The sequence below is a fragment of the Osmerus eperlanus genome, chromosome 15 (assembly GCF_963692335.1).
Source record: "Osmerus eperlanus chromosome 15, fOsmEpe2.1, whole genome shotgun sequence".
NCBI lineage: Eukaryota > Metazoa > Chordata > Actinopteri > Osmeriformes > Osmeridae > Osmerus > Osmerus eperlanus.
Genome location: NC_085032.1, coordinates 12,801,360 through 12,931,899, shown reverse-complemented (window position 1 = coordinate 12,931,899; position 130,540 = coordinate 12,801,360). Strand labels below are relative to the sequence as shown.

The 130,540-nt window shown below is 50.1% G+C and overlaps 8 protein-coding genes across 20 annotated transcripts; 5 read left to right on the top strand and 3 right to left on the bottom strand.

Moving 5' to 3' along the window:
* Positions 1 to 11,668: 11,668 nt before the first annotated feature.
* On the bottom strand, positions 11,669 to 13,208 carry lrrc30a (leucine rich repeat containing 30a). The gene is made up of 3 exons (XM_062480320.1): positions 12,571 to 13,208; positions 12,227 to 12,361; positions 11,669 to 12,109 (listed from the first exon to the last, which is right to left on the bottom strand). Exons 1-3 carry the CDS (start codon positions 12,988 to 12,990, stop codon positions 11,777 to 11,779), a joined length of 888 nt encoding a protein of 295 aa, XP_062336304.1. The 5' UTR covers positions 12,991 to 13,208; the 3' UTR covers positions 11,669 to 11,776.
* Positions 13,209 to 15,183: 1,975 nt separating this feature from the next.
* lama1 (laminin, alpha 1) lies at positions 15,184 to 42,695 on the top strand. Its single transcript, XM_062479719.1, has 62 exons — positions 15,184 to 15,463; positions 19,282 to 19,455; positions 19,701 to 19,813; positions 22,056 to 22,298; positions 23,681 to 23,860; positions 23,999 to 24,088; positions 24,509 to 24,626; positions 24,752 to 24,930; positions 25,328 to 25,433; positions 25,567 to 25,724; positions 25,909 to 26,049; positions 26,139 to 26,306; positions 26,703 to 26,804; positions 26,959 to 27,173; positions 27,438 to 27,549; positions 27,685 to 27,795; positions 28,438 to 28,565; positions 28,740 to 28,826; positions 28,924 to 29,135; positions 29,436 to 29,542; positions 29,634 to 29,814; positions 29,923 to 30,059; positions 30,186 to 30,419; positions 30,541 to 30,684; positions 31,034 to 31,213; positions 31,301 to 31,486; positions 31,660 to 31,787; positions 31,993 to 32,113; positions 32,207 to 32,347; positions 32,519 to 32,637; positions 32,760 to 32,849; positions 32,966 to 33,159; positions 33,240 to 33,382; positions 33,513 to 33,611; positions 33,776 to 33,887; positions 33,980 to 34,136; positions 34,224 to 34,434; positions 34,607 to 34,723; positions 34,954 to 35,117; positions 35,206 to 35,344; positions 35,507 to 35,609; positions 35,810 to 36,109; positions 36,253 to 36,407; positions 36,493 to 36,636; positions 36,733 to 36,866; positions 36,965 to 37,112; positions 37,219 to 37,343; positions 37,484 to 37,634; positions 37,862 to 38,006; positions 38,092 to 38,233; positions 38,330 to 38,444; positions 38,708 to 38,875; positions 39,155 to 39,306; positions 39,412 to 39,597; positions 39,730 to 39,919; positions 40,022 to 40,131; positions 40,380 to 40,569; positions 40,678 to 40,830; positions 41,227 to 41,380; positions 41,503 to 41,636; positions 41,812 to 42,028; positions 42,164 to 42,695. Exons 1-62 carry the CDS (start codon positions 15,403 to 15,405, stop codon positions 42,322 to 42,324), a joined length of 9,279 nt encoding a protein of 3,092 aa, XP_062335703.1. The 5' UTR covers positions 15,184 to 15,402; the 3' UTR covers positions 42,325 to 42,695.
* Positions 42,696 to 42,756: 61 nt separating this feature from the next.
* On the bottom strand, positions 42,757 to 57,115 carry arhgap28 (Rho GTPase activating protein 28). 3 transcript variants are annotated; one of them, XM_062479910.1, is made up of 15 exons: positions 56,837 to 57,115; positions 50,589 to 50,770; positions 50,206 to 50,435; positions 48,744 to 48,954; positions 48,438 to 48,616; positions 48,163 to 48,328; positions 47,925 to 48,016; positions 46,650 to 46,727; positions 46,360 to 46,519; positions 46,094 to 46,176; positions 45,801 to 45,998; positions 45,524 to 45,667; positions 45,156 to 45,283; positions 44,399 to 44,451; positions 42,757 to 44,165 (listed from the first exon to the last, which is right to left on the bottom strand). In XM_062479910.1, exons 1-15 carry the CDS (start codon positions 56,983 to 56,985, stop codon positions 44,059 to 44,061), a joined length of 2,160 nt encoding a protein of 719 aa, XP_062335894.1. In that variant the 5' UTR covers positions 56,986 to 57,115; the 3' UTR covers positions 42,757 to 44,058. The 3 variants fall into 3 exon arrangements, with proteins under 3 accessions (XP_062335894.1, XP_062335896.1, XP_062335895.1); XM_062479912.1 differs by lacking the exon at positions 56,837 to 57,115 and adding an exon at positions 54,847 to 55,066; XM_062479911.1 differs by lacking the exon at positions 56,837 to 57,115 and adding an exon at positions 52,477 to 52,680.
* A 3,821-nt stretch (positions 57,116 to 60,936) lies between these two features.
* Positions 60,937 to 77,450, top strand: LOC134034767 (lethal(3)malignant brain tumor-like protein 4). Of its 6 annotated transcripts, none has more exons than XM_062479364.1 (20): positions 60,937 to 61,021; positions 62,201 to 62,368; positions 63,233 to 63,321; positions 63,410 to 63,464; positions 63,571 to 63,671; positions 64,867 to 64,971; positions 65,087 to 65,222; positions 65,333 to 65,424; positions 65,591 to 65,742; positions 66,414 to 66,490; positions 66,607 to 66,692; positions 66,774 to 66,884; positions 67,817 to 67,931; positions 68,286 to 68,397; positions 69,825 to 69,998; positions 70,958 to 71,098; positions 72,560 to 72,651; positions 74,294 to 74,469; positions 76,118 to 76,180; positions 76,437 to 77,450. In XM_062479364.1, exons 3-20 carry the CDS (start codon positions 63,241 to 63,243, stop codon positions 76,590 to 76,592), a joined length of 2,025 nt encoding a protein of 674 aa, XP_062335348.1. In that variant the 5' UTR covers positions 60,937 to 61,021; positions 62,201 to 62,368; positions 63,233 to 63,240; the 3' UTR covers positions 76,593 to 77,450. The 6 variants fall into 6 exon arrangements, with proteins under 6 accessions (XP_062335348.1, XP_062335352.1, XP_062335351.1 ...); XM_062479368.1 differs by lacking the exon at positions 60,937 to 61,021 and adding an exon at positions 61,393 to 61,536 and having other exon boundaries at positions 62,201 to 62,372; positions 63,419 to 63,464; XM_062479367.1 differs by lacking the exon at positions 60,937 to 61,021 and adding an exon at positions 61,394 to 61,536 and having other exon boundaries at positions 63,419 to 63,464.
* Positions 77,451 to 78,796: 1,346 nt separating this feature from the next.
* On the top strand, positions 78,797 to 83,312 carry tmem200ca (transmembrane protein 200C, genome duplicate a). The gene is made up of 3 exons (XM_062479369.1): positions 78,797 to 79,090; positions 80,714 to 81,185; positions 81,326 to 83,312. Exons 2-3 carry the CDS (start codon positions 80,787 to 80,789, stop codon positions 82,490 to 82,492), a joined length of 1,566 nt encoding a protein of 521 aa, XP_062335353.1. The 5' UTR covers positions 78,797 to 79,090; positions 80,714 to 80,786; the 3' UTR covers positions 82,493 to 83,312.
* Positions 83,313 to 84,388: 1,076 nt separating this feature from the next.
* On the top strand, positions 84,389 to 90,858 carry LOC134035277 (tomoregulin-1-like). Of its 6 annotated transcripts, none has more exons than XM_062480262.1 (11): positions 84,390 to 84,598; positions 84,943 to 85,124; positions 86,225 to 86,334; positions 86,541 to 86,670; positions 86,810 to 86,836; positions 87,130 to 87,223; positions 87,477 to 87,631; positions 89,402 to 89,449; positions 89,604 to 89,724; positions 89,845 to 90,006; positions 90,124 to 90,858. In XM_062480262.1, exons 2-11 carry the CDS (start codon positions 84,968 to 84,970, stop codon positions 90,206 to 90,208), a joined length of 1,089 nt encoding a protein of 362 aa, XP_062336246.1. In that variant the 5' UTR covers positions 84,390 to 84,598; positions 84,943 to 84,967; the 3' UTR covers positions 90,209 to 90,858. The 6 variants fall into 6 exon arrangements, with proteins under 6 accessions (XP_062336249.1, XP_062336248.1, XP_062336246.1 ...); XM_062480261.1 differs by having other exon boundaries at positions 84,913 to 85,124; XM_062480265.1 differs by having other exon boundaries at positions 84,389 to 85,124; positions 86,813 to 86,836; positions 87,133 to 87,223.
* Positions 90,859 to 92,584: 1,726 nt separating this feature from the next.
* cavin4b (caveolae associated protein 4b) lies at positions 92,585 to 98,833 on the top strand. The gene is made up of 2 exons (XM_062479641.1): positions 92,585 to 93,231; positions 97,140 to 98,833. The coding sequence occupies exons 1-2, from the start codon at positions 92,881 to 92,883 to the stop codon at positions 97,710 to 97,712; spliced, it is 924 nt and encodes a 307-aa protein (XP_062335625.1). The 5' UTR covers positions 92,585 to 92,880; the 3' UTR covers positions 97,713 to 98,833.
* A 191-nt stretch (positions 98,834 to 99,024) lies between these two features.
* LOC134035363 (dynein axonemal heavy chain 5-like) lies at positions 99,025 to 128,529 on the bottom strand. The gene is given in 82 exon segments (XM_062480359.1): positions 99,025 to 99,244; positions 99,436 to 99,657; positions 99,932 to 100,140; positions 100,231 to 100,363; positions 100,564 to 100,752; positions 100,904 to 101,095; positions 101,295 to 101,450; positions 101,588 to 101,709; positions 101,957 to 102,227; positions 102,565 to 102,729; positions 103,372 to 103,521; positions 103,606 to 103,727; positions 104,212 to 104,590; positions 104,693 to 104,863; positions 105,243 to 105,425; positions 105,599 to 105,754; positions 107,089 to 107,283; positions 107,478 to 107,654; positions 107,884 to 108,102; positions 108,268 to 108,435; positions 108,557 to 108,772; positions 108,940 to 109,074; positions 109,204 to 109,349; positions 109,518 to 110,031; positions 110,162 to 110,315; positions 110,424 to 110,578; positions 110,718 to 110,960; positions 111,179 to 111,385; positions 111,603 to 111,932; positions 112,071 to 112,277; positions 112,361 to 112,528; positions 112,686 to 112,886; positions 112,944 to 112,979; positions 113,138 to 113,227; positions 113,378 to 113,554; positions 113,833 to 113,967; positions 114,054 to 114,271; positions 114,421 to 114,610; positions 114,889 to 115,023; positions 115,124 to 115,318; positions 115,424 to 115,611; positions 115,867 to 115,974; positions 116,101 to 116,171; positions 116,286 to 116,458; positions 116,612 to 116,758; positions 116,947 to 117,162; positions 117,286 to 117,414; positions 117,612 to 117,878; positions 118,151 to 118,304; positions 118,443 to 118,642; positions 118,764 to 118,892; positions 119,042 to 119,153; positions 119,292 to 119,454; positions 119,581 to 119,717; positions 120,096 to 120,214; positions 120,319 to 120,723; positions 120,881 to 120,961; positions 121,126 to 121,329; positions 121,474 to 121,566; positions 121,708 to 121,895; positions 122,058 to 122,181; positions 122,349 to 122,436; positions 122,573 to 122,780; positions 122,952 to 123,103; positions 123,294 to 123,433; positions 123,599 to 123,754; positions 123,852 to 123,941; positions 124,020 to 124,196; positions 124,406 to 124,501; positions 124,598 to 124,799; positions 125,321 to 125,440; positions 125,596 to 125,777; positions 126,043 to 126,141; positions 126,262 to 126,355; positions 126,452 to 126,617; positions 126,806 to 126,992; positions 127,232 to 127,255; positions 127,257 to 127,334; positions 127,543 to 127,614; positions 127,944 to 128,030; positions 128,155 to 128,229; positions 128,389 to 128,529. Coding segments are annotated over 82 exon segments (13,692 nt in total). The 3' UTR covers position 99,025.
* Between the last annotated feature and the right edge of the window lie 2,011 nt (positions 128,530 to 130,540).

The window sequence follows — 130,540 nt, the reverse complement described above, 5'->3', positions numbered from 1 at the left end:
GGAGCCTAAAGAGGCCTATAAAGGCTGCGGGACTGTGTGTGTGTGTGGTGTGCGTATGTGTATGTGTGTGTGTCTAGTCTCAGCCCTATTAGGTGTGACGGACCCTTTTTACAGCTCGGAACCCTAACCCCTCTCTGGTCCAGGGAAACTCAACAAAGCATCAACAACAACAAAACCACACTCAGCTCTGAGCTGAAACCATAGGTAAGCAGCACACAGTTTAACATAGATTGACTCCTACATGCACACACACACACACACACATCACCCAACATCACCCCTACATTTCTCCATGCAGCGTGAGACAGACCTCGTGAATAGACATTCTGTCCTCAATTATGTCCTCTGTTCAGATACGTAAGTAGTTCAGCCCCAACTCTGCTGCTCTGCTTTCTCTTTCTAGCTCTCTCTCTCTCATACACACACACACACACACACACTTAACCTCACTTAGCACAGGCCAGACCTCTGGAGACCACTGTGTGTGTGTGTGTATGTGTGTGTGCGTGTGTGTACTCTGACACACATACAGGCCTCATCCATCAGGTTGAGATATGGGTTCAGGAGAGCTGTGTAGCCACAGGACCGATCATACTTCCATAAATACATACAACTGCTCAGGGAGTACACACACACACACACACTGACCCACAAACTGGCCGCCGCAAAGACGTACAACCACGTCATGAGAACATTCACAGTCCTAAACACAGTCTCTCTAACATCAACAGGTCTGGCCCACACACATGTAAACACACTTGTACAAGCAGGACAGTTACACTGCAGCACATCTATACAATCGCACCAGTCTCAGCATCTGATCAAATCTTTCTGACGGAACCTTGTTTTTACCTGTTTCCAGTGTCCTCCCCTCCCCTCCCCTCTCCTCTCCTCCCCTCCTCTCCTCTCCCCTCCCCTCCCCTCTCCTCTCCTCTCCTCCCCTCCCCTCCCCTCTCCTCCCCTCTCCTCTCCTCTCCTCCCTTCCCTTCCCCTCCCCTCCCCTCCCCTCCACTCTCCTCTTCCTCCCTTCCTTCCCCTCCACTCTCCTCTTCCTCCCTTCCCTTCCCCTCCACTCTCCTCTTCCTCACCTCCTCTCCTCCCTGCTCTCCACTCTCCTCTTCCTCGCCTCCTCTCCTCCCTGCTCTCCACTCTCCTCTTCCTCGCCTCCCTGCTCTCCACTCCACTCCATTCTCGTCTCCTCTCCTCCCCCTCCTCTCATCTCCACACATTTAAGATATTATCCACTTATGAATATTTACCGTTTCAATAAGTACCTTTCTCTCAGGGGGGAGACTGAGTCCCCCTCAGGCAGCACTGCCCTCCCCCCTCCCTCTTCTCCCTTTGCCTCCCTCCATTACTGCCTGTGGAGCTGAATACATCTCCTTTCATCTGTCTCACTGTCTCCCCCTTCTCTCTCTCACTCACACACACATCAGGCACTGAGGACATGCAGGGTAATTATGATAATGATAAAGATGAAATATAGTAACATTCAATAAAATATTTAAGTTGGCTCTCCTTTAAACACATATTTGCGTATTTTTGAAATGTTTAGAGGCGTTGCTCTGATCGTCTTAAGACAGAAGACAACTGTGAATGAGAGAGAGAGAGAGAGAGAGAGAGAGAGAGAGAGAGAGAGAGAGAGAGAGAGAGAGAGAGAGAGAGAGAGAGAGAGAGAGAGAGACTAGAGATACTGAAAGCAGACTGTGCCATCTAAACTGCAGGGTATAATTTCCACCATTGTGTGTGTGTGTGTGTCTTTCTAACTGTCCATGCTGCATGTTTTTCTGCAGCGCAGGCTAATCTCCCTGCTGTCTCCAGGAGTGCGGCCGCTGTGCAGATTATGGCTGAGGACCTCCTTTGTTAAAGTGAGACCACTCAGATTATCATTAGACGGATGCTAATCCCTGGAGATGTCTGATTAGTGTGTGGGGTCTTAAGCTCTTATCATATTTCCCCATGCTTATTGTTTTGTCCCATGCAGTTCCATTTTAATACAAGGTCTGTGTGTGTGTGTGTGTGTGTGTGTGCACGCGCATGTGTGTGTGTTCTATAAGAATCTAAATGATGAGTTTTATTTCTTTTCCTTCTCTAAACCAGGGTTATTAAAGACAAGCTGAAACTGTCCCTCAATGTCTAGGTCTGCCATTATACTGCTGCTGTCGCGCTGGAGAGATAATGACAGATAGAAAGAGAGCAAGAGAGGGATCAAAGAGAGAGAGAGAGACAGAAAGGCAACTGGTCTTTGATTTAAATGAGCTATGTTTTAAAGCTGCTTTTGCCAAGTTAGTCAGAGGACTCACACACTCAATAAAGAGGTTATGAGGCTCCCAGTAGGGGGCTACACACACACAACCTCGTTATTTCAATGGATACAAACTTCCCTAAAGATCTAACAGATTTTACACCACAGATGAAGGGAGCTGGAGGATTATCTTGTGTGGTTTCACAGCCTCTTCACACACACACACACACACACGCACACACACGCACATGCCCATTGTGAACACCAACGATGAGACCATTAATTCCATTAACGGGTCCTTCATCAACCTCTCTCAGCCTTCACACACACACACACACACAGATTCTCTTTAGCCAAAGCTGACCTGGCTTACCAGCCACCAACTATAAAGTCATGTGATCTGGTCATCTCTTTCTCTCTCTTCTCTCTCTCTAACACACACACACACACACAATCTCTCGCAAAGGTGACAGGCCTCCCAGCCCAGCTCTGACATTGAGATCAAGTGGGAGGGGCTCACAGTACAATATGACATGAGCAGTAATGTCAGATGATATTATTCTCACGTAGGAACAAGCAGGGAGACAGTGTGCCACCTGAAGTTCCAGACATGGACCAGAGAGCTGCTTCTGGTGGACCTGGTTTCCCTGACAGTAACCCAGATTATAAGCAATACAGCTGAGATGTTACAGGATATGATGTTCCCTTACCAAGCTAAAACAAGAAGGAAGCCAACACCCAAGATGTCCGCAGCAGTTTGTTTCCTCTCTTATGAGGATTTAAATGAATACACATCCAGTAGCTGCAGAGTCATCTGTCAGTGTGTGTGTCTGTCATCTTGGTGTGTGTGGGGTTGGGTTCAATTGACCTGCTGCTTAGAGACAGCACTCTGACTCTCTCACACACACAGAAATAATTAGAATGTCTTTTTAATTTTTTAATTTGTCGCGACGCAACACACTGTCCTGCTGGTAAATATATACACCTCTCTGTTTAGCAGAGACTTGAAAGAGGAAGAAGGAGGAATGGAGACAGAGTGGAAGGTTAGAGAGAGCGAGGAAAAGAGAAGGAGAGGGAGACAAAGAGAGACAGAGAGACAGAGAGAGACAGAGAGAGAGAGAGAGGTGGAGAAAGGAGGAGAGTGAGCAGTTGTTGAGTCTCTCCTCCTCCAGGTCTAAAACCTGCTCAACTCCTCAATTATTCTCCACAATGCAAACTGCAGTGAAACAGTGAGGGGGAAGAGGAGGGGGCATTACTTCCTTGGGAGCAGGAAAAGCAACAATGACTTCAGCGGTAATTAGGGCAGAAGGAAAAAAAACAAGAACAGTACAACTACAAGGCAGAACATGGCCCAAACTGTTTAAAGAGTAAGCCTAGCATAGCATGGCCCAGCCTGGCCTAAGCTGGTGTAACATAGCGTGATGGTAGCTAGCTCCTGCTGTGGGCCACAGATGCAGGATGACAGTTATGGAGAGACCAGCCTGTGGTCATAAACACGGTCTGCTCACCTGGTCCCCCTCCCGTCTCTCTCTCTAACACACGCACGCACACACACACACACACACACACACACACACACACCTCCTCTGTAACCTAGTTGTTGAAGGAAATGGCATGTCTCTTCTGAAGACACTGCAGAGTGGAAGGTGGAGCAACCTGGTCCTCTGTGACTTCATTAGTCTATTTCTCTTTGTGTGTGTGTGTGTGTGTGTGTGTGTGTGTGTAACCCTGCCTGTGTGTGTGTGTGTGTGTGTGTGTAACCCTGCCTGTGTGTGTGTGTACGTGTGTATGCGTGTGTTGTGTGCGTTTGTTGTATGTGTGTCTATGTGTCCAGTATGTGTGGTGTGTCTGTGTGTGTGTGTGTGTGTGTGTGCGTGTGACACAGTCACCTACAAACCTGTGTGTGCTAGTAAGCAGCATTAATGCACATATTGTATGGTCGTGATCTGAACACGCACTCTTTAATCTCTATCTCTCATTAAATCTGATGGACAAAAAGGCTGACTGAACCACCTGGACAAACCTGGTCAACACACAAACACACACACACACACACACAAACACAGGACAGGCTGAATCAGGAGTTCTCCTGTCTCCCTGAGTGTCTCTGGTCTCTAGAAGAACTGCTTTAATTAGAGACATCCTGTTGGCTCAGCACCTCACACACACACACAGATGTACACACACACACACACGCACAGAAAAACACACACAAACTCACACTCTTGTCTTGCCCAGTTCAGCATCACACAAGAGAAGCAGTTTGGAAACCAAATGACAAAGAGAAGAAGTTTGTAAATGTTAGAGTGAAACCTATTGCTGCTCTTCTGCCTGCTGAACCCACACCCAGACCCTGGGGGGAGCAGACAGAGAGAGAGAGAGAGACAGAGAGAGAGAGAGACAGAGAAACAGAGAGAGAGACAGTGAGAGTGAGAGTGAGAGAGACACAGAGAGAGAGACAGTGAGAGTGAGAGTGAGAGAGAAACAGAGAGATGGTGGAATAAAGAGACAATGTTTATTGAGAAAAGCCACAACAAACACCAAGATCCACCCTGGAATGTAACACCAGAACTCCAACTGTCCTCAAAGATGAGAAGAGGAGAGGAGGGGAGGCGAGGCAATGAGAGGAGAGGCAAGGCGAGGAGGGGAGAGGAGAGGAAATGAGAAGTGTGACAGAAACACAATAGTAGACATTTGGAATAACGTTGGCTAATTATCACGGTTGTGTTTCTTCCATCTTGGGAGACGGATGGTGCTGGAGATTTTAATTTCATTCTCCAGTGAGTCAGAGAACGGCTGAGGGGAGTGGGGACTGGGGGGGGGACAGGCAGAAAAGGGACGTATGGACAGACCCAGGGGCTGGAGAACAAGCCATACAGACAGAGGCCTCTGAAGGCCACGGCTAACATAGAGAACAATGCCCGCCTGCGGCTCCATGTGTGTATGTGTGTGTTGTTGTGTGTGTGTGTGTGTGCCCTGTATTAATAGGTCTGAATGGACGGAAAGGCCTGCGCAGACCTACAGTTTGGGGACGCACCAACAGGACATCCTGTCGCTGGTTTCATGACCACAAGACATAATAAAACAGAGACCAGAGAAGGCCAGAGAGTGACCAGAGAAAAGATAGATGTCCTGTGTGTTTTAAAAGGTTCTAACTGAACAGGGGGAGTCAGGTGGCTGAGCGGTTAGGGAAGCAGGCTAGTAATCAGAAGGTTGCCAGTTCGATTCCCGGCCGTGCAAATGACCTTGTGTCCTTGGGCAAGGCACTTCACCCCACTTGCCTCGGGGAGAATGTCCCTGTACTTACTGTAAGTCGCTCTGGATAAGTGTCTGCTAAATGACTAAAATGTAAGAGAGAGCAGAGAGAGACCAGGCATGCCAAGAGTCCTCTAACTGTGAAAGCAGACTCCTGACCCCTCAACCCTACCTCTCCCTAACTCTGACCCGTGACCCTCTCTCCTACAGGAAACCTGTTTTACTTCCTGAACAAACAACCACTGGTGAGGCGCCTTCATTCTCAACATGTCCTGCGTGATTCACTGCGTCATTTCAGTCATTTCGTCCACGCGCGTCACCAGTTAATGTCAGTTAAGATTATTTAGGCCTCGATGTTATTTTATCTTCTGTGGACAGACCCCGCTCAGAGTTACACCGTGTAGCCTGTTACAACAATGTCCAACAACTGGAGACGGAGTTTTCACGGCTAACTAATTTGAGTGATGCAAACTGGGAATTGCGCCTCGGCCGGCAAGCATTAATCTCTCCGTGCATGACTGGCGCTATCAACCAGACCGGCATCTGGGATACGCGTGGGGGGATGAGATTGTAACTAGAGAACCTTTCAGGAGAATAACCGCTGCAGCCACTTTTTAATTAGTTTGTTAGTAATCATTTTTACATTAAATAAAAAGCCTCACTTCATTTGCATGTGTAACTCCTCTGTTGCTTTGTTCTCCCCTGATTGGCAAGTCAACAGAATCCATATTTACATTTCATTATAAATAACTCTTTGTTAAGCAGCAAATATTTGCCTGTTTGTGATTTATTTTAATTTGTGCGGTGGAGTTTTTAAAGGTAGCGTGCTGCCATCCCGCGGACCGTATCCCGGTGCTCCGGTAAGCAGTTGAAAGGAGAAGCTACGATGTGTCCGTGTGCATGTGAAGGCCTATACTATATGTGTAACATGCTGCCCCCAACAGACTGCGGGGGTATCTGCAAACCGAGACACGGGGATCGGAGTATGCCAACCGTTCCACCGTACAACTCTCTGAGAACATCACTGCTACTGTACTCTACACATAAGACTACAGATTTTTTTTTATTTCAACATTATTAATCTTTCAAACTCAAATAAAAAAATAACTGACATTTTTTGTCGTTGTTTTGAAACGTTAAAATGAGGATATGGTGTGTAGATTATGTAAAGTAATATCTGTTGTTAAATTGATTCATTATGCAGAGCCGTAGTAGGCCTAATGGTTCATGGTTCTCTTTCTGAGCTGAACTGAGTGCTCTGCTCACAAGCGAAAAGGGTTCATTCATGATTTTAGCATAACCACATTCTTTAAAAAAACTATTTATAATGTGTACATATTATAAAATCCAAAAGAAACCTACAAAACCCTCCCAGCAATATGGTACATTAACACACAAATACTGCAATAAAAAAAAGCTTTAGTTATGATAAATATCATAACCACTTAAATAAATAATAATAGGCTACTCACACTTCGCATAATGTGAAGAGGAAAAACCATTGTTTTATTTTTTCAAGCCATACACATATTAGACTTATTATACAATAAAGCCTTTAATAATAATTTAAAAAAAACTTGGCTACACCCTTTTGACAGACTGAGCTGGTAGAGAAGCCCGCCCGCCTAAATCAGAATGATCAGGCCGCGCGTGTCACATAGCTTGGCCGTTTCTTGTCTCTCCTGTTACCTTTATCGCATTCATGTATGTATCATTCTCATGTTGTAAATACAAGTCTGACACCGGCTCTATGTCAGTTATATCTCGGTTTTGACATCATACAAGTCAGTATGGGGCAATAGATATACCGTATGGGCTTTTGACGCCTGAGCTTATGAAGTGTTCTAATATAACTGCATGTTTGTGGTGAGACATTACTAGACCTCTACGCGTAAAACGGGATTAGAATCTATTAAAAGTAACGGCTTCCTTTGATAAGCTTACCCCCTCTCACTGCAGACCTATCTTACTAACTTTATCCACTCTCAAGTCTACACTGGCTGGGCCGAGGGGAAACATGAACCGCAGGCCAGCTTCAGCTATGGACTGCAGTACAGCCTCGAAGCTGGGGAGGAGGGATTGATAAATGCTGCTGGCCTCAGAAACATAGGAAAACTTAATGACAACCTAACTGAGCCCTTAGCCTACTTCCTTCGCCAAGGAGCAGTCAGCACAAAGCCCAAGTCTGTTCCGCTGGCCCGCTGCTGATGTTACAGATGAGGGGAAATAAAAAATAAGTACTAGACCTGAATGCCTAAGATCCAAAATGGAAGAAAACCCTCGACATTCTGTACTGTTCTGTGTTTCTCTGTATTTGGTCAAGGCGCGTTCCACAGCGCTGACTACATAAAAGTTTCTCCGTGCTGCGCGAGGCTGGGTGGGCAAGTCGCTGCCTTTGAAGTAGCAGATAGCTGAAATTAAACCAACAATGTTCTCAACAGGCTGCTTTCTCTCTGAACCAAAGACATATGTAGCCTAGATACTATTAAATAGTTTGTTCAATGGGTAACTTATGAAGCTAGTATAGTGCTACGCAATTTTGCCCTCCAAGTCAACTTTGGAATGCGTTCCTCGACAAAAAGCGTGACTGACCGTTACACCTATTTACAGTCCTGTTCAGACAACACAAACTCGACACACTAACACGTACATACACACAAGTACAGATGGTGGTCTTACCTTTGAATACTTCTCCTTGAATTGAAACCAGCAAACTGCTCGCGGCAATGAAACAAGTTAAAACTCTATCCATAGCGGGAGTCTAGCGGACGCTACCCCCAGCTCCGGGGTGAAATCAATTCTTTTCCGCCGTGACAGTGAAAAAATAACCCCGTTTTTACCGTTACAGTTGACTGTAGTGGGAACGTTTCCCGGTCTCTTTCTCCCTCCCTCTCTACCCCTACTTGGTTACTTGTGTGTCTCCGGAGCCGCTCGGCTCCCAAAGTGACTGACTGACTGCCAAGAGGTAGCTGACGTCACCGAGCAAGGAGAGGGGCTAGAGACCGTGCGTTCTCCAATAGAGAAGGCATTGTGAGCTTGATGTCGGTATTCGGTCCGAGTGACTTCAGGTGGCGGAGCTCGTACCGTAATCAAAACACAGGTGTTTGGTGTTTAGCATATACCCAGACATCTCGTCTACGGCTTTTGAGGGATTAAGAACGTGACTTGCATAGAATAGGATAATAAAATAGTAGCCTATTATTTTATATATATATTCCATTCAAAGCTCAATGTTTCAGAAAACATTAAATAAAAAGTTATTGCTTGAATTTTGTGACAAATATGTTAGCGTATAACAATACATTGTTTACCCTAATGATAAGAAAATATTTAGCCTATTCAATGACAGTAGCCTATAATAGGATTGAATTGAACATAATGCAAATAGATCAAAATAGCGGATTAAAGGTAAAAAAATATGGCCATTTAATAGAATGGAATACAATGTAATACATTCGAAAAATATATATCAAGACAGATCAGAACAGAACATACTTTTTGTTAGATTGACACCAACTTTCCTCCGTGTCTTGTGCTATATTGAGTCCACTCATAGGCTACATGAGATACAGTTTAATTATTTTATTATATAACTACTGCTGGAGAAAACGCGTCTGTCACATATACACACACTCTAAATGCCGCCTTCTCCCTTCACGCACCCGGTCCACTGTCTGTCACCGTGCAGGCGCGCGGTCAAGGTGCAGTGGAGACAGCAGTTCAGCAGGTGAGCGGATGGAGAGGAAAGACAGAAAAACCGGAATAAACTGTACAGAATGATAACGGAGAAAGACACGGTCTCGGTGTGCTGAATTGTGTTGTTAGGATATCATAAACCCCGGCGCTGCGTTGTTCCATATCTTGGTTCACTTGAAATTCAGTTACCAAAGGGCTACATAATAATTTCTGAATTCCTGATAGTATAAATTATGAGTCTTTTACTGCTTATCATCACACGCCTTTGCTGCTGAAAGTGTATGAATACATGAAGAAAAAAAGAAATCATGTGAATCAGGATAAGTCCACTTTATTCATGTCAGATGAGCGTGTTGTGTGGAAATGTTAAGCCTGTCCACTGGAACTCATACCAGGGAAAAGCAGATAATGAAAGGGGCTGCATCTGAGTGTTTATGTTTGTCAGTGTTGGTTCTGTTGATGTTCAGCCTACGTGTGTTGCTTCTACAGGCGTCCAGTCAAAGGTAGCTAACTGTGCCCCCCTTGTCATGTGACCAACAGCTGTAACTGTACTAGGAAATAAACAGATATAAATAGACCTTCTATCCCGCCAGTTAGACAACCATTCCATAATGGCCGTGCCAACAGACTGGGCAGGGGCACATAGTTGCCAAGGCGAAAGGTCGTGGCGCTGCACTGTGGGTATAGAGGGCACAGAGACACACATTCAGGAGAGTGGGCACTCGGAAAGCTTGTCACACATACTATAATTTTTTTTATATAAATACACCAATGAATTCATTAATACTGAGTCGAGGAATTAATAAATGGAGGGGTGGAAGGATAGAGGTATAAACGGATAATTATCACCAGACATGTCGAAGGGGTTTCTCTGCTCTTCTTTCGAAAATTTCCCCTCCCTCCCTCCCTCCCTCCATCCAACCCCTCTCTCCTCGCCATCACTTTCTCAGTTTTTGTCTCAGCATGAAGTGTAGTGAGGACAGAGGAAGGGCCAGAGATGGAGTCTAACCTGCCGTCCATCCAGGTCCATCCCCCCTCACCACCACCACCATCTGAAAACAAGCCTGCATGTATGGCTCCAGTGTCTGCTACTGAGGTGAAGGGCTGCAGGGCTTTGGCAAGAGACTGTGTGTGGGTGTGTTTGTGTATTTGTGTGTGTGTATGTACGTGGGAGGGTGTGTTTGCACATATATATTAGTGTGTGTACGTGTGTGTTTGTGTGCATCTTGTGTGTGTTAGTGTGTATGTGTCTGTGTGTGTGTGTGTGGTTTCCTGAGGAGAAAGGTCTCCGTGACCGGGTTTGGCTGAGCAGTCTTCCCTGGAGAACAACGTGCTTCATTCAGCAGCTCTGCTGCTGGTCCTGACTTCCCCCTGGTGGACACACATAGTACTGCATCTGCACAAGGACAGACTTCAATTTAGGTTCAGTATGTTCAATGCAACCTCAGCAGATGTCATTTTGATAGGTAGAACTTTATCCTTGGGGCAGGACGAGGAGAAGGAGCAGCAGAAGGAAAGGTGGATGAGGATGAAGACAAATGTGTGGGATGGATAGATGGAGAAGAGAGTGGTTGAAAGAGTATGGACGAGTGTGGGAGAATGGGTTAAGGTTAGGGTTACATGAAAGACAGATAACTGAGGGTGTGATAGGTGGACTAATGTGTGTAATAAACAACATCTCAAGATTCTCATAGTTATCATCTTCCATTGTATTATTTGACTGTTTCATCCAGAAGTCCATACAGTTACAGCTATATGTTCCTCTCTTCCCCAGCTGCAGCACTCCAGTCTGGCCAATAGAGGGCAGCATAGCTCTGTGTAGCAGCCTCTTACTGCAGGTCAGGTGAGGTCAGGAGTTAAAGGAAAGAGAAGCAAGAGGAGGAGGGGAAGCAGGCTGACCAGGAAGAAGTGGTTAGTTGTCAGGCTGGGTGTCAGGCTGGTTGTCAGGATGGTTGTCAGGCCGGTGTGTTCCTGTTGCTACACCAGGAAGCAGTGATGAACTCTGTCTGACCTTTCAGCTGATATCATGCAGCATCTATGCTGATCCCCTGTAAACGAGCTGCCTGCATGTGTGGGTATGTTAGACTTTTATTTTCTGTTTGTGTAGTGAGTTAGTGTGTGTTTGTGACTGTGCGTATATGTTTGTCTGTTTGACTGTGTGTGTCTGTGGGTGTGTAAATTAACCACATTTTCCCTGGGGAGGGAGCTAAACTGGGGACAGAAAGGGGGGTAGGGGCAGGGGTAAAGGGCATTAATAACGTTGCTGTTAGGAATCGGCCTTTAGGAAATTCAGGAGGTGCACGTCGAGCTCTCCGGGGCTGTCCGTGGGCTCTCGGAGAGGGCGTTCCACCTAGACGAAGGCGTTCCCATGTGTCCGTTTTTTGGAAAAAAGAGTAAATTTAGTACCCTAAATCAACCTTAAGAGTTGAATAATTTCTCTATTTTAATGGCAAAATAATATAAGAACCAACATTGTTGAGTAAACTACATAGTAGATATACAGTGCATTTATTTGTGTCAAGAGTCAGGACAATCAGGAGTCCAGTCCAGTTGAATGATTCTGTGTAGAGGTCCAGAACCTCAGGTAGCACGTAGGTAGTTGTACAGAGCAGATAGACCACCCTCCAGAACCTCCTTGATGGGCTTTAGCAGGGGGTTGTGGAGGATGTGGAGGCCCTTGTCCAGGGGGTGACAGGCCAGCCTCTCCAGTCTGAACAGCTGGTGCATCTCCTGAGGAACGTCTTTCAGTTGGTTGAAGTCCAGGTTCAGCAGCTCTAGCTGGACCAGGCAGCACAGGGCCTTGGGCAGCGCGTGCAGGCTGTTGCCCTCCACAATCAGGATCTTCAGCTGGGCCAGGCCCTGGATGGTCTCAGCCATGTTCTCCAGACGGTTACAGGCCAGGTGGAGGAACACCTGGGGGAAGTAGGAGGGGAAACTGTTTAGACTGGCTGGTTAACTACCCTGGTTAGCTGTCTGGCTGTCTGGCTGTCTGGCTGTCTGACTGTCTGGCTAGTTGAACAGTGTTAGTACCAGAGCCTTCATGTTGTAGACACAGCCTGGGATGTGCTGGATGAGGTTATGGCTCAGATTCAGCTTCCTCAGGCTGGTCAGGCTGGACAGAGATGAAGGCAGGCCGGTCAGCTGGTTATTAGCCAGGCTGAGCACCTAGAGAGAGAGGCGGGAGGGGAGGGGGAGAAAGAGAGAGGAGACAGGACAAAGAGAAGGGCAGACCAATCAACAACAACAGCTGTCAAAACACTAGTGTGTATATGCGTGTGGATGTCTGTTTTTGTGTATACATACGTGTGTGTACATGTATATGCATGTGTGTCTATATATATATATATGTGTGTGTGTGTCGTCTCCAGATCCACCTCCAGCTTGGTGCAGTTCCCCAGCTCCTCCGGTACTTCCGTCAGCCTGTTCCGATAGACAAACAGAACCCGCAGTTGTTGCAGTGAGCCTATCTCCGGGGGCAACGCCGTCAGCTGGTTCCCCCACAGGTTGAGCACCACCAGGCCTGAGAGCAGGGCCATGGAGGGGGGCAGGAGGCGCAGGCTGTTGAGGGAAAGGTTCAGCTTCTGCAGCTCCACCAGTTCCCAGAGTTCCTCGGGGGGCTCTCTGAGGCCGCGGCGAGCCAAGCTAAGTGCCGCGTAGCCGAACTGGCGCACCGTGTAGCGGCGGATCCTCTCGGCCGAGGTCAGGCTGTCCTCCCGCCCGGCGCTCCTCCTCGCCTGCTGCCTCCTCTTCTCCTCCTCCGATGAAGAAAGCTCCTTTGACTTCTTGGCCCCCATCGCCTCCACTAACCCCTAGCACCTCCTTACTAGTACTCCACTCCTAGGATCTCCTCTCCCAACCATAACCCCTGCCTCTTTCCCACCCTCTAACTCTAACTACTTCCTCCTCGGTATATAGACAGAGTGTTTAGCATCCGTCTAATGAGACTCTCCAGACCTCTTTCTCTCCCTCGTTGCAGCAGTTGAAATGAGTGTTAGCTGTCTGGGACTGAGGAGGTGGGCTGATGAGGGTGGAGAGGTTGGGGGAAGTTGATCTCTTAAGCCCCTCCACCCAGCTGCCCCTGTCACTCCCCCCCCCCCCCTGCCCAGAGACGGGTGCTAACTAACCATGCTGCGGCCCAGAGAGCTCAAGGATGACATTCTAGCTATTTGATGTTCTGGGCCTTGCTCACACACACACACACACATATACATAGAGTGATGGTGCATGTGTGTGTGTGTGTGTGCGTGTAAAGGGGGTGTGCATGCCTGTGTGATTTTGAGAACGTATGTGTGTATCTTGTATCTTGTTACACATCAAGACAGTAATAACTATGTCTATGTATAACTCCAGCCTTGTCCCCCCCCCCCCACACACATCTCCTTCTAGCCTCTCAGTACCTGCTGCCCAGTCTTCAGTTAGCCAAGGTGACCCGGGTTAGAAACCTGCAGTCGAGGTGGTTCCCAGGTGCTGAAGTAGCCCTGCCTATGGCTGGAATAGCCTTACAAAGACCCTCAGACCACTAGCTTGTCCTTTTGGTCCGATGTCAGACCCCAGAGTTGGAAAGTCTACGCTTCAGTCTTTTAAAGACTAAGGAGAGGAGGGGGAGGAGGTAGGGAGAGGAGAGACAACTACAGAGGAAGAGACAGAGAGAAGGTAGGGAGAGAGACTATCAGCTGTCGGGGGAACATTCCAGCAGATCATCTCTACACCTCTCTCTCTCTCTCTCTCTCTCTCTCTCTCTCTCTCTCTCTCCACCATCTTCTAATGGTCTGATTCAGGAGAGGATGGTGTGAGGAAGGGGCGGGGCCAGGAGTTATCGGAGGGATTTCATGTCCTTGGGGATACAAACACCTCACACACACACACACAAACACACACACAAACACACACACAAACACATACACAAACACACACACAAACATGTAAACACCCCAACAAGCCAAAACATGTCAACAAAAACATACACACTTAAAAAATACTCACATATACAACCGACACAGATAAAAACAGACCAAGACAGCACTCTAAATCTAAATGATTGCCCTAGTTAGTAGCTTGTTCAGGTTTGGCATGTGTAGGTGTATGTGCGTGAGGCAAGTAACAAGTGTAGGAGTTCCTATGAGCTCTGGTATGTCTGTAGGTATGTGTGCAGCAGAATGGTCTGTGTGTGCATAGACAGGGATCGAGTGGCTTGTGGAGATCAGGTCCGCAGGGCAGCAGTAAACCTCTCACACACACGCATCTCCTGTCATCAGCTCATCCATCAGCACCTCCATCCCCCCGTTACCCCACCCTAACACTGGATTTGTGTGTAGGTATTTCCTTCTCTGTCTTCTTTCTCATATTCTGAACCTTCCACCAGGTGGCGCTACAGATACATCCCATTTGAACCTGAGGCTCAGATTGTAATATTGTGCTGTCACCGCTAGGTGGAGTCCTAGATCTGCACGTAGTCTTGAGACACATGGCCCAAGAGTGGCCCCCTCTCCATCTTCCTCTCGTCCTTCTTGGGTCCTGTTGTTAACCTGTAACTTGGGGAAACTCCTCTTCTCATTCTCCTCTTCGTCCTCTTCATCCTAGTCTTCCTCAGATGACCCAGCTCCTCTGATGTATTTTCTTTCTTTCTGTCTGTCAGTCCTTTATTTCTGCCTTGTTTAGAGCATTGTTTAGTTACTTGTTCTAAGATATTACTGCCCTACGGTTACCAACTCATTTCGCCGTTCAGACTCCACCGCTTCACTTAAGGTCAGCTGAAAATTAAAACGGGTGGAAGTGCCAACAATCCTAATTCTTTAAATACTAATCATTTATATGTAGCCTATTGTTCACCCAAACAAAACTATACAATGTTACCTCTTGGAATGTGTTCAATACCATTAACCGAGCTGGGACTATGTGACGGTTTTTGCATCACTGCAAAGTCTGGTCACGCACCCCCGCGTCTCCAGGGATGGTGCGGTCCGTTGGAGACTTTAGCGGGACAGCATAAAAAAAGGGGTAGAGACAAAAGTTAGAGTTGAATGAATGAGAGAAGGGAGAGGGGAGAGGGAAGAGAGAAAGTGCTGGACGCAGACTGGCTGTTGACTTGTATAAAGTAGAAAGACTTCTGCAGGACTTTAGCTAAAGTTGATTGATTTATATTTGTAGTAGCCTAGATAGCCTACCACAGGATCGGAGCAGAAGCCGTGATCTCCACGCTGAGAGAGATGCGGGTACTCTGCGTGATCGCGATGCTGTGGACAGCTACTGTGGAGTGCCAGCAGAGAGGTGAGCTGGAAATAATACAGTTCCTCCCGACTCTGCACTTTCTATCTGTCCCCTCTCCACGAGGACGCAACTATACCAACGGCTGTTTGCTAGATAGTAAATGCACCTGTGTTGAAGACAATGATAGGCTACATGAAATCTGGCGCATTATTTAATTTAATTATTATACAGATTATTTGGTTTGAGTTGAATATTGTGGTTGAGTGATTAATCAAGTTCTGTAAAAAGCTCGCCTGGGCTCTTACCGCTCATGACTTATCCCATTTATTCAGTTTAATGTATGAAAAGCATCGATAGGCAACGTTTATACTTGTGTTTGTTGAACAAATAGCCTACTTCATTTCTGTTGCAAAAAGAAACAGTTAAAAGTGTTTATTTTTTTAAGGGGGAATAAAGTCAGAAACTGCTTATTACACCCCTAATATCATAGTGAGTGGACTCAGGTTATTTTAAATCGGCGTTTTTGTAAATCCTTCATTACTTTTGTCACTTTAGCAGCGTTCATTCCTAACGGTCTTTACTTAAGAGGTTCCCACGAGAGGAATTCCAACCCATTGTAATGCTGATGAATGACAAAGTCGCCGCCTCCCCCCGGATTCTAGGTCCCGCACAGTCATGCTAACGGACTAGGGCCCTCCGGCAGCGGGCTTACACAGGCCTATAGCCATGACAATCGAGTGGTCATCAAGGAAAAGTTTTAATGCAGATTGTGTCGGTGCAGACGGAGTGCATTTCTCCCTGACTTCCACATAAATTGAGAAGTCAATTGTACTGTGTGGTACAGTCACTGTACCACATAAATTGAGAAGTCTGACTTCTCAATTTAATCTTCTGAATCCGTCTGCACCACACTCCGTCTGCATAGACTTCTCAATTTATGTGGTACAGTGACTGTACCACATAAATTGAGAAGTTAAATTGATAAGTCAGGGAAACTTTAGATTGAATTTGGCCTAGCACAACCTAGCCCAGCATGGCCTATCCAAGCCCAGTTTACCCTGAGCAGACCTGGCCTGGCTGTGTGTGTGCAGGTCCAGTTCTTCCAGCACTTTCTGGGTGGTCCCCCAGGATTCACACCAGACAGACCCTTCACAGCTGCCCACTCTGCCCATCTCCAGGACCAGGATGGTCTGCCCCCATCTGTTTGCCGGGCCATTAGAGCTGTCAATAGTAACACCTGAGGGACTCTAGGGCCTCAGCGGGTTATAACACCCAGGCTAGATTATTCATACAATCCCGAACGATGTGTCACCGTCAACTCTGTCTAGTGTGTGAGTGTGTGTTTGAGGGTGGCCTGGAGTTCTGTGATAATGACAGAGGAGAGATGAGTTTGGCTGGAGGCCATGTCAGTCTGAGAGAGGAGGAGGAAGAGGAGGAGAGCAGTAAAAATCGGATTAGTTTAAACTTGCCACGACTACAAACTACAACTTGTGAGCCGCTGAGCTGATGGGATCTGAAGCGTCCTGGCTGGGCTTCCAGACTTCCTGGGCATCCTATGAGTCTCCTGACCTGCAGCTCCCTTTAGACTGGTGGTATCTTTCCCCACAGGCATCAGATACCAGGGTTCCTGCTAATGAGAAACAGCCCAGAGTTTGGAGTCGTACCTCACACTGCTCTGGTCAATGTTATCTCTGGATGCCGCAGCAGAGATCAGTGGGATTGTGTCAGTTGTTATCTCGACCATCTGGCTTTCAGTCAGTCATGAGATGGGGGGTTTGGGGCGGGGTTCTAGAACAGAGGAGGTGTGGGCGGTTCTAGAACAGAGAAGGTGTGTGGGGTTCTAGAACAGAGAAGGTGTGGGGGGATCTAGAACAGAGAAGATGTGGAAGCTTCTAGCACAGAGAAGCCTAGCCCAGCACTGGTTCTAGAACAAAGCTTCATATCTCCACCTGTATTGTTACTCTTGCTCCAATCACCCCATGTCTCAGAGAAGATCCCCACTGAACTGATAGAATCTGATCATTTATAATCTCTGTGCATGTCCTATAGGCCTGCCACTGTCTTGCGTCCACATGCACACACACAATATAACTTTGAAGTTTAAGGCTACTTCTACTTGTCCCCATAAAGAAAGAGTCATTAAGCAGCTAGTATGTTTTAGCTCAGCAAACACACTGATGTGTTCTGCTCCCCTCCCTGGTCTCAACTCCTTTTCCCAGCTCTCTGTTTAGCACTGAATAGATATGACTGAATTAGTCTCTGTGTGTTCTGGCCTTGAGTGACCAAACCCCCCCAGACTGTGTTCTCCAGCCTCATTCCTGACCTGGCTACTAGGTGTTAATCATTAAGACTCCAGAAACACATAGTATCAAGCAGCAAGGAAAGACAAGCACTTTAACCTGTCTGTGTAACTTTCAGATAATACTGGGTACGCTTTGAGAAATATTTTTTCAACCTTTCAAAACTTTTTGTTCACACACAACACAACACCAAAAGTTTCCAGTTTTTCTGAAACATTTTCTTTGATTTTCTTTTTCAACCTTTCAAAACCTTTTCACACACAGTGACAGGAGAGGAGAGAGGAGAAAAGAGAAGCCTAAACAGAATAGAGCAGAGCAGAGTACAGCAGAGTACAGGAGAGTACAGTACAGTCCTCATCAAGTACTCAATGATGAAAAAAAAATGTTTAATCCTTTTTGGCCAAACATATTTGTTCAACCTTTCAAGCTTTTCAAAACCTTTTCACACAAAGGTTTCTAGTTTATACAAAACTTTTATCAAAAATATTTTTATTTTTGCCTTCTGCCTTGCTTCCATATTCTGCTAGATCTGACATCATGAATGATTCCATATGTGACAGCATGATACTGTTTATTTAAAACAGTAATTGTGCTTTGAATCATTTCAAATGTCAAAATTGCTTGTTCTAGTTTCACTGACGAGAGCTTTTTGATATATTAAATCCTCAGAGTTTTTTTTGCCATGATAACTACCTTCTGTATAAATATAATTAATCTACGTCATCTTTGGCACAGAGAACAACCCTTATTCTGGGGGCCACCAAATGAAGACAGACCCCTAGGACCCAGTACAACTGTGGTGTCAAACAAGTCTAGGACTGGAAACAATCCAGTGCAGGAATTGAACCAGGTTAATTTAGCCTTTAATGTTCCTTGTCATTAGTCCAAAGACTCCTTACCTAAGCATGTGTGGCTGTGGGGCTTTTGTGGCCCCTCAGGAATGCTTGTGAGGGAACAGTGGAGGGATTAAAGATAAACAGAGGTATTCTATTATATTACAGCTTTAAAATCAGGACTGGGATTAACATTCAGTGACCCTGAGGCTCTGCTCTCCTGGGAATGACTAGATCCCTGAGGTATAGTAGGAGAAATTTACCTTGGAGATGTTTGAGTTAGGATATATCTATCTTGGAGTTTTTTGGTGGGAGGGGTTTTGGGCCAGTGTTTTTTTTCCTTGGATGAAGACTGTTATTATGGATGGAGTTATAACCTCTTGCAGTTTTAATAAGACCCAGTCAGACTGGGGTCTGGGAGGAGAAGCAGGAATACAAAGCAGTACTTAAGAAAGGCTGGGGCTGTGTGTGTGGTTGTGTGTGTTTGCGTATGTGTGGATGTTTGTGTAGCAGTCTTTGTCTATTGTCCCACACCTGGTCATTTCAGTGCAATGGTGCATGTAAATAACGGAGCATGTGGGGGCCAGTGTGTGTGTGTGTTTCGAGTGAAGGTTGTGCCTGAGATTTGCAAGAAATGAGGTTAGGTTGTGTGCGTGAGAGAGAGACAGATAGAGATCTCTGGACTGTGACAGTTACCATATCATATTACCTTCGGTGTCCTCTCCCCCCCCCCCCCCTCCCCCAGGCCTCTTCCCGGCTATCCTGACCAACCTGGCCAGTAACGCTGACATCAGCACCAACGCCACGTGTGGAGACCCAGAGCCGGAGATGTACTGCAAGCTGGTGGAGCACGTCCCGGGACGACCCATACGCAACCCACAATGCCGCATCTGCGACGCCAACAGCAGCAACCCCAAAGGTAGGACACACACACACACAGGACCCAGTACCATCCTAGTCATTTGAACCCTTCCTTCAAGAGAGCTGGAGATAATTCAGCCCAGCAGTAGCAGTGCCGTTGTGTGTGTGTGCGTTCTCAGACTGATGAGTCAGCCGTATAACACCGACGTGCCTCTCTATGGCTGCAGGCTTGGAGGGCTAACATACTCCAGATGTAAAGCATCACTCACACGTCGCTAACCATGTCTGCCCTCTCCATCACAGAGCAACATCCAATCACCAACGCCATCGACGGAACCAACAGATGGTGGCAGAGCCCCAGCATAAAGAACGGACGACAGTTCCACTGGGTTACGATCACTCTGGACCTGAGACAGGTAGGAGTCTCTTTCTGTCACACACACACACACACACACACGTGTCCAGCGCCTCAGGTAATGTCTGGTACAGATAGAGTCTGGGAGGACTGGTCCAAACAGGCCTGAGACAGCTAAACCACACACACGCATAAGCACACATACACACTCGGTGTCTCGCCTGTTGCCTGACCACTGAACCAGTTGAATCTAGGTTGCAATAGTGTGGCATGGTCTGTCGCTTTGCTGCAGGCAGCAGATGAGTCAGGCCTTTTGTCCTGTGGAGGAAGGAGAGGGGGGAGGACAACACAAAGAATAGAATGGGGACTAGGAGGGCAGGAGAAGGAGAGGTTGAAGAGGGAGGAGGATGAGGTGGGTGGGGGGACATTGGATGGGAGACAACAGGAACGAGAGAAAGGGGAACAGAGCAAAGACAGAGAGAGAGACAGATAGAGGTAGCGTGTGTGTGTGTGTATAAGAGAGGGGGTGGAGGTGCTGGAGATCTCGGTGAAGGACAGTGTCAGCCAACACAGCTGAGTAGACTAGGGCTGTTTGGACAGCAGAGGCTACGTGTAAGTGTGTGTGTGTGTTTGTGGTGTGTGTCTGTGTGTGTGTAAGTGTGTGTGTGTTTGTGTGTGTGTGTGAGAGAGAGGGAGAGAGAGCGTTGCTTCCTGGGGGGCCCAGGATGGAGAGCCAAATGGTGTCTGTCCTGTTTGGTTAGTAAGGTCCTGGTAATGGGATGAAGAGACTGTGGCAGTGGGGGGTGGGACTATGTCTGAGATATTGGTTAATATGGTCTCTCTGGGAGTCTCTGGTCTCTCTCTTTCTTTTTCTGGTTTCTCTTCTATCTCTTCTTTCTCTGGTATCTCTATGCTGTATGCTTTTTAATCTGTGCAATCTTCAATAGTAAGTATGCATACTTTAATATACAGACATATCAGATGAAAAATGTATGTATCAAATATCTTGTCTTTCTCCAAATGTTTCAACATTTGATATAAGTTTATACAATAGGTTTACTAGGCTATATCAAGCACACCTTACAATTTCCTCAGAAATTGTACCCTCTAGAGTTCTCTGATATATTTTTGTCTGGTCTCTCTCTCTTCTCCTTTCCATCCTTCAGTGCTTGATATACATACACAAGGACCTACATCAGAGTAGTTGTTTCCTGTCCCCTAGCAACTGAATCACCTCTAATTACACCATAACTGGATGAAAGTTAACCAGTGGCTGGGGGCTAGGAGCTGGAAAACCACTCTGCTGTCTCTGATATCTCTGTTAGCTTTAATCTGACTTCTCTGTCTACCCTCAACCTCACTCATCAACTGTCCTGGGGAGACGTGGAGGAAAAAGAGAACAAGGGAGAAATATTTGGCTCTGTGAGGATAAAAGTGTCCTCTCGCTGTAGCTAAGCTGCAAGTAAACAAGCATCCAAATAGTTCTCACTCTTTCTTTCTTCATTTCTCCCTCTCTTTCTCTCTCACATACACACACACAGTTTTAAGATTGCAGGAAACATCCTTGTAATTATTTTCATATGAAACGAGATCAATCATAATGTACATTCCTGAGGTCACCTCTGTCTGTGAGTCTTGGGAAGTGTGAGGGGGTGTGAGAGGGGTGATCCCTGGTGATCTACTGTGTGAATGTTAAGCAGCAGTGCTCCAGGGGGAGGGGGCATAGCCAGGACTCGATTGGTTATTTGGTCGGGATTGGGTGAGGGAGGGAGAGTACTGGTGGCTGAGGGGTTAGAGGGAGATGGGGGGGGGGGTGGGGGGGGGCAGCGCTGGATGAAAGGGGGTTTGTTTGGTGTGTTTGTAGAAACAGGATTTACAAAGTAGCTGGCTCAGCTAGGCTAGGCCTCAAACCCCTGGAGAGAAGAGGGAGAGGGAGAGAGTGGGTGTCAGTGTGTGTGTGGGGGGGGGGGGGGTCACAGTCCAGAAGGCCTTGTACACTTTTTGACTAGATGTCATGTGACAGTCAGTACGGTCATACATTAACAGAGCCACGTGCGTGTGTGTTGGTGTGTGTGTGTGTGTGTTGGTGTGTGTGTGTGTGTCTTTGAGGGTCAGAGTGAGCTAAACCTGATTAGAATGAGACCTTGTAGCTCCACAGTAACACGAAGATCTCTCTTCTCTATCAGCTAGCCTTGCTCCTACACACATTGTCTATACTCTGGGAAGTCACAATACAGTGTCTGCTGTGTTGACGTGTGTGTAGGGGTGTGTATTTCAGCTTCTATGTGTGTGTGTGTCTCCAGATCTTCCAGGTAGCCTATGTGATCATCAAGGCAGCTAACTCGCCCCGTTCTGGTAACTGGATTCTGGAACGTTCTCTAGACGGTGTGGAGTTCACACCCTGGCAGTACTATGCCATCAGCGACACAGAGTGTCTGACTCACTACAACATCACGCCCCGCCTGGGCCCGCCCACCTACAAGAGAGACGATGAGGTCATCTGTACGTCCTACTACTCCCGCCTGGTACCCCTGGAGCATGGAGAGGTAGGTCACCATGGAGACAGTGGGCAGCGGGGTACTGCTGAGGTCATCATTATGGACATGTAATATTATACATATTATATAAGATCTTCTAATTTTCATAAATGTGTTCTGCTCCCCCTTTCCTCGCTCCTGTCCTTTTCTACTCCGTTGCTGCTCCTCCTCCACCTCCCGCTCTCCTCTCCTCCTCCTCCCGCTCTCCTCTCCTCCACCTCCCGCTCTCCTCTCCTCCACCTCCTGCTCTCCTCCACCTCCTGCTCTCCTCCTCCTCCTGCTCTCCTCTCCTCCTCCTCCCGCTCTCCTCCTCCTCCCGCTCTCCTCTCCTCCACCTCCTCCCGCTCTCCTCTCCTCCACCTCACGCTCTCCTCTCCTCCACCTCCCGCTCTCCTCCACCTCCTCCCGCTCTCCTCTCCTCCACCTCACGCTCTCCTCTCCTCCACCTCCCGCTCTCCTCCACCTCCTCCCGCTCTCCTCTCCTCCACCTCACGCTCTCCTCTCCTCCACCTCCCGCTCTCCTCCACCTCCTCCCGCTCTCCTCTCCTCCACCTCACGCTCTCCTCTCTTCCACCTCACGCTCTCCTCTCCTCCACCTCCTCCCGCTCTCCTCTCCTCCACCTCACGCTCTCCTCTCTTCCACCTCACGCTCTCCTCTCCTCCACCTCCTCCCGCTCTCCTCTCCTCCACCTCACGCTCTCCTCTCCTCCACCTCCCGCTCTCCTCTCCTCCACCTCACGCTCTCCTCTCCTCCACCTCACGCTCTCCTCTCCTCCACCTCACGCTCTCCTCTCCTCCACCTCACGCTCTCCTCCACCTCCTCCCGCTCTCCTCTCCTCCACCTCCCGCTCTCCTCCACCTCCTCCCGCTCTCCTCTCCTCCACCTCACGCTCTCCTCTCCTCCACCTCCCGCTCTCCTCTCCTCCACCTCCCGCTCTCCTCCACCTCCTCCCGCTCTCCTCTCCTCCACCTCCCGCTCTCCTCCACCTCCTCCCGCTCTCCTCTCCTCCACCTCCCGCTCTCCTCCACCTCCTCCCGCTCTCCTCTCCTCCACCTCACGCTCTCCTCTCCTCCACCTCCCGCTCTCCTCCACCTCCTCCCGCTCTCCTCTCCTCCACCTCACGCTCTCCTCTCCTCCACCTCCCGCTCTCCTCCACCTCCTCCCGCTCTCCTCTCCTCCTCCTCCCGCTCTCCTCTCCTCCACCTCCCGCTCTCCTCCACCTCCTCCCGCTCTCCTCTCCTCCACCTCACGCTCTCCTCTCCTCCACCTCCCGCTCTCCTCCACCTCCTCCCGCTCTCCTCTCCTCCTCCTCCCGCTCTCCTCTCCTCCACCTCCCGCTCTCCTCCACCTCACGCTCTCCTCTCTTCCACCTCCCGCTCTCCTCTCCCAGATCCACACCTCCCTGATCAACGGCCGCCCCAGTGCTGATGACCTCACCCCTAAGCTGCTGGACTTCACCTCCGCCCGCTACATCAGGCTCCGCCTCCAGAGAATACGCACGCTCAATGCCGACCTCATGACCCTCAGTCACCGGGACCCCAAGGAGCTGGACCCCATCGTCACACGCCGGGTACGCGCACAGGCACAGCCAGGGACAGGATCGGACCACAGCCAGGGACAGGATCTGACCATGGTTGTCTGAACTGCAAGATATTTTCCGCAGTACTGTACTAACGTGTGTGTTTGGGCTGTACGTGTGTGTCTCCAGTACTACTACTCCATCAAGGACATCTCTGTGGGAGGGATGTGCATCTGCTACGGCCACGCCCAGAGCTGCCCCCTGGACCCCGTCACCAAGGTAACCAGGGCTGCCCCCCGCCCCGCCTGCCCAAAAACACACAAGAGCTGTCAATCATCTTTTGTTCCCCACTCAGAGTGGAACACTAAATCAATGTCTCTGGGAGGGAGCTGGGGGTGTCAAACACACACACACAGACAGACAGACACACACAAAAACAGACAACAACACACACTGTTTATGGGGTCACCTCAAGTTCACTCTTGTTAAGTGATTTAGTTGTTGTTGAACTGTTTCTGAAGGTTATATCGGCAGGACCAGGTTGTTAGTTGTGGGTACTGCCAGAGAGTGCCAGCTCATTAAAGGGGCTGTCACGTTAACAGGGGGATAAGAAAACACATGTGATGGGTGCACAAATAGGAATTTCATGTGTGTTTGCGTATGTGTAACTCCTCCTCTCTCTGTGTCTTGTCCAATCAGAAGTTACAGTGTGAGTGTGAGCATAACACTTGTGGCGAGAGCTGCAACGAGTGTTGCCCTGGATACCACCAGGAACCGTGGCAACCTGGAACCCGCTCTTTCGGGACCACGTGTGAGAGTGAGTTCCCCCCCCACATACACACATACACACACAGCCCTCCACCCCGCAAGGGACCATGGACATTATATAATTACTAAGGCTTGCTGGTTTTCTAACCCATCTCCACCCCCTCCCTCCCCCAGAGTGTAACTGCCATGGCAAGGCAGAGGACTGCTACTATAACCAGACGGTGGCTGAGCGCGGTTGGAGCATCAACATGCAGGGTCGTCTGCAAGGGGGGGGCGTGTGCATCTCCTGCACCCAGAACACCACAGGGGTCAACTGTGAGACCTGTGCTGACAGGTTCTACAGACCTCTCTCGGTAAACCCCTCCTCCTTCATCCTCCTCTCCCTCCCTCCTTCCCTCCCTCCTTCCTTCCTTCCCTCCTTCCCTCCCTCCCCCTTCCTTCCTCCTCTTCTTTCTCCCTCCCTTCCTCCTCTCTCTACCCCTCCCTGCCTCTCTTCTCTTGCCCCCACCCAGACCCCACACAGCTTTTGTCCTCCACTCCTCACTGTCTCACATTATTAGTCCAATAAAACGTCTCAGTGTGTGTGGCCCTAGTTACTTACACAGCCCAGACCGGCCATTGTAAGTGTCTCTGTACAGGACAGTGTGTCAGCAGACTATGAGTTCTACAGCTGTGGAATGTGTATCTCCCTGTGTGTGTGTGTGTGTGTGTGTGTGTGTGGTGTGTATATGTGTGTGTGTGTGTGTGTAGGTGTCTCCCTACGACGAGGAGCCCTGTGAGCAGTGTGACTGTGACATGCGAGGGTCCCAGTCTGCGGTCTGTATCAGAGACGAGGAGCACGCCAAGCCAGACCAAGGTCAACACGCCAACACACACACATCTCTTAGCCCTCTCCCTCTCCCTCTGTCTCTCTCTCTCTCTCTCTCTCTCTCTCTCTCATATTTAAACTAGACGTGTTGAGCACATACTGTGTGTGTGTGTGTGTGCAGGTCTGCCGGTGGGACAGTGTGTGTGTAAGGAGGGCTTTGCCGGCCGGCGATGTGACCGCTGTGCGTTTGGATACAGAGATTTCCCCCTGTGCTCTCGCTGTGAGTGCAGCCTGGACGGCAGCCTCAACACTGACCCCTGTCGCCCCTGCATCTGCAAGGTACCACCTGACTGTCCCTGTGTGTGTAGGGATGTGCATGTGTGTGTGTACAAACTATAAAGGGATTTATGTGTATATATATGCATGTAGGCATTTGTGTACAGTATGTTTATATTCTGGAAAGCCTTACTCTGTGTTCTCCTCTTGACTGTGTCGTGTGTGTGTGTGTGTGTGTGTGTTCCAGGAGAACGTGATGGGTGCCCATTGTGACCTGTGTAAGCAGGGCTTCTTCAACCTGCAGGGCAGCAACCCTGAGGGCTGCACTGAGTGCTTTTGCTTTGGTGTGTCTGGAGTCTGTGAGAGCTCCCCCTGGTCTACCTCACAGGTAACACACACGCACACACTCACAGAAATACAGCACACACACACGCACATACACTACATATAAATACATACACAAACTCTCTCTTTCAGGTGGTGGTATCCAACGGTTGGCTCCTCCCTTCAACTCACACTTCCTCAGTCCACACTGCCCCCATCGCTGACGATAACAACCTCATCGTCCCCGGCAACACCACGTCTGGTCCTGCCAACCCCTACATCTCCACCTGGGCAGCGCCAGACTCCTTCCTGGGGAACAGAGTAGGTCCCTCTCTCCTCCTCTCTCTCTCCTCCTCTCTCTGTTCTTCTATATCTCCTCTTCTCATCTCCTCTTTCTTACCTCTCTTCTCTTGTCTCTCTTTCCCTAAACCCCTCTTTTTCCTTGTCTTTCCCTCGCTCTGTCCTCTTTCTCGCTCTCTTTCTGTCTCTCTGACTCTCTCCTCTTCTCCCCTGTTTCTACTGTCTCTTATCTCTCTCCCAGGGTGTCAGTAATTAATATTAGAGTGTATTAATCTCTGTATTAACAAGCTTCAGCTCCTCGTTAGCCTGTGGAGATCAGAGCTGCTACAATATCCAATTATAATAACCAATTATATTAACCAATCATCTCTGACATGGCCCTCATTCTCCCCCCCCCCCCCCCCATACGCTCTCCAGCTGGCGTCCTACGGAGGCTATTTGAACTACAGCGTCGCCTACGACATCTCCATTGACAACGAGGACAAGACTCTGCCATCGCACTTTGACCTGATTATAGAGGTAAGCCCTGACCCTAACCTCAGAGGTCACCAGCAGGAACTCCGCCTATCTGTTCCAGCCAGGCAGCCTACTGATTCTAACCCATGTGTGTGTGTGTGTGTGTGTCTACGTGGTTGTGTGTGTGTGTGTCTACGTGGTTGTGTGTGTGTCCCAGGGGAATGGGAGGAGGCTGCTCCAGACCCCACCCCACCAGGTCTTCCTCACGCCCCTACGCGAGCAGCGCGTTGCCGTGGAGATGGTTCCGGAGGCGTTTGTGGACCTGGTGTCGGGGAGGCAGATCCAGAGGGACGAGGTGATGACGGTTCTGGCCGACCTGGCCGGGTTCCGGATCCGAGCCCACCTCAACGCCTCGGCACAGGGTGCCATACGGTGAGACACAGGGCTGCTGTAGTCTCCTCTCCTCCAGGATGGGTCTCTATAGGCTGCTGTAGTCTCCTCTCCTCCAGGATGGGTCTCTATAGGCTGCTGTAGTCTCCTCTCCTCCAGGATGGGTCTCTATAGGCTGCTGTAGTCTCCTCTCCTCCAGGATGGGTCTCTATAGGCTGCTGTAGTCTCCTCTCCTCCAGGATGGGTCTTCATAAGCTACAATAGTCTCCTCTCCCAACCCTGCCACTTTCCCTCTGCCTCCTCCAGGCTCAGTTCTGTGTCTCTGGACATGGCGGACCCCAACGCTGCAAACCCGGTTCTGGCCCGGCCCGTAGAGCAGTGTGAATGTCCCTGGGGCTACGCAGGCACTTCCTGTGAGGTAAGCACCTAGGTCACATGACTGAGGAGAGAGTGCTTAGCTCTACACAGAACCTGCCTTTGAAACACGGCTGCATGTTGCAGTGAAGTGCTAACAGAGCTGTGCTGTTCCTGCGTGTGTGTGTTCTCCCTGCAGTACTGCGTCCCAGGGTTCTACCGTGTGGACGGGATCCTGTTCGGAGGGAACTGCCTCCCGTGTGAGTGCAACGAACACGCCTCCCAGTGTGACATCAGCGGCGCCTGCCAAGTGAGCCTCCGTACACTCAGACGTAATAGACGTCCAGGCTTTGTGGCATGGGTTGGAGTGGAAGCTGTTTGTGTGCTATCCAGGAGCAGGGTTGGAGATTAGACCTCCTGGAGGGTAGCTATCCAGGAGCAGGGTTGGAGATTAGACCTCCTGGAGGGTAGCTATCCAGGAGCAGGGTTGGATATTAGACCTCCTGGAGGGTAGCTATCCAGGAGCAGGGTTGGAGATTAGACCTCCTGGAGGGTAGCTATCCAGGAGCAGGGTTGGAGATTAGACCTCCTGCAGGGTAGCTATCCAGGAGCAGGGTTGGAGAGGAGACCAGACAGCCTCTGTATGTAGTGTGTATCCTCTGCTCCATGTTATGACAGGAGAGGTCATAGAGAGTTAAGGTCTATGTTCTACATGGTCCTCTCTACATGTTCCTATATGGTTATGATATGACTGCTGCTGAAGAAGGAGCTTCTGCTTACAGACCGAGTCAGGGGCACCAAACACACAGGACGTCTGTCTGTGGGACAGGATCTTCCTCGCACATTCCAGGAAACGTTCTAGACCTTTATTGTTGCCGTGGAGAGTGCCCTGCAGTGTAATGGCATGTGTGTGTTTGCTTACTTTGACTCTGTCTCCTTAAATCTTCTCCAGGACTGTACCCACAATACCACAGGGCCCCACTGCAACCAATGCCAGGCTGGTTACTATGGCGATGCCACAGAGGGTACTCCCGAGGACTGCCAGAGATGTGCCTGCCCGCTCACTCTCGACTCCAACAAGTATGGCTGCCACCACAAGCTGACTGTTTTTTCACAATAGTTTTGTTCATTGGTAACATAAGCTGTCCCTCTGACAGAGAATGACTGCAGTGATTAGGGAAGCTAATTAGTTAGTTAGCCAGCTGATCCCAGGTTTGTGTGATGTCCTCATTGTGCTTCTGTGTCCTGTTACAGTTTCAGCCCCACCTGTGTGCTGGAGGAGCCTGGGAAGGCGTCATGTGACCAGTGTCAGCTAGGATATACAGGAACCAACTGCGAAAGGTGAGAATATGAATCAATCCTGACCCATCTGCCTCCCCTTCCTGTCTGTACTTCCTGCTCTTACCCTGACCTCTGACCTCCCCTTCCCTGCCCTCAGGTGTGCTAACGGTTACCACGGCGACCCCACGGTTCCTGGCCAAGTGTGTGAGGTGTGCGATTGTAACGGCAACGTGGACCGGCGGGAGGCGGGCCATTGTGACAGTGTCACAGGGGCGTGTCTGAAGTGCATTGGTCACACCAGCGGGCGCCAGTGTGAGAGCTGCCAGGACGGTTACTATGGAGACGCCATCACTGCCAAGAACTGCCAACGTAAGAGTTGTTGCGGCCTTGGAAGATTTGGAAGAGAATGTTGAGGCGATATGTCAGTGTCTGGTCTACAGGGTTACAGCCAAACCTCAAGACTAGACAAAATACTGGTTTGGGTAAAAACGACCTTGTCTGAGTGACGCCATGGTAATAGATCACATGACATCTGTCTAGATATGACCAGATCTTCTGCATGTGACCCCTGACCTCTGTGGGCTGTAGTTAGTGACCTCCGATCAGCGTCACCCATCCTGGCGAGTGTGTGTGTTTGATGACCTCTTGTCTCTTTCCCATCTCTTCCAGCCTGTGGCTGCCATGGAAACGGCTCGTATTCTGGGATGTGTGACCAGGAGACGGGGCGGTGCAGCTGTAGAGCCAACGTGGACGGGGACAAGTGTGATCACTGTCAGGTAGGAGGCGGAGCCAAGGTGGATCACCCGGGAGAGAGGAGGAGGAGGAGGGAACCTGGAGTAACACTGTTGTCCTGGTTTCTGTTGCTAGGATGGTTTCCATGGCCTGCTTAGTGGCCAAGGCTGTGTGGCCTGTAACTGCAGCCAATCAGCCTCTCTCTCCCAGTCATGTGATGAGGAGGGACGCTGCCAGTGCATCGGGGGCGTGGCCGGGGACAAGTGTGAGCACTGTCACCACGGTTACTACAACTACCAAGACAACGGCTGCACCAGTAAGATCACGTAACCAGTCACCCCAATCAATGGTGTGTTTTTTACACTGAACCGAAGCTAAGAAAATATGATTCTCCTTGATATGATACTCTTTCCCTCTGCCTCAGAGTGTGACTGTGCCCACACCCATGGCAGCTGTCACCGGGACACGGGGGAGTGTATCTGCCCCCCCCACACCGAGGGGGAGAAGTGTGAGATGTGTGAGGAGGGGTACTGGGGTCACGACCCCGTGTCAGGATGCAAGGTACCACCCTGGGACACTTTCTATCATCTCTCACTCTGTCTGTCTATAAGGACACACACCTTTTCTCTGTCTCGTCAGTCTGGGCCTGTTGTCTCACTGATCTACTCCTGTCTGCTTCCTGTCTAGTCATGTGACTGCAGCGAGGCCGGTAGCTCCTCCTTCCAGTGTGACCTCACCGGCGGTCACTGCCTGTGCAGGGCGGAGTTCTCTGGCAGGAGGTGTGACCGCTGTGCCAAGGGCCACCGGGACTACCCACAATGCAAGGCGTGTAACTGCAACGTCAACGGCACCCAGGAGGAGTTCTGTGATGCTGAGCTGGGAGTGTGTGACTGTCAGGAGACCGGGGCCTGCCTCTGCAAGGTGCGTGTGTGAGCGCACACGCGTGTGTGTGTGTGTGTGTGTGTGTGTGTAAGAGACAGAAAGTGGTGGAGAAAGAGCGACGTTATTCAAACCCCCCTTCCCCTGCCTCTGTGTTCTGCAGGTCAACGTGGGCGGAGCAGGTTGTGACGAATGTGTTACGGGTACGTTTGGTTTGTCAGGGGACAACCCTGCGGGGTGCAGCCCCTGCTACTGCTCCGGGGTCTCCCCTGTCTGCGAGGAGCTGGGAGGGATGGTCAGGACGCCGGTACGTACACGCTACCGCCTTCACCTTCCGTGTCCTCGTTAGAACACTGAGGGAGGCTGAGTGGAGCTCGTTAGTTTGCTCTTAATTGGTCGCCATGGGGATGGCGGAGGGGGCGACGCCTAAACAGATGCTGCCTCGTCCTCTGAAACGGAGGAGCCATCTGTGTGGGCCAACAAGCTGCTGCCTCCTGCCCGCCGTGCCAGGTTCAGGGACGGAGAAGGAGAGAGAGGGTGGAGTGAAAGATGGGGAGGGTAAAAAGAGAAAGAGGGAGAGAGAGAGAGATAGAAAAACAGTCTTAAGAATCAAGCTATGGTATTTATGTGAAATGTGTTTGTGTGTGTGTGTTTAGATTACTCTGGGTGAGGATCCAGAGCTGTTGAGGCTGGTGAGTCAGTCTCAGCTGCAGGGTGCAGTGGAGGGGGTCTACCAGCAGGGGGCAGACATGCTGCTGGACACCAGGGAGATACACACACACACGCTGACTGGACCTTACTACTGGAGGCTGCCCTCACAATACCAAGGAAACAAGGTACACACTCACAAACAGTCACTCATTCACACACACACACACACACTCACACACACACTCATAGTTGATCCCTGTCCTGCTCTCCAGCTGCTGTCGTATGGCGGGAGGCTGTCGTACTCCGTGGCGTTCTACGCCGAGGATGGGACAGGACTAGCCAATCACGAGCCACAGGTTCTAATAAGGGGAGGACACCTGAGGAAGTTGGTCATCTACACCGATCTGGTCGCCCCCGACAACGGGGTCAGAACGCGCCAAGATGTCCCACTCACTGAGGTACTGAAGCACTGCATGTCATATCAAACACACCCTTAGTCATCACAGTTGTTGAAGATCAAATTAAGGCTCTAGTTTTTTATGTCATAAGAAGTGCTAGTTTAACCTGAATTCTCAGGTCCTGTGTTAGTTACTGTTGAGTGAATGTATGTGTGTGTGTTTGTGTCCCACAGCACCAGTGGAAGTATTTTAACTCGGTCTCAGAGAAGGCTGTGAGCCATGTTGACTTCCTGTCTGTGCTCAGCAAAGTAGAGTACGTTATCATCAAGGCTTCCTATGGCACAGGGATGCAGCAGAGCAGGTCAGAACACCCACACACACACACACACCCACGCACACACACACACCCACGCACACACACACACCCACGCATACACACACCCACGCACACACACACCCACACACACACACACACACCCACGCATACACACACACCCACGCATACACACACACCCACGCATACACACACACGCATGCACACGTGACCTACCTGTGTGTCTCTGTAGGATTGCCAACATCACCATGGAAACGGCATTGGATGTGGAGGACAGTTCTGAAGAAGGGGATGTGGCCAGTCTGATAGAGAGCTGTGAATGTCCTGCTGGCTACGCTGGACTGTCCTGCCAGGTACACACACACATCCACACGCACACACACACACACAGTATCCTGTATTGTATCGGTCAGTGATAGCCCCTCCCCCTTTGTGTTGTCCAATAGGAGTGTGCTCCAGGGTACTACCGCCAGCCCGTGTCAGAGCTGGACCTGACAGTCTCCAGGAGGCCCCTCATGCAGCCCTGTGTGCCCTGTCGCTGTAGCAACCACAGCCTGGCCTGCGACACAGACACTGGGGAATGCCTGGTAACACACACACACATGCATACACACGCATACACAGGGATGCATGCACACACACACACACACACACAGGGATGCTCACACACTTACCCAAGCATACACTCAGCCATAAGCTGTCATACACACACATTCATCATCTGTTTACATGGTGGGTTTGTTTGTTTCGTCTCTCAGGGCTGCCAGCACCACACTGCCGGGGGGCACTGTAACGTGTGTGCCCCAGGGTACTATGGCCAGGTGAAGGGTTCAGTCAGTGACTGCTCCCTTTGTGCCTGCCCCCTGAAGGAGAACAGGTACACCTTCCCCCATGTTAATTATGCTCTCTTAGTTGAACAGGTTTGAAACCTTCATATAGGTGGATAGCAGTGATAGAGGAAGTGATCTGTTATCATGATTTATATGTGTGTGTGTGTAGTTTCAGTCCAACGTGTGCTCTGGATGGCCTGCTAGGAGACTTCCTTTGTGAGGCCTGTCAGCCTGGCTATGAGGGACGCTACTGCGAGAGGTGACACACTCTACCCAGCACACACTCCTCTACACACACTCCGAACACTCCACACACTCGGTCAGACCCTCACACACAGTCTCTGATTAACAAGAGCTCTCTCTCCCCGCACACAGGTGTTCGGTGGGTTACTATGGTAACCCCTCGCTGGCGGGGGGGCGTTGTCAGCCCTGTCAGTGCAGCGAGTCGGGGTCGCTCCACGCCGCGTGCGACGCCCTGACTGGCCAGTGTGAGTGCAGGCCAGGGGTCAGAGGTCATCTGTGTGATCAGTGTCAGGAGAGACACGTCCTGGAAGGAGACGTGTGTGTCTGTGAGTGTACCCTGATCTCCACACACACACACACATAATCAACACAGCAATCTAGAGGTCCTAACCTGCCTGTTTTCCAGCATGTGCTGATCAGTGTACGGGTGTGCTGCTGGACGACCTGGAGGAAGTGGAGCGCTCCTTCCTGTCTATCAACCTAACCGGGGTCATCCTGGCGCCCTACATGGTCCTGGTCTCCCTTGAGAACGACACCAGAGACGTCCTGGTGAGACAACACACACACACACGCACACCACGCTTTTCCACGCCAGACCTGAACTCACACCGATGTGATGAGCCACACTCTCAAACTCATAAAACTTTTACTTCCTGATCACTCCTCCTCTCTCCACCAGTCTCTGCTGTCCTGGGAGAAGAGTCCAGCCTATCATCTGGACCAAGCTGAGGCACAGCTTGGCGACCTGAACAGGACCATGAACTCCCTCCTACAGCAGGTAGGCCTCCCTCAACAACATGACGACAGCAGGTTAGCCCGCTGCTCACAGCAGACGCACTGCATGTCTGTATGTTAGAGGACTGGTACCCAGAGGAGGGCTCTGTGATCCAGCCTCTGTTTGATTGGCGGCTGGTCTCAAACCCCCATCTTCTGATTGGCCAGGCCACTCGTCTGTCAGCTGATGTTGAGGAAGTGGACCGGTCCACCTTCAGTCGCCTTACCCAGGGTACACTACTCCTGGAGAACATCGACAACATTCACACCAGCATTCAGGGTAGGTCAACAACGATAACAAGAATAAAAACATCAACATCGTGTGTTTATGCTGCCAACCGCTGAACACTGTTCTAATCCTGATTGGTCCAGCCCTGGCAAAGGAGGCGGGGCATCTGAATAGAACAGAGGAGGCGAAGCTTGACGAGGCCAATCGCAGGCGTCTTCTGGGAGAGGCGGCGGTCATGTTGGAAAGCATCAGGAAGGTGGACCTCACTCCCAGCAGCACCCTTGTTGCTAAGGAACAAAGGTCAGGCATAGACCACATCTCTTTCAAACCTCTTGCGCTCGTACCCAGTCACCAGTCACAATCAATCAGATGCATTCTGCCAAGCAGGGATGCTGAGGCTCTGCTCCAGGTGGTGCAGCAGGACCTCCAGGACCAGCAGGGGGCGCTGGAGAACCGGAGCCAGGCCGTGGCCTCCTCCCTGTCCCTCCACTCAGAGCAGCTAGAGGGCGCCAGCGCTCTCCTCAGCAGCGCCAGCCAGCAGATCAACCTCACACACACTCTTCTAGAGCGCATACCCACCCTGCAGGCCCTCTGCCAGGTCAGGATACACACTCTACACATCACTTACTACAATAAGAAGAACAACAATAATATGTGATATGTCCAAATCTCTAATATCAAACTGAATGACTCGTAATTAATTACACTATGTATATGTGTCCACGTGTGTGTGTGTGTGTGTGAATGTGTGTGTGTGTGTGTGTGTGAAGGACCTCCAGCAGAACGTGAGCAGACAGAACCAGACGTTGGAGCAGCAGCTGGAACAGATGCAGGAGATCCTGGCCGAGGCCGTCGACCTGGTCCAGGACACCACCAACATCACCTATGTAAGACTGCACACACGAGACACACAAAGACACAAAGACACACAGGACTCATACATGACGTATACACTTTACGTGTGTGCGATACATGTACAAACCTCCCAAGCTTTTCAAATAGGAATATTTTTTAGCCCAAGACACTTTCTGAATTGAGTTAGTAAATAAAACACACCCCAAACCAGCTGACTACAGTGGGTGTTCTGACAGGGCGTGTTTGTTTTGTGTGCCTGCAGCAGCTGGAGGTGTCGAGGGAGCAGGTGGAGCAGTGCCGGCCCATGCTGAGGAAGCATGTGGACAGCCTGGTGATGGACCTAAGGAGCAGAGATGCTCTTGAGCTGGTCTACCGGGCAGAAGACCACGCCCAAGACCTCAGCAAGCAGGCTGCTGAGCTGCACAGGTCGTGTATGAGGATGTGTGTGTGTCTTGAGGGTGTGTACGTGTGTGGGTTTCTGAAGCTGACGTGGTGTGTGTGTGTGTGTGTCCAGGTTGCTGGCGGAGGTGCGTAACTCCTCCCTGAACGCCACCAGTGCCGCCCAGGCCAACAGCAACATCAGAACAGACGTCCAGGCGGCGCAGGACCAGGCCCTGAGCGCTCACGCCGCCAGTGACCAGGCCCTCAACATGGTACCATCACCACTCCACCAACTCCACACCGATACGTTATAGATCATATCTACTTTATGGCTTCCTTCAGCATACAGAGATACATCAGCTTCTTTCCATGCGCCCCCGTTTGATCAAAACAACTCGTCCGTTAAACACTTGGCCGTTCTGTGTGTGTTTTAGACGATCCAATCACAGCCATTACTGACTGAGCAGGGGGCGGAGACAGTCCAGCGCAGCATCGCCGTCCTGGAGGAAAGTCTGGCTCTGAACCACACTGCTGAAGGTGAGTCTGACACACACACACACACACACTGCTGAAGGTGAGTCTGACACACACACACACACACACACACACTGCTGAAGGTGAGTCTGACACACACACACACACACACACACACACACACTGCTGAGGGTCAGTCAGACAGACACCTAAACTGGAAACACCAATGTGATGTTGGGAGTTGTGTATTTGTCTCTTTGCAGGTCTTGTGGTCAACATGACCGCCGCCTCATCCAGACTGGCCGTGGTGAAAGAGAGCGTTCGTAACGCCTCTCGGCTCCTCCCTGACCACTCCGCCCTGCTCGTCGGCCTGGCCAACGGGACCAGCGAGGTGGTGCAGGGGGCCAAGCAGCAGATCGCGGTGGCCGGGGCCAGCCTGCAGAGGGCGCTGGAGAGGCTGGAGCTGCTGAGGGAGAGGCTGGAGGAGTCTGGGGCGGCCGTGGCCCGGGCCAACACCTCCGTCACAGCCACCAACACTCTGGTGTCTGACTCACACAGCACAGGTGGGTCTGGAGCGACCACACAGGGGGTGGGGGTGGGGGCAAATACTTGGATGAGCCCAGGTGCCTGAGGCAGTGTTCGCTCTGTGGAGAGTGAGAGGCTGTTGTTGTTGTGGTTGCTGACGTCATCTCCTCCGTGTGTCCAGCGAGCGCTGCCGAGCAGAAGCTCCAGGAGGCGGAGTCTCGGACAGAGAGGCTCATGGAGCGGCTCAAGCCGCTAAGGATGCTGGGAGAAAACCTGGGACGCAACCTGTCGGACATCAGAGAGATGATCAACCAGGCTCGCAAGCAGGCGGCTTCTGTCAGTACACGCACGCACGCACACGCACGCACGCACGCAGTCTCCTAGTCTCTAACCCTCCGCCGCTGGTGTGTGTGTTCCTCAGATCAAGGTGGCCGTGCAGGCAAACAGGGACTGTGTGAGAGCGTACAGACCAGAGGTCTCCTCCAGCAACTACAACAGTCTGACCCTCACGCTGAAGACAACACAGCCTGACAACCTGCTCTTCTACATGGGCTCCCCCGCCACTGTGAGGCTTACTCACACACACACACACACACACACACACACAAACCCACTCTTACACAGACTTAACTTTAATTCTGTGTTTCCCTGTGTGTGTCAGGTGGATTACCTGGCTTTAGAGATGCATGCTGGGAAGGTGGCATTGCTGTGGAACACGGGGTCAGGCCACACCCGTCTGGAACACCCTGACATCACCATCAACGACAACAGCTGGCATTGCATCAACGTCACACGGTATATGATACAGTAGAGCGCAGTACAACACAGTAGATCAACACAACAAATCTCCATCATGGTTCTGACACGTGTGTGCTCTGTCACCATGGTCCCAGGTTTGGTCGTCATGGCAGCCTGACAGTGCACCGGCTGGAGACTGAGCCGTTACGGGTGGTGAAGGGCTCGTCACCGGGAGACGCTACTGTCATGGATGTCAACAACTCCACCCTCATCTACGTGGGAGGGCTGGGGGAGAGGATCATGGTAGGGAAGCAACCTACTCTGGCCTAGCTCCTTCTACAGTCTAACTCCTCCCACCCCACCATAGCCCCTCCCCCTCTGACCCAGCTCCTCCTCTCTCTCTCTGTAGACTCCTCCAGAGCTGAAGCAGAGGTTCTTCCGGGGTTGCCTAGGCGACGCTGTCCTCAACGAGAGGAACATCGGCCTGTGGAACTATGCTGAGAGAGAGGGAGCCTGCAAGGGCTGCTTCATGAGGTACACACACCCACCCACCCACCCACACACACACACACACACACACTATTCGTCTCTCTCCTCCCAAACCCTCCCTCCCTCTCTAACCTCATCCTTCTCTCCTCTTTTGCTCTCCCCTCTCCCCATCCTCCCTCCTCCAGCCCCCAGTCAGAGGAGACATCGTTCCACTTTGACGGCAGTGGGTACTCAGTGCTGGAGAAGCCTCTTCGCCCCACCGCCACCTTCATCGTCCTGCTCTTCAAGACCCTCTCTCCCAACGGCCTGCTGCTCTACCTGGCCTCCAACGGCACTGTGCGTACACACACACACACACACACGCATACACACATATACACACACACACACATACACACACACACGCATACACACACACACACACATACACACACATACACACACACATATACACACATATACACACACACACATACACACACACACACATACACACACAAACACACACATACACACACACACAGTGATGCACAGTGAGTGACGTGTGTGTTCCTGTGTTCCAGAGGGACTTCCTGTCCATCGAGCTTGTGGAGGGCAGGGTACGTCTGACCTTTGAACTAGGGTCAGGTCCTCTGCCTCTGACTTCTACGAGAGCCTACAACACTGGAGTCTGGTACAAGATCACCCTGCAGAGGAACAAGCGCAAAGGTGAACCCCTCTCCTCCCTTCACATCTCCTGGGTTACCTGTCTGTGATGTCACATTAACCCCTCCTCTCCCTCCACGTCTCCTAGGTTACCTGTCAGTCATGGCTGCTGACAACTCGTCAGAGAAGGAGATCCTGGAGGGTGAGTCTCCAGGCTCCGCCTCCGACCTCAACCGTTCCGACCGTGACCCAATCTACATCGGGGGCCTGCCCATGTCTCGACCAATCAGGTACGCAGAGAACTGCGACGACAGGTGCCATTGGCTCAATCCAGGCTCGATCTTCCTAATGCGTGTGGAACCATCTCTGATGATGTCCTTCCCCAGGAGACAGGTGGTGGCCCGCTCATATGTGGGCTGTATCAAGAACATGGAGATCGCCCGCTCCAACTTCGACCTGCTCCGAGACTCGTACGGCGTGAAGAAAGGCTGTGTGCTGGAGGTACCTGGGAGCACCTTCTCCCTCTCTGCACCCGCTTCATTCCTCTCTGTCCATCCATCTCCATCTAAAGACTCCATCCCTTCTTCTCTATCCATCTGTCTTCTATCTCTCTCCATCCAACCCCGCGCATTTGTTTGGTTTAGGTTTCACCTACTAACACACCTCTCTTTACATGGCTCTTTTCCAGCAGCACAAAATCAACTAAAGAAAGAAAAAAAACAAAAAACATTTAGTTCAAATGTTTGTGTGTGTTTGTGCTCCAGCCTATCCGTAGTGTGTCGGTGCTGAGAGAGGGCTTTGTGGAGCTGGGTCCTGTCGCCCTCGGCCAGCAGGGGGAGCTGTTTCTGACCTTCTCCACCAGGAACGACACTGGCGTTATCCTGGCCGGCTTCAGCCGGGCGGCCACACGCCAGCGCAGACAGACACGCCAGGTAGATATACACCTGTCTAGATCTGACACCAATGTACTTTATAGACATAGATTTGGGGGTCAGCTGGCTGAGCGGTTAGGGAATCGGGCTTTTAATCAGATGGTTGCCGGTTTGATTCCTGGCCGTACATATGATGTAGTGTCCCTGTGCAAGGCACTTCACCCTACTTGCCTCGGGGAGAATGTCCCTGTACTTACTGTAAGTCGCTCTGGATAAGAGTGTCTGCTAAATGACTAAATGTAAATGTAAATTTGACATGGATCCGTGTGTGTACTCTAGCCCTTCCTAGCAGTGCAGCTGGTTTCGGGGAAGTTGGAGGTGCAGGTGTGCATCGTGGAGGGGGGCAGCGTCCACAAGACGGTGGTCAAACCTCGGACCGGAACATTCTCCGACGGGCTAGAACACTCTCTCATCCTTCACAGGAACCGGAAGTGAGTGTCGCCATGGAGACTCCCCTTGGGAGACCTGACTCGGGGTCAGAATAGCAGACAGGCATGCAGGCTTGTCCTATCTTGAGTGGTGTGCGTGTCTTTCAGGACTCTGACAGTGCGGGTGGATGAGGACCATCAGGAGTCGATGCGTCTGTCTCAGTCGTCTGAGCGGGCCGTTCTGTCTCTGACGGCCGTGTTCCTGGGAGGCCTCCCCCCGGCCGAGGGAGACGCCGCCCTCAGAACCACCGCCTCCTTCCACGGCTGCCTCAGGAACCTCGCCCTCAACGCCGTGTAAGGAGCACCTGCAGTCTCCTGGCCTCCTGGTCTACTCGTGTCTTGTGTACACACACATACACACACATACATAGTGTGTGTATGTGTGTGTTTGTGTGAGGTTCTGACTGTGTGTGCTCTGTCCCCCAGGCTAGTGGACCTATCCAGGGCGGCCCGGTACCAGGGGGTGGACCTGGACAGCTGTCTGCTGGAGGAGAGGGCTGGCAGGATCCTCATACCTGACGACCCAGAGCCGGAACCCACCCCCGACCCCGCCCCCGCCCTCCCCCCACCCCCACCCCCCACAGGGCTCAGCACGCTCACACCAGGGTCCCTCGCGGTAGGACACACACTGTCACACACTCTTACGCAGACACACACTCACATATACGCTGGCACACTCACACGCTCTGTTTGATGATTGGTTGTCTTCTCACTGTAGTGCGCGTCGGAGGAGGAGGAGCCTGGCGTGATGGGCGACGCCCACCACTTTGGTGTCTCCAGACACAGTCACATGGTTGTGAGCATCCATCCCAACCATGTCAGGAAGAGGTAACCATGGCGAACATTCAGTACTGAGAGCTATCCCATGGGGTTGCATTATTTCCTGTATTTGGCCAGAGTGCTTCTTAACTGTTTGAATCTATTATTCATTAGGAGGTCATGCACTTCTGAGATTCAACAGAGATCATGTTACACACACACACACACACACACAGATAGTAACAAACACGCAATAGCTAGTCCACAGTACGTTTGTCCAAGCCTGGTCAAGTGACCTCCTCTCCTCTCTCCTCTAGTTTCTCTCTGAAGCTCTCAGTGCGTACCTCTGTCCAGAGTGGTCTGCTCTACTACATGGCTCATGCCAACCAGATGGACTACGCCACTCTGCAGCTGCAGGGGGGACACCTGGTCTTCACCTGCGACCTGGGCAAGGGCCCTGCCTCCGCCTCCCTCCCCTTGCTCGTCAACGATGGACACTGGCACACGGTGGGTAGCCCCAAGGCATGCTGGGAAGGGACGGGTAGACACAGGCCTCATCTATAATGACAACGATTGTTAAACTGTGTGTGTGTGTGTGTGTGTGTATGTGTGTAGGTGAAGACGGACTTTAACAAGAAGACTGCGGTGCTGAGTGTGGACGGGCAGTCTTCAGCAGCGGTCCAGATCAGAGGGAACACTCTGGATGTAGAGAGCCAGCTGTATCTGGGAGGGCTCCCACACACCTACACCGCCAAGAAGATAGGAAACGTGGGTCTCACACACAACCACACACACTCCTACACACCTACACACACACACACAACCACACACACTCCTACACACACACACACACAACCACACACACTCCTACACACCTACACACACACACACAACCACACACACTCCTACACACCTACACACACAACCACACACACTCCTACACACCTACACACACACACACACACACAACCACACTCACACATACACACCTACACACACAACCACACACACTCCTACACACACACACACACACACACACAACCACACTCACACCTACACACACAACCACACTCACACCTACACACACGCTCAAACACTCACATCCCCACACACACTCTTTTACACAGCTAGTGCTTATAGAGCTGTTGTTCTCTCTGTTCACAGGTGACCCACAGTCTGGTGGGGTGTATTCAGTCAGTGATGCTGAACGGTGTGAAGCTCAATACCCAGAATCCCCTGGCCCACCATGGCTCCGCCCCCTGCTTCACACACGCCCAGAAGGGCTCCTTCTTCAATGGGTCGGGCCACGCCGCCCTCAGTGAGTCCCTTCTCTAACTCCTCCACCTCCCCCTCCAGCTCCTCCTGTGTCCTCCTCTACATTAGACACACTCAGGAAGGAGAGTGAGTGTGTGTCTCTAACCGAGTCTCCTCCATCTGCAGTGCGTGACGGTTACAAGGTGGGCTCAGACGTGTCGGTGTCGCTGCAGTTCCGTACCTGGGCACCAGAGGGCGTGCTGCTGGGGGTGAGCAGCGCCAAGGTGGACGCCATCGGCCTGGAGATCACCAACGGACAGGTGGGCGGAGCCGTCTGGGTGGAGACAGGGGGGGGCCGAGGGGGATCCCTCACGTGGCTCTGTGAATGGCGTCTTAACAGAAACGATGTTGAAATAACAGTGGCTTGTTCTTTTGTTTATGTCTTTACACCCCCCTCCTTCCTCCCCCCTCCTCCCTCCTCCCCCCTCCCCTCAGGTGGTGTTCCACGTGAACAACGGAGCGGGTCGCGTATCGGTGGCGTCGGTGCGCGGCTCCCGGCTGTGTGACGGCCTGTGGCACACCATGCTGGCCAGGAAGACCAAGAACAACCTGAGACTGACCCTGGATGGGGTCACGACCCTGACGCAGAACCCCCACCCTCAGTCCACCTCCGCCGAGACCAACGACCCCGTTTACGTGGGGGGCTTCCCTGGTACGCACCCCCCACACACACACTAGCGCGCGCACACGCCTTTGTTCATGTTCTGCAATTCATCACGCTCACATTCATTCTCCTGTCTCTCTCTTTCCTCCTCCTGCCCTTGCTTCCCCCCCCCCTCCTCCTCAGTTGGCGTAAAGCAGAACTGTCTGACCACCAGGAGCTCATTCCGAGGATGCATGCGGAACATTCATCTCATCAAGGGTCATGTGACCGACGAGCTGGACCTCAGTACCGCCTTCTCTCTGATGGGGGTCACCCCACACTCCTGTCCTGCTAGTGCTGCCTAACAACCATACCATGATATCAACATGACATCACAATACGAGCACTGTTATCATGGCAACCACAACCTTGCTGCAAAGTTACCCAGTTACTGTACATCTAAACATGAACTCTGGTTGTTTTCACAATACCTCAGGATCACAGAACTTGAATCCCAACATTAGATATTTTACCTACGATATGAAATATGAAACAATGTTGTTTTAACTACCATGTATGTTTTAGTTTGTGAAAATCAAGTCATTTTTAAAAAGTGATTAAGACAGTGATTCTGTATTTTTGTAATTTCTTCTGACTTCCCCATATTGGACCCCAGCAAATGTAATGTTTGAATTTGATGTCACAGAGAATTCTTATTTGCTAATAAAATTCACAAAATGAATTTTGTCAGCCTTGTCTGCTGGGGACATTATGTTAAAAAAGAGGAGAGACAAGGATTCAATTTGGATTCAGTTGGTTCTATTCTGTTACTCATGGATACAGGAAGCCTTGAGGCCAAACAACATGGCCTCCGGCTGGCAGCAGGCAGAGCATAGTCATAATAGTAATAATAAGAATAAAAATAATAAACTTAAACCATAAAAAAATGAAAAATCTGTACAGAAGCAAATTCAGAGTTTGTTCATGCAGCACTTCATCCTTGTTACACACACACACACGGTTCAAACTGAGCTCACAATACTGCAGATGGGGGCCAAGTACACAGTGTTGGAGTGTAGACTACTATGGCACTAGAAAACTGGGGTTAACATAGCTCTTGCTCTTTCTCTGTCTCTCTCTCTCTTTCACACATACACACGCACATGTGCATAAACACAGCAGGTAAACATGGTTCAGTAAGGTCAGAGTTCAAACACTTGTCAAAACACTTTAATATGGCAACTCCATAGTCCACGAACACCTCCTCTTCTCTGTAGTTCTGCTCCCAACTTCCTGTAGTACCGTCCCTTCCTTCCTGTCGTTATTTCCCAACTTCCTGTAGTTCTTCTCTGTCCTGCCAGCAGCGTGCTGTGTGGAGTGAGAACATACTGCAGCAGTGGGTTGGTTCTGTATCAGCCTCCCAGACGTCCCCCTGGGAGCACAGGAGAGGAGGAGGGGGACATGGAGGAGTGCCGTGGTGGAGGAGGAGGAAGTGCTATGGTTTAGTCCTCCTCAGTAGTGGGGTACCAGCCTGGGTAGACCAGAGGCTCAAGGCCTCCTTCATCCCACAAGGCCTCAGCATGCCGTTATCACACAGATAAACGTCCCATAATAATGAGGATTAAGATATCAATAATACAAAAGCAGATAATATAGGTTAGTGGTTATAGAGATACTGTGGCAGGTCGAGGTGGGACACAAGTCGTCATCTCAGTATAGACCGTCAAGCCAATCATGACCCTTGACCCCCTGTTGGTGGTAAGTATGACATCACAGAGGTTGGTGCAAGACAACCGTGATGACCAGCACTCTTGGTCGCTCGTCACATAACATCTGAGAGGCTCTGTCCACCAGGGGACAGTGTAGCACTGTCTGGCCTGAAGCCAGCAGAGCTGCGGGTATCTGGATCAGGGTTAGGGTTCGTCTGGACTGAAGGCTTGGTCTGTCAGCGCGACGGTTGAGTTTGTTTGTGAAGCCTGTTTGTCTGTTGACAGCGTGTGGCAGGATATGGTATCTGTTGATGGACTGGCGGTACAGGTTGTGTTCAGGCCCTGCGGAGGCCAGGTGGGCTTAGTGTCTGTGTGGCTGTGCTGGGAGGCTCAGACACCTTCAGGTGTGTCTGGGCTGGGCTTCAGCACCCACTCACAGGTGGGGTTGACCTGGTACACCTCCTGCAGGTGTGTCTCCGGGTCCAGACAGCGCTCACCTGACAGGAAGCAGGAAGCGTTAGTCAGAGCAGCTCAGGCCATTTAGAGACATTGATGAACATTATGTTAGAGAACATTCTGATATAAAGTTAAATAAGAGAATAATTGGTAATATGCCAACAGGAACAATAGCGATAATATCGATGATTGCTTGATAGTGATACACAGCTTGATAATGACATCAACAATAACGATATGCGGTACTGACGATGACACTGATAATGATACGTACCGATGTTCCCTCCCACCTCAAACAGACAGGCCCTGCTCCTCCTGGTGCCGTGGCTGTGAGGAAAACACAAGGCGGGCGATTACGGGGAGGATGAGGACGTTAGTGAAAGCGATGATGGACTGATGACGGTAATGTTGATAATGTTGATTATGCTGCTATAAGGAAACTTCGAGGGGGTCTGGAACTGGTTCGGATCAAGTCTGATAACGTAGAAGATATTGTGTCTGATGATCCTGGACATCGATGTTAACGTAAACTATAATGTTGACATGTATCCTAATCCATACATCCTGCTGTAATGTAATGCTGTCTGGGGGGGATGTTGTTCATGATGTCAGTACTGCATGAGGGATGTTGTTCATGATGTCAGTACTGCATGAGGGATGTTGTTCATGATGTCAGTACTGCATGAGGGATGTTGTTCATGATGTCAGTACTGCATGAGGGATGTTGTTCATGATGTCAGTACTGCATGAGGGATGTTGTTCATGATGTCAGTACTGCATGAGGGATGTTGTTCATGATGTCAGTACTGCATGAGGGATGTTGTTCATGATGTCAGTGCTGCATGAGGGATGTTGTTCATGATGTCAGTACTGCATGAGGGATGTTGTTCATGATGTCAGTACTGCATGAGGGATGTTGTTCATGATGTCAGTGCTGCATGAGGGATGTTGTTCATGATGTCAGTACTGCATGAGGGATGTTGTTCATGATGTCAGTACTGCATGAGGGGTGGGGCTGACTCAGAACTGACCCGTTCTCACAGTCGAAGCGGGCCATCACGTCTTTGGCCTTAGTCTCACTGTCCAGGAGTATCGCCATGGAGACCTTAGTGTGCAGTGGGGCGTAAACTCGGATGACCCCTTCATGCAAGTCGGTCACCTGCGGAGGAATGGCGCCGACTCACTGTCAACACGCAGCATCGACATAAATGTCCTGCAGTCTTCAAAGTCTGATATCCCCACGTTGACTGCACCCCCTCCCCACGCCTCTCTCTCTCTCTCTCTCTCTCTCTCTCTCTCTCCCTCCCTCTCTCCCTCTCTCCCTCTCTCCCTCCCTCTCTCCCTCCCTCCCCCCTCCCTCCCTCTCTCTCCCCACTCCTCCTTTGTCTCCCCCCCTCACCTCACTCCTGGGTGTCTTGTCTCTCTCCGTGGTCCTCCTGCGGAGCGGCAGCAGTCTCCTCTTACTCTTCTCCGATCCTGGCTGCTTCCTCCGGTCCGACGCTTCGTTCATCTTCCTCACCTGGGACAGCAGGAAGCTGGGCACCTGAGCAAGAAGAGGAGGAGGACGAGGAGGAGGGGAGACGGAGGAGATGGTTGAGGAACACAAAGACACGTTGTCATGTTTTATTTCATTTCTCTTTCTGTCTCTCTCTCGTCTTTGGGGGTCTCTGACTCACAGTCCAGAGCAGGTCCTGGTGCGTGATGAGCAGTCTGACCAGGGCGGCGGCCCCTGCGGCCCCCTCCATGTCCTCAGGACGGGGGCTGTGGCCCTTGCATGTCACCAGGTTGGGGGCCACGATCATGGAGACGTTCCACAGACTCATCCGGTTCTGCTGCTCGCACTCCACCACCTTCCTCAGGAACTCCAGCAGAGCCTGGGACACACACACACACACGCACGCAGAAACACACACGCTTACAGGGGGGCCAAGACACATGTAGGATGGTGTGTGTGTGTGTGTGTGTGTACCTTTAGAGTGTCCCGGTTGGCCTCTGGAAGCAACATGGTGAGGAGGTGGAGAGCCTGGACCTGGTGAAGGGGGGAGGAGATATCTGACAGACAGAGAGAACACACACTCAGTATCCACTAACAACACACACGCACACAGGTTTTCATTTGACATCTGTCGCCAGTTATTCTAAGTGTTCTTGCCCGAGTGTGTCGAGAGTGCTCGCGTGTCTGCGTCCGTGTGTATTTCCGTGTTGTGTGTGTGTGTGTGTGTGTGTGTGACTCACCCTGGACAGCGGTGAAGGCAGGCAGGTGCTGCAGGGTGAGGAGAGGGCAGGGGAGCTCTCTGATGAACATCTTCAGCAGGCCAGCTGCGTCGTTGTGCCTCACCTGGTCCCAGTCAAAGCGGTCCTCGTAGAACTTAGACTCCAGCTCCTGGCGAAGATGCTGAAAACACAGCACGAGTAGGCCTTACCTGAGCGTATATCCGTGATACGTATTATAATGTGAGCCGGTATGAGAGTGAGGTGGAGTGTGTGTGTGTGTCAGTATGTGTGTGTGTGCGCGTGTGTCTTACCTTTACTCTGGAAGCAGATCCTGGTACTCTGAGAATCCCCTCTGTCTGTAGGCCGGTCTGTTCTAGCTTGGACAGGAGCTACACACACAAACACACGTCAGAAGTGTGCCAACACGTGCATTTAAACATATGTATCCTGTCTTTCCTCTTCCTCCTCTGAGTAAGAGCTGAAGCACGGCCAACAGGGAAATCAGCCATCTTATCACTGCCTCGCCTTCTCTGAGCTGTCAATCAAACCGCAGTCATGCGTTTGACAACAGTTTGGCAGTGTCGGACAGAGGACAGTGTCTTGGACTGAGTCTTGAATAGAATGTTACACAGAAGGAAAAACTGTGAGTGAGCCAGCAACCTGATAACCTTTAGCTGGCCTTCTCCTCTCCCTCCTTCTCTCCTTCCCTCCCTCTTCCCTCCCTTCTCTATCTGTGCCACAGTCACAGAAACCCTATCAGTTGTTATCTCTCCGAGTCCAGAACAACACTTGGCGGATCCTCCCAGTTCCCTCTATCTCCACAGAGAGACACATCTTTTCCATCAAAGACAGTCCTGCCCCTTCACTACTACCAGCTTAACAAACCAGTCTCAGCTACAGCCTCTCCCATTCTCTCTCTCAACAACATGATCCCCCCTCCCACCAAGGTTTCCTAACTGCCAGTCAGCATTTCCATTCAGGATCAGTCTTTATCAGCAGTCCCCCAGAGTAGCCTCCAATGCAGGACCAACATATCAGATCCCTTGCTATCTACGCAAGCTAAGCTTGCGTAGATAGCAAGCTTAGCTCATACACATACCAACACATAGTATGCGTTGAATACTACACTAACTAAGCAAGTTACAGTTACTATGCTAACTGAGCAGATTTCTCTTTACTATATCTGTGCCTGTTTAATTAGCCAGCTTCTATACTGCAGCTAGATGATTACACTACAGTAAACTAAGTTAAACTGTAGTTAAGCTAACCCTAAGCCCCTTCTCCACAGCATCCTGATATCACAGCTAGCTGCATAACAGATGGCCCAGCTATTCCTCCAAGCCCCAGGCATCCAGACAATCCCAAGGTTAGGGGCTGGATCTGAGCCTGTCTGGCCTTGCTCCTGGAGGACAGCTGCTGCCCACACCCCAACACCACGCAGAAAAACGGCAGCTCTCAGTCTGAAATAGCTCACACAGGCCTCTGGGATCTCAAAGTCTGCAGGAAGGGATTTCCTGAACCCAATACCCCTGAAGCCGTTTGGGATACCACAGGGGAGGGCTTGGGGGAGGGGGGAGGAAGAGTACCTTTCTGAAGACGAGTGGAACCTTAGAACCAGGGACCTTCTTCCTGTCGCTCTCCAGCAGCGTGGTCAGAGGAACTCCAAAGATGCCACTCTCTGGACAAGGAAATAGAAAGATAGACAGAACCCAAATGTAAATTCTATAAGCATCTAGTCATATCAAAACTAGTTCATTCTAAAATACACGTTCAAGCAAAAAAAATACAAAACTTGAAAACTCCAGACGCAGAAAATGGGATCACCTCTGGCCTTACTGCGAGCGGCCCTGTAGCGTTTGAGTTCGATGCCCATAGCGTGGTAGAAGGTTGTTATTTCTATCAGGGCGATGTAGCCCACCTTCTTCATGTCCTGACAGGACAGGTCCTGGACACACGTCAGACCCAGCCTTGGCCTGGCCAGCTGGAACGGCTACACACACACACCTTGTGAGTTTGTCCATCATGGTAAAAACAATCACATTCGAACAAATACCGGTACACACGGTATCAGAAACAGTTCGATGAGAGATCAGCCTCACCTGCAGGTTGGGGTCATCTCTTCGGAGGCGTTGGCAGTCGTGGCAGGCCTCGCCCCTGCGGTGAGGAAGAACGCCCTCAGAGTAGGGCACGTCGCACAGCAGCTCCCCCTGCTGGTCCGGAGGGCCAGGACGCTCCGAGACAGCCTCCACTGGGGAGAAGCTGGGGCACGCAGGACGCACTGGAGACACACACACACTTGATGATAATCATACACACTCGATGATAATCACACACACACACACATTCGATGATTATCACACACACACTGGTGGTCACTAGTGCACGGTGAGACACACTCAACTCACCTCTAGAGGGGGTTCTGTGGATGGTCTTGGTTTGGGTGCGACCATGAGCTGTGGTTTGTTCGTTAGAAGGGGCGTGTCTATTGGAGGGGGGGCGTCCACGAAAAGGGGTGTGTCTGTTAGACGGGGTGTGTCGTAAGGAAGGGGTGTGTTGGTCGGAAGGTGAGTGGCCGTTGGGTGAATTAGGAGACACATGGGGCACTGGTTCTACAGGCTGGAAGGAATGTATACATTATCATCATAAACAACATGTCCACCATTATTTTCAGGTACCAATAATCACAATAATAATAATCACCATAGAACACATGATCACTGTAAAGTGGCAAAACTATTGCCAACACCCTAAATTACGTTATTCATGATGTACTCATAGGATACATGTTCATCATCAAGTCAATACAACATTTTAAGTGCATGTTTATAGGATGCATGATCATTATAAAGCACCATCACAATGAACAAGAATACTGGTACTTTTGGTACTGGACTAGTGTGTCATGGGGTATCGGTTGTCTGTGTATATTTGACTGTGTAAGAATGTGTTTTTGAGAGAGTGAGTGTGTATGTAAGGTACAATAGAATGTCAACCAGAAGCACAAAGAAACAGTTTGGATGACAGTTTCAGACACATAGAACATTCTGGAACTCCGTTTAGGATACCAGAGAGCTCAGCAGGTGCTAGCAAAGGTTGTACACACACACACACACACACTCACGTACAGAGCCAGAGTCAGCTGGAACACGCACAAACAGGCACAAATTTATCAGGATCAGATGAACACTGAAGCCGGTCTGTGTGTCCATAAGTGGTGATGCAGACTGACTGCTTGTTTGTGTGAGTGTGAGTGTGTGTGTGTGCGTTCCAGCTGAGTCTGACTCATATCTCTGCCCTCCTGCCAGATCAGTGAGTCACCGTGGAACCTCCTGTCACCCTCTATGCTGAGGGGGATGGAATTAACCGCAACACCCGTCCGTCCGTCACAAATTCCTGCTCCAAACTGGCAGGTGTCACTAACCTGTCTGACGGTCTGTTTGTCTGTCTGTCAAAGTAAACCTCAATTACATCCTGTAACCCAACCTGCAATCCAGCTCTCCTCATTACAGCTAACACCCATCATTAAGTGGATCACACTACGGTGCATCTGTCTCCCCCGCCACACTCCTTCCGTAGGCCCTCCCACATGCCTCCCTCAGTCAGTAGGACAGGGCTATTTGTGGAGGCGGAAGTGCAGTTGCCTGGGCAGGCAGGAGAAACAGCTCGTCATGTTTCAACCACAGAGCAGTCTGTCCTGACAACTGGGACAACTGGTAGACTGGTCTGAAATACACTGTCTGGACTCCTGTCATCCCATCTCCTCCGCTCCCGTCTCGTTCCACCTCATCTCCTCTCCTCTCCTCCCCTCCCCTCCCCTCCTCACAGGAAAAAAGACAGGGTCAGGGTCAGAGGTCAGGCTTCTCTCACCGGGGGGTCAGGTGTGGAGAACACGTCTCTGACGTGTCTGGTGTTCTGCCTGTTCCTCTTCCTCAGGGTCTGTGTGTAGTTGTCCACGCGTCGCTTCACCATGGCAGCCTGTGAGCGCGTCAGCGTCGACAGCAACACCTCCACAGGCCCCTCCGGCCCCTCCTCCTGTGCCCCCGACACCAGCCCCTCCAGCCCCGCCTCCGTAAGCCACGCCTCCTCCAGCTCCGCCTCTACAGACAGAAAGGAAGCGTCCGGGTACAGTCATCAGTCATCAATCCAAAATATGGATAAGTAGCTGGGAATTGTGTCCTTTGTGTGCGTGTGAGTGTGTGTGCACGGTAGTGTGTGCATCAGTGTGTAAGTTAATGAGTGTGTGTGAATACCGTCCATGCTGGCTCTCTCCAGCAGGTCTTGGTCTCCCCCACTGGCCTCCTCCCCCTCCTCTATACTCTTCACCTCGCTCCAGTAGTCGTCCATGGGGTCTGCTGTCAGGGGAGGGGTGGGAGGGGAGGGCAACAAGCCCCTGGGAGTCATCATCCTGCCTGGGCCCTGGTACTGCACCTTCCTGCAGTTAGGAGAAGAGGGGGGGGGGGGTGAACATTTCTCTGCTCAACTAAACTCTGCTAAACTCTTGACCAACTCGCCAAGCGCATGACAATCTTCAGTCCACTGCATTCATCTGCCAGATTGTGTGTGTGTGTGTGCGTATGCGTGTATATGATTTCTATCATAGTCCGTGCAATACCACAGACCTCTGGTGAAATCACAGGTCTTTGATCCCAGGGCTGATTCTTGATTGGTCAGAAGACCGAACACCTTTAGTGACCTCATGACCAGCCTTCTGGGTCACACAGACACACACACGCAGCCACATTACACACAACTGCTTATCTCACCCTCCACATGCAGCAAAACAACAAGACTAAGGGAGGTTGGGGTGGGAGCATGGGGAAGAGGGGAAGAGGTTAAGAGAGTCTTCCCCTGGCATGTGGGGGTTTCCTATCTAGTCACCATGGAAACATTCAGTGCATTCTACACTGAACCACCTCAACCTCTCCCTCTTTTTCCCACTTTTTCCTCTCTCTCTCTCTCTCTCTCTCTCTCTCTCTCTCTCTCTCTCTCTCTCTCTCTCTCTCTCTCTCTCTCTCTCTCTCTCTCTCTCTCTCTCTCTCTCTCTCTCTCTCTCTCTCTCTCTCTCTCTCTCTCTCTCTCTCTCTCTCTCTCTCTCTCTCTCTCTCTCTCTCTCTCTCTCTCTCTCTCTCTCTCACACACACACACTCTCTCTCTCTCTCTACAACTGCTGTCTACACAGCACACCGTGCTCATCAGATTGCTGAACAATGACTGCTACTGTCTAAACATTGAAAAATTGATAAGCACAATACGTGTGAGTGTGTGTCAGGGGACGTCCGGCCTGGCTTCACTTAAGGGGCTGATATTGATTATTGTGCTAGTCCGGATATTGGCTGAGGGGGAACCCTTGTTGTAATGGTTTGGTTCCTCTGGGGCCCCTTTGGTGCAACACCTGGTGAATCTCATGTTCAGAGGGAAGAATATGGATGGAACCATTATAGCGAGACTGCACTTAGAGAACTCACAGACACAGCCAACACACATACACACACACAGACACACAACATTAACATGTATTCTTGGGAGCTGCTATTTCTCTACTGAGGAACTAGATTCTTCTTAATGTATGTGTGTGTGTGTGTGTGTGTGTGTGTGTACAGTACAGTACACATGAGGATCAGGTATGTTGACACAGTAAAAGAGGTATGCTCAGCCTGTTGAAAAGCCGGTTCTCACATATGCACTCCAAACCTATCTAAATGCGTACTCTCACAAACTGATTAGCACCTTATCATTGGAAGTGTAGTTAACGTGTGTGTGTGTGTGTGTGTGTGTGTGTGTGTGTGTGTGTGTACGTGTGGTCCACCACAAGCAGGCAGGCAGACCGACAGGGGCTCTGACTCAAAGACATTCCATACTACATTATCTCCATTCCTTTTCCAGAAATCATCATGTACATAAACACTTCCTGTGAGTCACAACCGATACCTTCTATAGGACATTATCCTCATCACATCGATAGACATCAAACTTCCAGTGCAGACAGAGGGCTTCAGCTTCCCTGTCTATCCACACGCAAAAGTTTACACACACACACAATACCTCAGCAGAGCCAGTCTTAGCTCCACCCGGCTGGCATGTCCCCCTCGGCGTAACCCGTCTACCCTGGAGATCCCAGATTAGAGAACGGAGACATACCTGTCAGTTGTTCATCCAGCAGGACAGTAGACAGCAGAACTCTATTTAGCTCTTCTAAACATCCTGAGCTCTACTTATCTACTAAACTTTACTGGACTCCACTAAACTACCAAGCTATACTAACCTCTGCAGGGTACTCCAATGATCAGGGAGAGAGAGAGAGAGAGAGAGCCGTGTGCTGAACAAGCGAGCAGCTGTCCGAGCCAGGACGAGTGGGAGTGGCAGAGGGAGAGTTAGAAGGGGGCGAGCGAGATAGAGCAGAAGGGGAGGGAGAGCAACAAAGAGAGAGGGAGGGGGAAGAGAGACAGCGCTCAATCTCAGGATATCCTCTTCTGAGGACTGAGGATCTCTCTGAAACACAAGCTCATCCCTCCTCCCACATCCCCCCCCTGTTCTTCCCTCTCCCCACCCTCAGTCTGCGGTAGGCCACTCTAGATTTCATTTCACTTCATGTTCAGCTCTCCTCCTCCTCCATCCTCCTCTACGCCTGTCATGTTATCCTCTTTAAGAGCTCCTTCAGTATCCTCTTTGCCCTTTAGTGTTTACATCTGTCCCTCTCTCCCTCCATCTTCCTCCCTCCATAGTCATGCTGTCGTGTTTACACTATGACTCATCTAATATGGTTTACTAAACAAACACAGTTAGAAACACACCAAAACCACCAAGCCAGCTACAAAGGGCTTAGTTAGAGGTGGTTAATGATGGACGCTGGAGAGCCCAGCAGGCCCAGAAGGAGAGGAGAGAAGGTAGGAAAGAAACATAAATATTTAGGCTTTTCCTTGATGAGCTGGGCAGAACTGTGTGGACCAACACTAACACACACAGCTGTACAGGCCCCCTGCATGGTATGTAGGTCAGTACTAACCAGAACCAGGTGGAAATGGACGGAGAGATGGAGGGAAAGAGAAATAATGAGATAAAGAGCAGGGAAGAGAGAGAGAGAGAGAGAGAGGATTGTAATCTGAGCTGGGAGCCTCCAATCATGACCCAATTCCTGCTGGAATGTCAACAGCAGAACCAAGGAGCCAGCACACACACACACCCCATATTTCCTCCTCCTCCTCCCCCTCTTCCTCTTCACTCTCCTTTATCTCCTCACCCTCTTTCCTCTCTCACTCTAGTCTGGCTAGCATCCCATCTGTCAACAGTCTGTTAGAGCTACAGGTTGTTACTGCTCCGAGATGAGTATGCCAGTCTGGCTGGCGTCTGCCCTCCCTCCCTCCCTCCCTCACCACCTCCCTGTCCAACTCTTCCAGAAGCTCTCTCTCTCTATCCCTCCCTCACTCTCTCTCTATCCATCATCAGCTAAAACCCTTTTCCTCTCTCATATTGATTAGATTGGTATTGATTAGATTGGTCTGACATTGGAGATCAGTTTACATCATGCTGTTTACGGGAGCTTATGGTGTAAAATGCTGACACCAACCTTTTTAATTTCAACACTGATGATGTCATTGAGGTAGAACCTCAACTCGGCTGGACATACACACACTACAAATGCACACACACACAAATACACAACAACAACAACCTCTCAAACCAATCAATACCAGACCATTAAAAAACCATCAGTGTGTGTGGGTGTGTGTATATGTGTGTGTGTGGTTATAGGGTGAAGGCTGTGGGAATCTCAGCAGTGCTTAATATGTAGGTGAGAGGTGGTCAGATGCATGTTCCTTATTGGACAACCCACTGCAGAGGATCAGTCACACAAAACACCTTCTTCCTGTTTGACCCTTTTCAATGGTGGTTACCCAAAATGTTGCCATGGTGCCAGCTAAAGAATGGAGAAGTATTTCTAGAACTACTGAAACATAAAAGTAAAAAAAGTATCTCTATTACACGCAAACCCCATCCCCTAACGACCAGTCTGCCGTTTGAGGTCTGGATTAGAGGAATCCATTATGACTGTGGTACTGCTAGGAGAAGCCACACAACTTCCCTGTTCTACCTTCAATTAATGTTCTTACTGTAAGAAATTTACATTTCTGTGCCACACACACACCATTCCCGGATGTTCAACAGAATTCAGTCTGCAGATGTATGGCCTGCAGGGCAGGAAGAATAGACAACTGCTGAAGCTACTATACGTTTGCACGTATATATGCATACATGTATGTATGGGTGTATATGTATGCGTGTGTGTGTGTCTTCCTTGTGGTGATTATTTTCTATTCAAATCTTCTCCCCCAGCCCCCTACACTGGTCATGCAAAACAAACCTGCTGGACAAACAACAGAAACCAAGGTGACATGTAATCTACCGATACTACAAACCTCTATCTTTTTCTTTCTCTATCATTTTCCTTTCTCTGCAACCCATTTCTCTCATTCTCTATCATTTGCTCTCTCCCTCATTAAGTGTGTTTACCTGGGTATGATGACATCTATATAACAAAATCTTCCAAGCTGAATCAGGTAGAGTCCAGTAGTCTCTTTGAGATAGAGTCCAGTAAAGTCTCTATGAGATAGAGTCCAGTAGAGTCTCTATGAGATAGAGTCCAGTAGAATCTCTATGAGATAGAGTCCAGTAGAGTCTCTATGAGATAGAGTCCAGTAGAATCTCTATGAGATAGAGTCCAGTAGTCTCTCTGAGATAGAGTCCAGTAGAGTATCTATGAGATATAGTCCAGTAGAGTCTCTCTGAGATAGAGTCCAGTAGAGTCTCTCGGATATATAGTCCAGTTGAGTCTATCTGAGATAGAGTCCAGTAATCTCTGAGGTAGAACAGAGGTTGTCCAGTAGAGCAGAGCGCGTGGCTATGGTTTCTCTGGGAGCTGAGCACTAACTAACCCTGTACAGCTACAGGTAGGATACTTAAGCACTTGGGGAGAGTACAGCAGGGAGGGAAACAGCTGTGTGTGTGTGTGTTTTTTTGTTTGGAATGTCACCCGCTCACATTTTCCTTCACACCTCCAAAGGAAGCGGACACGACAAATTGTTAATTCTGATGCTGATATGTCATCCTCATCCTTGTCCTCCATTGGCTGACGGACAGCAAGGAAACTGACTTCTGAAGAACAGCAGATCTTCTGTTCTTTCTTCTCCTCTGGGGTCATGGTTGTGGATGTTTCTGTCCATGCCAGACTTACTATCTGTTTAAAATCCTTCCTTGTTCACAAACACTTTATCAATGCCAAGTTGCTGCAGTTAACTGTATGTACACATAATGGTTGCCCATTCAACTCCATCACCACCACCACCACAAACACACAAAACTAGTGATGGGGGCATTACATTATGATTAGTGGTGTGTGTGTGTCTTTTGTGTTCTGTGTGTGTGTGTGTGACAGAATGAGAGTGTGTCTCTCCAGTGCTAATTAGTGTTGGTTCAGAGAGTAGAGAGCCTCATTCAGCTGCTACAAAAGCTGTATTCATCCCTGACACCTGACCCCATTCATTGTTTCTCTCTCTCTCACACACACACACACACACACACACACACACACACACACACATATTGCACCAAGCAGCTTGAAAGTAATCCTGCCTATGGCCCAAATGCCCTGACCCATGTCAACATACAAAAGCACATACACACTTACACAGCTGAGACATGGGAATAACGTGGACATGAGTGAGGTTGAGTCCATCAGTCTCCTCACTATCACCTGCTCTACTGCTGTACTCTACTGCTGTACTCTACTGCTGTACTCTACTGCTGTACTCTACTGCTGTACTCTACTGCTGTACTCTACTGCTGTACTCTACTGCTGTACTCTACTGCTGTACTCTACTGCTGTACTCTACTGTGGGGGCTGAGGCTGAGAGAGGGGTGGTCAAGTAAGGGCATAGGTTGAGGGTGAGGGAGGGGTTGTCATGCCTTGTTGCTGGGGCAATGGTGGCAGCTGGAGACAGTGCCAAAGTAGCTCATCATGACCTCACAACCACAATGACACATGACCCGGCACAGCTGGCCAATCGGAGCAGCTGCTCACATTCTGGCCTGTCACATGACTGAACTGGTTGTTGTTGGAATGTTAGGGTTAGGTATTGATCCATATGCTACTGCACATGCGCACGAGCACAGACAAACGCGTGCACGCGTTGGAAACTTCAGTTCAGAAGTGTCAGAAGTGAGAAACACACTTCCGACAAGATGAACAGAGGATGAGAAACACATGAGTAACGGTTCCATAAACTCTTTCCAAGCCGTCAGGGGGGCGCCCTGCGGTACAACTCTCTCATCACATAAATAACGGAGCACTAAACCCGTTACCACAGATACCACCGTTAAACACTATTTCCCACGCTCTCTCTCGGTACCACTGTGGGACCCCACACCACCTCACTGCCTCACCGGGAATACCGTCCTGAAGTAGCGTTAACGAGTTTGTAAGACGATTTTCTATAGTTTTTACCTGCTGAAACTTGCAGGAGACACCGGGGAAGCGTAGATGTCCTCCGCAACGTGTATACTGGGATCGTATGAATGATAGCCTGTCAGGGTGACGCCACCAGAATCCGTCAGCTCCATCGCCGTTGATCGCCACAGTAGCATTTTACACATAGGCCTGTCTGGCTACCGTCAACCGGTAAGTTTATTGAACCTCACATCAGGCACACGCGCCGCCACGTCTTGTGAGAAAAATAAATAAAGCGGTCTGTTTCTCTGTCCCCCTCGTGCGCTGACTGACAGACACTCGACACCATTGGAATCAAGCAAACGGGGGTTGTCGCTCTAGTCAACCAATCAGACGGGAGACCAGACTAATTTTCATAAAACACACTTCCATATGCAAATGAGATCACGGGCTAAATGTCAACAGAGACCAGCACGCGTTTACTTTATCCCAACCCGGCCCGATCTGTAGTTTTAAAGTTTACATACCGGAGTCATAGGATAAGGTTTTGGATTAGGATTTGCTTTATTGTCTTGTGTCCTATAGCCCAATCATGCAACATATGAATCATTAATCATGGAGCAGGTCAGAGTGGTGACCTGAAACTGCCCTCTCCTCTGCCCTCCTTTGCTCTTCTCCTCCCTTCTCCTCTCTTCTTCTCCTCCTCCCTTCTCCTCTCTTCTTCTCCTCCTCCCTTCTCCTCTCCTCTTCTCTTCCTCTCCTCTCCTCCTCTCTTCTGCCCTCCTTTCCTCTCCTCCTCTCTTCTCCTCTCCTCTCCTCTCCTCTCCTCTCCTCCTCCTCCTCCTCCTCCTCCTCCTCTCCTCTCCTCTCTTCTGTCCTCCTTTCCTCTCTTCTCCTCTCCTCTCCTCCTCCTCTCCTCTCCTCCTCTCTTCTCCTCTCCTCTTCTCATTAAATGTTCATATGTTCATTCAGGTTTCAATTGAGCCAAGCAGGGCAGGGAACCCCCCCTGCTCCCAGACCACCACCATTCACTAAATGGACCCCCCATGAGGAATCGGCCCCATTGTAGTCCCCAGGATCTCCCTAGGGTTCATGTGACACACACGCACAGTAGGTGACAATAGGGTAAACCATGTGGGGTAGCTTTCCCTCTACACAAAGACACCCGATAGTGGACGTATCCATGGAGACCATACATCCCATAGAGAGCAGGACTTGGTCACTAGGGGTCAGAAAGGGGGGGACAATGATGTGACCACTGGGGGGTTCCCCTGCTGTCATCTGATAGGGGTGACCTGTAGAGGTACAGGGAGGATTAGACATGTACATAATAGAGGTACAGTTAGCTATACAGCAGGGGTTAGACAGAGTGAATGGTTAAACATGACACACACACACACCATTTCCCAGTGCACCTGCATCTTATACTTTACCTGGGTCACCTGAGAATGAACACATGGAGAGAGAGGAGGGAAAGATGAAGTGATAAATGGACGTTAGGCAGGGGAGGGAGAGAGAGAGACATGTCCAGGGTTAGAGGGTGAGGGTTCAGGGGTTCATATGGAACTGTGAGCAGAGACATGTCCATGGTTGGAGGGTGAGGGTTCAGGGGTTCATATGGAACTGTGAGCAGAGACATGTCCAGGGTTGGAGGGTGAGGGTTCAGGGGTTCATATGGAACTGTGAGCAGAGACATGTCCAGGGTTGGAGGGTGAGGGTTCAGGGGTTCATATGGAACTGTGAGCAGAGACATGGGACACAGCAGCAGGATACCAAACAGAGGACTGCTCTCTCCAGGACTGACACACTCTGCACTTTTATTAACCCTCGTGCTGCCTTCGGGTCACATGACCCAAAGGTTCATAACGAACCATCGTTGTGTTTACCCAATTTTACCCAATACAAAAACAAATAAAAATAATTTTCTTTTAACCTTCGCAATGTGGGGGGTCTGAGACAGCCCAACGGTTAAAAGAAAATGCTTCACTTTGTTTTTGTATGCGGTAAAGTTGTCGCAATACGACGGTGGGTCACAATGACTGATGGGTCAGAACGACCCGAAGATAACACAAGGGTTAAACAAGCTTGTTTTCAAAGGCAGACTGGGAGTATCACAAGGAGAGAGATTAAGGTATGTGTGTGTGTCTGTGTGTGCGTGTGTGTGAGTGTGTTGGTAGAGAACCCGCTGCTGTCTGTCACACTCATAAATCATTTAGATCAAGAGGTTTGATTGCAATTCAAACCTTTCTCTGTCAATGTTTTGGTGTCCAGTTGGTCTCCTTGGATAGTGTGTGGGTTTATGTGTGTATTGGAAGACAGGAGGAAACACACTATGATTATACTGTATATTTAGTATCTCAAAAGTGGATAGATTATCTGTTAGTATAGCATGTAGCTACTGTACTGTCTTGACATTTCAATTTCCCATTCTCCTTTCCATGGTTAACTGACATGAGGAGGGGGGGGAAGCTTTTTCCTTTCAGCCCTCCCCTCCTTCTCTGCTAGACCTTGTTGAGTTTTCCATTGTCAGTGACTTCTGTCTGGTAAGTGGTTTTATGGGGTGTTGTTTCCAGGGCTACCACACCTAGCCTTCCTCTTATATCCAAGCTGTGATAGGCTGATCAGAGCCCTACATTTGGGGTAACTGCTGCCAGGACAGGACAGGGGTTACTATAGATACTGTAGTAATGGTGTAGTCATGGTAATGTGGTGGGGGTGGGGGCACAATGTGGAGGCGATGGGAGGATAGAATTTGAACCCTGTTAGCCAATGGACAGCAGTGTTACAGAGGTGGTTTGAGAACTGGTGTGAGTCATTGTTTGTTCTGTTGACTAGTCACGAGAGAACAAACATGGTGTTAATAGGCTAGATGCCACTCCCTTGGTGTTATCCTGTGTTGGATCAGTGTTTAGTTAAGAAGAACAGGCTACCACACTGAAGAGTACGGTAGGCTACTAGTCTGCGAAACTCTTCTCAGTGTTGCTGTACTGCTACATGCTGGTCATGAGCCCAAACTGCAGGCAAAACCCACCCGCAGAGACGCACCCATGATAGCACAATAGAGCCCCAAGTGGCCAAGGTAGGTAATAGTTCTCTTTTCATTCTTATCTATTCTTTGCTTTTGTTCCTTTGTCTCCTTATCCACCCTACCTTCTTATCTCTTCTCTGTAACTTCTTCTCGTTCTGCCCTTGCTTCTCCTATCTCTCCTATTAGATAGATGGAATGAGTCGACTCGTATAAAAACTAAGTGTTTCAGCAGGTTGATTTTCTGTGCCTCCCCCATGATAAGCAGCAAAGACAGTCCTCAGAACACCACGCCAACTACTGCCTTCACTATGGCCTGTATAGTAGGCATGCCTGCGACCACAGCCCTAGAGGGGTGAAAGATAAGATAAACTTTACTGTCCTACAGTAAATTGGTCTTAAACACACACGGTAGGGTGTAATGGTGTACTGTATACAATATGTGCGGTGAAAGTTAAGCAGTCTCATCAACATAAAATCATCATAGAGTATGCATGTGTACAGTTGTGGGGTAAACAGCAACGTTGCAGGGGTAACCCTCTGGCTAACTTGACGTTTAGGGCTTTGATGGGCTGGTGGTCAAAGGAGTTCACATTTACAGTTCGGCAAGTTGTTAAAGCTGTTGAGCCTGCACTGGAGACTGAAGAGTCTGCCTTGAGGGAAGAAGCCAGTATGATAGAGGACATGGGTGTGGTCTGAATTTGAGTCTGGAATGATGTTTAGAGTCCGATGAGTGCTTCCTCAAAGACAGCCTGGAGTGTGAGGTCTTCAGTGGATTTGGGGTCAAACCCCATCTTCTCAGAGAGGAGGACCTGGTGTTTACACACTAGGCTAGGCTGGTTCCTTTCTTTGTTTTACAATGCCAATCTGCTCCTGAGACTTGTGATTGCACCGTCCTCCGAATCTTGCTGAATCCAGTAAAAATCCATGCTTCATAAAACGCTCCACGCACGCACAAACACATCAGAAAAAGTAGGGCATTTTACTCTACAACGAAATTGTTGTTGTTCAGTATAAATGGGGAAGACATGCTTCATTTAACCTACCACCTCCTCTCCTCCAATGCAATGATTTTGTCACACCTGTTCAATCATCCTTACCATAGATGGCCAGGCCTTTTCCCGACCGCACATGCGCACAATTCCATACTGTGAGCGAGCCCCTTTCCTGCTGTCACCACGACTGTCACAACACGGAGGGGCAAAGCTGCCTAGTGGGTAAGATTCATCGTTTACAGCTGGCTTACTGCTCTTAGTGTTATAACGATAATCAAGCACACGGACACACACTGTCGGCAAACTGCTTTTATAGGACAGAGTGCAGTGAAAGAGACGTTTCGGGCTCCCCCTTTGTGTCAGATGCGTGGGAATTGCTATGCTGCTAATCTCAATGTTTTCACATTTTACACGTAGCGAATATAAACATACGATACAATGCCCTTTTCTCTCAACTTTCGAACTATTAGACGTGAATTAGTTTCCACGTCCCGTATTTCCGCTCATTTGACGCTGAATAGTCTGCTCAACGTGTGGTATGATATTGTAAACACCGTGCTGCTCGCGCTACTGTAAGTGAAACTATAGCTTATTTCTCGGAAATGTTTCCTTTTTGTCGTCAGCTCTTTACGCTATTTACGTAGGCTGCAATTATAACTCATCTTGATGAAGAGTTTGGATGTGTTTGTCGGAGAGGGGACGACTTTGCTTGGGACTGTTTTTGCAGCTTTTATCAGGTTTTTCTTTATTTTCCGTCTTTACTTCTGCCACCATCACGGTGCTTTTGTGTTGCTGGGCGGAGTGACCATTTCCTCCTAAAATGCATTTAGTGGTTGTTGTTGTTGTCCTGCATTATGTTTTCATGGAAAATGGCAAAGGGGTTCTTCTCCCAAAACAGACTTCTTAACAAATTATCACCAAAGCCTTAATTTCAAGATGCAGTTGATTGTTAGAATAAACTACTACGTGATGGATTCAAAACTACAAAGCTAATTCATGAACATGAGTACCCAACAGCGAAGCTATGAACGTGGTTTGTTTAGGCCGAGATGTTTTTGACCATTTGTTGAATTTCCACCATCTTTCTGTAGTGCTTTCACTCAGTTACTGCGGTGTTTCTACTGCTTTACTGCTGTTTCTACTGTGTTTTACTCGTTTGCTGCTTGTGTTCCTGCTGTCACTGCTTTGTTTCTACCGTGTATCTGCTGTGTTTCTATTGTGTTCATGTTGTTTCTACTGTTGTAACTGCTACTGTGGCTGTACTGCTACTGTTCATTCCACTGTGTTGGGTTACAGGTTTGTTTCTATTGTGTTACTGCTGTGTTACACACTAACTGGGTTACGTAATGGAACTGTATTGTAGAAGTGTATTGTCAGTTTTTTTCTGGCTCTGTTCTACAGATTGACCTGGTGGAGACCTAGAATGTGACTGGAATGGAAGCCTATTGACTGAGGCCCTGATTGGTGGAAGGACTGGAGACGAGGCCCTGATTGGTGGAAGGACTGGAGACTGAGGCCCTGATTGGTGGAAGGACTGGAGACTGAGGCACTGATTGGTGGAAGGACAAGGTGGGTGAGTCACTGTGGAAAGGATAGAAGTGTAGCCTACTTCACCTGAGACCTGTGTGTGTGTGATTCAAACTGCGATATGGCCTTCGTCAACCTCAACATGCTTGTTTGAAGAGTTACAAAAAGTTTCTTCTCAGAAGACTTTTACTAGAAGAACTCTTTGAAAAGTTCTGCTTGTCTTGCAGTTTCTGCCTCAGTAAATTGGCTTGGCGAGGTCTTAATGTTGGGCTCTAGCTGTACAAACCCCCTGTCAGATTCTGTACAGCTTTGCATTTTACCAGACACTAAATGGACTTGCTGCAGTTTGGGGCCCCCAGGGTTTAAGCTTGCAAAGTGACAGACCATAGACATCCTTATTGTACCAAACACACATCTCTTAGACACACATTCTACACACACATTCTACACACACATTCTCCACACACACACAGCATTATGCCCAGTAAAGCAGAAGAACCTTTCCACCATGCTAACGGAGGAATGTGGTGTGTCCTCCTCCCCAGACGCTGTGACTGCACTTTTATTAAGTGGATTATTCCCCCAGATATCTACTACTTCCTGTTTTTGTCTGACTTTCTTTTCTGGGCACAACTGTATGAAATGTCACATGGAACAAAAATGTGATTTGTTTATTTATGTATTCGATTTTCAGTGTTACAGAGTAACACTACAGTGATGTGTAATGTTAATATATTCACTTGGCAGATGCTTTCTTCCAAAGCGATGTATGAGGAGAGTTTTGAACCTGGGACTTTTAGAGCTATCGGAAAATGCTCTACCACTGAGCTCCACCCATCCCAGTAATCCCAGGGGAGGAGTGGACGTAGCTGTTGACTGTGTGTCTTCTTCATCTCCTGGCTGTAGGAGTGATCATGTTTCCCAGCATACAGAGCGACAGGAAGAGGAAGCTGAGCGTGACCTCGAAGGGTGCGACTGACGAGTACTGTCTGAGAGTGAGTATGCTGATGGCGGTGTCGTCTCTAACACTCTAGACAAACTGGTGCTTCCGTCCATGTCTAAGTCTGCTCTGTGGTGTTTCAGAGACCGAAGGAGGATCCCGCCAAGATGAAGAACAAGACACCCAGCAACACACCAGGTACACACACACAACACACACACACACACTGGGGTTGGATTGATCTACTAATGTATTGACTGATGTACTGTGTGTGTGTTGGTCCTTGCTGTGTGTGTTGCATCAGTGAGCAGTAAGAGGAAGGTGTGGTCATGGGATCAGTATCTGGAGGAGGAGGGGACCATGGATGACACCTGTGCTGCTGCTCCTGTTACACTGTTCACTGAGGTACACACACACACACACACACACTCTACACACTCACTCTACACACACACACACACTCTACACACACACACACACACACTACACACTCACTCTACACACACACACACACTCACTCACTCACTCACTCACTCACTCACTCACTCTACACACACTCACTCACTCACTCACTCACTCACTCTACACGCACACATACTCACTCTACATACACTCACTCTACACACTCACTCTACACACTCACTCTACACACTCACTCTACACACACACACACTACACACTCACTCTACACACTCACTCTACACACACACACACACTACACACTCACTCTACACACACTCACTCTACACACACACTTACAATATACACACAGACACATTTTATATATACACCCACACGCACTAAATACACAGACACAATTTACACACACACTCACTCACTCACTCACTCACTCACTCACTCACTCTACACGCACACATACTCACTCTACATACACTCACTCTACACACTCACTCTACACACTCACTCTACACACACACACACTACACATTCACTCTACACACACTCACTCTACACACACACTTACAATATACACACAGACACATTTTATATATACACCCACACGCACTAAATACACAGACACAATTTACACACACTAGTTTGTGTGATACACTAATGCGTTCTGTAGAGAAGCAAGACTGGTGTTGGTCATGTTTTCGAATGGAAGGGAAAAAACAGGACAACGGCGGATATCGCTGTAAAATATATATATATATATATATCTATATTATAATTTTTTTGACGACGTAGTTAAGGCGGCAGGCGTGTGTTGCTTAGGCGGCCGCCCAAGTGCTGCGGGAAACCCTGACACACACACACTCAACAAACACTTGCACGCAAACACACATGCACAACCCTCACCACATGTTCATGCTGATTGACCACATGGAGTGAGGAAGAGGAGCGGTTTTCATGTGCAGTGATTGGACGGGACATCTGTTTCAGCCCTGGCACCAATGTTCGTTTCCACGACAACCGGGGCTGCCAAGACCCAATAGAGCAGAGAGGGAGGGCTTGTTACGAGAGAACGTTGTTATGGTGATGATTGTGTTGTTATTCTGTGTGAAGTAATTCTTCAGATGTGAACCAGAAACCGCTTAATCTGTCTCCTCCTTCCTGTGTTTTTGCGCCCCTACCCCAGGCCCAGTCGTTCCCCAGCAGTAAGAATGGTTTCAAGGTGGTAATGAGGTTGGAGGGCATCGACCCCCTCCACCCCTCCATGTTCTGTGTCCTGTCGGTGGCAGAGGTGAGGTCACACATACACATACACACACATAAACAGGAAGTTGGTTTGCCAACTTCCAGACAGGTGTGACACATACATGTCCGGTGTGTAGACCATGTGACTCTGGAACTTACAGGTGATTGGCTTCCGAATGCGTCTACACATTGATGGTTACTCTGAGTGCTATGACTTCTGGGTAAATGCTGACTCCCCCGACATCAGACCAGCTGGCTGGTGCCAGGCAACAGAACACACGCTCCACCCACCTAAAGGTGTGTGTTTGTGTGTGTGTGTGTGTGTGTGTGTGTTTTTGTATGTCTAAAATATAGACTATGTACCAGGATTGTTTATGTATCTCTCTGACTCCACCCCCCCCCTGCAGGCTACAGTGAAGAAGAGTTTGACTGGGAGAAGTACCTCCTCTCCTGTGAATCCCAGGCCGCCCCAGAGGCCCTGTTCAGAGACCACAGCACTGTACGCTCCCAGGCTCGGATCAGCTCACCTTATTAATAATGAACCATGCGACGTCACACAGGGCCTTGCACTGTCTCGAGACAAATGCAAGCTTGTATTCAAATACAGATGGCACAAAATAAACGTTATGGCTGCTTCTAAGCTTAACGTGTGTGTGTGTGTGTAGCCCCAGGGCTCCTGCAGGCTGCAGGTGGGCATGAAGCTGGAGGCTGTAGACAGGAAGAACCCGTGTCTGGTGTGTGTGGCGTCCGTGGCTGACATTGTAGACCGCCGCTTCCTGGTCCACTTTGACAACTGGGACGACACCTACGACTACTGGTGAGCTGACCAATCACACCACTGACATCACCAAATCACACCACTGACATCACCAAATCACACCACTGACATCACCAAATCACACCACTGACATCACCAAATCTTACCACTGACATCACCAAATCACACCACTGACATCACCAAATCACACCACTGACATCACCAAATCTTACCACTGACATCACCAAATCTTACCACTGAAATCACCAAACACTGAGTGTATCCCTTCAGTGTTTGTATGTGCTGCATTTCCGCCACCACATTACCCTGACAAAGGGAACATGTGACTGGCAGACTTAGGAATACAAACAGAAAAAAAGGGTTTGTCTATGTCATACTGTGACCAGCAGGGGGAGCTCCTGTATGTATGGAAACACCAGGGGCATCGCAGCTCTGACTCACCTCAACTCACTGCTACACACACACACCTGCAGTGACACATACACACACACACCTGCTGTGACACACACACACACACACCTGCAGTGACACATACACACAAAGATGTTCATCGTACAGGTCCTGTGAGACACCAATTAGGAGTGAGTTGTTTGAGTGCTGCGTACTGATTGGGTATTTAACTCTGCTGCACAGCTGTGTAGAGGAGTGTGTGAGGGGAGACGTGTTCTGATGCTTCTCCACACCTGTGTGTGTGTGTGTGTGTGTTGCAGGTGTGACGTCAGCAGCCCTCATATCCACCCTGTGGGCTGGTGCCAGGACCATGTACGACCTCTTACTGCACCTCAGGGTGAGAACACACAGTACACACACTGACAACACACACGCTGCACACACTATGAAACACACGTGTGTGTGTGTGTGTGAGTGAATCCTCATGTAGTCATCATGTCGTGTGTGTTTAAGGACATCCAAACCCAGAACACTTCCTCTGGGAGGAGTATCTAGAAGACAATGGCTGCACCGCATTACCCAGCCAGGCTTTCGCTATGGTAACCAACCACGATTGACAGATCTCTAGCCCTATCAGAAGCGTGCGTACAATAATTGACAGGTGTGTGGTCCTATCCCAGAGGGCCCCTCATGGTTTCAGGGTGAACATGAAGCTGGAGGCTGTGGACAGGAGGAACCCCATGCTGATAAGAGTAGCCACCATCGCTGACACTGAGGACTACAGAGTCAAGGTACTGTAGGTCTGTGTGTGTTTTACTGTCAGTCAAGACACCCATGTATTGATTTGACCATTTATTGATTTACCACAGATATGGAAATAAGTCCCTGAGGGCTTTGTTGGAGGGGTTCTATCCAAGGGTAAAATACTGTCTCAGAGCACTAGCCAAGCAAACATCCAAGAACATATAACATCCTTCCTGGAGAGAGACTTACAGACAATACGGAGGGCCTGGGTATGGTGGCACTGTCTGACGCACATTAATCCTATATTACATTGTCAGACACGCGCGTTATCCCCGAATGCCTTTGTCATGGGTCACAGAAGGAAATTGACTTATTGATCCACACACTCACTCACACACAAACACACACAACCCTTCCATTCATCTTAATGGAATCAGTTGTCTAGCTCACGGTCACTCTTGACACTCTCACTACCTAGGTGTGGGTGTGTGTGTGACAAGGCCAGTTCTGCAGGAGTGTTTCACATGTACTCTGTGTGTGTTAGAGAGAGGGAGGGGGGAGAAGGGGGAGAGGGGGAGAGGGGGATGTTGGAAGAACAGTCATGATTGGATTGTGTTCCGTACTGCTGCTGCAACTGCCCAGAAATTGATTAGATTTATACAAATGTAGAATGTATACTTTGGAGGAGTGTGTGTGCACGGGCATACGCATACATGTGTGATTCTACCGACTCATGTCCTGTCCTCTTGTGGGATATTTTAATGGGTCTTACATAGATTAATATTTAATGTGGTGCAGTTATTGTAGTTCTTGGGAGAGCTGAGTGAGGGAAAGAGTTTGGTGCTGATGCGGAAAACAGCATGAGAATTGTAGTTCGAAAGACGAGAGTTATAAACATTCGATTCTAAATAGTAGAAGATCAGATATGAAGTTTCTCTCATCAGTTATTTTGCTCCCCCCCCCCCCCTCCCTATCCCAGATCCATTTTGATGGTTGGCAGGAGAAGTTTGACTTCTGGGTGGACTCTGACCACAGTGACCTGCATCCTGTGGGCTGGTGCTCCAGCACTGGGCACCCCCTGGAGCCCCCCCTCTGTGAGTCTGCCCACCCAGTAGACTAGTGTGTGTGTGTGTGTGTGTGTGGTTGATCTCCTTCAGTCGTCCCTCCTACTCCCTTCATCCGTTTGTCCTCTCGTTCTTCAAGCACCTCTCCTGTGTGTGTGAGTGAGTGTGTGTGTGTGTGTGTGTGTGATCAATATTATTGATCAGGTGTCTCAGGTCACCAAGCAGCTGCAGCAGACAGGACAGCAGTGAACAGCAGGGACACTGAGGAGTCATACCTCAGCAAAGTCTTCTAAAACCTTCTAGAACTCTCAACTGCTGTTTCTAGGTATTCTGTGATTGACTGTGTGCGCGCGTGTGTGTGTGTGTGCGCATGCGTGTCTCCAGCTGCAGCGGGTTCCTCAGACCTCAAGCCTGTCTCTGCCCAGGGGGTGTGTCCTACGCCAGGCTGCAGAGGGGTTGGACACATCAAAGGAGCAAAATACTCAGGACATCACAGGTAAACATACACAACAATACTCAGCTCACGACTGAAACACAAGCAAGCAACTGTACCTTAGAAAAGGGTGGAAAGAGAGAGAGAGAGAGAGAGAGAGAGGGAGATAAGGAGAGAGAGAGGGAGATAAGGAGAGAGAGAGGGAGAAAAGGAGAGAGAGAAAAAGGGGAGAGAGAGGGAGAAAAGGAGAGAGAGAAAAAGGGGGAGAGGGGAGAGACAGACAGGTTCTGGCAGGACTGGTCATGTCCAGATTGGAGCAGGTGGATCTTGTATTGCCAAAGCAATTTAGAACTCCGCTCTCACCAGAAACAGAAAGAAATCTACATGTAATTTACATCTCATCTGCATGAATTAATCAAAAACCCTGAAACTGCTGCTTTCAAAGTGAAACTTCCTTTGCTTTCTTGTGAAGCGCCATTCTCCCACACTGCTTCTGGGAATATGAGATGCCTCTTCTGTTTAATGGGCTGGGCCATCACTGTGATAGAATGTGATGTATGAGAGAAAGTTGGGGACGTCATTTGCAACAGCTCCTTTATTACAGTAAACAAACCAGACCCGTATACACACACACACATAACACACACACATACAGAAACACGGTAATGAAAGCATCACTGGATATATGGAGGCAAATGAAAGCTATAATGAGTACTGGGTGATGCTGACTTTATTGAAGCATTCTGTGTACGTACTGTTACATCTGAGACAGATCTTACTGCATTGGAGGCTGGAAGCCGTTTGAAACCTCTAAATTCAGACGTCCAAACTGGACAAAATTTGATTTAGAGACCAACACACACACAAACATTTGTCACGCTCTGGGAAGTCTATGAGAGCAGGACAACTGCATCAGAGGACAAACAAGCACCAACATGTTGACTTTCTTAGTTGTCTCCATGGTTTCACCCTCCATTGGCTGCCTCCTCACCTCAGCACCCGGCCCTGCTGGATCTACACTGTTTGTGGGCTGTTGCAATGTTGCCTTCTGCATGCACCATTGAACTGCAGGGCTGTCTATAAGGGGGAGAGGGGGAGGACGGGGAGAGGGGGAGGACGGGAAGAGGGGAGGGGGGGAGGAAGAGGGGAGGGGGGGAGGAAGGGGGGAGGGAATGGAAGGAGAGCGATGCGACAGAGAGAAGGGAGGAGGAGAGAGTGGAGGCTGCAGAGGGGAGTGGTGTGTCAGCACAGCTGGATACATGATTAATGAGCTGGCTTCCTAGGTGTGTCTGTGTATGGAACCAGGAATGTGTGAGGACCTGGTCTCTCACACACACACACACACACACACACTCAGCAGTCACTGTTGTGGCTGGGTGATGTTGTTACACTTTGTGTATCCAGGCTCTCGTTCCCGCTCTGCCTCTCTTTTCTCCCTCCATCCCCGTCTTACCCTCTCTCCTATTGTTCTCTGACCCCCCTTTGCCCAGTGCCTTTGGCTGTCCTTACTCAGACCTTAATGTGAAGAAGGAGGTTGTGGTTCCAGACCGCCTGGGAGGAGAGAAGCAGATCACCTTCGTACCGGTCCACTTTGTCCAGAAGACTAAGAGGCTCCTCCCTGACGACCACCAGCTGGACACGCCCCCTGACGACCACGCAGACAGGTAGTGATGTCACTCCGTCTCACCACCAAACACAAAGCAGGCCAAGACAAACTGTGGAGACAAAGTCAGAGGTGCTCTGTGAGAGAAGGAGAGGGAGCAGGGATGGTCAGAGTGGGGAAAATGAATGTAGAGACGCTTAGTAGAGAACAAGAGCGATAGGAGAGAAAGGGAGAGAGAGGAGTGGGGGGGAGGTTCAGAGTATTAAAAAGATCTGAGCATGACCAAGCTCTCTGATAGGCTTAGCTCTGAGCGCCCACAATCCTCTTGGCCTGCCGTCTCTACCGCACCGTGAAACTTCCGCGAGGTGACAAGAGAGAGAGTGTTTGAGTTGACATGGTGAGAACGCAAGTGAGCATCAGGCATGTGGAGGGATAAGGAGAGGGGAGGAGAGGATTCACTTTCAATCTTTAAACGGCACAATAAGCTAAGAAGAAGAACTTCCTCTGGCTCTTCACTATACGAGAACAAAGATACGCCGTCACATTGCATGTCTACTGTCACTCTGGCTGTAGAACAGCCTGCAGCGTTTGGGCCGGCAGAGGAGAGATGAAGGCAGAGGGGGGGGGGGGGGGGGAGGCAGATGAAAGGAGGGAAGGAACAGGGGGATAATAATAGGTGTATTGATCCTCAGTGTTTGAGATAAACTACACTCTGTCTCGTCACGTCTTCTGGAACACTAACATCTACCCTTTGATTTTCTCATTTCCTTTCCCTCCTCCTCTCCTCCCGCCCCCTCTCATTCTCCTTCTTCCTCCCCTCTCAATCTGTCCTCCTGTTCTCTCCTTTCCCTCCTCCTCTCCTCCCGCCCCCTCTCATTCTCCTTCTTCCTCCCCTCTCAATCTGTCCTCCTGTTCTCTCCTTTCCCTCCTCCTCTCCTCTCCTCCCGCCCCCTCTCATTCTCCTTCTTCCTCCCCTCTCAATCTGTCCTCCTGTTCTCTCCTTTCCCTCTTCCTGTCCAGGTCGGGGGGGTTTGAGGTGTCAGGTGGTCGTCTGAGGGGACGTCCCCCTGGGGGCGTGGCCATGGTGAAGAGGGAGGAGCCAGCAACTCAGGGAAACAAGCTGCTGTCTGCCCAGGGCAAAAGAGGCAGGCTGCCCAGCAGGTACACACACACATACACACACACACACATACAGTACATGCCTAAAGTACACAAACATACACACACTAACACACGTACAGTACACCACACAAACTAACACACACACACACAGGCACAAACACTCATACTTTTATAAACACACTATCTGGGCATACACAGCATTGTGTGAATTTGAACAGCTTCATCGCTGACTACTAAAGAAACACAGCCTTGTGTACAAGGATGCCCAGAACTGTGGTTCCGTTTGATCGGGACTGGTTTAAAAGAGAAGGGACAGGAGGTGGAAGAGGAGGATAAAGTGGAGAAGGAAGAAGAGGTAGAGAAGTGGAGGGAAAGAGTAGACAAAGAGGTTGAAGAGGAGGTAGAGAGGAGGATTGGACTCCATGGCAGAGTGATTATATAAAGGTGGAGTTATGTAAAATGTAAGGCAGAGGAGAACATGGAGCATGGAACTTGTTCTTTTCTGCTATATCTGGATCAGCACCTTATGTAACTGCTGTTATCCATAAGAACCAAGGACTACATTCAGCTGCTCCTCTGCTCTCCTCTGCTCTGCTTTGCTCTACTCTGCTCTCCTCTCCTCTGCTCCCCTCCCCCTCAACTCCTCACCCCTTTTACTCCTCCCCTCCGTGTCACCTGTCTTTCTTTTTCTCTCCTCCCCTCCTCTTTCTCCTCCCCTCCTCTCTCCTCTCCCCTCCCCTCCTCTCTCTCCTCCCCTCCCCTCCTCTCTCCCCTCCCCTCCTCTCTCCCCTCCCCTCCTCTCTCTCCTCCCCTCCCCTCCCCTCCTCTCTCCCCTCCCCTCCTCTCTCTCCTCTCCTCCCCTCCTCTCTCCCCTCCTCCGCTCACCGATAATTCAATTAGAACACATCTTAATTTTTTATTCATCCTCAGTTATTTAGCTGAACTCCATCCTCTCTCCCCCCTTTCCTCCCCCTACCCCCTCTCATCCACCCTGTTTAATCATTCATGTTAGTTATCACACCAATTCCCTCAGAGGGACGGAGAGAGAGAGAGAGAGAGGGCGATAGAGAGGGAGAAAAGGAGAGATGCAGACAGAGAAGAGGGGATAGAGGGGGGTTAGATGGTTTAATGAGGAAGATCTGAGCTGGCAGGATGTGAAACGGAGACCATGTTTGGAGCTACGGCCTCAGGGAGACAGAGAACATTATACACTACCTCCTTCCCCCCCTCCTCTCTCCCCCTCTCACACGCCCCTCAGTCCTTCTCTCTCGATCCCTTCTCTCCATCTCTCTTTCAAGCTTCGTTCATTCCCAACTCCATCCATCCTTGTTCCACTTCATTCTTCAACCCCAACCACTCCTTCCCTCCCCCCTCTGACCCAACCCTCACCCCCCCCCCCCATCCTCCTCTCCTTACCCCCTATCTCGGTAGAACTCTGCAGACAACATAGTAGTGAGGAGATATGCACCAATCTTTTTCTGTCTCTCTCTCTTTGGCCAGGCTTGCCCAGTCAGCCAGGTATGTGCGTGTAAAGAAGGAGGAGGAAGAGGAGGAGGAAGATGAAGATGAGGTGCTGGCCAATGTGATGACAGGTGAGAGCAGGGTTACCATGGTGATCTATGCCCGATCCAGTGTTGAATATTTCAATCACGTCCGAGGCGAAAACTCTGTCTCTGTGTGTGTGTACATTCTGCCAGCCTGCCAACACAGTGAGAAACTAAATTTAACTCAGATTTTGCGTGTGTGTGTGTGGGAGACTGCAGCAAAGACGATAAGAGGAGGTGAAAGTGCTGGAGGTGTGATGACAGAACACATTACTGCCACTACACACCAACACACACACACCCACACGTGCACACACACGCCGTGCCACATTGTCTCAGCCTCAGAAAGCCGGGTCACGAGCTGCCTGGCTGAGCTGGCGGAGGCGGCCAGTCTTTCCAACCCTCCATCCCTACATCCCTATTCATCCCCCAAATAGGAGGGGAGGGGAGGGGAGAGCGGTCACCTTTCTTTGTGTATCCATCCATAATGAAAGGGAGACAGATGGTGTCCCCCTGACACTGTCCAGAAGACAGACTCCCACAGCTCCTTCTCATTCCCTCTCTCTGCCCCCCTACCCTCTCTGCCCACCCTTCCCTCTCTCTCTGCCCCCCTACCCTCTCTGCCCACCCTTCCCTCTCTCTCTGCCCCCCTACCCTCTCTCTCTGCCCCCCTACCCTCTCTCTCTGCCCCCCTACCCTCTCTCTCTGCCCCCTACCCTCTCTGCCCTCCTCTTTCTCTCGTTGTGTCCAGGTTGTTTGGCATCATCGCCCCTCCAGGGGGCGACGGGAGCTGCTCCCCACGTGACCATACGTGTTCCAGCACACACACACTCACACACTCACACACTCACACACACACACACATCCAACAGTGTGCCTGTCATGTCTGTCATGTCAGTAGTGGTGTTGGACTGTCTTTGGCGTCAACATGATTTCATAAGTCTGCATTAGTCTGCTTCCCTGGACACGTAGCGAGCAACTCAATGTCCTGCTCATTACACTGGGTTTCTGTGTCCCTAGTATCCTGGTTAGTCTTATATAACCACATCATAGGAAGCTGCTCAATGTAACAAAGTAAGACGCTCTCTTGGGACCAAGAGACCACACACACACACACCCGACCGGCAGATTGTTTCTCTTGGTACACCCTTTCTATGACTGCTTTCCCTCAGTCTCCATCTTTAACGGCCTCTGCCTCCTCTCTGACTCTCCTCATCCCCTGTGGTCAGACAGGCTGTGTGTGTGTGTGTGTGTGTGTGTGTGTGTGTGTGTGTGTGTGTGTGTGTGTGTGTGTGTGTGTGTGTGTGTGTGGAGAAAAAACTACTGCATCCAACCAAGCTGCTGCTGTAGAACTATTACCATGGTAACCAAACTCCCGTGTTATGAAAGCAGGGTAGATACCTGTCGTGCGTCTTGATAAAAACAATTCTCGTCATGGCAACCTTCAAGGTTTGTGTCGCTACGCTTTACAAACAGGAACCGGAACAAGGACAAGGGGCATTCCCTGGTTGCACGGCAGGAAGTGCCAGCTCAGGGGGAGGAGCCAGGGGCTGGGATCTGCAACGCAACACCTCGTTAGAACAATATGCACAGAGGAGGGGATAAGAGAGAGACAGGAGGTCTGGTTGAATGTATCTACGACTCAGGGTGATTTTAATCCCTCCTCCTCCCTTCCCTCTCCCCCCTGCAGAGCGGGGTGTGGGGGTGGACAGTCTCCAGCAGGCTCTGCACCAGTCTGTGTTCCTGTCGACGGTGTCATCTGGACCGGGTCTGGATCTGCCTCTGTGTTGGGAGCAGCACTGTAAGCTGCTGCCCGGGGTGGCGGGCATGCAGGCCAGCCGTGTGGCGCACTGGAGCGTGGAGGAGGTGAGGCTCACACACACACACACACACGTTTGCACACTGAACAGTACACACAATGTGTCAGTCACTGTTTTGTCTAGAGACAGGCTCCAGTAAGCTCTTATTCTGTCTCTGATTTAAATGTCAGCTTCTCACTTGCTCCCCCAGAAGATGTGAAAAGAAAGGTTGGAATGGGAGGAGGAGAGAAAGGTTGAGATGAGAGGAGGGAAGGTTGGGATGGGAGGAGGAGAGGGAAGGTTGGGATGGGAGGAGGAGAGGAGGGAAGGTTGGGATGGGAGGAGGAGAGGAGGGAAGGTTGGGATGGGAGGAGGAGAGGAGGGAAGGTTGGGATGGGAGGAGAGGAGAGAAAGATCCAGATTGTTTAATCTGTCTGCTGAAATGCCAGAGTCTCTCTAGGGACTGCCCCTTGCAGCTCATTTACATATAGCCCACATTCCACTGCTAAAAGGTGTTAACATTACCGACACTGTTACCGGCACCGGAAACATTATCCTGCCGCTGTGACTGATTGGACGAGTCTGGAGCTAGAGGGAGGGAGACAGGAGGAGAGAGAGACAGCCTCTGTCTGCCATCAGAGGAGGTGAAACACCAGGACAGGAAGGTCAGGAGGAAGAGGGTGAGGAGGAGGGTGGAGAAGGTGCATCTAGATCAGTGGTTCTCAACCCTGGTCCTCAGGGAACCCCTGTCCTGCATGTTTTAGATGTTTCTTGGCTCCAACACACCTGATTCAAATGCATGTTCGTTACCAGGCTTCTACAGAGCTAGATAACGACCCATTTATTTGAATCAGGTGTGAGGAACAGGGTTGAGAACCACTGATCTAGATGCTTGGGTGTGGTTAAGGGAGTAGAGATGAAGGGGAGAGATATGAGAGAGATGCCAGGACAGTAGAGAGAATTGCTCTCCCATTTAGTGATTGAAGGAGCAGTCCAGTAGTCCTGGAAGACCAATTAGAGCCAGTCATAAGCTCTTCAGAGTGCATGCCAAGTGTCAGTGCCTTGGGTTGGAGGAAGGTCCTCGGTTTAATCAGCCCCCCCTCCACTACACACACACACACACACACACACACACTGTAGCCTGTCAATGCTAGCTTTTAGCAGCACTGTTCCCAGACTCGTCAGTAACCGCCGAACTGCTCCGAAACGGGGACACCAAAGATAGCAGAGACAGAAAGAGAAATGGTGTTCGAGAAAGAGGCAGAGGAGGAGAGAAGCAGAGAAAAACAGTTGCAGGTGTTAGAAGGTTAGCGTTGATTGGAGAGAGTCAGTTGCAGGTGTTGGATGATTAGTTAGAGTTGATTGTAGAAGGGGCTCCAGCTGGTTTGTGTCTGCTCTTGGGATCGCTTCTCTGAAAATCATCACCTCTGATCATCAAAATGAGCTGTACAGCTGATGCACACACGCATTCTGTTAATTTGTTTTGGTAACCATTCCTTACGTGTGTGTGTGTGTGTGTGTGTGTGTGTGTGTGTGTGTGTGGGGAGTCAGATGGCTGAGCGGTTAGGGAATCGGGCTAGTAATCAGAAGGTTGCTGGTTCGATTCCTCGGCCGTGCATTTTTTCAGCCTACTTGCCTCGGGGGGAATGTCCCTGTACTTACTGTAAGTCGCTCTGGATAAGAGCGTCTGCTAAATGACTAAATGTAATGTCCAGGTCGCTGACTTCCTCCAGTCGCTCCCAGGCTGTGAGGAGCAGGCGAAGAGGTTCAGAGAGGAGGTGAGTAACACCAGCAGTACAGAGCAGCTTGATGAGGGACAGGCAACACACAATGTCTAAAATGTCTTGGAATGTTCTGAAGTGTTCTGGGATATTCTAGAATGTTATGAATTATCCATTACAACTACAAATGTAATACAGATTGGCCAACCACATTGCTGTTGTAATCTGATCAACTGCCTGCACTACTGCTCTAATCTGATTGGCTGTCCATGCTGCTGTTGTAATCTAATTGGATGCTGTGTTTCTTTGGAAGCAAATCGATGGAAAGGCCTTTCTGCTGCTGACGCAGCGCGACATTGTGAAGATTATGAGTGTCAAGCTTGGTCCCGCCCTCAAGATTTACAACGCCATCCTCATGTTTAAGCATGCAGAGGAGAGCAAATCTGCACCCAGCCACACCCTCACCTGAACTGACCAAACTAGACTCACTGATTGATCATTCCAATCCGACCCCTTGCCCTACACATGAGAGCTGAACTCCAGGGACCCATCAGCATCTCACTGTCAGCCTTTTATAACCACACACACACACATGCTGTATTTTATATATACTGATGTACATTTCCCCCTGGTCTGTCTAGCTGACAGAGTATCAAATGTGACAATCACTTCACAGCCTGGTGCTGTGCTTCTGGGTCACACACACACACACACACACACACACACACACACACACACACACACACACACACGCACACACATACACCCGCACATAATTGACCTCTGGTAACAACTGACTGTAGTAGGCACCTTTCAAATGTCCAACCTGAGCCTTTCAGATTATATTTGGTTCTATTTTGTATTGAATATTTTGTTCTGCTAGTGTACCTACGGCCTCTTCTGTATCGTGTTTGCAGGGTGGATGAAAATTAATATATTATATACATATATATATTAGCTTAAAAAACACATTAAATGCCAAAATATGGGTTTGTGTAAAATTTTGAATTCAGAATTTATTTTATTTGATAATATATTTACTATTAGAAGAAAGAAATGTTTTGACAATGTTGAAAATGTTTCACTAATTTTGAGGAGGAAATTATCTCACAACATTTATTGATGATCTGTTGATGTTCATTCTGTCTTACTCTACATGTTCATGACAAATGTGTCTCCTTAGCCAGTCAGCTGTTTGTTTTCACCTTTGACCCCGGTTCCTGGACCAATTATGTTGCTGTTTTACCTTTACCTTTTCATGTAGACTGATCTCTTTGTAGAGACTGTTTGTGTTTTCTTCTGATTAAAAGACAAAGATTTCCTTGAACAACTACCTCCTGTAGTTTAGGTGCCAGATGCCTGAAACCTATGTGCTTACTCATAGAAGTCCCCTCAATATACAGTAAGAATCATTTGATGCTAGAAATTATTGGTGGGGTGCATTTCAGGGTAGGGCTGCATTAGGCCTTAACACAAAATGTACCCGAGAACAGTTATCAGGTCAAGATGTGGAAAAAAAAGGTTTGAAGAAAAGGTTTTGAAATGTAAAAAAATATATATTTGTAAACCTTTTGAAATGTTTTTTTCAAAACTTTCTTTCGAAAATATTTTTTCAACCTGATCATAGCAAATCAAAACATGCAGGGCTGTGTTTGGCCCTGCCACTAAATGCACCCCCTACTAACTTGACTAGGAAAGGGCTAGATGCCTGAAACCTGCTGTGGTTACTCATATAGTCCCCTCAATACATAGTAAGAATCATTTGATGTTAGGATATACAGAACTTACATTATAGGTGGGGTGCATTTCAGGGCTGGGCTGCATTGGGCCTTGCCACAAAATGCACCCTGACAACAGCTATCAGGTCCAGATGTGGGAAAAAAAGTTTTTAAGAAAAAGTTTCAAAACCTTTTAAGCAATTTTTTGGGGAAACCTTTTGAAACTGTTTTTTCAAAACTTTCTTTCAAAAATATTTTCATAACCTTTCGTATATATTTTTTCAACCTGATGACAGCTATCAAAATATGCAGGTCTGCGTTTGGATGAGATGCCCCCCTTGCAGGAAATGCACTGCCTGCAGTAAGAATAATTTAAACTCGAAAAACGATTTATGTTACATTTGTATGGTGCCACTCTGTTGTATTGTGATTGGAAGGTATATTTACCTTTAAAATAAACTAGAATTAAGACAATGTAGTAATTAAAGTAGATATGGGTAGTGATAACACAATACATGTATGCTGTTCAGATGTGTGTGTGTCCGTACTTCATGCCACCCCTGCATAAGTCAGTGGTCCACTCTGGCCACCCCAGTCAAAAAAAGTCTGGACACGCCACTGTCACGGGTGTAGGTGGATATAGCTTAGTTTAGGATTTGGGTTTATTCCAGAGGTTGGCAGGTTGGGTGACTGCCTGACTGTGAGTGGGTAGCAGGCGGCCGTATTTGGCTGCAGTGTTGACCGGCTAGCCCTGGTCCGGAAGAGAGGGGTCACCGTGGCCTCCAGCTCTATTTCACGCGTCCCCACCATATAGCCTACACTTTGGTGACCAACGATTGGTTACCACGTGAACGATTAAGGGAAGAAGCCAATGATTCAAATCCTGCAGCAGTTTCATTCGATGACTGCTGTGCCGTGGTATCATAGCAACAACGGTGGTAGAGCTCATCTCCCCCACTCCGCGCGCCAGCTCCAAAACTCCCTGTGGCAAAAAAAATAAACTCACCCAGCAGCGCGCGGCTCACTGAAAGACAGGCACTCCCCGGAGAATGAGCGCGGGCGCGTTGAGAGAAGCGGGAGAGGTTCTACCGCTGCAGGTGAACAGATGGACTAGAGCCTGGGCAAGATCACACACAGCCTACCAACCGCCGGACGGTTTCCCTTAAGTGGACTTGCATAACAACGGTGTCTTTCCTACAGCGACGTGTAGAGAATAACTTTCTATCTCGGAATGGAATCTTCCTTAATGGTGAGCTGCTCGTGCGTGGTTGTACAGTGGTTGGCTCATGCCTGACGCTCGCGTCAATGTGGTGAAACACCTCAGTTTGTTTAGCGTTGTGGAGATACAACATAGACTATTACTCTTATATACTGTTAGCCTATTTATACAGTTTAGATATTCAGAATTCATGTTCAGAACAAACATGGTGAACTAATGATGAATGTCTGACAACATGCGTGCGCCAGCTCGTGCTCACGGTGCGTCTCTTGGTTCAGACATGTAGCACACAGCTCTTCGCGCGCACAGCACAGGCGTAAGTGCCCACAAGAGACACCTAGGCGTTCATTTCTTCGTTTTGTAATTTTGTTACTTGTGTATGTGTGGGTGCGCGCTTTATAAAGACAGTCAAGGCAGACAGACAGCTCGGCTGATAGAACATACATCATAACCATAGCTCAGTGGCGTAGCTAACTGTTTGTGGCTTCTGGATGGACACATATCAGTGCTACCCCAGGTCCAATCTAGTGTGGTGCTGTTAATAATAGGCCTGTGAGATTAGCAAAGAAAATATTAATTTAGCTTATTAGTCTTGCTTGGCTTCTGGTACACAGCGCTGTTTCCCGCTGACTGCGGGTGGAGGTTCTGAGTGTCTGTAGAAAACCCATTAAACCAGGAGTCAATGACTGTTAATGGACTAATTTTCCCTGTCATTAAACACACACCTCAGCTCTGTGTATGTGTACAGAGAGAGAGAGTATCTACAGAATACACTGGTCTGTGTTGGAACAGGAGATGACTGCTCACTGGCCAGTGCCCCCCCCCCCCCATCTCCTATTTGTTTATTTCGATATGTATGTGTTGCCCCCCTACTATTTCTCAATTTCTATATATCTCTGTTCCTCCCTTTTCCCCGTAACCACTGTTTTATCCTGAGCAACCATAAACTGTTCCAACTGGTTAGCCAGTTTGTGTTTGTCAATAGTGCTTTACACTGAACAGGCCCCTGAAGAGTGTATGTGTTAGTCTGTTTGAAGATGTAGGCGTTAAAAGCCTCTTGATCTTGGAGAACAGAAAAGACACTCATCATCAGCTGATCCATTGTGTGTGTGTGTGTGTGTGTGTGTGTGTGTGTGTACGTGCGTGTGTGTGCTAATCCAGTTGATATCTAATTCCTCCCACATGTGAAGCCGTCACCAAATGAACAGAGCCTGAGGACAGTAGGCTTCACTCTGCATTCACCTTCTCCTCTCCCTGCTCCTCTCCCCTTCTCCTCCCTGCTCCTCTCTTTCTTCCTGCTTCTCTCCCCCTCTCCTTCTTCCCCTCTTCCCTTTTCATCCTCACCGGCTTGTCTCCCCATCTCCCCTCCCTGCTCCTCTAACCTTCCTACTTCTCTCCCTCTCTCCTCCTCCCTGCTTCCCTCTTCTCCTCCCTGCTTCCCTCCTCCTCTCCTCCCCCTGGCTTCCCTACCCCTTTCCCCTCCTTGCTGCTCTCCCCTCCCTGCTACTTTCTCCCTCTCCTACATCCTACTCTCCCCCTCTTCTCTTCCCTGCTTCGCTTTTCTCCCCTCAAATTTGTTCTCCCTCTTCTCATGTTTCTTTACTTCTTTCCCCCTCTTTCCTTCTCTCCCTCCTCTTCGTCTCCCTCCTTCAGGCTGAGTGAGAGCTACAGCCTGTCCGTCAGCTGTGTGGGTGGGGCCAGCTGAGTGGGCAGTGAGGTGGTGACCATGATCGCCACAGGGGGCTTGCTGCGTATCAATGCACGCCGGCAGGACTCTCTGCGTTCCAAGACACGGGCGGAGAATCGGAGGAAGAGGAAGGCCAGGAAGAAGAGGAGGAACGAGGTGGTGGTGGTTCAGGGGAAGCTGCAGCTCTGCTCCCTTTCCGGGCTGGTCGCTGCTGTGGGCTTGGTCATCCTGCTGGTGGGCGTGGCTATGGCCATCCTGGGCTACTGGCCTCGGGACAGCCTTCTCTACCCAGGACCCACCAGGGTGGCAGCGGTGGGTCAGGAGTTGGTGAACCGCTCTACCGGTTTCACCGGGGCTAATGGCACAAACTCTGTCCAGGCACCACGCAGCTTCCTGGAAGAGTTCATGGATAAGTACCTCTACTCAGACATGTTGAAGGTAGGCTGGAGACTTACTTTGAGTATGTGTGCAGATCAGACTGATGTGTGTGTATTAGATGTATGGAATTTAGTGTGTACCATGTGTGTCTAATCTCTGTGTGCAATCTTTGTGAGTAATCAGTGTGTGTGTTTTGGCAGGTGTTAGGACCTCTCATCATGGGAATTGGCATCTTCCTCTTCATCTGTGCCAATGCTGTTCTGCACGAGGATAGAGACAAAAAGACCAAAATAATCAATCTCCGAGACATCTACTCCACGGTGATCGACGTCCACAGCCTGCGCAAAGAATGCTCACCACTCAATGGCTTTGTCAACTACGTCCAATCAAAAGGTTTGGAGGGGAAGTCAAGCGCTGCCTATGCTGCTGCCCTATTGGCTAGGACATCGTGGCCCCAAGGGGGGGCAGAGCATGGGGGAGGACAGGAGGAGGAAGGTCAGGGGTCACCATCAGGATCATCTCTGACAAGGCTGGGGGGGACAGAAATGGAGAAGCCTCACTTCACAGACCCTGTTTATAGCATCTGTCAAGAGCATGGACTGGCACCCCCCACCCCTCCCCGTCAGCCCCCCCCCTCTCCTCCCCCCTCCTCAGTCTCTTCTCCCCCCTCCCCCAGCCCTCGGCAGTGGGACAGTGTGATTTCAGCGGCCCCCTCTGTCCACTCCTTTACCCTGCCACTGACCCGTTCGTCCCGTCGTTCCAGCCAGCATCACCAGCGACGGCCGTCAGCCAGGGCCGAGACAGGGAGGGGGAACAGGGCGGGCCTCGGGGGCCTAGGGGGCGCTGGGGGCGATGGAGAAGGGAAGGTGCAGACAGGTAGGACTCAGGACTGGGTAGAGGTTTCCAGGAGCAGCTGCAGCCTCACGGGAGTGACACAGGGCTCCCAGGCCCAGCTCCTCTCCTCCTCCCCTGATCAAACCCACAGGCCCACGGCCTCCCACCTCTCCCTCAGTGCTTCCCCCCCCTCCGGCCATGCAGTGGACTGCTCCAGGAGACTGAGCTGCCCCCGGTTAGACAGCTACAGCTGCACGGGTTATACTAAACTAGGGAGCATGGGGGGGGAGTCGTTTGAGTCCAGTGAGGTGGCTACCTTCAGTCACATGACAGTTCTGGACAGAGGTCAGAGGTCATTGGAAGCCGGCGATGAGGAAGAGAGCCATGCAGGAAGTGAGGCTTCAGAGGGAGCAGGAAAAAGGAAGTTCTCCAACAAAGAGAAGCTACAGATGATCTCTCGGACGGACTCGGGGCTTGACCAATCACAGGAGGTGGAATGCCTGGGACAAGAGGGGGAGGGGCCTGGAACCTGAAGTTTCGGAACCGGAAAACCTGGGAAAGGTGACGGGTGATACCTGGGAGGGAGGGGCCAAATGTATGGGGTTAGATGATGTTACGTTGTTCGTCATCTCTAACTGTCTGAGTGTTAGAAGACAACACGTCCATGTATGCACTGACTAAACTACGTTGTCTAAATACCAATGTTTCAATATTTGTATGCTGTTGAACTTGTACGTATGCTGTTTGGCCCGTGTTGCTTGTTAGGGAGTCTATATATTAGCTTCTGCCTGAGATTCATGCACTGTCACTCACTAGCACTAGTCACCTCTCAAAAACAGAGATGAACAGACTGTATGGTTGCCTGGCAACCGGTGAACTTCCACAAAGTAGCAGGTAAGTCACTCTAGCCATTGTAAAATCAAAGTCAATGTCACATCCAAACAGAAAGGACATTGAAGCCTGTTGTTGTAGCAATCTGTTCATGTATCCCGCTTTGTTCTTAGCACCACACAGTAGCCTCTGAGTTGTAGGTCAGCAGCCCACCTGCAGTTTGTGACTATTGAATTCATATCTCTCCCTCTAACCACACCTGGGTGGAATCCATTGAGAGGATGTTTGATTCGTCTCCCTGGCATGTTCGATGGGTGGGTTATGCATTTCTGACAGTATTATATGGTGGAGGTGAAGCAAGCAATCTGAATCAAGCACAGCTGAAGTACTGGAGAGGATTCTGAACAGTAATTCTCACTAATATGTACTGTAACTGGTTTCAACTATCCAATCAGAAACCAGCTTGTCCTGTCCTCTGTGACCTGTTCTGTCTAATAATAAACACGTGGATCTACCCTGTCACTGTGTGTGTATGTGTGTGTCAGCCATGGAGACTGAAATACAATAAGCTTCTCCTCTCTTCTCCCTCTGCCAGCTGTATGGCGCTTGTTACTGGGACACGTGGTCTGTCAGCGCCATCTAGTGGTGGCGGAAGAACAATTGACATACCACACCAGCGGCTATACAGTAGCCTACGTTTCAATTAAAATGTTGCTGTCTGTTAATACCGGCGTAGGCCTACATGTATAGCATTAGGTTCGTCGTGTGACGCTCTGTGCATGGTGTAGGTGTCTTTCAGACGCTGAAAATTGAGTTCTAAGGTTTCTATGCTTTTCTGGCCTGTTTGACTGAAATAAAAAATGAGCACTCCGAAAAGGGCGCTACGAGTGTCACCTACTGGTGGATGATGGAATCACATCAATCATGAACACATTACGGTTAAGCTCTTTTTTTGAAAGCTCAGCGTAAATGGTAAGCCAGTAGCCATGCTCTAATCATTAAACACGTTTGACTCTATCCAACATCCCAAACACTTGTGTACCTCACACCAAAACCAGGGCCTTAGACCGCTACAGTTCCTCCATAATAGCCTGCACATGTGTTTCTCCTGTAACACCTTATGACTATGTTCATCTTCATCACACAACATATAGTCCTTTTATGTTACCCCTAAAGTCTATAGTTCTGGACAGTACGGGACTCATACTAGCAGTGTGTGTGTGTGTGTGTGTGTGTGTGTGGGGGGGTGTGTGTGTGTGTGTGTGTGTGTGTGAGAGAGAGAGAGAGAGAGAGAGAGAGAGAGAGAGAGAGAGAGAGAGAGAGAGAGAGAGAGAGAGAGAGAGAGAGAGAGAGAGAGAGAGAGAAAGAGACAGTAATTGGAGGGGTATTACACGTTTCAGTCTAGTTTGAAAATGTGGTCATAAATACATTGGGAGTTTATATGTGCTTTGCTTACATTCATATATTATCCAAATGTATTTAGGACGAGATTGTTAAAATGTTTGCCATGTCTGAAGAGGCCCTACCCTCCCCCTCTCTCACTAGGTCTTTACCCCCCACAGCAGAGCACGAGAGCCGCTCCGCCGATTGGGGGTGGTCTCCACACGTCATCCGGTCCTCCAGCATCACCGGGGTCCTTTGTTGATGCTGATTCACAAATCCTTTGACATTGTGTGATTAAATTGCAAAAATAGCACCGCTTATTTTGTGTACTTAAATGCACGATTGAGTGGTTTGAAGGAAGAAAGCGTTTGAGAGGGATATTGATACCGCTCTGACTCTGGGATGAAATTGAGACACGTCAAAAGGTAAAACTGCAACAGTCTAATTTCTCCTTTACACACCCAGCGCGACTGCCCAGACGTTCGATCAATAGAGAAAATACGCCGATATCAGTGGGCCTGTCTGCGATGTTTGTGAGATAGTATTGCTGAAATGATCTTTGTCATTTTGCCGGGTCGGGAGACGTTCCTTATTCTGCAATAATGAAACCGTATTCATAAACTGGGACAAAACTGAACAAGATACACAAAAACGTTGCTGTTTAACCACATTCTCTGCACGCGCGGTCCATCTCTTTCTGTGTCGGGCTGAATGAGGATACCGTTATTCTGATCTGCAGTACTACGGACCATATCGCTGTTGTTTTCAGCACCGTTAGCTAGCAAGTTAGCATCATGTCCAACGGTTACCAACCCCCGGGTCACGGAGACTCTCTGGGCCGACTACTCTCCTCCGTCCTATGCGTGCTGCTCGTCTCCACTCTACCCAGAGCGGATTCCTCGTACCTCCACAGCGGAGAGTGTGTCCCGGGGAAAGACAAGGACTGCCTTGGTGAGTGAAAACTCAAGTACTGAATCGATATATTTATTTTTGTAAACAAACACGTATTTTTGTATGGCTGGCAACTGACAAGTAGTATCTAACCGATAAAACCCAGATATCACCATTCACTCAATTATTGACGAAACATCTGGCAGCCTTCGGTCCTTTCTGGCTGACTGAGAAAGCTGCCTTTAAATAGTCTCGTAGACCCTGACGGGGAGACAAAGACTTGGCTCTGTTAGTTCACTGTTTGTTTAAACAATATTATCCACTTGTTCAGAGTTTCACAGCTCACATTTCTAAGCATTTTAAATCAGATGAATAATGAACAATAAGACATGGTTTATTGATGGTTTGCCTAATATTTATAGCTATATTAAAAGGACCCAGCTTGCTGCCCACATGTAGGCTGTATACTAGTACTCTGGATTCTCTTAATGAGTTATTTGTGGTTCTTCAGAAGGAACCATACACACTAAAGAACTCTATCATATTTGGTTAGCTGGTTGAGTTTTCTATGGTTCTCTAGAAGGAAGCATTATTCATTATTTCTTCGTTGGCGAGGCATCATCGCTGACCTGTATTGATTAGGTCAACCATCAGGGTCATTGTGATCGGGACAAGGCTCAGGTTAAAGGGTCGGTGTGTGTATGTGTGCCGTGTGTATGTATGTGGAGGGTGTGTGTGTGTGTGAACCATGTCCCCCTGCTCTGAGCTCCTGTATTAACCTGTCTCCGACATGTTCTTATTCCCTGTGGTTATGGCTCTCTCTGGAAACAGACCATAATTAGCCCTCTGAACAGGCCTGGGTCTCCTGGCAGCTGAGGCCTTAGCAACCACTCTGCTCACACAGGCTCACAGACTGGGAGTTCTCTGGATGAACAATCATTTACAGAATATTGCTTTAGTCCTGTAGACCAGGCCTGGCATAGTCTGGTCTGAAGAGGTCTCTCTCTCTGCTTCTCTCTCCTCTCTCTCTCTCTCTCTCTCTCTCTCTCTCTCTCTCTCTCTCTCTCTCTCTCTCTCTCTCTCTCTCTCTCTCTCTCTCTCTCTCTCTCTCTCTCTCTCTCTCTCTCTCTCCTTCTCTCCATCTTTTCTTCCTCCCTCAGATCTGTCAGAAAAGAAGAGTGACCTAAGAGTGTGTGACGCAGGAACGTGTCGGTTCGGAGGAACCTGCAGAGAGAACGGAGCCGACCTCAAATGTGTCTGCCAGTTCCATGTGAGTACCTCAGAGTACCTGAGAGTACCTGAGAGTACCTCAGAGTACCTGAGAATACCTGAGAGAGCCACACTCGCTCGGTCACACCACCATCCAGCCAGTCACACCCCAGAGCTCTTGTATCTCCATAGTCTCTCAGGCTGTCTCTAGTCCTCATGACCTGGTTGTCTCGGTCACGTCGGTCTCTCCTGTTCCCCCGTCCTCAGTGCCATAAGAAGTACATCCCGGTGTGTGGCTCCAACGGAGACACCTACCAGAACGAGTGTTTCCTGCGGCGGGCGGCGTGCAAACAGCAGAGGAACCTCTCCCTGCGCTCTGAGGGAGCCTGCTTCTCCGGTCAGAACCTCACATTCAAACACTCCAAAACTTTATTGTTCTGTGTCGATTGTGGAAGGAAGTTTTGAAAGGCAGTCTAACGCCCCCCCCCCCCCCCCTCTCTCTCTCTCTCTCTCTCTCTCTGTCTCTCTCACCTCAGAAGGAGGTTCAGGATCTGGAGACGCAGGTACAGTACCTCAGCCCTATGTCTCTATATTGGTCCAGACCTGATCAGGTTTAGACCGACCCTCCTCTGTTGATGCAGCTGGGTGTCCCAGTGTGCTAGCAGGACTGGTGCTGGGTGTCCCAGTGTGCTAGCAGGACTGGTGCTGGGAGATGGAGATGGAACTCGCACAGCTGACGGGAATTCTTGAATGAGACCGGTCCACTGAGCTGCTGTTCATTCTCACATTTGAAAGACTGCCTCTCTCTACCTCCCTGTCTTCCTCTCCCCCACTCCCTTTGTCTCTTTCCCTCCAGAAGAGGAGGGGTCTGGCCGAGGGGGAAAGAAAACATCAAAGTGTGGCAGCTGCAAGTTTGGAGCTCAGTGTGACGAGGACTCGGAGGATGAGCCGTGAGTGTTGAACCTTTTCCGTGGGTTTGTTCTGTGTGTGTAACAGTGTGTTAACGGTGTGTGCTCTGTGTGTGAAGGTGTGTGTGTAACAGTGTGTTAACGGTGTGTGTGTAACAGTGTGTTAATGGTGTGTGAAGGTGTGTGTGTAACAGTGTGTTAACGGTGCATGAAGGTGTGTGTGTAACAGTGTGTTAACGGTGCATGAAGGTGTGTGTGTAACAGTGTGTTAACGGTGTGTGTTCTGTGTGTGAAGGTGCATGTGTAACATCGTGTGCAGCGGTCACAACGACAACCCAGTGTGTGGGACAGACGGTAACTCGTATGACACGCCCTGTCATGTCAAAGAGGCTTCCTGTCACAAGCAGGCCAGGATCGACATCAAGCATGTGGGACGCTGTCCAGGGAGAGGTACACACACACACACACACACACACACACACACACACACACACACACACACACACACACACACACACACACACACAAGGAGAAGCTACTGTCATTACTCTGTCCTGACAGGTACCATTATTCTAACCATCCATGTTGTGTCCGTGAACAGTAGAGTACAGTAAAACACAGTAGAGTACAGAATAAAATTGTACAGTACAGTACAAGACAGCACTGTATAAAACTGTACAGTAAATACAGTATAAGACAGTACAGTAACATACAGTACAGCGCAGTCCCAGACCTGCGCCCTGCTCATGTAAGTTGTATGAAGAGCTGACCTGGTTGAGATGGGCCACGTTCGGATGAATGAGTGAGCAAACATCTGGCCTCCCAGCCTCCAGGAAGACCTCACTCATCCTGGGGAGAAGGAGGGAGGGAGAGAAGAGAGCATAAGAGGAGGGAGGGAGGGAGGGGGAAGGGTAAAAGCAAGCAGGCCAGTAGGGTTGTGTGTGGACAGTGCTTAGCCGTGTTCTGTAAAAGCCAGCCGCAGCATGTTGACCGAATGGAACTGATCCAGGTGAAACTCCATGTTTCTCCCCATAAACTATTCATCTGCCTGGCTGACTAGGTCCACAATGTCCCATTAACTATGTAGTAGATTTTAACCAAACAGCTAGGATAAAGGCAGGTGGATCAGCAGTTAGTCTGACTCAGTCAGCCCTGTAGCTGACAGTTGAGCTGGGGAGCCCGATAAAGAAACACTGTTCCCAGGCTGAAAGGGAGTCAGGTGGCTGAGCGGTTAGGGAATCTGGCTAGTAATCTGAAGGTTGCCGGTTCGATTCCTGGCTGTGCAAATGACGTTGTGTTCTTGGGCAAGGCACTTCACCCTACTTGCCTCGGGGGAATGTCCCTGTACTTACTGTAAGTCGCTCTGGATAAGAGCGTCTGCTAAATGCCTAAATGTAAATGTAAATCTAAATGAAAGGACTCCTCCCGTATCACCATCGATCAGAGAGCTACGCTGGTGTTGTGTGTGTCCTGATGTGTGTTTGAACAGCAGCACTAGTCAGAGTTATTGTCGTAAAAGCCTCCATCACTGAGTCATTGCTGGGACCTTTATGCTGACTAGGCAGGCTGAAAGCTCTAGCAGTGGTGAAATACACACACATACCCACACATGCACTCACTACAGACAAGCATGGCTGTCTATCTTCCATGTCCCCCTCCCTCCCCTCCCTCCCTCCCCTCCGCTCTCCTGGTAGCTCTGCTCCATGCACACATTACCATCCCTGTCTGTCAGGGACGTTCACACATCTCTGAGCTGGTCTTCCCAGGAGAGATGAGGGTACATCAACGAGTGTGTATGTGTGTGTGACTGATTCTGGTCCTAGTTATGTAGCTCAGGAGTGTGTCTGTGTCTGTGTGTGTCTGTGTGTGTCTGTGTGTGTGTGTGTATGTGTGACTGACTGACTGAGCTGGTCCTGGCTACAGTACAGTAATGTGATGAAGCGTTTATGTAACTGTGTCGCTGCTTTACCCCCGGGTGCTGTTGGAGTTACACACACACACACACACACACACACACAATCACTGAGATTATGACCCGTGAAATTTGGATAAAGTTTAGCTTCATAGACTCTAATGTTACTACAACTTCTTACGACTGAAAAAACCCATTACAACCGATCAGATCCAATAAAAGCTCAAAGTCACTCTGACCGTCTACTCAGGATGATGGAGGCTGAGGCACATGCAATGTTCTCTTGAACATGTTTCCTCTGCTTTCAGAGAAAGGAAAGAAGGAGGAGGTGGTGAAAAACAAGCCTGAACTATTTGGTAGGAGCGATTGCTCGCACAGACATACTATCTCTTTTTGGTCACTCTTTCCCTTTATCTGTACCATGTGACATGATGTCACCATAGAGTTGTACTGAGAGTTCTAAGCTTTTCTAATTCCACATCTGTGACTGCTTCCTGTTTCCCTGTACAGACCTATCAGGACCAGAGGAGGATAAGGTGTATGGAGGAAGTCCCTCCCCCTGTTCAGATGACTACGCCCAGTTTTGTGAGCACGGCCACTGTGAGATGATACAGAACCTCCCTACCTGCCGGTAAGATTGCATGATTGGACAATGACATGCCTGTTTTCCTTTCCTGTCATTTAGTACTGTACGTTAGACTGTTCACCTGCTGGCGTTGTGTGGGTGTGTCTAACTGTGTGTGTCCCCCAGGTGTGAGCCAGGCTATGGGGGCCTCCAGTGTGAGGAAATCCAGGACTTCAACATCCTCTATGTTGTCCCTAGTGGTCAGAAGCTGCATTACGTCCTCATTGCAGCCATCATAGGAGCCGTCCAAATTGCTGTCATCGTTGCCGTGGTTATGTGCTTCACCAGGTGTGGGAACTCTTCTAAACGCTGCCTCTAAAAGATTCACCCAGATACCCATAGACAAGGATAGTTAGAGCTAGCTCTCAGTCTACTGGGAACTGATGTGTTATTCTTCCACAACAGGCGGTGTAACCAGAACAAAAGGGGGCGGAGACAGAAGCAACACCTAGGTCACTTCCCCTCCGGCACTTCCTCCAGGATGATGTAACTTCTGGTGTCTTTCTTTCCTACACATTTTGGTACCACAAGAACTGCATTTTGATAATGATAGTTTTGTGCCTCTTTTTTAAATTTTCTCTGTTTTATTGGGGCCTTATTCTGTTTTTTTTTTCTCCTCTGGACAAGTGCAGCAGTCACTTTTGCAAGATTGCTGCATCAGAACACGTCAGTCTTTTATTTTTCAACAGGCAGAAAAAGGACAGCCATTTTTTTCTTTCTGTCCTCTCTCTCAGTGCCGCTGTGCGGCAGCCTCTGTGCCAACAGAACAGGCACTATCCACGGACACCTTTCTCTCATATCTCTTAAATCTACTTCATCTTTACTTTTGTACACCTGAATACCAAATGCTGTTTTTCTATGAATGAGGCGGGCTCCCGTGTGCTGTTTGTTTTGTTAATGTCCTAGTATGCTGTTCCAGGGAAGAAAGGTTTTTAACTTGCCAATTATTTAAATGTTTTTATAATTTGTTTGTTTACAGTGTCCCAGTGTTGGTCTTGTTGATGTTGTTGTTGTTGTTCCTCATGTTGGAAAAATAGTCTTAAACGAAGCTAAATCTATTGTAGATCTTGCTAATTGCATGAACTGTGAAGCTGTGTTTAGTGATGTACAGTAGTTAGTATTAAATAGTATTAAATTCCTCTAAACTAAAGCTGCTTGTTCACTTTGTAGATGACCTAAGGGATCTTCCACAGTTCAACCAATTAAGCAGCATTTTAGCACTAAACATCTATAATCCTACGCTAATGCAGGCCCCGGAGGTTATGGCAGAACAGCAGAGGGAGACAGAGAATCTTAAATCTTAAAAGGGTCAGTTACAAGAGCAGTTGAGTCTCGTTTTCAGCAGGCTAGAAAGACATGCGATTGAGTAACTGCCTCTTTGGAATGCAGAGACTTCTAAAACGAACCAGGAGTTGACATGACAGAGTCACAAGGAGACGTCGATGTTAAACCCTGTGTCACGCTGCGAAAGTTGAAGGAAGACCGAGTGAGTCCCAGCACCTCTCTTCTGGGAGAGGCGTGGGGGCAGAGAGGTGCAAGGAGAACCACAGGGGGGGCAATTATAGAACTGCCCACGTTTAGGGGTATATTCATAGACAACAGCTGGTGGGGTAGGTTTAGGAGCTGTACTGCCCCCCTGTGACTACCCCCCTTCTTCATCCCCACACCCCCGTGAAGAACCTCTCCACCCTCCTGTCGGACCATCTCCCCTCTTAGCTGCCCTCCCCACATCTAAAGCCCTCCCCGTCTGCCTCCCTGCTTCACTTGTCCTCCTGCACGCCCCTCTCTCCTCCCCTACCCAGCAAGACCCCTTACTCACACCTCCCTTCGCCCCCCTCCCTGAAAAGAAAAGGATCCACTTGGGCTGGTTGCCAGGCAACAAAAGGCCTGACCTCTTGGTATTTTGGAAAGAGACATAGTGAGTTTACTCCACCACCCCCCTTCCCTCTTCTCCCCCACTTCCTCCCTCCCCCTTAATTATAATGCCTTGATAGTTGTAGAGTAACTGATCTGTATCTATGTTGTTGATGTAGGAGTGGAATATGCTGCTTATAGGGTGTGTTATATTCAGACTATAACGAGAGGAGGAGTCAGGGATGGGAGTTTCCCCTGAGCTGCCCTGATTACCAGCTTAGCGCCCCACCGCAGATATGCCCAGCAGAAATGCAGTGACGGTACTCCTCCTTGCATCTGTTCTTTGATCAAACGCAGCCCAGGTGACGTGACGCACCAAAGATAACCTGCATATGCCCTCCCCGTCACACAAGGCATCATCACACAGGCAGGCGCTGGACATCAATCCCTCCCAGTATCAAATGTGGATTACTTCATGGATCGCAGGCAGAGAGAAACACTACAGTGAATAAGCTCCATAATGGGTCATAAGACTTATGATCTCTGTTTGTAAGCACACTCCGAAGCTACAATAGTCACCTAGTATCAATATGACATGGGGGTGTGGGGGGGTACAATTATGTAAAGTATGTGGCATCCCTTGCACACTCTCCACTCCATCTCTGGATGAGCCATGTAAAGCTCTCCACAGAATCTATGGAGTCCTATAGAGAAGAAGATGGAATGGACGGAACATACTTCCCCCCGAAGTTCTGAAACAGGCAAAGCGTTATCCACTTAGCGGGTCCAGGACAGGAGGGGAGCTGATTGAGATGATGAAAGAAAGACCAGAGAAGGGGGTTTCCACTTTCCCAAATACACACATCTCTCTGCTATGCACAGGAGTCATTTTACACCGAGTATTAATAGACGTATCTAACGCATGTCTGATGCCCCTGTCTGTCTTCTCTCTCCTGCTCGCTCTCTCACCCCTACCCCGAGAGAGGTGGAGTCACTGTGTTGGTCTGTTGGGGTCAGGTGTAGCACACCAGTTGAAGGGTAACTCCGGTCCAGTTCAGGTCCTGTCCTCCTCTTCTCTGGGGTCGTCAGCCCCGATGCTCCAGCCCTTCCACAGCCCTCCCTCTCCGACCCCACCAGACACCACCAGCCCAGGGACGTCCCATCTGCCGACAGGCACCCTCTCTTAGGCTACAACTGCAGACTTACACCCTCCCTGTGTGGATCTCTCCTCCTCCAGCTTCCCCCCTGGCTTTTAGGTAGGAGCCTTTTCCCCACCACCACAACCACAACCACCAAAACCCTACTGCCATGGCGGACAAGCTGGGCTCGGTGGAGGACCCCGCTAGCATCCTAGCGCTGCTGGAGCGCGTGGCGGGCATCATCGACAACGTGCAGGCGTGTCAGAGCCGCATGGAGGAGCGTCAGCTGGAGCTGGAGAGCAGCGTGAAGAGCATCCAGGCCGACGTGGTGAAGCTCAGCTCCGACCACGCCGTCACCTCCGGCTCCGTGGGGAAACTCCTGGAGAAGACCCGCAAGGTCAGCTGCAACGTCAAGGATGTGCGGGTCCGGGTGGAGAACCAGAACCTCCGTGTGAAGAAGGTGGAGGCCACACAGGCTGAACTGCTGGCCAAGAACAAGTTCAGGGTGGTTATCTACCAGGTAAGAGATTACCGACACTCCAGGACGCTTGCCTGTTGATTTGAACAGGTTGAGAGCAGTCCTATAGGAGGTTAGACCCATGTTGTGGACAGTGACCCAGGTTAGGTTAAGATCTGTCACGATAGGCACAAGCAGAAGGAGATGCAGGCAGCCATTTTAATTTCAGGCCAAGAAGAGAGGAGGTCAAAGAAAAGAGAGGTCAAGCAGGAGTTTTCTGTCAAGAACACATCTGTCTGTACAAAATATTCAGATTCAGAGTTTTGTTGGGCTTAAGTTTTTGTTTATAGACTTGAGAGTGGCTGTGTACTGTTCATGAAAATCTGAACATGCAGGTGTTACTACTGAGTCATGCTGTGCTGTTAAGGAGGGTTATTTGTAAACTGCATAAATCCAACTATTCAATCATGAAAATGGAATTCTGTGTTTCATGATACGTACAGGACCAACCCTAGCCTTCTGCTGTTGTACGTGACTAGGGTGTGATCGCTGTACTGACATACTGCTGGTACCAGGGGCGCCGTTAGACCTTTTTTACTGGGGCACGTGCCCCAGTATAAATCTGCTGTGCCCCAGTAAAATCTAAAGTTTGAGTTTTAACAATTTACTTTATTAGTCAGTGCATTCATTTAGATTGATAATCCCGGAAAAATAAACGCAGTGTCCCAATCAACGCTTGTAAAATCAAAGCAGTTTAACCGAAAACACAAACCGATGCACGCAGAATTCCATGTTAGCACGCTCTTCTGAGCTTGCCAAATAGCCACTGCAGCACGCATACAGAAGTCCAGGTGTAGGACTTAGCAAAAATGTGTGCGCTCGCATTAACTATTGATGTCCCTGCCAAAGCTGATATCAAACTTGCGTCCCTGAACTGTTGTATAGTGGGTTAAGCAAGGAAAGTTTCTATAGCCGAGTAGTTCATTGTGCGCAGCAAGTTTGGAAGAAAAAAAAGGGATATGAATAGGGGCCTGTGCCCCAGTAGAGTTTTATGTCTAACAATGCCCCTAGCTGGTACCCTGCTCTTTCTCTGTCACAAATTAGTTTCTACTGTCATCACGTGGGGGGTCTAAGAACATGACGTCACTCCACAAACACCCCCTCAAACCTCTTGAGTTTGGTGTCATAACAATCTTCAGTGATGTAAAGTTGCATAACTCTCTCCCACTGGCCGACATAGGGAGTTTACTGCACATTGTGGCTCTAAGGATGCTTGTACACGTTTGCGACATTGAGGAGTTTTCAATATTGCATTCTCAATATTGAGCTGGCATTCCATGTTTCCTGTCTTGTCTCCATGCTAGCTAGCTCTTCTCCATGCTAGCAAGCTACTCTATGTGGTTCCCTTGCTGGCCACTGTAGATATTCGGCTGTGTGGTTTCATCCCTGCATGGTTCAATCAGTGGGCGGTATAAATGAGAGCGCCAGCTGATCTGACTGTCAGAGTTCTGGGTTATTCTGAGCCTGCGTGTCAGAGGCCTCATCTCCTAATATAGGCCCAGTATGACCTGCGACTGGGATGAAAAACCTCACAGTCATAAACCTTTCATACAGACAGAGCTGTGATAGCTTTATATCTGCACATGATTTTTCTATTTCCTATATTCCTATTTGTGTTGATGGTGTCAGAATGTCTGTTACCTGAAATTCGGATTATTCCAAAAAACGCTATTGGTCAGCTCAGTGCCAAGAGTGGATAAAATGGCCGTCATAAAACTATCATATACGCGGCTTTAACAGGCTGTGGCCAAACTCTGCTGTAATATCAGTATTAGGAAAGGAAACTAATTGGAATTCAAGGTTCAGAGACAGACAAATTAGGGGCTTATTCCATATTGTACATTCAGTTAGCAAGACGACAGTGAGGTTTGGGATGTCAAGGCAAAAAGAGGGAGGCTGATAGCTGAGACAGTCGAGGTTTGAAAATGTCAGAGTTTATATGAGGTATCATATAGTGTCATATAGTGCTTCTGATGCATGTACCATAGGACTGCGGTGTACTTGCCAAGCTGCTTCTCAACATGACTTGTTAGCTTACTGGCTGATCAAGCTTGTTCAGGACTGGGTTGTCACAGTAGAGATACAATTGAGACAATGTAGTAACTTTTGAAAAGTAACTTTTGAAAAACTACAGTAGCTAAGTAAGCCGTGGACACGTAGTTTAGAAAGCTGGGGATTCTATAGTTAAAGCTCATGCTTTGGTTATGCCCCCACATGAGACACAAGGTTTGACCTGTTCATACATGGACTAAGATTCCATGAGTGTATGTGATTCTGTTGCTTAACTAACAACAATATTGGTTGGCTGGGGATAAAGTCCCCAGCTTGCATTTACTGTAGAGAGAGATTCAGCTCTCAACATTTGCTTCTTACGTGCTAGCAGTGTAAAAGTAGTCCAGACATGCCTGAGGGATATGTTTAGCCTTGTGTAGCCTAATGTTGAGCTTCCCAAACAGGTGTAAGAGTATTTATAGACTCCATCGTAGCTTGACGTTCTCTGTTCAACTTCTAGGTTGTTTTTTTCAGTTAAATTAAAAGTCAATGTAGCTCATGGCAGCGTTAGATACTATTAGTATGTTTGTATTCCTACAGTTGGATACAAATGTCATTTAAACCCTCTTTTTTTTTTGTTAAGTCATGGTTTCTTTTCTGAACATCTCTTGAAAGGACCAGTGATCTGGAGAATCGTGGTGAACGTTCTGGAAGCATGTCCAGGTCCCTCTGGAACCAGAAGACAGAGAGAGACATACCATTACATCTGCTTACATCATATGATAAGACCTCATGGAACGGTCACATGGTCGGGCTTGGTGTCTGTCTGTCCAGTTCAGCAGCTCATTCATTCATTCATTCTGACATCTTAAGCTAAAACTAATTGTTGGTTGATTGATTACTCAGGGAAAAATTGGTTGCATGTGTGATATAACTTATAACAAATTGATTAACATGAAAAACCCTGGTTTGTCAAGCTGAGACAATATTTTATAGCTGTCTTATCGGGTTGGTCAGTGAAGTGAAACTGGCATGGTGCTGATGTCTAAGTTGATAACTTAGTAAACGTAAATTTCGATGTTTTTATTTATTTCCACCACTTTGGTAGCTCTATAGTGATATACTGTGCAGTGGCAGCTCAAATAAAGTGCATCTCATAAAATAAAGTATTCATTTTGAAATATAACCTGGCCCTGTGTGTTATTATAAGTTAGATGCTGACACTGAGATGCGCATGACAATAAACATTTGTTTCCCCTATGAACTTGGTGTCTGCACTTTCCAGAAGTGTATTTAAAAGCTCAGAGTATTTCACTATAGAGCAAAGGACGGCTACACACAGGAAAATTAGGATTAAGAAGTGTTCTTGATCAAAGTTGTGTTAGAGACCACACATTGGCAAGAGTTTGGAAGGATATATTTGGAGGAGGTATCCATATCTCACTGACTTCTGGCCACCTATTTATAGCTTTAAATGATTTACCGTTCTTGGAGACATCTTCAGTAGTGGTTATATTGTCACTCAATCGTTGTAATGGACGTTCATGTAGGAAGTAGTAGCAGTTTTAAGACAATAGCACATGAACATTGTATGTAACTATTGTATTTGCTATGACTTTATGACTTACTAAATACTACACGCTTTCTGGTGTGGAATTCACCGGCTGATAGGCTGGTTTAGACACTGGTGCAATGCATGGAAGTGATACTTGTCAGTAGTTGTTTTTCATGTTTACTTTGTACTCAGCATCCTGATAGACTGCCTGGGGTTCTCCCTTGGGGTGTGTTGGCTGTATATAAACCCTGTCACATGCACAGCAGGAGCCTCAACGCTAGATTCATGTTACGCTTCCCTGTTTCCCCATCCTCCTTTTCATGCCTTCCTGAGGTTCTCACGATGTTCTCCTCTCTCCTCCTAGGGTGAAAACGAGGTACCAGCCGTGGGGACTCCACCTAAGGAACCCAAAGAAGAAGCAGCGGCTGCAGCAGCGGCCGAAATAGAACCGGACAAGTTTGAGCTTCCGTCCGAGTCGGACGAGGAGTACATGGTGGTGGAGGAGAAGGAGTCTTCCACCGCACAGGTCAAGAAGGTGGGGTTGAGTCGCATCGAGAGCTTCAAGGCCACGTTCTCCCGCCAGAACATGGCCAAGACCAGGGAGAACCTGGGCACCAAGGTCAACAAGCTGGGCGAGCGCATCGTCACCACGGAACGCCGAGAGAAGATCCGGCAGTCCGGAGAGCGGCTGAAGCAGTCCGGCGAGAGACTCAAGGAGTCCATCGCTAAGAATGTCAACCTGAAGAAAGAGAGGACAGTGGCCGAGGGCCAGGAGGGGGCAGAGGGAGCAGCGGAGGGGGCCGCCCCCGTACCCCCCCCGAAGGGCCGCAAAGGCAGCCCAGAGAAGGCCTACACTGAGGTGGCCACAGAGGCAGCAGATGAGGCCAAGGAGGGGGAGACGGAGGTCCCCATGTACGACATGAAGCAGCTGTCATAGAGGAACTACAACCCTGTTAACCAATGGAGAGAAACTACATGCAACATGGTGACATGTCTGCCCATCTTAGACTAACTTGGACTGGCTGCGACAATGTAGAGACGAGGGGGGCGTCTCAAATCAACCCCTAAAGCCTTTCCTTCTATGCACTGGAGCGAGTTCTGCTGCTCCTAGAGGATTCCACAGGTAGTGAAGAGATTACTAACGTTAGTAAACGCAAGTGCATAAGGGGGTGGGGTTTAGGGATGGATTAGAGACTGGGAGGAGGGGATTTAGGTTTCTGAGTGAAGGCGTGGAACAGGAAATGACATAGGAGGAAACGGGACAGACAGAGAGCCAATAAGATTAGTTTGTTGAATTGAAACACTTCTGTAATATCACAGCGTCAACTTTGTGTTTTTGTTGTTGTTGTGTTTTTGTTGTTGTTTACATCAAAACGGACTCATAAGAAAGGCAAAACAAAACAATACAAATAAAATGACAGGAATCCCAGTGAGTGTGTGGGACTGTCAGTTTTCTACCATGTTCAGCATCATTTTGTCTGTGTTTAGTTTCTTCTGGTGCTTGTGTAGGGTGTGAGATGTCTGTGAACGTCAAGGGTATGTGAACTGGTCTGGGTGTTAGTTACTGTTACCAGGGGAGCTCTGTGATGTCATCAACTTTACTGATGCAACAATGAAGGATGTGACTGGATGTAAAAAATAAACTAAATTCAATGGTTGAATTTAACTTATTTAGGGTGTACAAAAGAGAGATCAGATGAAGAATAAAAGAAACCTTAAACGTTTATATAGAATTATTTAAAGACAATAAACTGATTTGCTGTATAAAGAGCCAGTAGAAGAGTTTGATATAACTTTATTGTTCTCAGTCCAGCCTAGTGCTTCAGAGTTGTGTGGTCCGTTAGAGTGATTATGCATGATAGCAGCTTCTAATCAACTAAACCATTATTAGTATGAGAGTGAAAGTAGAGGGTTTATGTTACTGTTTGTAGAGTGAACTGAACTGACCTCTGCTGCTTCTAGGGGCAAAGTTGAGTATTGCATGATGTGTATTTACTTCACAAATATACTGTTTCTATAATGAACACTATTGTTGATTAAAAAGATCTACCAAAAAGATCTACTTTGCTAGTGGACATGTTGACATCCCACACATGCACACACATGCACACCCCCCCTCCACCCACACACACACCCTGGACCTCAACACCTTAACACACCTCACTCCACACACACACACGCACACACACACACACACACACACAGACATACAACCCCTCCACCCCCACCCTCCCTCCCCCACTCCCCGCCTCATTTGCAGTCACAGAGCAGGGCCACTCCCCTGAGTGTCCAGTGGTCTGGGCTCGGCTGGGTGCGCAGCTGCAGGGTGAAGATGAAGGTGAGGTCAGTGCGGCGGGGCTTCTTGTACACAGGGCAGGAATAGAGGTTCAGGCTTTGCGGCCTTCTCCCGTCTGCAGCCACCGTGCTGATGGCGTACACATGAACCACGGGCAGGGGCGTGAACAGGACCTAAAGGAGAAGCAGGGAGACCCAGGGTTACAGTGTTATGGGAAGGGGGCACACCACTCTAACCTTATTGCTAGAGGGATGGAAGCTATGAGATTTGGATTACAATGCTAATGAACATAGAAGTTTAGGAGGAACATAGGAGTTTTGAGGTTATTGGATAAGAGCAGGCTAGGGGGGGAGGCGTGACCCACCTTGGGCGGAGCCTCCGTGAGCTTGGCGTTGCGCTTGTCCCAACCCGCCCCATCCAGGAAGAGGCCGTACACGTAGACCCCGCCCACATCCTCTGGCGGAGGGGCGGAGACATCCTCCCTCATCATCCTGGTGACGTCGTTGTTCAGGACGACCGTATCCAAGGCCCAGCCTTTTGACAGGTTGCTACGAGTGGTCTCCTGGCGCATGGCCGTCAGGAAGCCCTAGAGACCCCCACGTCAACTGTGATCAGTTACCTACTCTAGCCTCACCACAGCATTAAACACAGTACAAATATCTGTGATAAGGGTTATCCATAACCCTAACCCTCTACAACCCTGTTTCTGAAGGTTGTAAACTACCAACAACTTGTAATTAATGTGACTCAACATGTCTCCCTGCTAGTTATTAGAAACCAGGTGTGCTAAATTAGACAGGGGAGGATAGTGGCTCTCCAGAAACAAGGTGTGGGACCCCTGGTCAACCCCCTGTCCCCACCTGAGGGTTGAAGAAGCCGGTGAGCCAGAACTGGTGCGGCCGTCCCTGAGAGATCCAGGGCTGGAACTGCTGGTTCCTCTCCAGCAGCTCAGTGAACCAGAAGCCCAGGGTGGCAGACTGCCAGCTCAGCCTCAGCCACAGGCGTGGGACCCGGGCGTCGTACATGCTGTCCAGGGCGTCACGCAGGTCCTCCGACATGATGATGGTACCTGGAGTGGAGTGGAGAGAGGAGGGTATGGATGTGAGCGTGTGTGAGTGTGTGAGTGTGAATGTGTTTATTTGAGTTTTGAGAGCCTGACCGTCAATGGCCAGTTTGAGGTCAGTGAGCGTGCTCCGCACGGAGCTGATGATTCGCTGCATGCGGTCCAACTCCTGCCTGAGGAAGATGTTCATTGGCTGGAGGTGACCCATCTTGTGGAGCTGACTTTTGACCTGCAGTGGACAGCACAGATTGGTTACCATGGTTACTAGTTCTAACCCAACCAAGTCTCTCTGAGGCTGCATAAGGGTATGGATGATGATGATGATGATGATGCCCTAGATGAAGAGGATGGGGACCGGCGATGGCGATGATCGTAATACACAGCTGCCAGTCATGAGCTGCTAACACTGTGATCATGTTTTCTTCCTACCTCATGTGGTACATAGTCAGGTGGTAGTTTCTCCAGCATCTCATTGGCCAGCCTCTGAACGGTTGCCTCTCTTGTCTCCCCGCCCCCGCCCCCGCTGTCTTTTGGTTGGATGTTGATGATGGTGCTCAGGGTCTCATTGGCCAGGTTGGTCTGGTAGGTGATGTCAGCATTGGGGTGGAGGCCGAACACCTGTCAGACACAAGGACCTGGGCCTCAGTGATGTAGCTCTCTCTCTGGGCGCGCTTGATTTCAGGCACCCAGTGCAATGTACCCAACCGAGGATGACCCAAAAGCTGCTCTTCTGACACAGATCAAACACCCCCTCCAGCCCCTCACCCACCTCAGGAGAGTCGACCTGGGGCAGGGTCTCGATGTGCTGCAGGTACTCCGAGACGCTCTTGGCCCTGGGGATGGTGTAGCCCTTGTAGAAGCAGAACTTGTCCCCACACGTGTTCTCACTGAACCACACGCGTGTGAACGTGTTCAGGAGACATTTGTCCAGATCATCCGTCACCCGGCCTCCGTACTGGACCTTTGGGAAGACAAAGATTTCGTACATTTGAACAGATCTGATTAAATTCGAATGAAATTAAGATGAAACTCAATTTCATTCCATAAAAAATGTAAGCATGTAGATGCAAATGACACAATCAGAAAGTGATAAACTAATCAATTAATTACCAATGAATCACAAATACATCATAGTTAAATAAAGTGTGTTGCTTAGCGACCTCTCCCAGCATGTATCTCAGACAGGTCCAGTTGACTCCACGTCGAGGGTCCAGTTCGTCCAGGTGGTTCTGGATGAACTGCATGCTGGAGGTGAAGTCTGCTTGGTTAAACTCATACGGGATGTTCCAGCCCAGCGGGCCAAACTTACGACGCTCCTGAGAGGGAGAGGAGACGAGAGGGGAGGAGGGAGGGAAGAGGAGGGTGGTTGTTAGGGTGAGTGTAAGGCTGAGGGTGGGGATGAAGGGGAGGGTGAGGGTGGAGAGGGCGTGGGAGAGGGTGGAGGTTGGGGTACCTGGACGGTGGTGTGCAGGAAGGCCACAGCGTAGAGCAGAGGTTTCCACTGAGGCAGGTTGGTGATCTCCAGCTGCTCCTGGGTCACACTGCTATAGGTCCTCTTCAGACCCGCCTTCATACCTACACCACCACAACAACAACAATCTCATAGTCGAATGACTGAAGGGTTTGTGATTGATTTAAAGGGAGGAGAGCAGAGAGAAGGAGGGGAGGGGAGGGGAGGGGAGAGGAGAAGAGAGGAGAGAAGAGAAAAGGAGAGAGAAGGAGAGGAGGGGAGAGGAGGAGAGAGAAGGAGAGGAGGGGAGAGGAGAAGAGAGGAGAGGAGAGAAAAGGAGAGAGAAGGAGAGGAGGGGAGGCAGGGTTTTACCTTGCGGCGGCTCGTTGGTGAACTTGATGGCAGACTGCAGCAGGTTGATGGGGAAGCCAGGGTGCAGCTCCGTGGTCAGCCACACCCTGAAGCCCTCGTGAACTCCATCCGTCGCTGCGGTAACCGTCTCAAGCAGCTCATCCAGAAAGTCTAGTCCCAGGTGGCAGTTTTGGAGGAGGAGCCAGCCCCCGTCCGTCATGCTGTGGGCCAATAGCCTTCGAGCGTGCACTTCCTGGCCTTGGCCCATGGATATGGGTCTGCACTGCGCCCCCTAGAGGGTTTGAAACATGTAAAACTTTCAGTTTATTGACTACGTTTATAGTTTGTAGTCTGCGTTCAGAGAATCATCTAGACAGTTGACCCAATCATGCTGACCACTCTGCCGTGGACGGTTACATGATCCGAGCTCGTCGAATAAACAAAGTGAACCCTTTTCTTTGTCGTGCATCCTTCCGGTCTGCCTTCTGACAGAAATCCATCTTATCACATATGAAAGCTCCTCAGTCTCAGCAGGCGGCCCCTCAGACAGAGCAGAGCTGAGCAGAGCTGAGCAGAGCTGAGCAGAGCTGAGCAGAGTTGAGCAGAGCTGAGCAGAACAGGAGGCTCACCTTGGTCTTGGCCAGTCTCTCGATGTTCTCAGTGGGGTCAGAGCCCATGGAGAGCAGGCAGACCAGGGGCGTCCTGGGGTCACTCTCTGACCACATGCCCTCCATGTCCAGGACCACCCCCTCAGCATACTGACTCCCCAGGGACTCAGCGATGTAGCGACGCGCCTGCCACACACACACACACACACACACACACAGAGGGGGCGAGAGAATACATTATTTTAAGAGGGCAGCAAGACGAAAGGATCTTTTTAGGGGAGAGAGGAGCAGAGATGGGAGTAGACTGGTAATCTCTGTTAAGGCATACTGACAGCTGTTCTAGCTTAGTGTTCAAGCTGTTTTTAGGCACTACCCCAAGCCTGCCCCCCACACACTCCTGACTCACTTCTGTACCCCTCCCCCAGCCTCACACACACTCCTGACTCACCCCTGTCCCCCTCCCCCAGCCCCCCCCACACTTCTGACTCCCCCCTGTCCCCCTCCCCCAGCCTCACACACACTCCTGACTCCCCCCTGTCCCCCTCCCCCAGCCCCCCACACATTCCTGACTCCCCCCTGTCCCCCTCCCCCAGCACCCCACACATTCCTGACTCCCCCCTGTCCCCCTCCCCCAGCCTCACACACACTCCTGACTCCCCCCTGTCCCCCTCCCCCAGCCTCACACACACTCCTGACTCACCCCTGTCCCCCTCCCCCAGCCTCACACACACTCCTAACTCACTTCTGTACCCCTCCCCCAGCCCCCCACACACTCCTGATTCCCCCCTGTCCCCCTCCCCCAGGCCCCACACACTCCCCTCATCCCACCTGGGCGATGGTCCGGTCAGGGCACCAGCTCCGGATCAGCAGCAGCTTCCGGAAGGTGTCTAGGTTGGTGTCATAGTCCTCTGGCAGGGGGGCATCCTCGGGCGCAGGCTGGTCGAACCAGGCCCTCCAGGGACGGTCGTTGTGGCTCACCTGGAACAGAGTCAGACTTCAGAGACTTGCTGGGATGAGCTAGGAACCTGCTAAGAAGCATTTGTATGTGTGTGTGTGACCGACCTGGGCTAGTAGCTGGCTGAAGGGAGCCAGGCTGGAGAGCTGGACCAGGTTGAGCCAGGTCAGGTCCAGGATCCATCGTCTGGGCTTGGGCTCCACTGAGTTCAGGTCCAGAGAAGCCCCCCCTGTTGGTAGCAGGGGGGGAGGAGGAGAGAGGGAGGAGGAGAGAGGGAGGAGGGGGAAAGAGGGAGGAGGAGATATGGAGTTAGCACTGCTGAGTGATAATAAGTCAGGTGAAAACTCCTGTCCTAGAATAGGCCTGACTCCAGCCCCCAGAGCACAGCACGGCAGGGCAGCTGAAAGCTGAACTGGGGGGTGTCCAGTTACCCCTCCCCCATTAAGATGGGAGTGAGATCACCAGCCTAGCTGGGTGATGTGGCTGAGAGATGGGCTCCTTCTAGACATGGCAATCTAAGCCAGGGGGATCCTCTCAGAGGTGTGATGAGTGACAAGCAGGGTCTCTGAACCACCTACCAGATTTCCCATGTTGCAGGTGAAGGGTTCAGATACTCTGACTGTCGAGCGACTTGTCATAAGGACATCAACTCCTCCCTCTAAGTCCTACCCTGCTGAGGGAAACGGGGGCAAAGAGAGGATCAAAGTCTCCACCTTTGATGAAGGTCTGGAACTCAGCGTGCGAGATGTTATTATCCTGCAGGTTGATCTTGAGCGCCAGCAGCAGCGTGAACAGGAACTTGTGGTCCTCGTACAGCCCCCTCGCAGTGTAGCGGAACGCCTGATAGGTCAGGAACTCAATGATGTTGCCGATGCGCTTGGAGGTGATCTGAGACTTGACGGAGCGTTCCATGGACGTGTCGAAAATCCCCAGGAACTGACGCAGCGACGTCTGGTACATGAGGTTGACCAGGGACATCTCCACGATCAGGAAGTAGAGGATGCTGCCCCGAGTGGCCACGGGGCGGTACTCCTCCCTGGCCTGGTTGATCTTCACCTCCGTCTCTGCGGCGACCGTCAGCTTCTCACTCACCTGGGGAGATGGCGTGACCGTTCAGACACGCTTACTTGAACGCTCTCTGACACCGACCCCCCCTCCCCCCCTCCCTCCCTCCCTCCCTCCCTCCCTCCGTACCTCCTCGGCGGTCGTCTTGGTGACCCGCAGCACGTCTATGAGGCTCTGGTCCTCCACCAGGGAGCCCTGGGTGCTGGTCAGACGGTACAGCAGGTTGTCCTCCAGCTCCTGCATCTTCCTCTTGTTGGAGGTCACTTCCTCCAGAAGCTTCACCCGCTCTGACTCCAGCTCCTGGGGGAGGGGGGGGGGGCAACCAGTAGAACACACTAGTGTCACTAACTAGTGTTACTAACCAGAGGGGTTTGTTATAACTAATAGGACTCACTATAACCAGTAGGACTCACTATAACCAGTAGGACCCATTATAACCAGAAGGACCCATTATAACCAGTAGGACCCATTATAACCAGTAGGACTCACTATAACCAGTAGGACCCATTATAACCAGAAGGACCCATTATAACCAGAAGGACCCATTATAACCAGTAGGACTCACTATAACCAGTAGGACCCATTATAACCAGAAGGACCCATTATAACCAGTAGGACCCATTATAACCAGTAGGACTCACTATAACCAGTAGGACTAATTCTACCTTGAAGGACTAACCTGTTTCTCCAGCTGAATGACGCGTCCCAGCAGCTGGTCCTCCAGGCCCTTCAGTGTGACGGTGAAGTCGACCACAGACGCCTTGGCGCTGACCTCGGGGCTGTAGGCGGGGTTAGCTAGCTTGGTGGTGATGTACAGGCTGAACCCTTTCATCACATCCACCTCCTTATCACCCACCTTCACCTGGAGCACACACACAGGGCTGTGAGTGTGAGTGTGTGCTTGAGGGAGAGGGTGGTGATTATAAATGCTGCTTGGTTGTGTTGTGTGTACTTTTAAGGTTGTGTTTTGTGTATTAGTGTGTAGTAACTGCATGGTTGTGTGTTGTCTACTTGTATGGTTGTGTGTGGCAGAACCTTGAAGGTGGATCCAGACTTGATGAAGTTCTTCTCCAGGATGTTGTCCAGTGCTGGGTCCAGCTCCTCCCCTACGTCCTCCAACAGCAGGGGGCGCCCAAGAGACAGGCTGTCCTCCAGCACGGAGCGGAAGTACCTGTTGTTCAGAGACGTCACCTGGCAGAGGGACACACAGGAAGACAGACACACAGGAAGACAGACACACAGGAAGACAGACACACAGAGAGACAGACACACAGGAAGACAGACACACAGGAAGACAGACACACAGAGAGACAGACACACAGGAAGACAGACACACAGGAAGACAGACACACAGAGAGACAGACACACAGGAAGACAGACACACAGGAAGACAGACACACAGGAAGACAGACACACAGGAAGACAGACACACAGGAAGACAGACACACAGGAAGACAGACACACAGAGAGACAGACACACAGGAAGACAGACACACAGGAAGACAGACACACAGAGAGACCGACACACAGGAAGACAGACACACAGGAAGACAGACACACAGGAAGACAGACACACAGGAAGACAGACACACAGGAAGACAGACACACAGAGAGACAGACACACAGGAAGACAGACACACAGGAAGACAGACACACAGAGAGACCGACACACAGGAAGACAGACACACAGGAAGACAGACACACAGAGAGACAGACACACAGGAAGACAGACACACAGGAAGACAGACACACAGGAAGACAGACACACAGAGAGACAGACACACAGGAAGACAGACACACAGGAAGACAGACACACAGAGAGACCGACACACAGGAAGACAGACACACAGGAAGACAGACACACAGAGAGACAGACACACAGGAAGACAGACACACAGGAAGACAGACACACAGAGAGACCGACACACAGGAAGACAGACACACAGGAAGACAGACACACAGGAAGACAGACACACAGAGAGACCGACACACAGGAAGACAGACACACAGGAAGACAGACACACAGGAAGACAGACACACAGAGAGACAGACACACAGGAAGACAGACACACAGGAAGACAGACACAGGAAGACAGACATACAGGAAGACAGATACACAGGAAGACAGACACACAGGAAGACAGACACACAGGAAGACAGACACACAGGAAGACAGACACACAGGAAGACAGACACACAGGAAGACAGACACACAGGAAGACAGACACACAGAGAGACAGACACACAGGAAGACAGACACACAGGAAGACAGACACACAGAGAGACAGACACACAGGAAGACAGACACACAGGAAGACAGACACACAGGAAGACAGACACACAGAGAGACCGACACACAGGAAGTTAGGGTATTTATTAAAGAGACTCAGCTGTGAGTGTGAAGTGACTCTCCCTCTCTCTCTCTCTCTCTCTCTCTCTCTCTCTCTCTCTCTCTCTCTCTCTCTCTCTCTCTCTCTCTCTCTCTCTCTCTCTCTCTCTCTCTCTCTCTCTCTGTCTTTGTGCACCTGTAGCTCGTTGTCCTTCTCTCTGTTCTTGATCCACATCTTGCCCTGGCCCTGAGGGTCTATGAGGAGAGGGTAGCGTGAAGCTTTGGTCACAATGATCCCGTTCTGGATGGAAAGGTCATCGTTGGGGAGGCCCTGCAGGTTCCACTCTCCCACGGTGGCATTGTCCACCAGCATGCTGATCACATTCAGGTCCTGCAGAGGGCGCCAAACACACACACTGACAGTAATACAACATAACTGTACGGAGTATATTAGATCACAATGATCTTGATCTTAGATCACAGTTGTATTCTAAAACATATATAATTGTTCAGTAATGGATACAGCATTGGACACCAAGTTTGACATTTGCTGTGCCAAGATAAGGGCAAAACTAAAAGTCTTACATCACTGTAGGGTATGTGGTTACTAGTCATCTCCCGTCTCCATTGTGACAGCAGCAAGTTACGGTACTCCTGGTTGAAGGGGCCGGCGTATGACAGGAAGCCGGTGGCCAATAGGACGTCTCCAACCAGATGTTTGATCTGAGTCTGGAACAGAGCGCTGCTCTCCGTCCAACGCACCTGGAATAACACACGCACACACACACACATATAATAATACGCCATGGGGGAACAACCCCTTTCCCTCCACCCCCTCCCTTCTGTCAACCCTCACCCCTCTCCCCCCACACCCCCACCTCCTCTCCCCCCACACCCCCACCTTCTCTCTCCCCACACCCTCCCCCCTCTCCCCCCACACCCCCACCTTCTCTCCCCCCACACCCTCCCCCCTCTCCCCCCACACCCCCACCTTCTCTCCCCCCAGGCCATCTATCAGAGCCGTGGCGTTGGCCATCTTGCGGCGGCAGGCCTGAGCGTCGTCCAGCAGTTCCTGCTTCTCCCTCATGGCGGCATCGTAGAGCGCCTGCACCTCGTCCAGCTCCCTCTGCTTGGCGTCCAGCTGCTCCTGAGCCTGGGACAGCTCGGACTGGGCCACCAGCAGCCGGGCCTCCTGGAGGGCCAGGTTAGCCTGGGGGAGGAGGGGCAAGGCGAGGGGTTAGGGGGGTGTGTGTGGGTCCGGGCCAGCTTGGACTAAGACCACGACCAGCTAGGATGTGTGTGTACTGTATGTGTGTGTGTACTGTATGTGTATGTACTGTATGTGTGTGTGTGTGTGTGTTTGGTCTAAGCGCACCTTAAGTGGGAGAACCTCCTTGTTGATGGAGAAGAAGTCCACCATGGCCTCGGTCCAGGAGCAGAGTCCAGCCACATTCCCACAGATCCTCTTAGCCTGCTCCAGGTTGTAGTCCTCCATGGAGAGGTAGGGCGTCAGCAGCTCCACCACCTCCTCGGTTATAGAGTCCTGCAGGGGGGGTGGGAGGGTAGAGAGAGGTAAGAGGGGGGAGGAGAGGATTGGATGAAAAAAAGTGAGTGGTAGAAGGGCAGCGGTGTGTGTGTTTTAGTGTGTGTGTGTGTGTGTGTACCTTGCTGAAGTTCAGCAGCATGCTGAGGAAGGAAGAGTTCTGCATGAGCTTGAGGGCCTCGGCCCAGGAGGGTCGTAGGCAGGGCCTCTCAGGGTCAGGGGTCACGGGGTCAACCCTCCTCTGGAACAGCAGCAGCACAGCGTCCATGATGCGCATGATCAGGTGGGGGGGCTTGTTCAGCTTCCTCACCGTGGCGATGTCCGATGGCTTGATGGTCTGGTGGGGGGGGCACAGAGGAGGGTCATCCTGTTACAACACTGAGGTGCTTCTGTCCCCCCGTCTCTCCCTTGCTTTCTCCCCCACTCCCTCCCCCTCCCCTCCTCCGCCTCTCCCTCCCCTCCCCCTCCCTCCCTCCCCTCCTCCGCCTCTCCCTCCCACCCTACCTGCAGGGCCGTCTCCGCAGCAGCCAGGGCAGGTTTGGCTGCCTCCAGCTTGGACTCGGCCACGATCTTGTCCGCCTCGATCTCGTCCACGATGGCCTGGGCCTTGTCCTTCACCTTCTGCACCTGCGTCTTCACCTGGGAGAGGTGCAGGACACACTCCACCAGTCACAACAACACAGGCAGATAGACTGACAGGTAGGCCGATTGAGAAGTAAACAGACGGCCAGATAGACAGAGAGATATACATAGAGACAGATGGATGACCTTTTCTGCTGCCTGGGCCTTGACGGTCACCTCCTGCAGTACCCTGTCTGCCTTGCGGGAGGCCACCTCCAGTTCCTGCTCCTTCACTGCCAGCTCTTTAGACAGCTGGCTCACAGACTGCTCTGCCTCCATCAGCTTACTCAGACCTGGGGAGGGAGGGGGGTAGGGGGGATATTGAGGTGAGAGAGGAGGAAACGGGTGGACGGAGGTGATCCTTTAACAGCTCATTGTCAGCCACAGAGAAGAGACTATACAGAACGCATGTAAACTCCGCAGAAGGTAAGACAATGTTGCTTTGCTGGTGAGGTCAGGACCTGTCTTCATCCTGTCCGCCAGCATGCCCACGTGGGCGATCTTCTCCGAGTAGATGATCTTGTATCCTTCGATGAACGACAGGTAGGACTTGGGCGTCACGTAGGTCTGCCGTCGGAAGCGCTCAAAGTACTCGGCGCACTTCTCCGCCACCAGATCCTGGAAGGACCCCATGACGCGCACCACGCTTTCCCTCACTTCCTGCGAGCATTGGAACTCTCCGTACTGCGACAGGAAGTGATGCGACACGGCCACCAATGCGTCGCGCGGCCAGCGCTGGAACCAGTCTATGGTGCAGCCGGAGATCAGGCCCGGGAACTTGAGCGCCCGCGTGCGGAACTTCTCCCCCACCGGAGAGAAGCACAGTACCACATGGAGGTTGTTACGGACGCGGGACAGGAAGTAGTCGTAGAGGTTCTCGGCGGTGGGGGCGCGGCGGGGGTACTGGCGTTTCATGGTGGGGATCAAGTCCTGGGTGATCTCATCCAGCTCGTCTCTGGGGAACAGGTTAGACACCTGGGGCACACAGAGGATAAGGGATGTTACTTGTACACTAAGTCATGTCAAGGGTTTTTGTTTGTCAATGTTGGAGCAGAGGGGACACACACAGACACACACACACCCACACACACACAGAGACACACACCTCTCCGGAGGCCAAGACGTTGTTGAGGTACTCCAGGAAGGCTTCGTCTTTGATGTCGTTGTCAGTGAACAGAAAGGTGACCCCGCGACCCTGCTGGCCAGCCAATCGGTACAGAGTCTTCAGGTCTTCCAGGAAGTTGCTACTGTTGTAAGTCCTGGAAGAAGAGAAGACAATGTTTTACATGGTGTATTGTGTGTTTGTGTGCATGTGTGTGTGTGTGTGTGAGTGTGTGTGTGAGAGGGAGAGAGAGAGAGAGTCAGACCTGGTGAGTGTGATCTGGAAGGTCTGATATCCTGCGATGTAGGAGGCCAAGCGTGTAAGGCTCTGCTTGCCTGACCCCCCCACACCCACCAGCAAGGCGTTCCCCTGGGGGGTCCGCAGGATCCGAGAGATCTTCATCAGGTGGATCATCGCATCCTGGGATTGGACAGACACACAAGGATTATCAGACAATGGGACAGAGATACTCAGTCCTGTTTACCTAAATATACACTGACTAACATTTATCATATATACATGAACAGTTCATAATTTGTATATAGATTATGTAAATGACCTTAAAGAAGACTAGGTCCATGGCTCCGCCCCTAACCGCCTCATTGTACATCTGCTGGAACGTCCCCAACCGCTCTGCCAACACTTCCAGCGATGGGATTGGCTCGTACACCTTGGGCGCCTCCAGATCTGCATCGTCAGGCTCCTCGCCCGTGGCCTCTGGAGCGTCTCGCAGGAAGTCCACAAAGTAGGAGTCCCACTGAGCATGCTCAGTTAGAGCTGACCCATGATCCTCCACAGTTATCTGGGGGAAACAGGAAGCAGAAAGTTATTCTCACCAACACTCTAATCAAAACAATCCATACACACTAATAAATACTCCATAACCAATACTCTTGAACAATCTTATGGACATGTTGCACTTACAAAGCTGTGAATATACTCAATCAATACTTAATAATCAACACCTAACCTAATCAATCAATCAATCACTAAACCAACAGTATTCTACCAGCTCCACACCTTTGCGAGCATGGTCTCGAAGCTATGCCTGTCACGGTCGTCAACGAAGCGGTCGGCGATGACGCGGGCACACTCATGATGGAACAGCGCGGAGAGCGTCTCCGAGTCCTGACACACCTCTGACCTCACGGTCAGCACGCCCTGCCAGATACGACTCAGATCGCGCAGGTTGAAGATGTAGTGGAACTTGGCTGGGGAGGGAAGCATCTGGGAGGGGGGGGGGGGGGGGGGGACCGGGAGGAGAGACAGAAAGTCACACAATGCAAAACAAAATGACAAACACATTGTATATTAGTCCCACAGTACACTACACTGATACATGTTAATGTATGCAGTATAATAGCGTCTGCTAAATGACTAAATGTAAATGACTAAATGTAAATGTATATGCCTGTTGTACGGTGGCTGTGCCAGTGTGTTCTACCTTGGCCTTCACAGCCTGCCAGACCCTCCTGGTGGTTGGCACCAGGGCCCCCGCCAGGGAACACACCCCAGCAGGGAAGCCCCTCTCTGGGCAGAAGTAGCCCAGAGCCACGGTGCGGAAGATCTTGTCGATGGAGGAGTTGGCGGGCAGGGTGCAGTTGAAGACGGAGAACTGCCTCTTCAGCCTCTGGGGGATGTCGTTGCGCCCCCCCCCAGGGTGGATCATGGCCCCCACCAGCTGGAGGTCCACCACAGAGGTGAACTCCCCCGGACGGTCCAGGCTGTAGAAACCCCCCTGCTCCATCAGCTGACGCACAATCTCATTGGTTATCTGGAGCGCAGGGGGAGGGGACACAGGAGACGGTGTTGTTTACCGTTTGTGTGTTTGCGTGAGCAGTTGGCGCATGTGTATCTGTGTACAGGTGTGTGTGTGTATCTGTGTACAGGTGCATGTGTGTGTGTGTCTGACCTGGTCCCCCCACTCGTTGATGGCAGGCATGTTGATGTCGTCTATGAAGACAGTCATCCTCTTCCCTGCAGGGGGGCCGTATGTGGAGCCCATCCGCTTGTCTATGTAGCTCTCCACGCTGCGCTGGAACATGCTGGGGAGCGTGGCTGACGAGAAGTTCAGACTCTTACTCACCTGCACCTCCGGGTCATACTTACTGGTGTAGCCCTGAGAGAGGAGAGGGGAGGGGTTAGGAACATGTTGGCTGAAGAGAATGTGATAGAACCACACAGACACACACACACACACACCTTGATCATGACTGTCTTGGCGGTGCCCTGCTCTCCTATGAGCAGCACAGCCTTGTTCTGCTTCATGATGGTCTGCATGAGGAAGTCTGTCCTCACATTGTCCACGTTGGGGACCAGGATGGAGGAGTAGTCAGGGACCTGGTCTGGAGGGTAGATGTACTCTGGAACCTGTAGGGGGAGACAGAGGCCAGGCAACGTATTACAACCACACACTGGGATCAGAAAGACTTGTCTCAACTGGCCTTCCTAAAATTGATAAAGAATATATATTATTTATTTTTTTAAGCACAAATGTCTCTTTCTGCAGCTGCCTGCATTGCAGTACCTTGTTTTCCCAGTGTTCCCACTGGCCCTGCTCGTTGACCATGAACTCAAAGATGGTCTGGTCCCCCTCGGTGTGAGGCAGGTCTAGATGAGCGGAATGTCCCTTTAAGAACACCTCCATCTTGACTCTGTCCTCCAGCTCCAGCAGGGCCCCCACGGACCACATGACCGCGAAGACAAAGAGCCGCGCCACGTCTGCCCCCTGCCCGCCCTGCCCGCCCTGCCCGCCCTGCCCGCCCTGCCCGCCCTGCCCGCCCACACCTCCCTGCCTGTCCTCCATAGCTGGTAGCAGACCCTGGAGATAGCCGGACCAGCAAGCAAGCAAACAGGCAGGCAGATAGACCATTAACTGGTGATTTCAGTTACTTTTATCTTTAGCAAGCTCAAAACCTTCAAGGATTTTAGATAGCTTAAGGACATTGGGATACCCACGGGTAAGGTAGTCATGCCTACCTGCAGAAGGTCTATGGTCTGTTTGATGTACATACACTCCAGGATATTCATTTTAGGAGACACTGCCGTAAAGATGAAGTTCACCAAGTCCTTTGTGGATGAAAGGAGAGACGGTGAGTGGAGGAGATGCACTAAATACTCACCAAAAGGCACAATGCCAAGCCATACAAGGATCTCAGATCCCATCTAAACACCTGTGCCAACGCTTTGCCCCAGCTCCAGCACACCTGTCTCACCCACCTGGTAGATGCTGTTGAAGCAGGTGTGCAGGACCCCAGCCTGCAGGTTAGGGACAGTCTGCAGCCAGGCCTGCAGCACAGGGCTCCAGCCCAGCACCGAGGAGCTCATGAACACCATCCCGTTACGAGACACCGTAGCAGGGGAGGCGTTGTCAATGTTGTGGGGCTCAAACACCACCTGGAGGTATCAATAGCCTCCTGATTACTTTATTAATTGCTTCCTGAATATATGAATGATTACTCTATTACATGTGTTAATGATCCAGCAGGGCTGGAGGCAGCAGAAGTATACAAACAAAATAGATCATATTACAGAAACATAAATATGCAGTGTGATAGAAATACATTTGGAGCAGGTCATGAAAGATTTCAGAATTTTTTTTGACAGCACCTTACAGTAGTCATGGGTCAGGGCAGAGGTAGGGGTCAGAGGTCAGGGGTCATTGTCGGGGTCACCTTGCAGCAGGGCGCCATGGGGATGCGGTCTCCGTTGGCCAGGGTCAGGGTCTTGTTGTCATCCAGGACGGAGTTGAGGTTCTCGATCCAGATGGCATCTACAGGGCCGTCCAGCACGATCCACACATGCTCACCCTGACAAACACACACGCACACTAACAGTTAAACAGTCAAAACAAAACAGCAACAACAAACAACAGCCAAATAGAAACCCTGTTGACCTTCTTGGCCTTGAGGGTCTTCCTCCAGAGAGTGGAGAAGATCCCGTCCGTCCAGTCGTTGGTGGCCACGTCCAGCGTGCCGAACATCTGGGAGGCGGTGATGGCCTTGGGGTTCATCCTCATCTCCCTGTGGGCGGAGCCACAGTCCGTCATGGCCCGCATCAGCACCTGGATACAGGTGGACTTCCCCGCTCCGCTCGGGCCTAGGGTCATCATCCCTGGATTGCACACACAGGAGGGAACACACACATCGACTTTAACAGAAATATCAAAACATAAACACACAGGCTTTATAAAAAGGTTTGACCTGGTTTGAAAATGATACAGATAGAGTGAAACACATGAAGGTGTGTGTGCTTGTTCGGACCGTGCCGAACGCGCTGGGTCTCGTAGAGCTGCACCAGCTTCAGAAGCCAGGGAGGGTGGTAGATGAGGCCCGCCTGCTGGGTCTGTGACTCGATGGCTGCCTCCAGCTCTGGGTAGCCCGCCTTGTCCAGGATGATGCCCGGGAACAGGTCGTTGATCAGACTCATAAAGAGGGGCTCGTCCTCGTCCACCTGCACAGAGGAGGGGGTGTGAGGGAGGAGGGAGAGGAGGGGTGAGAAGTGAGGGAGAGCGGAAATAAAGGAAAGGGGAGGACAGGATGGAAAGAAAATGGGAGAAAGGGAAAGTGGGTAGGAGGAAAGGGGAGGATGGTGGTGGGGAGGGATGTATGGGGAAAGATCATGAGGAGTGAGGCACATTGCAGTGTATCACCTCAAATCATGCCAGAATTGTCTGTTTTGTTCTCTGGTTCTCTGTGCTTGAGTGTGTCAAGCACGGTTCTGGTTCATACCAGTTTGGAGAGGTTCATGTCTCTCAGAACCCTCATGACCACGGTCTTCTCAGGCTCGGACGGGTTGGACCTCTTCACGGCTCCCAGCGTCCTCAGCACAGACAGGATGTTCCTCAGACCAAAGTCATAGTGCACCTGGAGCAGAGAACGTCCACATCTGTCAGAGAACCTGCAAATGTCTTTACATAGCGCAGCACTGCACCCTGGGATGTGTGTGTGTGTATATGTGTGTTACCTGCTTGGAGAGCTGCTCCTCACACAGTTTGTACAGGGTGTAGAACTTGCGGCTGAGGACTTGGTTGTCACGGAAACCGGCGCTGGCCAGCTTGACCCTCATGATGATGGCCCGGTCAGGTACCATCATGGCGACCGTCCGGAACTGGATCTTCAGGTTTTCGGGGAGCTCCTGCCGACCAGCGTAGCCAGGGTTCTAGGAAACGGAACAGCAGGAACATACTAGAACCTAATAAGAACCTAATAAGAACCGTCTAATAAGAACCGTTTAAGAACACGCTTAGTGTCCTGCCGTGCCCACCATAGTTAAGAAGATGCCAAACTCTGGGTCCATATCCACCACGTCTCCGTCTGTGAAGATGAACTGCTTCTTCTTGTTCTTCTTGCACTGCAGCACGATGTAGATCTGCTGCGCCGCCACCGACAGCACGGGCAGCTCGATGCGGTTGAACTCATCGAAACAGCCCCAGGCTCCAGACTGGGCCAGGCCTGCCGCACGACACAGGATCACGTTCACACAGCTCCCAAAGCTCACCAAGCTCATGTGACCCGTAGGTCTCGTCTACTTAGCTCTAAGGGATGCGTCTTGTTACCCCACGTGATGTTATGATGTTATGTTATGATCATTGACCTATGCCCTTTTTGTAAAGCTCTTTCTTGTAAGTCGCTTTGGATAAAAGTGTCTGCTAACTGAATACATGTAATGCAATGTTCCTGCTCATGAAGGTGTGCCTGTGGGCTTACCTTTGTAGATGCGTCCAAGCCCTCTGTAGTCCATCTGGTCGGAGCAGTTGAAGACCACCACGTACTTCCCCAGACAGCGGCCCATATCCTTGGTGGTCTCCGTCTTGCCTGTGGGCAGGGACAGAGATCAGCCCAGACGCTCTGGTGGGGCTCTGGCTCACCTCATGTGTGTCCCACAGTGGGTGTTGCAGTTCAGGAGCCGTCTGGTCGAGGTGTCAGGGTTGGTCTTCTTACCTGTTCCTGCTGGTCCAGCGGGAGCCCCGCCCATGCTCATCCCCAGCGCCTGAGCCAGGGTGATGTAACACCTGGAGGAGGGGTGGACAGGCAGGAGCCAGGTGAGACCCAGATGGGAACCAAGTGAGAGCCAGGTGTGAAAACTGGGTGGGAACTGGATCACCTGCCTATGGAGCAGAGCTCACCTGTCTGTAAGGGGGGTGATGACCAGCCTGTCGGTGCAGCCCAGGTACTCGTTGCAGTAGCCGAACTCCACGTCGGTGATCTGGATCACACACCGATCTGACTCCTCCAGGAAGTAGAACCTCGACTGCTTCTGCCACTCAAAGTCCAGCGTAGACCTGATGTTCAGACGCACCTAGGGACCAGGAGAACCTTACCATCAAGACTGTTCCAGATGGTACTAAGCTCTTTAACCTTGTGGTTCTCTCCAGGATGTTTTAGGAACTACCGACACTAAATATATATATGTATATCATATCGATAAATTGATCTAATAGACGGTTCTTACCAGGTCGTCAAATATGTCTTTCTGGTGGACATGGATGGTGATAAGGGTCTCGTACAGGGTCCTCTCATTCCTGGTCAGGTCCCTGGTTGTCATGTCAATCAGCTCATTCAACATGTCCATGAACTTCTGGTTGGTCGTCTGCATGATCTGGAAACACAAACAGGAGGAAGAGATGAGATTTGACGGGACTGTCCAGGCTTGTCAAGAAGGGGAGGATAGTGTCATATGATGAATTGTACCTTCTTGTCTGTCTTGCTGCAGACCAGGGTGAGTATACTGTATACAGTGTTAGCAGCTTCCATGTTTAAGGAGTCTATTTTGCAGAGGGAACATACCTTCTTGTCAGCCTTGCTGAGGCCCAGGGCCTCCTCCGAGTCTTTGGTCCAGATCATCTGCAGCCCCAGCAGGCCCACCTGGGCCGGAAACACAGCCTGGAACTCTAGTAGTTTCAGGCCCGGGTCACTGATGGCTAGGTAGGCCTGTCTGATGATGCTGTGGAGGGTCTTCCTCACTCGCTCCAGCAGCAGACCAAGCCAGGCCTCCACGTTACCCTGGAGCAACAACACCTCAGTACTACAGTAGCACTAATGTAAGACCACTACAACAACACTGTCACACTTCTATAGCAGTGCGTGGAGCTTCAGCGGAGGTGTGGTTCTGAGGAGAAAAGGTACCTGAGCCAGGACTGGCTCACACAGGTCCACAGTCTCTCCCTCCTGGGACTGGAAGCTGAGGATCTGGTCGTAGTTCTTCTCATGGAACACCACCCTGTTGATGTTGTCAAACAGACTCAGCAGGTGGGCCTGGAGAAGGAGGAGCAACAGGATGAGGAGATGAGAAGGAGGTGCAGGAGCAGGGATCGAAGTGGAGGAGCAGGAAGAGGAGGATGTGAAGGAGGGAACAGGATTAACATTTTGAAACAGACTCAGCGAATGTATTAGACAAACCAAGTACAGCTGGTTCCTCCGAGCTCAGGTTTAAACCCTACAGGTGCACTAACCTGTATGGTGTGGGAGTCCGACGCCTGTCCTAGAACCTCCAGCAGGGCCGGGTCTGAGACGAAGAAGAACCTGGGGAAGACCAGCCTCTTCTTCTCCAGGTAGCCACTCAGAGACTTCTGGCAGACCTCCAGCTGCTCCAGCAGGTGAGGCAGGAGCTGGATCAGGGTCTCGTCCCCCACGCAACACTGGACCACACCCGGCACCTCGTGGGCTCGCTGCATGATCTTCTGCCACGATTTGTCGATGTTCTGGAACCTCTTCGCCTCCTAAGGAAAGGTGGGGACCACATCAGCTCATGCCGAGTAAGATCACTGTGCATGATATTATACGCTAGATGCTGATTAAAAAAAAATTGCAACCTTTCAAAACTTTTTTGGTAAACTTTTTTTTCCACACTCAGTGAAAGTAAAGGAAATGAGAGAGGATGAGAGGGCAGAGGAGAACAGAGAGGCCTAAAACAGAGTAGATTTGTACTTCGTAACTTCCCATCTCTGGTTAGATGCGGTATTAGTGTAAAATAAGTGTGTTTGAATCTTACCTGAGGTAGTTGCTTGGCGATGTCTCCTCCTACGAACACAGCCTCCAAGTAGATCCACAGGTTCTGGACAGTCAGCCATTTCTCTATGACCTCTGTGGTGTTGGACAGCTTCTGGACCCACTGCTGAATGGAGGGCTTGAAGGGAGCGTTGTACCTGGAGGAGGAAGAGGGGGGGGAGAAATGGAGTGTGGGTTTAACACCAATGGTATGTCTGAGAAGCAATGAGTTGGTTTAACAACTTCTTATAAATCGTCTCGTTTTATTGCAGCCTTGCAGTGTTCTATAGCGCCACCTGTTGCTCATGAGTGAAGCCAGCACCATCAGACTGTCCTCCATCAGTGCCACCTTCTCTGCCGTGTCGGCGCCTTTCAGCAGCAGTTCCCCCCTCGTCCTGAAGGGGGCGAAGGAGAGCGTGTGACTGCTCCACTCTGCCACGACATCCTTCAGCTTGGCCTCGATGTCTCTCTCCTTCACAGCACTGATGCATACATCCTGTACAGACACACACACACACACACACAGAATATCAATCACAGTGAGGTACTATAATATTAGGTTGCTATGTTGATTTCATACAACGACTTCAATCAATCCATCCGTCACTGAGCCCTACCTCTATGTCCTCCTTGTATTTGAGAAGCGGAGCCTCCATGATGTTTCTGAGGGCGAAGTTCTCTGAGTCCACCTCGAATCTGTGTCCCGTCAGGTCACTGAGCCGGCCCCAGTGTCTCTCCATCATGGCCTGGGCAGACAGAAGCACCCAGGTGAGACAGATAACACAATGCTGGGGAATATGGAAGAACTAAGGTCACAGGGAAAGAGGTGACGAGTCAGAGACCAGTGAGAAAGACACACACACACGTACACGTACACACACGTACACACACACACCTTGTTAGCCATCATGTAGAGCAGAGGACAGGTCTCGCTGAAGTCATCGATGGTCTTCTTCAGGTCTCGGAAGGCCTGCCACTCCTTCAACGCCTTCGGAAGCTTACGGATTCTAGGAGGATGTAAGTTTGAGAGAACACACAAGCAACGCACAAGGATAAATCACATATATTTTGACAGCAGTTAAATAGGCTTTTTGCGTTAATGAGCTAAGTAGGGTAATCTGAATGGAGTTCGAACGGAGCGGAACCTGTTCTGGAAGTCCTGGAGCTCTGTGTTGATCTTCTCGATGTTGAGGTCGGCCCACTGGATGTCGTAGTAGCCACTGACGCTCTCTGTGACGGCACTGTAGAGGGTGTAGAGCTTAGACTGCAGGGCCAGCTCCCTCTTTATCCTCTGCAGGTCAGAGTACTCTACAGGGGAGAGGAGGAGCGAGAGCTATGTCAACGTGACAAGGCCAGCTGAATGTGGACGAAGCTTTGACCTGTGGTGTAACTGTCCTGTATCGCGTTTGACGTCTGTTAGGATCAGTGTTTCACCCGTGACTGTGAGTCCGAAGAGCTCCTCTCCCCCAGAGTAGGTGACGTACTTCCTCCAGAGTTCATCGAACTGGGCCTGGAAGTTCTGCAGTCTGTCGCAGGCCTCTACAGGAACAAGGCCTTCTACACCTGGGCCACTGCAGAGACCAAACAACCCATCATTTACATTTACATTTAGTCATTTAGCAGACGCTCTTATCCAGAGTGACTTACAGTAAGTACAGGGACATTCCCCCGAGGCAAGTAGGGTGAAGTGCCTTGCCCAAGGACACAACGTCAGTTGGCATGACCGGGAATCGAACTGGCAACCTTCGGATTACTAGCCCAATTCCCTCACCACTCAGCCACCTGACTCCATCAACAGCCTTACACCTGGCATCTAACTCACCATCTAACTCACATCAAAATCCACCATTTAACTAACCACTGAATATACGTATCAAATAACAAACATGGCTGTCAACCAACCCAGTATTTAACTGACAAGATGTTGGATAGTGGTATTATAGCAGTACCTGATGTCATAGTCAGAGTAGAAGTTCTGGACGGTGGTCTGGAAGTCATCCACTCCTGCCAGCAGGTCAGCCTTCATGGCAGGCTGGATCTTCACCAGCGTGTTCTGGGTCTGCATCACCTGCAGACGGACACATGGTCATGTGACCAGTCTTCTACTGGTCTTGCACATCACAACTGCATCAGTGCAGGGAGAAGGTGTTATGAGCTTGGGAGAAGCTGTACCAGAGCGTGGAGGTTCTTCCAGGCGTAGGTCAGACCGTCCACCCTCTCAGCGTTGCCGTCGTTGAACAGCAGCTCGTGCCGGTTCAGCAGCGCAAACGACTCCTCCACGGGACCAATCGTGGCGTCGATACGAATCTCCGCCTCCCGGACCTCCCTCAGGGCCGCCATGGCGCCACGCACATCCTCCAGGTCGGTGATTGGCCGCTGCAGGCGTTTGGTCAGTCCGTCGATAAATGAGAAGATATCGGCCATGTTAGCGGAGGCCCGGGTGTTGAGCGCGGTCCCGAAGGCCCGTTTCCAGGCCCGACACTCCTGGCTGAGGGAGAGCTTGAGGAGGTCTGTGGCGAACAGAACGGAGCCGACAGTGCAGGACGCTGGGAGGTCCTCGATCTGGGCCTCCAGCTTCTAACAACGGAGACAGGACAGCAGACACAAGTAAACATAAACATAAACACCACAGAGAGTGGTGAGCCTGGACAGGACACCCTACTGTATTGTGAATGCTGCGAGTTGACAGAGAGCTGAGAAGAGCAGTTAAAAGGAGAGAGAGTTAGTTACTAACAGAGTACGAAGAGATCTGAGTGCTGAACTCTGGAAGAGAAGGGTCAGTCTCCAGGAAGGCCTTCACCTGCTCCTCTGGGTCCTAGAGAGCAACGCAAACAAGGTTACCACCAGTTTATCATATTAAACGCATGGGTTGGGCCTTCTCTCCATCAGGTCTTTTTGACGGCCGATCCGATCAGACCGGGCATCACAGCTTGAGGGCCCAATCATCAGCCAGCGCGGACAGTGCTGGGCCAATCGTACCTGGTTCCAGAGGGTGGAGAAGTGTGAGAAGTCCTGCAGGGTGTCGGCAGCGTCTGGACGGAGGGAGGAGACAATGGAGGAGAGCTGGATCACAGCCTTGGTGGTGTCCTTATGCTCTGCCAGTTGCCGGTCCAGCTGCTTAAGAACCAGCTGCTTGGTCAGGGGACCCTCGTCCCCCGCGTCCCGTAACGCTGCCTGCTCCATCTGGGGGGGGGGGGGGGGGGAGACAGAGAGGAGGGGCCGGGGGGCAGGAGGGAGAGAAATGGAGGGAGAGAGGGAAGAGGTTGGGATCAGGCTAGACTGGATGTAGTTCATTGAATTTCAGGCCATATTGGTGATCTGTGGTACCTGTAGCTGTTTGTGGTGTAGGTGTGCAAACTGCCACAGAGGGACATCTTTTGCCATGGACAGCACAACACTCACAATCTTGTTGACAGTGTTCTGCAACACAGGCGAACTCAAGCTGAAAATGGGGCAATTACCTACTGTGAAACCATGACTGTTAATCTTCACAACCACATTGTTTCTATTTTCAACTTCACAGCCGGTTACTGCATGTGTCTTCTGTGTTTGTGTGAGCACCTGTATTTCGTCAAGGCTGGGCCTGAGGACGATGTTGGGGATGGCCAGCTGGATGGAGGATCTGAAGAGAGGAGTCTGGCTCTGTTGACGGGCCTGGTACGGTGAAGCAGCGGAGGAAGAGGAGGACTGATACATGGAGCTGGTCACATGCAGTCTTCGTCTCAGAGTGTCCAGAGACGACTTGGTGGCTGAGGAGAGAGGAGGGTAAGACGTGGAGAATAGAGGATTGTTGACCAGAGCCTCTTATCAATTACTTTTATCCCTTGGCATTTAACCCCTTACAAATGACCTTCTCGTACTTCACATTACTACCTCTTACCCCTGACCCCTGACCCCAGACCCTTCCACACCTTTGGCCAGAGCCTCTGTGTTCTTCTGACACAACTGAGCCATCAGGTTATAGAAGCGGCAAGGCAGGCAGGACTGGCAACGGATTTTCTGCTTTGCATCCGGATGGAGACAGACCATGGACCCCTGGAGAAGAGGAGAAGAAAGGTGAGGAGGGCCAGAGAGGAGGGCGAGAGAGGTGAGAACAGGATGGAAGAGGAGACACAAGAAGTTGACCTCCAGTGGGATATGTACAGGAATATGTAGGTTTGTGTTCAGTTGACAGGTTTGTAACTGACATGTCTTGTATTTACCTCCAGGTTAACAGCTTCAGCTGGGGTCATCTTCTTCTTCAGGTCCTCCATCAGGTCATACACGGACTTCTCCACCTGCTGGCTCTGGCTGTCCAGACACAGAGAGAGGAGAGCAGAGACAATCGCAGTCAAATGAAGATCACAGGAAACTGTCAAGCGATTTTGTGATTTTTGTGAAGACTTTGTGACTCGATTTCCCATAATGCCTCATCAGTAGGGCTGACCTGCGGAGTGCCTGTGCGGCCATCCCCACAGTGCTCTCTGCCTGGCTCAGGAGGTCCTGAGGGGGGATGGGCATGTCCTCAGGCAGCTCCAGCAGGGCTGTCCACGACATAGCCTGAAGCACCCGCTCAATACGACACTCCAGCGTATCCATGGCAACCTTGGCACTATGCTCCATTTCCCGTAAGACTTCATAGACGTTGTCTATGACTGAGAGAGAAGGGGTTAATAAAGTTCGACCTGCTCATTTAAACTTTAAAAACATCGACACGTTTAAAATAAATCAAATAAGGTCAGAAAATCAGTTTATGGGACACACACGGGCACATGCACACAGTCACACATATAGATCTTGAACCCAGTCCCAGAGGGCTGCCATACATGTGTGTATGTTGAGGGAGGTCCAGGAGAGGGTGGTGAGGCCAGGGGAAAGGGCAGCCTCGACCCTGCTGGTGTAGCTCTGGAGCAGGGGCAGCAAGAGGGGAGGAGCCCTGGAGACAGCTGCAGCATAGTCCTGCAACAGCTCCTGCAGACTGGGGAACAGGGAGGAGAGGAGGAACAGACAGCATCAGGGGTCAGACGGAGGGGGAGAGAGAGAGAGAGAGAGAGAGAGAGAGAGAGAGAGAGAGAGAGAGAGAGAGAGAGAGAGAGAGAGAGAGAGAGAGAGAGAGAGAGAGAGAAGGAGAGACAGAGGTAGAGCGAGAGAGGAAGAGATAGACCTACCGACTGTGCTGAGCCTTTAGCTCTGCCTCCCTGAGACACATGTTGAGGACCACCCTGGGGACAGGCACACCCAGCTTGTTCATACACCGGGCCTCGTGCAGGACCTCCAGCACCAGGGGGTCCAGGTTCACATACAACTCCTGGGAGGGACATAGGGACGTGGAACGACCGCATGTAAATCTAGGGACGTCTTAAGAGATGACTTCATTTATAGAAAACATTTCCTGGGTCCTGATTAGATGTAACCAAGGTAAGCAGCAGGAGACTCTGTGTCAGACATCGGCAGGTGTTAGCTGGGTGTTAACCTTGGTGTCAGGGTGTCTGATGAGCAGAGACGCATTAAACCCCATACGACTCATCTCTGTCGCCTGACTCCACCCTCGGTGGTACAGCAGCTCAAACTCCAGCAGAACCGACGCTATCTTGTTGTAAGTGCGAATCACCTTCTTCATCTCTGGGGTCTGGAGGGAGGGAGGGATGGAGGGAGGGACAGAGATAGACAGACAGTCAGACTGTTATATCCTTGTGTGTGTGTGTGTGTGTAGGGAGGGGGAGTACCTTCAGGATGTCCAGCTTATCCTTCAGGATAGACATGGGGTACTCAATCTTCCTGAACAGCTGGCGAGACCACATAATCTTCCCAGCAACCTGTTGAGAGAGAGAGAGTCAGGAAGACAAAATGTATTTATTAGCTACTGCGGCTTATCTTTAGTGTGTCCTCCCTACCGGGGGCATGTTCCGGGGGATGGGTGGGTTGTCCCTCTGCCTCTGATACTGTCTCCGGAGCAGCTCCAGGTCTCTGCTGTAGCGCTGCAGCACCAGCTGGTAGCGCTCTGCCAGGTCCAGGTGCCGACTCACCCCACCCTTATCAAACCTGGACAGCAGCTCCAGCATTCGCTCTGTCTGGGATGGGACCGGAGGGAGGAGCGGGTGGGTGGGGAAAGTGGCGTGGGGGAATGTGAGTGGTGTGAGGGGTAGGGGGATGAGGTTGTGAGGGGGTGAGAGGTGGGGGTGAAAAAGATCTGGAGTTTAGATGAAGTGTTAAATGACCAGAGGTAAAGCATGTTGGACAACACAGAGACAGAGACGCTGCAGACAGGAAGATAACTCACAGTGAGTGACTGATCAAACCAAGAGTCGATCAGGGACTGGATAGACAGGAACAGGGCCTGGACCTGGGACTGGAACTCAGCATAGTCACTGTCAAACTGGCCGGAGCACAGTGATCAATCAATCAATCAGTCCATCCATCTATTCCTTTGTCCATCCATCCATCAAAAAACATCACTAAGCCCAGCCCTAACCTCTAGTTTGCGGTGGTCCAGGACGTTGTAGGTCTTGGTCTTGGTGGTGTTGACGATGGTCTGGTAGCGGGCGTAGATCTTATCCATGCCCTCCACTCTGACTTCGGGCAGAGCTGCCAGGTCCTGCAGGATGGTGGCCATGTCTGCAATCTGCTCCAGACGACGACAGAACATGTCGAACTTCCCAAAGATGTAGTTCTCACTGCGGAGGGAGGAGGACAGCTCAGCTAGACCGGTGATGCTTAACAAGTACTGAACTCTGACTGTGACAGTGTGTGTGTGTGTATAGGGAGTCAGGTGGCTGAGCGGTTAGGGAATCGGGCTAGTAATCAGACTGTTGCTGGTTCGATTCCTGGCCGTGCGAAATGACGTATTGTCATTTACATTTAGTCATTTAGCAGACGCTCTTATCCAGAGCGACTTACAGTAAGTACAGGGACATTCCCCCCGAGGCAAGTAGGGTCAAGTGCCTTGCCCAAGGACACAACGTCATTTGGCACGGCTGGGAATCGAACTGGCAACCTTCAGATTACTAGCCCGACTCCCTCACCGCTCAGCCACCTGACTCCCCCATTGTCCTTGGGCAAGGCACTTCACCCTACTTGCCTCGGGGGGGAATGTCCCTGTACTTACTGTAAGTCGCTCTGGATAAGAGCGTCTGCTAAATGACTAAAATGTAAAATGTCTGTGTGTGTGTGTATGTGTATGTTTATGTGTGTGTACCTGAACTCAAACTGCTTGTCATTAGGGTTTTCCCTTAGTCTCTGTCTGACGTTCTGGAAGCAGAGCTGATACTCCTGGTTGAGCTGACAGCACTCTCTGATCCTCCTCAACAGCTCAGGCCTGGAGATACGAGAGGGAAGGTCGGAAATAGTTTAACAATTTATAATGTTTATTCATGTATGTCATGCAGCTTCAGTAGGAACCAAATACATACAAAAGGTATACTTTTATTTTGAACCAATAAGGAATGAGCGTGCACTCTTTGATTGGCTTACCTGGGGTGTTCCCAGACTTTGGCCACGCCCTCTGTCAGGTAGGCCTTGCAGGTGGTGATCATCTGATTGGTGACCTTGACGAAGAGCGAGGTCATCCTCTCGGAGGTGTTGTAGTACCTGGAGATGTTGTGGATCATACTGATGCTGTTCATCAACCTGGGCAGGTACTCCAGCATACTGGTCTGCAGAGGGGGTCAAGAGACAGAGAAAATGAGAGAGAGACAGAGAAAGACAGAGAGAATGAGAGAGAGAAAGAGAGCCAGAGAGAGAGAGAGAAAGAGATGGGTGAAGACAGAGAGAGAGAGAGAGACAGAGAGAGAGAGAGAGAAAGAAAGAGAGAGAGAGAGAGAGATGAGAGAGAGAGAGAGAGAGAGAGAGAGAGAGAGAGAGAGAGAGAGAGAGAGAGAGAGAAAGAAAGAGAGAGAGTAGAAGGAATAAGACCCTCACTGGTGTGCACTGTCCCAGAGGACCAAAGAACTTATCCAGGGTGTAGAGGTACTTGACGTTGTCTTTGGCCTCGTTGGCAACCACAGTGATGTCACCATCCTGGGAGGAACCAACACAGCAGTTCAATGGTGTACTTGTGACCCAAAAAGATTTATTTGTATTTTGTTATTTATTATTCACTGTCTCTCCAACTAGGAGAGGAAGCAGAAGGACACTGACCAGGTCTCTCCAGGCCCTCAGCACTTTACTCTTAGCCACCTGCAGAACACCAATCACCCTTTTCACCTCTGGCCTCTTGATCTCATCCATGAGGCTGGTGGGACGGGGGGAGGAGAGGGGGAGACGAACGGACGGTTAGATGGAGGAAACAGTCAGCTAGGTCCAGGTACAGTGTGATGTCGTCAGTCACCTGTTGAAGGTGGTCATACGGCTCTTCCAATGTTCCAGCTCTGCCGAAGGTCCGATGTCATCGGCCTCCTTCCTCATCTGCTCGCTCTCCGTCAACACCTGCTTAATCTGATTGGCCCACAGAAGGACCAGCCCCTCCAGCTCCTCCACCAGCTCGCTGTTATTGGCTGGAAAGAGAGAGGTGAGCTGTCTTTCAAACACCTTCTTGAGATGAATAGAACACTGTTACGCAGAAAGCGAAAGGTCTGAAAAGGATGGCATCAGACCAGTGTATAACCTGCACTAGCACCATGCACTGTCTGCTGCAGGACCAGTATATTACCTACAGTGTTCTAGACTGGGACCAGCATGTTACCTGCTGCAGTGTAGTCCGCAGGGCCCAGAAGACCAGTCAGGCTGTGTTTAGTTTCGGTCTGCTGGAGGTGGAACTTCCCCTCCATGTTGAGTCTGGCTGAGGTGAGGCTGGAGACGAAGGAGTCCACTGACCCCAGGAAGTCCTGGATCTGTGGGGACGAGAGGCCGTCCTTCATGGAGCCCCAGTTCTGGAGGAAAGGGAGGAGGAGTGGAGGGAGGCATAGGTCAATAGCTACTTGTGGGAACAGAGAGAGAAGGAGAGAGAGAGAGAGAGAGAGAGAGAGAGAGAGAGAGAGAGAGAGAGAGAGAGAGAGAGAGAGAGAGAGAGAGAGAGAGAGAGAGAGAGAGAGAGAGAGAGAGAGAGGAGAGAGAGAGAGAGAGAGAGACTAGAGTAGGACTGGAGATGTAGCGAGAGGGGAAGCGTTACCTCCTGTGCCCTGAGAGCAGGGCAGCATGATCTGAGAGAGCATATTCTCCAGGCTGTACAACATGCTACCCTCAGAGCAGTCCAGCATCCCAAAGTTCACCTCCTGGGAGACAGGGGGCAGCAGAGAGCGACAATGAGGAAGCATCCAGGTGAAAAGCAACAGAGAGACACAGAATGGAACAGACCCACACAGACCCATCCATCATGTCGCCAAGGTTACACAAAGGACAATAGTGCAGTGGATCGGGGGGGGGGGGGAGGCGGGGCCCTCTGTCTTTTGTGAAGGAAGGCTGTGTAGCGTAGTTACTGACCTGTGACACGTTGGCGGTGGTTATAGTTTTGTCAGTTGTCCTCAAGAAGAACAGACACTTCTCCAGTAGTGCCTGAAACACAGATCCAGAGTTATTTAAACTCAGGTACTAATTAACCTTGTTAATCTCTATGGTCGAGATGACCCCTGGGTCAAGGTCAGGCAGACAAGGGTGCTTGTTTGGAAATAATGGTGCTGTCTCCAATAACAACAAGGGAGCTACAACAGCTAAACTGCCATTAGAAGCTCATTAGCATACAATGGTCTCCTCGGATACCACCAATGTATAATTAACCTTCTATAGAGGGCACAAAGTTCATGTTGGATGGACTGAATTCTGGGAGTCTGTATTGGACAACTCTGTGAGTACTATTTGTCTCGAGTATGTTACGCTGACATTACCTCTGACGTTCCCGTGGTGATGAATAGTTTCTTCTGACCTGGGGAGGAGCTGACTGTGTCTGCCATGGAGGAATGGATGGGTGGTGGCTGGAAAGATGGAGGGATGAGGGAGAGAAAGAGGAAATAAGAGGGACAGGAACGGTAATCTTTTGTTGAGCTGTTTTCTCTGTGGCTGTTGAGTATTCACTGTTAGAAATGACTTGGATAGTACCGATGAAACTTCTTGATAGAAGAAAATCAGCCTCTTGGATCCATTTGCTATGAAGAACTCGTCGATTAAATGAAACTAGAAATACAGGAAATACACGCGTTAACGTGTTAGTAACCACAGCATACAGTCTTAAAGTAAAGAAATACCTGACTGTTGTAGAATATGAATCTATCTACACCCCTCCCCAATTCAGGTGAACGTAGTAGAGGTGGTTGAGTGACCAGTGGTTCAGACCTTGTCATCAGACACCAGGGCCTCCTCCACCTCGGCCTCCCCCAGCCCCGCCCCGTCCACCAGCCTGGTCAGCAGGTACTTGTGCCTGGCGTCCAGCTGGGCTCTCCGTTCCTCCCTCACTGCCCGTGCCTGCTTCACCATCTCACGCCTCGCCTCGTTAGACAAGACCGCCGTCCTCCTACCTGACACCTGAGGGCCAGAGAAGGGGGAGAGGCATATGGAGAGGTTTCGAAACCAAATGTTAGTAGTATCTAACCCCACAACTTCTACAGCTGTTGACGGGTAGTAAGATGTGAGTCTTAGATGGTGATGAGTTATAGATAAAGATGTCAGGTGGCTGAACGGTTAGGGTAGCGGGATAGTAATCAGAAGGTTCCCGGCCGTGCAAAATGACGTTGTGTCCTTGGGCAAGGCACTTCACCCTATTTGCCTCGGGGGGTATGTCCCTGTACTTTCTGTAAGTCGCTCTGGATAAGAGCGTCTGCTAAATGACTAAATGTAATGTGGGACGGGTGCTTAAAGAGGACTGTCACTTTGATACTCACTGAGGTGCTGGCCGTGGAGGAGGGCAAAGCACTCGAAGATGCCGTCTGATTGGTGGTTTTAAGATTGTGACCCCCTATTCGACGGTGTCCTCCAGCCACCTCTATTGATTGGACGAATAATTGTTTGGGTTAGAGAAAGACCACATATCTCTTATACTTTTTTTTTTTGCATGTTAGTCCCTCACTTTTCTTATTTGTTTTGAACTACATAGACAATATCGGTGTCAAAATGTTCTTGATAACGATTGCGTTGCTTGTATCGGCTGGAAGGTTCTGTTGCATGGTTTAGGCATCATTTCAAATTGACAGACATCCCAACCTGCAGAGACTCATTTCAGGGAGGTGGCTTCTCTCTCCCCCAAAATTCAGATTGCAAAATCGGTTTGTTTTCGCCTTGAATATTTTGGGATTCAGACATCCCAAGTCTCCCGGAAGTTCCGGGATTTCAATATTAAGTATTCAATGCCTTTTAAAATTCAAAACATTATGTCACTGATTTGCTTCCATAGGTTTAGGATGTTTATACATACAACAAACATACCAAGACTCCATAGAAAAGCGTAATGAAACATTTCCTATCACTTTCAAAGTAATACTGAAAGGTGTATGAAGCATATCAAGGTGTACATAAGTACCTTTACGAAGCAGTCTGACCAGAGGAGGCTTTAGTTGTGTTGTGCTGAGAGCTGTTGTTTGGCTTCCCTCCATCTTCTCTGGTTCCCCCTCAACCTCCCCAGGGCTCTTCTGGGCCCCTTCCCCAGGCTCCAGCCTCTGTCCCGGGCCAGACTCAAAGCCTACACCATCTTCATCCTGGAGTTCCTGTCCTCCAGGGCCAGTGCCGGACTCCCCAGGATCAAGGCTCTCTTCTGTAGTAGTGTCTGACACATCGCCCCTCTCCTCCACTTCCCCCGGCTGCTCATTCATCTAGGAACATAGTCCATGTCACTCCAATATTCAGGTTAACCAGAGTCACCGCTAACAGGAATACAAAACCAAAACTTCACACCAAAATGTTGGTTGAAGAGAGCAAGGAATGTGTCAGGTTTCATAGGACCAAACCAGTCCACAATATACAAATGTTCTCTACAGCTTACTTTGTTATCTTTTCCCTTAAATACAACAAAGTCAATCTAAGTTAACATACCTACCTTGGTTCTTAATATAAGAGATGATAACAAAAATTACCAGCTGAATTGGCTGAGAGATACAAGAAGTGAAACCAGACCAGGTCTTTCTGCCTGGTCGTCGGTGTGTGCAGTGTGGTAGGTGAGGTTGGGAGTCACTGTTGAGACCTCTCTCTCTCTCTCTCTCTCTCTCTCTCTCTCTCTCTCTCTCTCTCTCTCTCTCTCTCTCTCTCTCTCTCTCTCTCTCTCTCTCTCTCTCTCTCTCTCTCTGTCTCGTTCTCTCTGCAGGAATTCCCACTGTGCTGACTCACCCAAGCACACACTTCACTGCTCCTGCAAAGTTTGGATGTTGTCACAGCAACCTAGACCATGCAGGTCTGGACTCCACTTACTACTGGCTAATCTGGTGTGCTCTGCTGGTGGTGTGTGTGTGAGGAGGGGGGGGGGGGCTGTTGGAAGTGGCAGTGTGTGTAAGGGGTGTTT

Excerpts from the sequence above, each read along its gene's own strand:
- lama1 (XM_062479719.1), top strand. The coding sequence starts at position 15,403 with ATGCGGGTACTCTGCGTGATCGCGATGCTGTGGACAGCTACTGTGGAG. Across the intron at positions 36,867-36,964 it reads CATTGCATCAACGTCACACG|GTTTGGTCGTCATGGCAGCC; the intron begins GTATATGATACA and ends CCATGGTCCCAG. Across the intron at positions 40,132-40,379 it reads CCCAACCATGTCAGGAAGAG|TTTCTCTCTGAAGCTCTCAG; the intron begins GTAACCATGGCG and ends TCTCTCCTCTAG.
- cavin4b (XM_062479641.1), top strand. The coding sequence starts at position 92,881 with ATGGCGGACAAGCTGGGCTCGGTGGAGGACCCCGCTAGCATCCTAGCG. Across the intron at positions 93,232-97,139 it reads TCAGGGTGGTTATCTACCAG|GGTGAAAACGAGGTACCAGC; the intron begins GTAAGAGATTAC and ends CTCTCCTCCTAG.
- arhgap28 (XM_062479910.1), bottom strand. The coding sequence starts at position 56,985 with ATGTGTAAAATGCTACTGTGGCGATCAACGGCGATGGAGCTGACGGAT. Across the intron at positions 48,017-48,162 it reads CGCTCGCAGTAAGGCCAGAG|AGAGTGGCATCTTTGGAGTT; the intron begins GTGATCCCATTT and ends TTCCTTGTCCAG. Across the intron at positions 46,177-46,359 it reads TGCCTTCACCGCTGTCCAGG|ATATCTCCTCCCCCCTTCAC; the intron begins GTGAGTCACACA and ends TCTGTCTGTCAG.
- tmem200ca (XM_062479369.1), top strand. The coding sequence starts at position 80,787 with ATGATCGCCACAGGGGGCTTGCTGCGTATCAATGCACGCCGGCAGGAC. Across the intron at positions 81,186-81,325 it reads TCTACTCAGACATGTTGAAG|GTGTTAGGACCTCTCATCAT; the intron begins GTAGGCTGGAGA and ends GTGTTTTGGCAG.
- LOC134034767 (XM_062479364.1), top strand. The coding sequence starts at position 63,241 with ATGTTTCCCAGCATACAGAGCGACAGGAAGAGGAAGCTGAGCGTGACC. Across the intron at positions 65,743-66,413 it reads GACGACACCTACGACTACTG|GTGTGACGTCAGCAGCCCTC; the intron begins GTGAGCTGACCA and ends TGTGTGTTGCAG. Across the intron at positions 76,181-76,436 it reads CGAAGAGGTTCAGAGAGGAG|CAAATCGATGGAAAGGCCTT; the intron begins GTGAGTAACACC and ends TTTCTTTGGAAG.
- lrrc30a (XM_062480320.1), bottom strand. The coding sequence starts at position 12,990 with ATGGGGGCCAAGAAGTCAAAGGAGCTTTCTTCATCGGAGGAGGAGAAG. Across the intron at positions 12,362-12,570 it reads GGAACTGCACCAAGCTGGAG|GTGCTCAGCCTGGCTAATAA; the intron begins GTGGATCTGGAG and ends CTCTCTCTCTAG. Across the intron at positions 12,110-12,226 it reads TCTACAACATGAAGGCTCTG|GTGTTCCTCCACCTGGCCTG; the intron begins GTACTAACACTG and ends TACTTCCCCCAG.
- LOC134035277 (XM_062480262.1), top strand. The coding sequence starts at position 84,968 with ATGTCCAACGGTTACCAACCCCCGGGTCACGGAGACTCTCTGGGCCGA. Across the intron at positions 86,335-86,540 it reads AATGTGTCTGCCAGTTCCAT|TGCCATAAGAAGTACATCCC; the intron begins GTGAGTACCTCA and ends CCCCGTCCTCAG. Across the intron at positions 86,671-86,809 it reads TGAGGGAGCCTGCTTCTCCG|AAGGAGGTTCAGGATCTGGA; the intron begins GTCAGAACCTCA and ends CTCTCACCTCAG.